We start from the raw sequence: 144179 nt of genomic DNA, 5'->3' as shown, positions 1-144179 counted from the left end.
AAAAGATAAGTCATAAAAAAACACTTTTTTATCTTCCAAAAATCCCAACTTAAGACCTTTGTTTACATATAAGAGGTGAATGACTAATGTGATAAATTGCTAAGGAAATCGGGAATCTTTTCATACTGGGGCCAGATAGCCATATCTGGAAGGTAAAACCCTGACTGTGGGAAGGGATGAATGAAAGACTTCGGAGCTCAGTCACAGGACAGGTTTTTTCCCTTCTGTTAAAAGACTTTTCTATTTGCTTTTTCGCTTCCATAATGGGACCCTACTCTTTCTTTTAGGCTCAATAGCATAGTCTTCTGAGGGAGCATGCCTTATCTCTCTTTAACTACAGGAAGCTCGGTCCATAGGAGTGAGGCCCCTCACTCATTAAACCATTTATCTGATTTTTAAGAGGCATTTACTTTAACACTATTTTATGTTTTACCTAGGAGAAAAAAACTTGATGCATAGGCATGAAACCATATAAGTAAATAAAATATTATGAAAAAAAAAAACAAATGCCACTGTCAATTAATTTGTTAATAGTTATCAGTTTACAAGCTAATTAGCTTTTGTCTATATTTATTCTTTTTGTTAGACCTGGACACTAATTATTTGGCAGAAATATTCAGTTTAGAAATTGATGGTCTCCCATCATGCATTCTTTAGAACGAAATACAAGAAAACTATTTCAAGGAATAGAAAGACTTCTTTGAAGAAAATATAGACAAAGATTAGTGGGGATAGGAGAAGGTGGGAGGGGGTAAAGGTTGATGCTAATAAATTACGTAGTTTTATTTTGAAGATACTTGTAGTGCTTTGTCATCCATCATAAACCAATCATCCACCAATGCCTAAAGTTTTTGCCTCAAAATTTCAATTTATGATGCATCTGCTAGAAAGACACTTGCTTCTGCTTACAATAAATAATCTAGCACAATATATCGATAGCAAAGTCCTAAGCCACCCTTTTCACTTGGCAAATGTTTTTCTCTCCTTCCAATCCAAGTATTATTGGTTCTAGAGATTCTACTTCTGATATTAAAACAATCAAAAAGATCCTCCTTCAAGAGACTAGAGAAGTTATGTTTAAAAAATAGATAATCGACTGAGTTGTATTTTAGTGCTCAATCAAATAGTAAGCCTAAGTCATGAACTATCCAAATTTATTAGTAAATAGAATATTAGTTGCTAGTTCAAACCTTTAAGAATTTCTTTTGATTCTTAAAAGTGAACGAGTCTTTACTTTTCCTTACAACAGCAGCTACAGAAAAGTCTCCCTTTTCTCTCTAATATGTAATATATACTTGGAGAAACATGTAAAGGGACCCATTTATAGGTTTTAGTTCTAAAAGTATGATTGAATATCTAAATTAAAAATCAACACAGTAAATCATACTCCACAATAAATAAAATGATCAAAAACCAATGCTTCTTACTTATGCACTAAGTAGTCAAAAGTTGACTTTTTTTTTCCAAGTTCAAGATGTATTCTAATTAATTCATGTATTGAAATGATATAGTTTATTTTCATTTTGTATATCTCTAAATAGATGAATTATGATATACAATTTATGCATAGAACTTATGTCTCAATGTATAGACAATTACTATTTACACCACTTACTATATTACTGAAAGCATCTAATTTTCTTACTGTAGATATTTTATAGATTTAGATTTATCAAACATAATTACCAGTAAATTGGCATATGCAGTGCATACTAAAGAAAAACTAATATTAAAAAATTAAATAAGAATATAAACATAACAAAATCAAATAATGTTGTTTGCATTTAACTTGTTCTATGTTGGATTTCGTCATCCTCAATTAAGTGTCCACTTTCTAATAAAGGCTCTAATAATAGGAGAATAGGTTACATGGAATCAAGTAGATTAATAAGTAGAAAGGTATTTTAGTGAACAAAGCTGACATATCAAATTCCATAGGCAATATTATAAAATAATAAAATATAGTATAGGCAAAATTAAATTCTCAGTTTAGATCATCCAACATATTGTACCATTTATATTTTGTCCAATTAATCTTATAGTAAGAAATACTTATAATATTTTAAATATTGTAAATTTTAATCGTAAAGAAATCGAACTCTGCCCCATTCCATTCATGCTGGACGGTCATCCCATAGTGTAAATATGTAGCAAGTTATATTAGCAAAAAAGTAGCTTCCAGGAAATTAAACTAAATATGTTAATGAAAAGATATCAACAAGAGCTGCTGCTTAAAGCTGAGTATCGCTGGAGGCAGCATGCGACATGTTGATCAGTGGCTACCAGGCTACAAATTGAAACCATCAACATGAAGGAGAGTAATTTCCACGGTGCAACCCAAGTTTGCAGACTAAGCAAGCACTCCGGACGGTTTACAACATTGGATATTTGATGCAGGACCGAGACGGGAGAAGAGCTGACGTACGCAGTGAACGGCCACGCGGAATGACTGCTGCTGCTGCTAAATACGAAGACAGAGGAAGAGGGAGGGAGAAGAGGAGGAGAATAAGAGAGGAAGAGAGGCAGAAAGGAAGAGAAGAGGGAGAAGAGGAGAGGAGGAAGAGCGAGAAGGAGGAAGAGAGAAGAGGGAGACGTGGGGGAAAAGTTCTTAATTTTTCATTAATCCTAATCATCATAAAAGTCCCCTCTAAATAGCTCAAATAAGAACAATTAAAATAAAACCCCCTTATACAAAATAATTTCCAATAAGCCCAAAATACACAAATAAAGTCCTACAATAATAAAACTGCAAACAAACCCAGAAATAAAAGAAAATAAAGTGCAAATAAAATAGAGGACCAAACGAAAGAATGATCAGCTCTGATATCCCCATCAATATTCCATCAGAACCATCCTGGGAGTGTTACTCGTCTTCAAGGAAACTCCTCGGGACAATGGACTTCGTAGAGTCATGCAGGAAAACATCATTAGGAGAGAACTCGATCGGCTATTCCAGATACTGGAAGACGGGATAGAACATGTCCAAACTTAGTGCACTTGAGTAAGTCATGCCTCTTCGTGATTAATGTTAACAGTCATGCATCAAAACCGCGAATATACATCGGTTGAGGGAATCACACAGCCTGCCACCAGCCCAGAAAATAATTATAACATATAGATGCAACTTCCTGAACACTTTTCATGCAGATAATCTACTACAAGACTACCGGACCCTATGAGTAGTCTGTGATGAAGCACAGTTGTTTATTAATTTCAAAATAAAATTCAGATTCTCAGAGGCGTAAGAACATATGAAGCTACCAATACTTAACCAAATTAGCCCCAGTTTGAAATAGTTCTGATGTACAATCATTTGCGCATGGCATTTGCATGAACGAGTTGTAAAATCCCAGAAAAAAAAAAAAGAGGTTAACGGGCCGGCCCGAAAAGACCGGACCCGTATCCCTCTTATGATCGTGCCCTAGGCACGATCGTAGAAGAAGCCATTTTGAGGGAGAGGCGGCGGCGTTGGAGAGGGCTCGCCGGAGGGATTTGAGCGCCGGAGGAAGGAACCGGCCGGCCGCGGAGGAAGCCGGAAGCTTTTCCCTCCCTCGGTGAAGATCCCCCACAAATCAAGAGAAGAAGTCTCGGATCCGTGCGTGAAAACCCAAGACCCTCCTCCGATTTCTCGCCGGAAAGTCGCCGGAACACCCTCATCGGGCCGAGGTAAGCATGGTTTCTTCTTTTGCGTTCCATTTGCCTGGTTTTGGGTCATGTTTCCTGGGTTATGGCCGATGAAATCACCGAAGAAGGATCCGAAACAGGGTACCCCTGTTTCGGCTCCTCTCCTCCCGATTTTTGGCTGCCGTCGGCCGCCGGGATGGGCCGAGATCCATGGTAATTGTGGGTCGGTCGGGACTGTAGGAGGTCAGAGAGGGATTTTTAGGGTTTATTGGAGAAGGGAAGTGATGGATCCGAGGTCTTCTTCCTCGTGACTCCATCTTCTTCCTTTCCCCTTTCCCTCACGTCGGCGGCAGCGACGGCAGCAGGCCACCGGCGGCGACGGTCATGGGCCACGGGGGTTGCTGTCGAGTGGGGGCCGAGCCACTGTTAGGAGGGCTTCCGGTGGATGTTTGGAGGAGGGAAAGAGTGGTTCTTCCGTGGATGAAAGAGGAAGGGGGAAGGGAGGAGAGAAGTCCTATCGAGATTGGAGAAGGGGGAGGAAATCATGCATGCTCTTGGGAGGAAGAAGAAGAAGAGATAGAAGAGGAGATCTCTTCTTCTCTCTTCCCCTTGTTCGGCCACCATCGCCGGCGACTGCAACAGTGGCGGCCGGCGATGGTTCGGCCAGTGGTGTTGTTGGGTTGGGGAAGGAGAGGGCACAACCACCATGGCTATTGCCCTTGGACCAAAGAGATGTGAGAGAGGGAGATGGACTCCCAACCATGAAGAGAGAGAGATCTTTCTTTTTTGGTCTTTTCACCAGGACCGATCATCGTCGCGGCATGGCTGCGGCCACGGCTGGCGACGATATAGGCTGGTAGTACAAGGTGGGAGTCGGGCTATCCCGACTGCCCTAGATCTGGAGGGATTGAGATGTTTGGGGACCTGGTGATGGACCCCATAGTAGATGTGAATTATGGTTTAGAATATTTAAATATTAAATAATTTAGTTGTGATTTATAATTGATGTTGTAGAGGAAGAGTCGGCGGTGCCAGGAGATTTTGATCAGGGGACTCAGCACCCCAGCGCGTAGGTTGTGATTCGGACCGTGTTTGAGTCAGTCTACAATTTCTGTAAGAATCCCTATATCCGAGCACTTTATTTATGCATATATTGGATTTATCGTTGGATATATTTTATCAGTATGTTACTATTTGTTTTTGAGCTTGTATGACACTATGAGGTGTGCATTTTGTTTATTATGAAAGTATTGGAATAATTAAATTGGGAAGGAATAACATATTTTTGAGAAATTATGGAAATATGTGACGTGATTAAAATGTGATTAAACATGTAAAACTAGACATGTAAAATGGGTTGAACTAACCTTGTCATGAGATAGCCTCTACGAGCTTATGCGTAGGATAGCTGCCATGAGCTTACGCGTGGGATGGCCTCTACGAGCTTATGCGTAGGATAGCCTCCACGGGCTTATGCGTGGGATAGCCTCTACGAGCTTATGCGTAGGATTGCCTCCACGGGCTTACGCGTGGGATAGCTGCCACGAGCTTATGCGTGGGATTTGTGCAGTCTTGGACTGGGTCATGAACTTGGTTAGTCCAAAGCCAGAAGCGAAAAGTCTGAAAACTTGAGAATCAGAGTAATACGGGAATGGATCACATAATGTGAAAAAAGATTTGTGTATATGTACTGATTATATACACTTGTTGTTTGTTGAGCTTTTGAAAAGATGAAATGGCATTTATTTGATGTTTTGATTATTTTATTATTATTACTGTGTATGGCTGTTGGGATTCTTACTGGGCTGGAAAAGCTCATACTACATTTACTTTCTTTTTCAGAGGCTCTGGATTTGTAGAGACCATTGGGTGGGACGAGAAATAAGATCAGCATGGAGTCTGATTGCTGGATAGATAGGAGTTAATCTATCTTTTATTTATGGACATTTGAAATTATGTAATAAATCAGTACATTTTAGTTGGTTTAGTTTGAATACATTAATTATGGATTTATTGGAATTGTTGTTTATCTTAGGCCTTGCATGATCTTTAGGCATTGCTCTAGGGCTCATGCGGCCGGTCGCGTGGCCGGACCCGGGTGCTGAGTTCGGGGAGTGACATTTGGTATCAGAGCCGAGGACGACTCTTGTCCGATGGTGGAAAGGGTGTGAGGCCCAATAGTCCCACATCGGAAAGACTCGTTCCAGAGCCTGGGCATATGAGGCGGGTGTCTCCTAATCCTGCAGACGCGTTTTGGGTGGAAATCAAAACCGAGGAGGGGTGAAGGACGCTTGCGTGAAGCCCCAGAACCGGACAATATCTGGCAGGGGAGTCCCGTGGTCCCCCCTCATGTGGCCCCCACGTGGGCACTAGGTGCCTCACGTGCCTCGCAGAGGCGGGGGCGTGACACGAGTGGACCTAAAAAGCCAAGTATATTAGGGTTAGAGTAAAAAAAAAAATCATCTCATTATCCCAAATAATGGGACAACACATATTTTCTCTCAGTTAAAATAAATCATTGCCGCATTTGGAGTTTTAGCATGTAAAATTCATAATTTCACATGAATCAACCTGCATATATAATATGCATCCAGCATCACAATATTGAACAGCAATATAATGCGGTAGCTGATATTTCATCCACCTTGCAGTTTAGCCTCTGCAATTGATGACCTTACCTCATTGAAGAGCCTATGCCACAATAAATGGTTAGCAAGGCCTCTGAATCATGTTTTCAATAAAATACAGCAACCTCCAAATTGATTTAGCTATCAGCATTAACAATCCTCTAACATTCTACTTTTCATACATCAAACTGAGCAAAAGTGTTTTACTCTGATACTAAACTCGTGAGGGTAGCTTGCATATGCGCATGAAGACCTAAAGGGTCGAGGAAATTAGAACTATGATCACAATATCCCCCTGCTGGCATGTTACAGGAAAAGAGACGGACAGTGCATTATTTGGCCATAACAAAAAATAAGAGGAACTAGATATTCAGTTCCTAAGTTTTTATGAACATACTGGTCCTTAAAAAAGGAATCCTGGCTTCACTGGATGATCAATGATGATTAATGTGTGACATGTAAGTGAAATTCACGTTTTCAAGGTTTATTTCTGCAAAGATATCAATATAAACTGCATATCTAGTACTTCAACAGGATCAGCAGGTACTTACTTAGAGGGTGAACCGTAAGAAGGAAAAGGGGTTTAATCCAATGAATAAAGTAATTTGAATCACTATAATTATGAGCAAACTTTAAAAAAACAACAAAAGGTTAATCTCCACAGCAATATGAGAATTCAAAACGATGAAATGAAAGAGAACAGGGAAAGAAGATATGGACAAAAGAAGCAAGAGATCGGACAGAAGTAGGAAATGGAGCCAAACCTAGCTCCTCGTTGAAAACCGGCATATATTACTCCTTTTCAAACAGCCTTTACAAGCATTTTATCAGCTTGACTGACTCGCCTACATTTTGCTAATCTTTAGCTACGAAACGAGGACTCCAGGGGTGCTCCACTATCTCTCTCCTGACTAACCAAACCCACCACAAAATTTGGCTCAGAGGGTTCTTGATGACAGGCGACTAAAGGAGAATTTATCTCCTTCATTAAACAACCAAACAAATCATTATTCTCTCCTGCAAAAGTTTTACTAAATCATAAACTAAATGTAAACAAGTATAGGGCCTGACGAAATTTAAAAATAGAGAAGACTCATAAAAGTTTTAGACAGGTGAAATTGACTGCTAAAAGTTGGGCTGTTGGACTACCCAAATCAGCAAGAATGTGAGATGGATGGCATACTTAGAACCAATGCATGCAAAGATCTCTCTCTTTGAATTGCCGAGTTGGAAGATCTCTCCTTATTCAAGAAGCCGATGCGACCGTCAGGTAGGAACTACTGGAGATGGGCAACAACTCTGCTTCTCAACAGCAGCTATTTTTCTTTTTTCAAAAGAAAATAGCACGCCTTGATGATTTGTTGATAGTGAAAATTGAGGCCTCCATTGCACCTGAAAGCAATCTGGACACTTGCATAATTGATTGTTGCAACCACCTACAATGCATTGCAGCTGATCTTCAATTGATTGCTGCATCATATTCAAAGTTTTGTGCCAATTTCATAGAACTTTAAATGGCCTGAACTACGCCCATCCACCAAATCAAAATCACAAGCAAATTGGCTGGGTTTAAGCATAAATGGGACAACCACATTCAACTTTAAACAAAAATGGTTGAAGAAATACAAAACTAAATGTGACCAACTCCCTGAGAGCTCATCCTTGGCCAATTCTTCATTTTGACATCTCTCTCATATCCATCACCAGAAATACACCGGTTCACCCAACAACAGATGTGAGGAAGCGCATCTAAAGAAATAATATATTAAGGGTTTTCAATTAAAGTACTCTTTGAATTAGATATAACACCAAAAATTCTTTGTATTAGCAATATTGTTAACTTACTTGTCAAAGTTTATGGGAGTTGGCTATCTAGAAAATGTGTTTTATGCGTATGAACTCACTTTGGAAACTCAAATAACCTTCTGTGCATAAACTGCTCTTCCAAGTAACTGTTCATTTCACAGCTAAAGTTAACCATTTGGATGACCATCTAAAAAAGCTAAATGCATTCATGTATTGTTTTCTTCAAACATTTTTATCCTGCCTTTTTTTCCCTTTCTTCAACTCAGTTCTTCATACTTGGACATCCTAACTGAGGTTTCTGAGCTACCATGACATGAACCAATTTGGTTATCTATTTCTTCTTCGGTTAAGCGCCATTTGGCCACCCATATCTTAGATAAGTGGGGGGGTTACTATAAGTGTCCATACAAACATCTTACTATAAATTACTACAGAAATGAAAATGCACATTTAAATGCTACTTTAACGTACATTGATGTAAACTGAAAATTGTAACGGCATGCTAGCATACCAATAACAAAACCAAATACTAAGGGATTGTAGTCCTATTAGCAGCAACAAATTAACAACAATCTGTTTATTAAATAAGAAAATAAAACATCAAAGTTGACCCCAAAAAAAAGAGTCATAACAAAGATCCGAAGTGCTAAGAAAGGATCCATAACCATATCTGTCATGGCCGCATAGATCTCAAACCTTGTCGGTTAGTATCTGTCAACGAGGTGAGCAAGCCCGAGAGCAACACAGAGTTCATCCTCATGGCCCATGTGAAGCTTTCCATGCAATGTCACAAAACAGAGTTCATCAAAAGTGCGGACTAGCATCAAAACAGAGACATAGTGTTTAAGAAATAGTACCATCAAGAACCATGTTGCACATAGTTTGCAATGCTTTGCAATCATAGACCAGTTGCAACATGCTAGTCATTACAATAACCATAGGGTTTCATCTAGGAGCTGCAATTTATGACCCGACTCGTCAACCCAATCCATGAACGATCCATTTTAAGCAGGTTTGGATTTGACATAAACGGATTTAGGTCGTAAACGAGTCAATCCATCTAAATCTATTTATTAAATGAGTTGGGTTTAGATTTAAACCTTTGACCCATTTAGCATGTTTTGACCCATTTAATAATTGGGTCAGGTTATGACCCGATCTATTTAACCTGTTTGAAACTTACTTAACATATTCTTATCTATTTAACCTGACCCACTTAACCTGTTTAATCTGTTTAAATTTATTTAACCCGTTTAGCCTGTTTAATAAATAGGTTATGTGGGTCGGGTCAGGTTATCTGTTTAATAAGCAGGTCAGATTCAGATTTGAAATTTTGACCTGTTTAATAAATACGTTGAGTTTGGGTTGATGAATTTTTGACTCGATCTACATCCAACCCAATCCGTATCTGATCCCACCCAACCCGATTGCCACCTCTAGTTTCAACCCATTCGGGTGACGGCCTATGATCATATCAGTGAACAGCTTGATTTGCCTCCAAGAGTTTGCGAGAAAATAGTAGCAATTTTTTTGAATTAATTTTTGATAGAGGGGCACGTCATACTGCTCCTCCCAAACATCCCAAACATCATACTCGATACCATCTTGGGGTTCTTTCACCTCCATGGCGACATTCCGGGCCCAGCTCCATTCCTTGTCTATGATCACCTTCGCACGATAGACTCGATTCCCAACAGCCCTGAAGGATCCAGTTTGATCCAACTATGAAGAAAGAAATAATAAAGAATGGAATCAACACAAGAAGACCATGTTTTACATGGAAAACCCCGAAGGGAGAAAAACCACAGGCATAGAAGGACATTCTCATTCATGGTTTGCTCAAAGAAAAGGCATAGCAATATATAGAATACAATAGTCTTGCTAGCCCAGAATAACACCCACAATTAAGCCCTAATTAGCTCTGTCTTACTGGCCAAAAATAATACCCACAATTAAGCCCCAATTAGCTCCCCAATCAATTCTACATAAATGAAAAAATATCTTCTTGCCTTCTTAACAACACTCCCCCTCAAGTTGGTGCGTAGATATCAATTGAGCCCAACTTGGACAAAATTTCATGAAACTTGGCTGAGGGAAGATCTTTGGTAAAAATGTCTGCAAGTTGATTCTTACTATGAAGATAAGGAGTTTGAATGATATTGGCTTGAACGTTTTCCCGAACAAAATGGCAGTCCACTTTGATGTGTTTTGTTCTCTCATGAAACACAAGATTGGAAGCAATGTGAATTGCAGATTGATTGTCACAGAATAAATCCATTGGTAGTGAAGTCTTAAATTCCAAATCACATAAAAGAGCATGAAGCCAGATTAACTCACTCGTAGTGGATGCCATTGCTCTGTATTCCGCCTCTGCACTCGACCTAGCAACAACATTTTGTTTTTTACTTTTCCAAGTAATTAAATTTCCACCAACAATTGTACAATTTCAGTAGTAGAGCGCCTGTCGGTCAGACTTCCAGCCCAATCAGCATCTGTATACCCTGTGATTCTTATATGACCATTCTTCTGCATCCAAATTCCTCTCCCAGGAGATGACTTCAAGTACTGAAGGATCCTATTAACAATATTCATATGAATGTCCTTTGGGTCATGCATGAATTGACTAACCAAACTAACTGCATAAGCAATGTCTAGACGAGTAATGGTTAGGTAAATCAACTTTCCAACCAACCTTTGAAATTGACCAATATTCTCCAAAGGTTTACCATCTGATGTAGTTTTGCTACTTTCAATAGGAGTTGAGGTAGGTTTCACACCCAATTTTCCCGTTTCCTTTAGAAGGTCTAAAACATACTTTCTTTGGCTAAGAAATAATCCTTTCTTTGAGTGAGCAATCTCTGTCCCCAAGAAGTACTTCAAGAAACCTAAATCTTTAATGTCGAATTTTGAATGAAGGTACGATTTCAGCTTGGTGATTTCTTCACTGTCATCCCCTGTAATAATAATATCGTCAACATAAACCAAAACAACTGTAGTGTGCAAACCATCCCTTTTGACGAACAAGGAGGAATCAGCTGAACTTCACTTAAACCCATTACTCATAAGAGCAGTACTTAGTTTTGCATACCAGGCTCTAGGTGATTGTTTGAGACCGTACAATGCTTTCTTTAACTTGCATGCTAACTGTTGCTAAGATTCCTGAGGATGTTCTGGTGGAAGACTCATGTAAACCTCTTCTTTCAGATCACCATGTAAAAAAGCATTTTTAACATCCATTTGGAACAATGGCCAATCATGATTAACCGCAACAGCAATAAAACTCGAACAGTATTCATCTTGGCAACAGGAGCAAATGTTTCCTTGTAGTCAACTCCATAGGTTTGTGTAAACCCCTTAGCGACTAATCTGGCTTTGTCTCTGTTAACGGTTCCATCACTGTTGTACTTTCTTTTATACACCCAACGGCATCCTACTTTCTCTTTACCTTCAGGTAGTGTCACAATTTCCCAAGTATGATTTTTGTCAAGAGCCTCAAGCTCTTCTTGCATGGCTTTTTTCCAATTTGGTTGAGCATTGGCTTCTTGAAAGTTTTTGGGTTCATCTGATATGGAACTTAGAAAGGCAAAGTAGGATGGAGAGACATTGTCATAGGTTAGGAGACTTTGTATGGGAAAGGAAGTTGAATGGTAGGTATAAAAATCTTGCATCTTAGCAGGGGGATGAGTCGGCCTAGTTGAGCGACGAACTTCGGGTTGAGCCACAACGGGACCTTCAAGTGAAACATTTTCTTCATATAGGGCATCATTTTCTCCTACATTAGATGAGGAATTTTCCAAAGGGACTGGTGGAGGAGACATTGAGCTGATAGTGGGAAGGGGGACCATGTCAGGTAGAAACTCCCCCTGTGACTGAATCCTAGAGTCATCATCTGATGCAGGAAAGAATGACTCGATCTCAACAAAGTGCACATCACGGGATACAACAAGTTTGTGGTTTTTTGGATCACAACATTTGTATCCTTTTTGGGTGGAAGAGTATCCAAAAAACACACACATTTAGCCGCACGAGCATCAAGTTTATCCCGATAAGTTGCTGCAACATGAACATAGCATAGACATCCAAAAACACGAAGGTGAGAAATATCAATTTTTCTACCGTGCAGGACTTCAAGTGGAGACTTGTGTTTAAGGACACGACTAGGTAGTCTGTTAATTAAATAGGCTGAGGTAAGGACACCATGTGACCAATATGGTTTTGGAACATGCATCTGAAACATGAGACACCTGGCAGTTTCTAATAGGTGACGATTTTTTCTTTCGGCTACACCATTTTGTTGTGGGATGCCAATACAACTAGTTTGATGAATAATGCCATGAGAACTCAAATAATCAAAAAAAAAAAATTGCATATACTTTGTACCATTATCAGAGCGTAAGACTTTCACAAATGCACCAAACTGAGTAGCAATCATCTTATGAAATTTTTGAAAAGCAGAAACAGCTTCACTTTTGTGTTTCAACAAGTAAAGCCATGTAACACGAGAGTAGTCATCAATAAATGTAATAAAATATTTGTAACCATCATAAGATTCAATAGGAGCTGGGCCCCAAATATCAGTATGAATTAATTCAAAAGGTGCAGCTGACACAATGTGAGATGAACTAAAAGGTAATCGAGTTTGTTTGGACAATTGACAAGTCTCACAAGTGTGAGGGATACCAGACATGCTAGGAAATAAATAAGATATCATTTGATCATATGGGTGTCCTAAACGCTTGTGTCAAATAATTGAAGTAGATCTGACCAAAAAGGCTTGAGTTGAAGTGGTCAACAAATATAGCCCATGAGAATACATGCCTTCACCAATCACTTTCTTTGTGGCTCGATCCTGAAATTTCACATTAGTGGGTGAGAAAACAACATCACAGTTTAATGTGCGAGTGAGTTTGCCAACAGAAAGTAATTTAGAAGGAAAAGAAGAAATATACAATGCTTGAGAGTTTGAACAGTTTAGAAAAATATTAAGGGTACCATGACCCTCAATTGGGGCAGAAGTTCCGTTAGCAACAGAGACAGTATGTTTCTATGTAGAAGGGCTAAAGTCAAGCAAATAACTATGATCATTGGTAATATTATCTGTACTACCAGAATCAATAATCTAAGAAGAGTCATCAAAGAGTGCTGAAAAAAAGGCTTTGATGTTACTTGAGTGCACATGTGTGGGAGAGGATATGTCAGCTTTAGATGTAGAGGATTCAAGCTTACGAAAGTGTTGGTGGAGTAGCCTTGCAAGATCCTCAATGGTAGTATCAGATGAGGAGAGATGAGCCACATCATCAACCTTCACAGTATTAACAACCTTTGGCTTCAAATGGGGATGAAGAATCCAACAGCGATCTTTTGTATGATTTAACTTATTACAATGATCACATCGACGTCCCTTTTCTGACCCTCGAGAAGAACCACTAGCATTGAACATTCTCTTATCATTTCGAGTTCTGGAAGTAACATGAGCACTAGACTCAAAATGCATACTAGCAGTTTGGGATTCAACATTCATGGTTCTTTTCCTAATTTCCTCTCTTTGAAGGGTAGCACAAACATTTGACAGAGATGGCACTTCAGCTCCTATCAACATCTGCCCTCTTAGATTCTCATATTCAGGCTTCAAACTAGCCAACAATTGAAAAACTTTATCTTCCTCAGCACGCTTTTGAAGGATGTTGATATATGTGGTAGGTGGGCGATACATTGACAGTTCATCCCACATGCTCTTGAGTTTCCCAAGATGCCCAGTAAACGAATGATTTCCTTGTTTACATTCAGAAATTTGCTGCTGTAATTGGTAGATTCTAGCTACATTATTTTGGTGACCATATAAACCTTTAATAGAATTCCACAAATCTTTAGCTGACTCAGCGAACGTAAAGATTTCAGCAATCTTGGGTTCCATAGAATTAAGAATCCAAGACATAACAAGCTGATCATTTGCAACCCATTCATCATACTTAGAATCATCAATTTTCGGAGCAGATTTTTTACCATCAATATGTCCCAATTTGTATTTACTACCAAGAGATAGATAAACAGCTCTAGACCATGGGACATAATTAAGCCTATTGAGTAAAATCGAAGAAAGCTTCATACCGAGATTACTATTTTCCTCAGTTATATTTAACAAAAAAACCAGAAACGAAATACACTAGATTTTTGCAATTATAGCAAGCAAATACAAGGTGGAAAAATATTCCTCACCAACAAAGTGTAGACCGCCAAGCACCGCAGCCCTCAACTCCAACAACGATCGATTGGGCAAGTGAATGATGAAGACCAAGAAGCAAATAAAAAAAAACTGCGTGTTTGCTTCTTAAGGTACCAGTTTTGAAACAAATCTGTGAGTGGGCCACAATAGACAAATCTCACAAGTTTGTCCTTTGCAAAGAGTGGCTTTCAATTGATTCTGAAGGTGAAGGGCAAGAGTTCCAAAGAATGAACGATATGTTGCAAAACTGGCAGGACAACGACAAGGTTATGGAATTCAAACCCGCTCTGATACCATGAAGAAAGAAATAATAAAGAATGGAATCAACACAAGAAGACCATGTTTTACGTGGAAAACCCCGAAGGGAGAAAAACCACAGGCATAGAAGGACATTCTCATTCATGGTTTGCTCAAAGAAAGGGCATAGCAATATATAGAATACAATAGTCTTGCTAGCCCAGAATAACACCCACAATTAAGCCCTAATTAGCTCTGTCTTACTGGCCAAAAATAATACCCACAATTAAGCCCCAATTAGCTCCCCAATCAATTCTACATAAATGAAAAAATATCTTCTTGCCTTCTTAACAACAAACTAATTCTCATTATTGAATCCCGTCCTGGATATGCACTTCTTTCTGATCCGCTTCGCGAAACTTTTATAGCCGCCAAGATATCAAGGTAAGTTGTCAAGGAATGCCGGCCTAAAGTTCAAGCATTTTAACCCTTTTTTTTCTTATTATTTTAATTGAAAAGAAAGGCTCGAAACCAGATTAAAAAAAACCCTAGAAGAAACTTCGTGGGAGAACTAGGGCTTTTATGTCAAAAAACATCCGAAAATTTCAGAAAAAATAAAATATGAGCTAATACCTTAGCAAATACCTACACATCTCTAGCTGAATCAAGCATATATATATATATATAGAGAGAGAGAGAGACACACACACACACAACTAAATAAAATAATATTTATAAATACCAAATATCATAATAAATTGCAACGAGAATAATCTAGTAAATACATCGGAAGTAAAATTCGCAACTGGCCAATAGATCTTTAATCAGTTTAGTAATCGCTTTTCAATGCTAGAGTAAAACTAGTTTTAAATTGCATCTTAGGAAGAAAAATTTTTGTGAAACTTTAAGCGACAACAATAATAAATTTTTCCCCTTTCTAAGTCATTGCGACTACAACCACAAACAATCGTCCCATAGCCTCTAAATACTAGAGGTATACCATCAATCCACATGTGCAATAGGAAACTATTTTGTTGTAACTATTTTTTGTTATCCTCAACTAGGGCCCACGCATAGCTAAAAGAACTGTCAACTGTCTGGAATAACAAAGCCAACCCTCCAAAGCATTCATTGTGCTCTTGAGGGGATCTTTTGTCAGCTGACAGGGAAACGAAAAATACCAAAGACATTGATAGCAACTTTCCTGCTGCTCCCTTTGGCACTTTGTAAGGTGTGAAATCGAACATGGAACATTGCTTTTGTCAGGTCTAATTCAATGGTTGTTGTATTTGACTTTCGAGTGGCATGGACCATTCGTTAACGGTAAATTGAGACCACATGTACGCATTAGGATATGACACCCTATCAGCCTAGGGTAGATCATTGCAAATTCCAACCACGCGATGGATCCGTAAGTATTGGGGGCAAAGATCTTAGATGCAAACTCCATCCATCCGTCGAACATGCTGGATTTGAATCTAGTATTTAAATTTTTTTAATACTACTTAATTTGTTTAATTAATAAATCAATCAAAGGTAAGCCACCGTTCATTTAGATAATGAAAATCTAATTCTAAATTATATTTTAGAAAAAAAAAATCTATATCGCATGTGGGTAAATTCATAAGCCTGTAGGTCAAGCCAGGACTAGGTTGAGTATGAAGTACGTATCATTTATGTTGTATATGAGTATGAGTATGGAATACGCATTATATGGGATAAATTTGTGAGCCTATATGTAGAAATCATTATTAGTATAAAATGTATATCATATATAGGATAAATTAGCGAGTCTATAGGTCAAGCAAAATTAAGTTTGGTCGAGTTCATAAATGTAATTCCCATAATACGTAACTCGACCTAAATCAAGATCCAGAACTAGATTCAAAAATTTTGCTAGGTTTAGTTTAGGACCTAAATCTGACAACAAGCTTTCAGGTTTAGGTTGTATTCAGGTAGGGTCAGGGTTTGTCCATGCCTACAGGTCTTAATAAGAGCTTGATTACAGGTTGCAAGCAGAATTGTTATTAGAGGAGAAGATATCCGCAAAATGCTGGCAACCATCCTTGTAAGACTGTTCGAGAATAGTTTACGTGGTGCATTAGCATGAAGATTGTGTGGTGTATTAGATGCAGCTTCCTTCGTATTATTAGAGCAATAAGACAGCAGGCGTGGTATGCGTGGCATTCATTCAGGCCGTTTGGACTAGCTTTCTATCACGCCCCACATCCAGCACCCGGGTCCGATACGTGACCGGCCGCATAAGCCCTAGAGCAGTGCTCTAAAGATCATGCAAGGCCTAAGATAAACAAAAATCCGATAATTCCACAGTTAATCACTTAATTCAAATAGATAAATCCAACATGTCCAGATAATCAATTTGGTTCAATTACAAGATCTTCCAATGATCATCAACATCAAAGAAAGATAAACAAACTAACTAGCTAATGACTTTGATACTCGCGCTCCGCGCCCAACCCATCTATGTTTATGCATCCTGCAACTCTGAAAAGAGAAAACGAAAAAAAGGGGGTGAGCTTTACAACCCAGTAAGAATCCCTACACATCCACACCAACATAATAATAATATAGATATGAAAACCACGACAAATCGATGCACATATCATGAAGTCATATACTGGCTATCAAAAGCTCAAATAATCAATATAAGTATGTACATCAATTATCAATAAAAGTTCAGCCACACAAGAATGATATAGCATATGATAGTTCATAAATCTTTATTATAGTTTCAATGACTTTTCTTCAACTTGATCCGGATCAATTATCTCTCCGACTTTGGGTCAAATCTCGGTCACATTTCTCAGCTTGTGGTGAGGCTACCAATTATCACATTTTCAGCCTGTGGCAGGGCCTGCACATTATAGTTCCACATTTCTAGCCTGTGATGGGGCTGCCAAAGTATCAAATTTTCAGCCTGTGGCGGGGCCTGCACATTATAGTTCCACATTTCTAGCCTATGAGGGGGCCTTCCAAAGTATCACATTTTCAGCCTGTGGCGGGGCCTGCACATTATAGTTCCACATTTCTAGCATATGAGGGGGCCTACCAAAGTACCACATTTTTAGCCTGTGACGGGGCCTGCCATAATAACAAAATAAACCCAAAGTCCCTTTTCATACAATCCAGTTTACATCCACACATCAATTTTTTTTTATTTATTTCCAGCTTTAGACTAACCATGGTCACGTTTTCAGCCCGTGACGGGGCAACCAATATCACATGGTTAGTTTAGAGCACCACATCCATCAGTCCAATGATGTAGGTGTAGGTTATGCGCATGCATGCATCCATCATGATACCAACTACAAGCGAATACGATCAAAACACAATTTAATATAAAACTAGTTTGCTTCTTCCTTATCTTAATCATAGAACATTATACATAAATAGGTGCAAGAATTATTTATATCATGCAGGATTGGCGTACAAGGATCCTTACTTTTGTTGAAAAGTCAGACAGACTAATCACCCGCCCTCATGGCGATCTATGAACCGGGATACGCAAAATCTTGCTCAACGTCCTCTCGTCCAACAGATTGTTCCCCTACAAAACCAAGTCAATATTAAAAATTTACCCAAGATATATGACAACCCAGAACCCTCAAAAAAATGATCTCCCCGGATCTAAGTTTAGAGAGAGAACCCCAACTAGGGAGATAAACTAGAGAAGAAAAAAAAAAACATATAATAAGAAAAGGAAAAGGGAAGAGAAGAAATCTCCCTTTCTCTCTCTCTCTCTCTCTTCTTCATTCTTTCCGATGGAAAGGGGGAAGATGCTCGGCAGCAAGCAGCCCACGGCCGGCGATGCCCCATGGTCGTCAGACTATGGCGGTGCCGGCGGTGTGCCATGCCCGACGACGGCCGGTTGAACAGAAGAAGGGACCAAGCCACCGAGAGCATGCTCGGGTCTCCTCAATCTGGCGGCTTACCGGCCATCACTACAAGAATAATGGTCATTAGCGGTCATCGTCATTTTTCTGTCCATATACATTGTCATCATTCTCAAAAAAGTTAACATCCTCTAAAATCTCTGATATTAACCCTTCATTTAATGAGCTACCAACATCCTCCCTTCCCCTCTTCTTTAAACATTTGGAGACCTTACCAGGTATGTAATTTGTGCATTGCATTTGTCGAAGAACTTCGGTACCAGTTGGTGGAATAGGGGCAGAACGCAACTCTGTGGTACTATCAAACAGATCATTCTGAAATCGAAATGGATGGTTTGGTTCTAACCATCGACGATGGCCCATATAACAGAACTTTCCTCCATGTTTTAACCAATATGAATGGGTTGAATCTCCACAAGAAGGACATGCAATACGCCCCTTAGTGCTCCAACCGGATAAATTAGCATATGCAGGAAAATCATTAATAGTCCATATAAGAGCTGCACGCAACTTGAATGTTTGACCAGTAAAAGCATCAAATGCATCAATACCCTCCCATAACTGTTTCAATTCCTCTATTAAAGGCTGCAAAAAAATATCAATATCATTACCTAGGCCCTTATCACCCGGAATAACCATTGACAAAATGAGTGAAGACTGTTTCATACACATCCATGGTGGTAAATTATATGGAACCAAAACAACCGGCCAAGTGCTGTATGTAGAACTCATAGTTCGAAAGGGATTAAACCCATCAGTAGCCAAACCCAGTCTAACACTGCGAGCATCAGAAGCAAATTCGTGATGCCTATCATCAAATGCTTTCCATGCTAAACTATCCGCTGGGTGTCGTAACATTCCATCTTTTGTATGGCCTTCGTCATGCCATCTCATAGAGGAAGCCGTCTTCGATAATGCATACATCCTTTTCAATCTAGGTATGAGAGAAAAATATCTCAACACTTTAGCTGGTCTTTTCTTAGTCTGTGCAGCATCCACTTCATTCAAAAAATCATGCTCATCTTTAGATTTCTCCCATCGTGAAGATCCACATATTTGGCACAACTCTTCGTTAATATTTCCACCACGGAATAAAATACAGTCATTCGGACAACTGTGTATCTTCTCGTATCCAAGATCCAATTCTTTTACTAATTTTTTGGCTTCATAAGAAGATGATGGCAAAGTAACGCCTTCCGGAAATGCATCATTTAATAATTGGAGAAGCATAGTAAAAGACTTGCTAGACCATCCATTCAAATACTTCAAATGGAATAAATGCACAAGAAAAGAAATCTTTGTAAAATTCTTACAACCCGGATATAGTTCTTCATCACAAGATTTCAGCAAGTTATGATATCGAGCTGTGTCATCATCAGAGTGTATATGTTCTTCAACATGCATAAAATCAGTTGATGTACGCTCATCACCTATTTCAGTTGCTTCTTGTCCTCCACTAATATCTGTTAAATTTCTAATACTATGTCCAAGAGCATCTCTGAGTAAGCTCCTTATTTCATCTACTCCTACAGGATTTTTTTCTGTATTACTGGATGCAAAACTAGAGGTGTCTTCTATATACGAGGGTTGGTTACATGGAGATGACAATATCAACTCTCCATGAAATACCCATTCAGTATAACCTCTTGTAAAACCATTCCATACTAAATGATCTTCAACAGTTTTTGGAGCAAGAAAAGAAGCATTTACACATTTTCGACATGGACATAAAATCTTCCCATTCATATTAGATTTCTCAAAAGCAAATTTAATGAAATTCTGAACTCCATTCAAATATTCGTCACTGTATCTCGGCTTATTCATCCAACTTTTGTCCATTCTAAGAAAAAATAAGGTAAATGATACAGTCAAAAATATGCATGCGTACACTGACTCAAGCAAAATTAAGTTAAACAAATAACACTTAATCAATTAATTCAATGATTGCATAGCCTACATTAACTGACATGGTCTGGAGATTAAAAAAGGGACAAAGGGAAACGAGTTCTCAAGTACCTGATAAGAGAGCAAGTCTTCCTTTGATAACTTTCCCAAATTTCTAAGCCAACGAAGAGATCTGAAGAGCAGTAGATCTAGATTGCATGCAATCGCTCCAATCCACTGAAATGAAAAATATTAATACAGTAATGAATGAACATTCCTAAAATAAGGAGACAGAAAGAGAAAGATATATAAATATCTCCAGGCAGAGCAACCAAATCCACCTAATAAGGAAGATGAGTAGAAACTTGTGTGCCTAAGGATTTGGTATTTAAGAGATAAGTGCTATTCATTAGTCTAAAAGCATAAATTTGTGAAGTCTGGTGCTATGAAAGACGAAAACCTCACAGTAATACAAAAATATGATATGTAGGTAAATATAATGCTCTGCTATAGAAATTTTTAAAATTTTAATCTACAAATTAATGGATTTAATTTGACAAAGTATCTGCAGAATTAATGATTTTTTTTTTATAGCAAGTTGAAAACTTATATTCACCTATGTTACAATTCCTCTCTATAAATTAATTAAATTACTATATTACATTCTACTTATTCAATATATGAATATTGTTCAACAGAAAGGTACAATAGACCAATCTTGGCTGCTACGACTGTATATTTTTAAACTAGCTACAGATGAGTATCAACAGATCAAAAGATGCTTTCTTATATTATATATCAGCAGAAAAATATCAGCTGACCATTAAATCTAATGGTCTCTATATATTCAAATCACATATATAATATATAGATATTCATATTAATATTTGGAAAGTAATTAACTCTTTTTGTTGGAATTCTGTCTCAATATTTGCTAGATTTATTTCACTCAAACATTCCAGCATCTTTTTCCCCTCTGCGATCACCTCCTCAATCATTTAGCTTCTAATACGTAATCTATGAGCAGTAATTTGAAAATATGCAGAAGAAAACCACCTTACCCTATAGTTATACATCAACCAAAAGCACCAATAGTTCTTCAATTTTTTAAAAAAAACAGAAGTTACGAACTAGTAGAAAGAAAAACACAACATATATATGGACTAGCATAGAAGAAATCCCAGTAACAATGTGAGCAAACCCATGAACCTAATGATGGAGGGTAGTATTCAGAATTCGGCGTCCCAGGCGGCGGAGGAGGATAGCTGCCCTCAGGCTCTGCCGGTGTGGATGGCGGTGGCAAGCACGGATTTAAAGATCCAGAACATCTAGAATTTAAAGATCGAAGCAAGAGAAGAAGATCCCAAACCTGGCCTTGTCCCTGTCCTTGCCGGCTCCAAACTTCAAACGCCGCGTGAGTGCTCTGCGGTGGAGGAGGCGGGAGATATCCACAGAGAGGAGGCCAATGGAGAGGGGGAGGAGGGGAAGGAGATGCGGCGGAGGAACGCGATTTGGGGTCGCTCGGCGGAGGGGAATGGCTGAGATCGGCGGAGGGAGGGGGGAGTCGGTCGGCGTGAGCTAGCTAGGGATAGTAGGGATTTAGGGCTGCGGAGGGAGAGGGTCGATCGGGTTTTGTTGTGGGAGAATGTCACGCCCCGAACCCGTCACCCGGGTCCGGCACGCGACCGGCCGCATGAGCCCTAGAGCAAGGCCCTAAAGATCATGCAAGGCCTAAGATAAACAACAATTCCAATAATTCCATAAATGCCAAAATCAAAGATTGATGTAATTCAATCAAATCTAGCTACAATGTACTGATTTATTACATAATTTCAAATGTCCATAAATAAAAGATAAATTGACTTCTAACTATCTAGCAGTCTGACTCCAGATCGAGCTCACTTCTTGTCCCATCCGACAGATTCTACGAATCCAGTGCCTCTGAAAAAAAAAAAATGGAAGTGTAGTATGAGCTTTTCCAGCCCAGTAAGAATCCCAACAGCCACACACAACAAAATCATAAAATAATCAAATATCAAAATATACATATCATTTCATCATTTCAAAAGCTCAACAAACAACAAATATATGTAATCAGTACATATACACCAATCCTTTTTCACATTATGTGATCCATTCCCGTATTACTCAGATTCCAAGTTTTCAAACTTTTCATTTCTGGCGTTGGACTAACCAAGATCATGTCCCAGTCCAAGACTGCACAAATCCCACGCATCAGCTCGTGGCCGCTATCCTACGCATAAGCTCGTAGAGGCTATCCCACGCGTAAGCCCGTGGAGGCTATCCCACGCATCAGCTCGTGGCCGCTATCCGTAAGCCCGTGGAGGCTATCCCACGCGTAAGCCCGTGGAGACTATCCCACGCATCAGCTCGTGGCCGCTATCCGTAAGCCCGTGGAGGCTATCTCACGCGTAAGCTCGTGGCCGCTATCCGTAAGCCCGTGGAGGCTATCCCACGCGTAAGCCCGTGGAGGCTATCCCACGCATCAGCTCGTGGCCGCTATCCGTAAGCCCGTGGAGGCTATCCCACGCGTAAGCCCGTGGAGGCTATCCCACGCATCAGCTCGTGGCCGCTATCCGTAAGCCCGTGGAGGCTATCCCACGTATCAGCTCGTGGCCGCTATCCGTAAGCCCGTGGAGGCTATCCCACGCGTAAGCCCGTGGAGGCTATCCCACGCATCAGCTCGTGGCCGCTATCTTATGACAAGGTTAGTCCAACCCATATTACATGTCTAGTTTTACATGTTCAATCACATTCCCATCACATCACATATTTTCATAAATTTTCAAAAATATGTTATTTCTTCCCAAATGAATTTATCTCAATATATTCATTAAAACAACATGCACGCCTCATAGGTGCCGCATCAACACATAAACAATAACAACATAATAATGAAAATATGTTGACAAACATTCATCTCATATGTGTCATATCAGCTCACAAGCAATAACAACACAACCGTAAAATAAATCCAACGATAAATCAATATATGCATAGAAGTGCTCAGATGTAGGGATTCTTACAGAAATTGTAGACTGACTTAAACATAGTCCAAATCACAACCTACGTGCTGGGGTGCTGAGTCCCCTGATCAAAACCTCCTCGCACCACTGTCTCCTCCCCTACAGCATCAATTACAATCACAAACTAAATCATTTAATATTTAAATATTCAAAACTATAATTTACATCTGCTATGGGGTCCATCATCAGGTCCCAAATATCTCAATCCCTCCAGATCTAGGGCAGTCGGGGTGGCCCGACTCCCACCCTTGTACCACCGGCCTGTGTTGTTGCCAGCCGTGGCCGCAGCCATGCCGGCGACGATGGCCGGTCCCGGTGAAGAGATCAAGAGAAAGGGATGATTCCTCTCTCTTCATGGTTGGGAATACATCTCCCTTCTTCAAATCTTTTTGATCCAAGGGCGATAGCCATGGTGGCTGCCCTCTCCTTCCCCAACCCAACACACCTCGGCCACTACTGGCCGGACCATTGCCGGCCGCCCCTGCTGCAGTCGCCGGCGATGGTGGCTAGCCAAGAGAAAGAGAGAAGAAGAGGTCTCCTCCTCTTCTTCTTCTTTTCTCTTCTCCTTTTTTTTTTTCTTCTTCTTTCTTTCTTTCTTTCTTTCTTTCTTCCCTCCCCTCCATCATCAACAGATGAACCACCGAGGTGGTGGCTCAGCCTCTCTCCCCCCACACCCGACGGCAACCCAAGCTGCCTTCCCCCCGACCGCTGTCGTCGCCGCCGGTGGCCAACCCACGCGGAGGGAGAGGAGGAAGGGACGGGATCACGAGGAGGAAGGCCTCGGATCCGCCATCCCCCATCTCCAATCAAAGCCCTAGAACCCTACTCCAAATCTCCTCTATCCCGACCACCCCACTGCCATGGACCTCGGCCAATCCCGGCGGCCGACGGCCGGCGGCAAGATCCGAAAAGAGAAGCCGAAACAGGGTACCCCTGTTTCGGATCCTTCTCCGACGATCTCACCGGCCAAATCCCCATCATCACCGCCCTAAGTCCAGAAAATGAAGCATAAGGAAGGGAGCCCCACTTACCTCGGTCCGACGACGTGCTCCGGCGACCTTTCCGGCAAGAGATGGATGGAAGAATCCGTGAACAAATCACCGATCTGTGGAGGGTCTTCTCCGAAGGAAAGGCTTTAGAGTTTTCCCCCACGGCCGGCCGGATCTCGGCGCTCCGTCTCCACTCCGGTGTTTGGTCTCCTCCGGCGAGTCGCCTCCCCCGATGACCGGCCTCCCCTCACGCCGCCGCCTCCCCCCTGCAAGGCTTCCTCCACGATCGTGCCTAGGGCACGATCATAAGAGGGATACGGGTCCGGTCTTTTCAGGCCGGCCCGTTAACCTCTTTTTTTTTTTCTTTTTTTTTTTTTTGGGTTTTTACATTCTCTCCTCCTTAAAAAAATTTCGTCCTCGAAATTAACTTACTTGAAGCCTCAAACTTTAAAAAAATATGCATCCATTATATCATTCCTGATATTTCAAATAGTCTCCCTCTCGGAGTACCTAGTCACAAGATTTTGACAAACAAAAATTATAGCATCTCGAAACTTGATCATTTCTATTTACCACACGTAGTAAGTTCTTTTGATCTCCTTCAAAAGAATTCCAAACTCCCAACCTTGGATTAAAATGCCATAATTATATCCCAAGAAATTAATTTCTCTTAATTCTACCCAGAGATCATAATTGGCTTGACAGAAATAGGAGAAATCTTTAGTATCAAATGCTCTTAATATTCTATAATCATTTTTCTTTTCTTTCTCCCACATCATTCCAACAAATAAGAGATCCATGTTAAAACATTCCAGGCCCAAACTTAATCACAGAGCTATCAATCCGTGAATGCTAAATTTGAGATGCCCCAAAATTCTTCTTAGAATTATCAAAAATAGGAGAGCCCATAACTACTTCCAGTAGGCAAAGAATCAACCACATTCCCCTCTACTAGAAAACTAACTCAAATCTTCCATAATAATACCCCTCAGATCAAGGTATTATCATTATTATTTTTTTTTTCTTTTTCTAATCGGTTTCAAAATAACTCAAACCACTACACTTCCGCTGCGCTCTCTGATTTAATTCATTTAATTCTCTAAAGTCACAAAATGATTTCTGACTAAAGTATCACTTTGCATTGAGACTAAGAAACTCCAAATTTTAAATTTCCAAGTAGAACTAGAGCAAAACCTCTAGATCTTTTTGTCCTCAATTTATATAGAGTGTACATACCATAACTAACCCCCGATCCTTTAGTCAAGTTTAAGGTCACTATGTGATCTCCACAACCTTTTTAGAATCCAAAATATCTAGGTTTGATTTAAAGGGGGTAATTCTTTGTATTCTCTTTGCAATTTAATTAGAAAATCTACTTTGATTTTCCTTCCGACAGAATTTATTTCAAATTCAATGGGTTAGAAGTCATTGAACCAATACACTATGATTAGAATTTAACTCGATCGATCTCCCGATCTTCCTTCACCAAGATTCTTAACATCCATCAGTAATGCTATATATGATAATTCATGTAAGCATCTCATGACCGAAGTCTCTACTCAATATGACATTTATTAGTGGCTTCATCAATAATGACAAAAGATCCCTGCTCAAATCTTAAACCTAGGCTTGAGTTTTAAATTAACACATCAAATAGTCTGCTACAATTATAAGTAAAATCCAGTAGCCCAATCCAAACATGAGAATTCAAATAATTAGAATTCTCCCATCAATATGCATACTCTATGGCCTCAAAATAATCAAATACATCCATAGGAAATAGACCTATTTGCAATATCCAACATGCCAACACCAGATATAATCCACATACATTTTCAACTTCGAAGAACGTTCCTTTCAATATTATGAAATCTCCTTAGCTTACTCCAATACTAAATCAACGTACAAATCCCACTCTAATAATTAGCAGCAAAATGATCATATCAAAACCCACATCAAATTTGAACTTTCAAATCATTTAAATAATATCTAAACATCGTATAACCGGTATGCCATTGTTGACCTACACTTATCTTAGGTCAAACCTCTCTTATCATGATCAAAGACAATTTATACTTTCCTTCCGTATGCATCGAAAACCAAACCGATGCATACATTTTATCACAATGCCCAGTGATCTTACACCTTAAGCACTGAATCTAATTGTCATGTCCAAAGTGATCATAACCTTAAGCTATGATATATTTCTGTCACGATCCCTAGTGATCTTAAACATATGCTCAGATTCCAACTGGTCACATTTTCCAATAATCTTAAACCTCAAACTTTAGTGCCACTAAGGCCACAGTCCCTAGTGGTCTTAAACCTTAGATTATAATATCATTCTTGTTACAATCTCAAGTGATTATAACCCAAATCTCTGATAGTTTTTCTATCATAATTCTCCACTGATACTCGCCTGAACATAAACCCTAGGATACCTTAACCTTAAGCTCTGATACCACTCTGTCACGCCCCGAACCCGTCACCCGGGTCCGGCACGCGACCGGCCGCATGAGCCCTAGAGCAAGGCCCTAAAGATCATGCAAGGCCTAAGATAAACAACAATTCCAATAATTCCATAAATGCCAAAATCAAAGATTGATGTAATTCAATCAAATCTAGCTACAATGTACTGATTTATTACATAATTTCAAATGTCCATAAATAAAAGATAAATTGACTTCTAACTATCTAGCAGTCTGACTCCAGATCGAGCTCACTTCTTGTCCCATCCGACAGATTCTACGAATCCAGTGCCTCTGAAAAAAAAAAAAATGGAAGTGTAGTATGAGCTTTTCCAGCCCAGTAAGAATCCCAACAGCCACACACAACAAAATCATAAAATAATCAAGTATCAAAATATACATATCATTTCATCATTTCAAAAGCTCAACAAACAACAAATATATGTAATCAGTACATATACACCAATCCTTTTTCACATTATGTGATCCATTCCCGTATTACTCAGATTCCAAGTTTTCAAACTTTTCATTTCTGGCGTTGGACTAACCAAGATCATGTCCCAGTCCAAGACTGCACAAATTCCACGCATCAGCTCGTGGCCGCGATCCTACGCATAAGCTCGTAGAGGCTATCCCACGCGTAAGCCCGTGGAGGCTATCCCACGCATCAGCTCGTGGCCGCTATCCATAAGCCCGTGGAGGCTATCCCACGCGTAAGCCCGTGGAGGCTATCCCACGCATCAGCTCGTGGCCGCTATCCGTAAGCCCGTGGAGGCTATCCCACGCGTAAGCTCGTGGCCGCTATCCGTAAGCCCGTGGAGGCTATCCCACGCGTAAGCCCGTGGAGGCTATCCCACGCATCAGCTCGTGGCCGCTATCCGTAAGCCCGTGGAGGCTATCCCACGCCTCAGCTCGTGGCCGCTATCCGTAAGCCCGTGGAGGCTATCCCACGCGTAAGCCCGTGGAGGCTATCCCACGCATCAGCTCGTGGCCGCTATCCGTAAGCCTGTGGAGGCTATCCCACGCATCAGCTCGTGGCCGCTATCCGTAAGCCCGTGGAGGCTATCCCACGCGTAAGCCCGTGGAGGCTATCCCACGCATTAGCTCGTGGCCGCTATCTTATGACAAGGTTAGTCCAACCCATATTACATGTCTAGTTTTACATGTTCAATCACATTCCCATCACATCACATATTTTCATAAATTTTCAAAAATATGTTATTTCTTCCCAAATGAATTTATCTCAATATATTCATTAAAACAACATGCACGCCTCATAGGTGCCGCATCAACACATAAACAATAACAACATAATAATGAAAATATGTTGACAAAATTCATCTCATATGTGTCATATCAGCTCACAAGCAATAACAACACAACCGTAAAATAAATCCAACGATAAATCAATATATGCATAGAAGTGCTCAGATGTAGGGATTCTTACAGAAATTGTAGACTGACTTAAACATAGTCCAAATCACAACCTACACGCTGGGGTGCTGAGTCCCCTGATCAAAACCTCCTGGCACCACTGTCTCCTCCCCTACAGCATCAATTACAATCACAAACTAAATCATTTAATATTTAAATATTCAAAACTATAATTTACATCTGCTATGGGGTCCATCATCAGGTCCCAAATATCTCAATCCCTCCAGATCTAGGGCAGTCGGGGTGGCCCGACTCCCACCCTTGTACCACCGGCCTGTGTTGTTGCCAGCCGTGGCCGCAGCCATGCCGGCGACGATGGCCGGTCCCGGTGAAGAGATCAAGAGAAAGGGATGATTCTTCTCTCTTCATGGTTGGGAATACATCTCCCTTCTTCAAATCTTTTTGATCCAAGGGCGATAGCCATGGTGGCTGCCCTCTCCTTCCCCAACCCAACACACCTCGGCCACTACTGGCCGGACCATTGCCGGCCGCCCCTGCTGCAGTCGCCGGCGATGGTGGCTAGCCAAGAGAAAGAGAGAAGAAGAGGTCTCCTCCTCTTCTTCTTCTTTTCTCTTCTCCTTTTTTTTTTTCTTCTTCTTTCTTTCTTTCTTTCTTTCTTTCTTCCCTCCCCTCCATCATCAACAGATGAACCACCGAGGTGGTGGCTCAGCCTCTCTCCCCCCACACCCGACGGCAACCCAAGCTGCCTTCCCCCCGACCGCTGTCGTCGCCGCCGGTGGCCAACCCACGCGGAGGGAGAGGAGGAAGGGACGGGATCACGAGGAGGAAGGCCTCGGATCCGCCATCCCCCATCTCCAATCAAAGCCCTAGAACCCTACTCCAAATCTCCTCTATCCCGACCACCCCACTGCCATGGACCTCGGCCAATCCCGGCGGCCGACGGCCGGCGGCAAGATCCGAAAAGAGAAGCCGAAACAGGGTACCCCTGTTTCGGATCCTTCTCCGACGATCTCACCGGCCAAATCCCCATCATCACCGCCCTAAGTCCAGAAAATGAAGCATAAGGAAGGGAGCCCCACTTACCTCGGTCCGACGACGTGCTCCGGCGACCTTTCCGGCAAGAGATGGATGGAAGAATCCGTGAACAAATCACCGATCTGTGGAGGGTCTTCTCCGAAGGAAAGGCTTTAGAGTTTTCCCCCACGGCCGGCCGGATCTCGGCGCTCCGTCTCCACTCCGGTGTTTGGTCTCCTCCGGCGAGTCGCCTCCCCCGATGACCGGCCTCCCCTCACGCCGCCGCCTCCCCCCTGCAAGGCTTCCTCCACGATCGTGCCTAGGGCACGATCATAAGAGGGATACGGGTCCGGTCTTTTCGGGCCGGCCCGTTAACCTCTTTTTTTTTTCTTTTTTTTTTTTTTTTGGTTTTTACAGAGAAATGAAGTCTGACGACGCTTATAAGCGTCTTCGCATTTATCCCTTATGCCGATGCTTATAAGCATCGGTGCTCACTATCAAAAGCGTCGGCGGAAGATTTTGTACCGACGCTTTCCAAAAGCGTCGGCATTTACTGTTGCAAGAAAAAAATTGCCGACGCTTTTATCTAGCGTCGGCAATATAGGGTCGGCAAACAAATTTTTTGTTGTAGTGAAGCGCCATTCACTGAAAAGTATTTTTTGATTTAATATTATTATAACATTCTTTTGTTTTGGTGTAGAAAAAGTTTGTGCTCCCTCCAGAGAGCCATGATTGGGTGCTAAAGTCCCTCAACCGCAAATGGAAAGAATATAAGTCGAAGTTGAAGGCCGACTGGAAGCGCGAGGGTATGACAGAGGAGGAGGTTGCTCGTGTTTGTCCTCCTGATGTATACCATCATCAGTGGAGGGAGCTTGTTCACTATTGATTTTCCGAGAGAGGACAGGTTGTGTATTCTCTCTCAATACCTTATATAATATTTAATATATTTAATATATTACAATGTTTAATTTTTTCGTGGTAGACATATTCTGACATTGGTCGAGCCGCACGAGCATCTCAGACAATTCCTCACACTTCAGGCTCGAAGAGTTATGCGAGGCTCAGAGCTGAATTCGTAAGTTTTTTTGAAACTTTTTGAAACTCTTGTATCATATAGCATGTATCATGATATAGTTCTATAAGATGAAACTCTTCCAATATACTTTTTGTTGTAGATGGAAGACCATGGGAGGAAACCTGGTGAGGTGGAGTTCTATAAGATGACTCACACCCACCGAGATGGCAGCTTTATCCGAGCGGAGTCGAGAGATATAGTTGTATGTATTTATTAATAATTTCTGCAATGATTTTTTATATATATTAATTTTTCAAAAATTAATTTGATTGTTTTTGAGAGATATAGGACAGAGCTACATCCCTTATTTCAGAGCGTATCGGAGAGTCATCTTCAATCGGCAACACCAGAGGTGTCGAAGCTCAAGTGTTTACTGAGTTGATGGGCTCGGAGCGTTATGGACGAGTGAGGAGTTATGGCGTTGGAGTTACCCCCACTCAGTTGTCTGCAGTGGGTAGATATACTCAAGATGTTAGACAGAGTAGTAGCACTGCAGAGGTTAATGATCTGAAGGCAGAGATAAAAGAGTTGAAGCAGAGCCACCAAACAGAGATGCAATCTTTGAGGGCTCAGATTAATCAGATTACATCTTTGTTGCATCAGTTTGTCCCTCCTCAGGTAAATTACTACATCTACTTGAACATTTTGCATAAGTATCATATTTTTCTTAAAGAGTTTAATAATTTTCGTATTCTTAACTGCTTTAGTTTTTTTATTACAGGTTCCTGATAGTTCATCTGCACGTAGAGATGGTGATGCTAGCGACCCCTGAAGCATTTATTTTAGAGTTTATATGTATTTTTTTATGCTTTTTGAAGTACATTGTAAACGTAAATTGATAGTATGAATGTAATTTGACAATATGAATGTTTAGATAAATATGTTTGATTTTGTGTATATCTCGCTTAGTTGTGTGGCTTTGATTTTGTAAACAGGGTTTAGAAATTTGGTGCCTCCCTTTTCAGGAATGGCCTGAAGAAGATTATCCACCATATGCAAATGGTCCTTGCTATGTTGTGTCTTCTGATATTTCAAGCTTTATTGTATCAGAATTTGAGAAACAAAAATTGAGGGTACGCCTTTTTCTTTTTTTTTAATCTTCTTACGCTTTGAACATTCTGGAACAGTTAATTTCTTTAGACAGGCTTAGGACTGCTTGAAACCAAATCTTACGTGCGTGCATGATGTTTTTCATCTTTGAAATGATCTTTGTGATGGCTGTCTGAAATCAAAAGACAGTCTCCCATGTTTTTGTGGATTTCTTTACTATTTAATCTGTTAAACGTGCATTCTTGCCTAGGATGTGGGTTTCTGTACTCACTGGACAGATGTTTTTTTAAATAAAAAAAAAGTTTTAAAACCTTTCTGGTTTCAATAATTGGTTTCCTTGACATGCCTTTGGAAAGGAACAAAAATAAAACGGAACTGTGTCTATGAAGAGCAAAAAATCTTCCTATAGCAATGCTTTGGTTTCTTTTGTCATTTGCATAAACTGACACCAAAACCTTCTGTCTCCCTATTTTTTGGCTAATAATGGTGCTTGTCCTATTATTCTCATGTGATTACATAAATGGCCTTTGCTTGTTTTCCATATATTGGGAGATGTGATAGGGTTCTATACTCTAATGTTATTTTAGATACCTTGGCTTTCTTGAACTGCAGGTGCTCTTTAAAATGTGGTTGTCGAGTACTATGCACTGTTCTTGTATCTGTTGCTTTTAAATATATTACATATCTGATCTGCATAGCCAGGCACTTGAATGCGTTTTGTAGTTCCAGTACTTTTGAAATCTGTATCCTTATTTTTGAGAACAGGTTTTTGCAGTTTCCATGAATAAATATTCTAGAGGCTTTTACTTTGGAAATGCAGAAGTGTTTTCAGAATTGATTTTGTGGAGGATTTGCCTGGTCGATGGTATAAGGAGGACCATTGAAGATGTAGGCTTTTGGAGTCAAGTTACTATGATCAAATTCTATTGATGTGCTGGAAGATAGGAACAGCGATAAGAACAGCTGATATATTGATAATCTTTCATTTAAAATGGAATTATGAAGGTTGAAGAGTATATAATGTTGTCGCTAGCTTTATGTTTGTTAAGGCAAATGAATCATTCTTTGGGAGGACATCAACATGACCAAGACTTTCATTGCTTTCCTTTTTTTTATTGGATGATACTAATGTTTCTGTGTTGCCTTCTGGAATTAGGACTTTGCAGCATCCGGATATTGAACAATGGTTTATGGCTACTGAAGTAGAAGAGCTAATAAACAACTAAAGGATATTTGGAATGTTTGATTGTGCTCTTCATAAATTGCTCAAGCATGGCTCCGGCTTGTTCAACTAGTTGAATTCAAGCTGCAGTTAGGGCTGAATTTATAAATGAGCAGAGCTGGAGTTCTTTCCAGCTTAACAAGTTATTTCTGAGCACAGGAAAGCTATGAAAACCAGCTCATTCAAATTGTCATAAGCCAAGTCAAGCTGAGCCTGAACGAACTCCTGGTATGGCCAAGCTGAGCTACAGCATCCCAAGGCCAGCGGAGATGCTTGTACAGCTGTGCCCTGCGCCAAAGGCATCATAAATGCTCTCATCCCTTTTGGGGAACCCTGCAAGCCCTGAGGTCTGCCTGATAGTATGCATCCTTCCCCTCCTTCCAGTCAAAATCTTATGTGGGTAGGCCTGCAATTCAGTCAATTCAACCTCAAAACCATTCTCTAATCCACAAGATCAAAATCCAAATGCTTTGATATGGAAAAAAAGGCACGAGCAATTCTATTTTTGATTTTTTTTCTCCTGACCTGGTGACCAACATCCCAAATGATCGTCTTCAGGGGTATTGAACACATGATGGAGAGCCACAGTCAGCTCCACCACTCCCAAGCTGGCACTTAGATTTTGTAAACAGGGTTTAGAAATTTTAAAAATTATTTTTAAAAAAAAATTAATATTCTAACGACGCTTTAAAGCGTCGTTAAAATTTCGACCAGAAATCAATTAGCGACGCTTTAAAGCGTCGCTAAAATTTCGACCAGAAATCAATTAGCGACGCTTTAACGCGTCGCTAAAATGTCGACCAGAAATCAATTAGCGACGCTTTAAAGCGTCGCTAAAATGTTGACCAGAAATCAATTACCGACGCTTTAAAGCGTTGTTAGATACCGTGGTTTTTAGCGACGCTTAAAGGCGTCGTTAAAGGCCAAAAAAAAGCGTCGCTAATGACCCTTGTAGTGTCTTCCACCATTATTTGGAATAAAGAAATCAATACAGCCTTGCATAAGGACTATTTAATTCTTATACAAAGTGATTGGCCGTACTCACCTGCACCATATGTAACCTGGTTTCTGCACGGGTTCCAAGAAGGGGTAGTGTGTCTAACTCGTGACAATATTCCACCTGTATTCTATGAATTTCTCATATATATTTAATAAGAAGACAAAATCTTGAGTGGTAGAGCTGAGCTACTGGCAGTTGAATTTGGTGCAAAGCATCTGATTATGGATTCTCCACCAATACGAGACAACACGCAGTGGGGGGCATATATATCCTCATTAAATGATGGGTTAATGGAAAATTTCATCCAGATTAGGAGCCTATGTGGAGGGTTGGTTGTGGCTATACTAGGTGATGTAAACGAGCATTATTGCCGGAAATCCAACCTTCTCTAGTTTGCAACTAATCCTTTATTACGAGTATGTCTTAAATTTTAAGTACATATATCTTGAATTTTTAGTAATGTTATACCATGATTTCAGAAATAAAACTGAACATACTAATTAAGTAAACTAACTTAAAGTCTTTTGATTTGACGGGAGAGAACAAATACGCTATGGGAATTGTATCACGACCCAAAGCCTTACCTAAAAAAGTTAGCCAGAAGATATTATTCGTCCGTGGCCCTATATAAGTATTTAATATCTATCCAATGCATAATCAATGTAAGACTATATAGACGTACATGTCCTCACAAATTGATACAAAGCATTTTACTTCAATAGCCAGTTGCTTACAAGGCTAATGAAATAAGTGACAATACTGCTCATGTTTGGTCTAAGATATCCTTCACACGTTTTGATGCACTAGCTTATAACTTTTGGTGATGCAAATTAATATGAGGGATTTCCCATGTGAGTAAAAGGTAAGTTTTCAAAAGAATGATGAAGCTACCATTTTAGATGTATATCTTGAGGCACATATTCTAGCCAAGTCTTGCAAATACTAATTACAGTGGCATCGTGCCTTATGTATTTCATCTTATCAGTTTTAGTGATTTGATTAATAACACAAGGAAAGACCACCAGCCAGTATCATGCTTGGGCTCACTTAGAACATTTGAGAAAGAACACTAAATAAATGGATGGGATATCAAATCAACAGATCTACTTTGTGCAGCAAGGGCATGCAGAATACCGAATTGATTATCCCCGAAATCACTTTTCTTGTGCATGACAAAATAAAAATTAAGCAAACGATTCAAAAAAATGTTCAAATTCTAGACCTACCTGAATAGTTATTAGAAGATCTATACGGAGGAATCGTGCATGTTTCACCCAGTTGAACAAGTTTTTGTTTTCATTAAACGTGGAGTCAGATATGTTTTTTTAACAACTTCAGCAAGGCATTGGGAGCAGATTAAAATGTAGAACACGAAAATTACCTTAAGAATAGAAAAAAAAAACTAGACATCCCACATAGTGAACCCATGGAATGGAGATATTTTCTTCCATAATCCTTGGATTCTACTTAAATAGAAATGACATTTTAAATTTGAAAAGAATCATGTGAGACATAAAATTTTAATCATATTTAACCTAACATGGTTATTGTACCACTATATCAAAAGCAACTATTTAAATGTTACTATTGTATGAAATAACAGGCTATTGCATTATCAAAAAAACTTTAAAATATCTTTTTTGACTAAATTGCCTATTTTCTCCCTTTTTAATGCTATAGTACACATTCTTTGTGATAGAGCTTATTATTCTTCCATTCATCATGTCATGTTAGCTAGTGTTAACCTAGTAATAGCATAGCTAATGTAAGCCTCATGTCAATAAGCATAATCTTGAATCAAGAAATTACTGCGAGAAGCACAATCTCTTATGCTCTTGGTAAGGAGTAAAATATATCTTAACATGATAATACAATGTAGAACACGAAAATTACCTTAAGATTAGAACAAAAATTAGACATCCCACGTAGTGAACACTTGGAATGGAGATAATTTCTTCCATAATCCTTGGATTCTACTTAAATAGAAATAAAATTTTAAATTTGAAAAGAATCATGCGAGACAATAAATTTTAATCATATTTGACCTAACGTGGTTATTGTACTACTATATCAAAAGCAACTATTATATGTTACTATTGTATGAAACAACATGCTATTGCATTATCAAAAAAACTTTAAAATATCTTTTCTGACTAAATTGCCTCTTTTCTCCATTTTTAATGCTATAGTACACATTCTTAGTGGTAGAGCCTATTATTCTTCCATCCATCATGTCATGTTAGCTAATGTTAACCTAGTAATAGCATAGCTAATGTAGGCCTCATGTCAATAAGCATAATCTTGAATTGAAAAATTACCGTTATGCAAGAAGCCCAATCTCTTATACTCTTGGTAAAGAGTAAAATATATCTTATCATGATAATAAAATGTAGAATACAAAAATTACCTTATGAATAGAAAAAAAAAAAAACTAGACATCCCACATAGTGAACACTTTGAATGGAGATAATTTCTTCCATAATTCTTGGATTCTACTTAAACAGAAATAAAATTTTAAGTTTGAAAATAATCATGTGAGACATTAAATTTTAATATACCAAGTAAAAAAATATCCTAGAATATAATTTAATAAAATGATGCATTAAATTATGATTAGTTATCTTTTGTAATTATTAATATGATATATATAAATTTTATCAATTGCATGATTAATTGGTTAAGTATAAAGTTATCTAGACTTTTTTATTGGTCTTCAACATACTCAATTGTTGCCATAATGATCATCCACTTAGACCACCATAATACACATGATGAAAAAGTATACAGGGAACTAGTGTAGAAAAATTTGTCTATAAATCAGTTTTTCGAAACGTAAAATCTGTACATCCAACTCGTCCTCCAAAATCATTGAGTACTTTCTCAAACTCCTTCACCAACCTATATTTATTAAATATATTTTAGATCTCTTGTTGTTACTAATTTTTTTTTGATGAAACTGCAGGTAAACCATGAAGATCTTACTCTTACTTTACATGAGTTTTATTATGAGTATGGTTGTTTTAGAAATATATGCAAGGGATGCAAATTATAGGGAGAATAGCTCAAAGCGTGCTCCATATGAAAGAATGGAAAAAAAAGTGCATCAACTTTCAAGAGATTCAAATCTTGATTTGCAGACAAGTGGAAGAATTGGTTACAAAAACAAGGTTTATATACATCAAAAGGCTCGTCAAAAAAAAGCTGGCGCCAAATTGCCTAATCATCAACATATACTGGAAGATGGAAGCAAGACGAACTACAAGATGAATGATAAGATCATCAACATAGATAGAAAAGATAACCATGGTCCTCTTTCAAACTCCTTAAAAACTACCTCTATCGGTTCTCACTGTACTCAATGTGAAATGTATCCTTGTCCAAAAAAGCTTTGTTGTTGTCCTCTTCATCTAGTTGATCAAAATATTCCATAGTCTGCTTTTACAACTACAAAATAATATCAAACCTAAAGTCCCTACTTGTTAAGTGGAAATAATATTCCAACTAGACATGTAGAAATCAGTTTTCACTAATTGTATCTACTAAGCTATGTTATGGTATGGACTTTGTATTATGTATTAGAAGATATGATGAAATAAATTTCATAGCTTACTATGTTTGTGTATGTTCTATAATAAAATTACTTATTGTGTTCAATTTATATTACTATTTAATTTATTATACTTATAAGATTGAAGAAATTTCATAGTTGTGTGGGAAACAAATCCATGAGAATACGATCATATGCATATTTTGGTTGATCTATAACCAATACTTTAATTTATCTTTTTGCCTCCATTTTTGCTCAATGATATTATTTTATGACCATATAATAAAAATGAGTTTTGCCTTCCTTAAAATAGCTATCTCTCTAATAAAATATCTCTTCTATATCTTTTTTTCCCTTGAGAATATCTTTAATAAAGGTTCAAAAACTAAATGATACATGTTTTAAGAATATATATTGTCATATGATAGATTATAGTCAAAAGACAAATGATATTTATCTAAGTTTAGAAAAAACTAATTTTACTGAAAACAAGTTTTTTTTTAAAAAAAATTGTTTAAAATCATTATTGTTCATAAAATAACCTAATATATGGGGATGCTATAATCATATTTATATTTTATTATATTTTAATGATCTAGAATATTTTTAGATATTTTAACACATATAGGATATAAAATGAGAATACGAAATTATTATTTATATTTTTTACAACTGCTAAAAATAAATTAGTAAAAATTATCATTAATTTCAAATATCTATTTTTTTGCTAATTATCAAACGTATGCATTAATTTCTTAGGAGCTATTTTTTGCATCTAGTAGTTTATTCAAAATACTGAGAATTTTATAATTGATCTTAAAAGTAGTGAAGCACCTGTGTCATCAATGTTATTTAGCAATGTGCATGGACATATCGTTACACGATAAGTCGATATTATCAATAAAAGTGGATTCTTATAATGATATATTGAATTCATTTATTATATGATATATAATGAAATAGTTAAGAGTGAATTATTTTATTGTACTTTTGTACCAGTGGAAAAGTTAAACTTTTCATTTTATCTTTCTCTTCTCTTTTACTTTCAATTCTATACGTCTTTTTTGATATAAACTTCTCTTTCATCCATTTTTATGTTTTTAAATAAGTAAATTAGACTTTGCTAGATGTTTTCTAAAAAGAATGCAAATTTTATTCTTACTCCCAATATTAGAAACTTGGGATATGCTTTTGTGTCCTTTCTTTATTTTTAGCTACTACTTTTCAATAAATTCAATTTCCACCATTCAACTAAGGTAGGGTAATGAACAATATTTAGATAGTAACTTAGTTTAGCAGGTTATCAATTTTCGGTTTTCTTTATTCCCATAGAGGCAAAGCCGTAAAAGTCTTTCATCCTCACTTTTAAGTTCTCATATTAGATCTGTACTAGAGATTGTAAAATCAAAAAATTTAATTAACGATAATATCGATCTAATATTTATAATGACTAAGAAAAAAATAAAACAAAATATGATGGCATCATGAGGGTTGCAGTATAAATGAGATGGCTATAGGGATGGATTTAAAATACAAACTCAAGTCTATTCTAAAGAAATGATATCAAGGTCCTCATCCATTTCTTTTGTTGTCAAAAAAGTAAGAATGATATGTAGCTTACATGCTAATCACCCGACCATCTTTTCATTGTTTCTCTATCGTAAATTTAAAAAAAAAAATGTGACTACATTCTAAATTGCATCTTAGGAAGAAAATTTTTTTATGAAACTTTAAGCGACAACAATAATAAATTTTTTCCCTTTCTAAGTCATTGCGACTACAACCACAAACAATCGTCCCATAGCCTCTAAATACTAGAGGTATACCATCAATCCACACGTGCAATAAGGAAACTATTTTTGTTGTAACTATTTTTTGTTATCCTCAACTAGGGCCCACGCATAGCTAAAAGAACTGTCAACCGTCTGGAATAACAAACCAACCCTCCAAAGCACTCTTTGTGCTCTTCATGAGGCGGTCTTTTATCAGCTGACAGGGAAACGAAAAATACCAAAGACCTTAAGACCTTGATAGCAACTTTCCTGCTGCTCCCTTTGGCACTTTGTAAGGTGTGAAATCGAACATGGAACATCTAATTCAATGGTTGTTGTATTTGACTTTCGAGTGGCATGGACCATTCGGCCACGTGATCACATGTACGCATTATGATATGACACCCGATCTGCCTAGGGTAGGTCATTGCAAATTCCAACCACGCGATGGATCCGTAAGTATTGGGGCCAAAGATTTTAGATGCAAACTCCATCCATCCGTGGGACATGCTGGATTTAAATCTAGTATTTAAATTTTTTTAATACTAATTAATTTGTTTAATCAATAAATCAATTTCAAAGGTAAGCCATCGTACGTTCATTTAAATAATGAAGATCTAATTCTAAATTATATTTTAGAAAAAAAATATCTATATCGTATGTGGGTAAATACATAAGCCTGTAGGTCAAGCTAGGACTAGATTGTGTATGAAGTATGTATCATTTATGTTGTATATGAGTATGAGTATGGAATACGCACTATATGGGATAAATTTGTGAGACTACATGTAGAAATCATTATTAGTATAAAATGTATATCATATATAGGATAAATTAGCGAGTCTATAGGTCAAGCAAAATTAGGTTTGGTCAAGTTCATAAATGTAATTCCCATAATACATAACTCGACCTAAATCAAGATCCAGAACTGGACTCAAAAATTTTGATATGTTTAGTTTTTGACCTAAAACTGACAACAAGCTTTCCGGTTTAGATTGTATTCAGGTAGGGTCAGGGTGAGTCCATGCCTACAGGTCTTAATAAGTGCTTGATTACAGGTTGCAAGCAGAATTGTTATCAGTGGAAAAGATATCCGCAAAATGTTGGCGACCATTGCCCAAGTGAGAATACTCTGATTTCAGACCTAGTCTGCGATGTCTGGTGAGCTACATACAAGTCTGACATCACCCGAAGCATGCGAAATGGGTAAAAAAGTATTTGGCCAAGGTCATGTCTAAGGCTGCAAATGGGTTGGGTCGATCCGTGACCCGACCCGACCCGACCCGCGTAGACCCGACCCGACCCAAATTTTAGGACCCGCGGGTCCGGATCGGATCTTAAAATTGGACCCGAATCATTTTCTGGGTCAGGTCTGGGTTTACCAAACAGACCCGACCCGACCCGAATGGACCCGAAGAGAGAGAGAGAGAGGGGAAAAGCAAAAGAAAGTCTTTTCTTTTTCTTTTTCTTTTCTTTTTTTTTTTTGGCGTGGGTTGTTGTACTGTTGGTCAGTGTGGGAGGATAGCAAGTTAGCAACAAGCATAGGTTCACAGAATCCAAAGGAACGTCGGCCCGTTAGAATTCTCTCTCGATCTATTACATTGTTGAGACCTCTGGTGTCTCGGTAGCTGTTTTTTTTTTTTTTCCTTCTGTTTTTTGGTTTTGTTTCTTTTAACTTTTGAAGGGAGAAAGTGAGGGAACACTGCAACTGAATATGGGTCATGTGCCAGTTTTCTGTAATGGAATTGGATTTTGGAAGAAGGTGCTGGGGGACACCGGGTTCCGTCCAATCAGTCATATAGATAAAAAATAGTGTGATATGAAATTTGGCTTGTAGACCGACTTAGTTAGTAAGCCATGGGTCATCTGTTCTGACTGGAGCTCAATTGCAAGTCTTTCAAGTCATGGGTCACCCAGCACCTCATAATTATGATATGACCAAATTAGATTTGCCCAAATTTTTTTCCAAAAGCACAAAAAAATTGGATCCGATCGGACCCGAATTCGACCCGAATCAGACCCGGACCCGACCCGAACCCGACTCGGACCCGACCCGACCCAACCCGATCTTCAACCGGGTCGGGTCCGGGTCCAAAATTGGGACCCGAACAAAAAATCGGGTCGGATTGGGGTCACCTAGGACCCGACCCGATCCGATCCGACCTATTTGCATTCCTAGTCATGTCATACGTCAAAAAGGAATAGTTTGCAGATCATTAATTTTATTATTATTATTATCATTTTTGGCACGTGCGTTGGTTCTTGAATGATTCTTGAAGCTTTTGGCAGCATGTGGAAGCTAGACTTTTCTAGTTAGATCGGATGAACAAGGAAGAACATAGAATACCCTTTCTGTGCGTATCATGGTAGCGGTGCGTCCCTTCTGTCATGGCCTCGCGGCGTAACGAAGGGTCAATCCGAAGTGGTTGACATATTAGAAGGGCCGTTCGAAGAGTTGCTTATGAAGAGGTGAGTTTTATGAAGTGGTTGGCCTTCTTTATTATTTTCTTTTTTTGCTGAAGTAAAATTGTAGGAATACCATATCAAGTTCCAAATTTTTAAACTTTGGATCTCTTCTAAAGTGGAAAAGAATGCCAATTAGTAAACGGTGGTTGGCAAAATGAGAAATATTGAAAAAAAAAATTTACACACATATATGTATGTATGTGTGTATATATGTATATCTATATATAGTATATAAAACTAACTTGAGGGTATTGTTAGCCAAAAGCTAATCATTAAAAATGTCAGCCAAGAAAACTAACTTGAGGGCATTGTGGTAAAAGCAACAGTTCCAAAATAATGATTTTTGGAGAAAAATATGCAATAGAGAAAATATAATAATGGGCTATACTAGCCCAGTAAGCAACATAATATTCCAAAATAGGGTCAAAGCATGCCAAAGAAATTAGTTAAAAGTATAAAATATTGACTGAAAAATAAATTATTTCTCGAATAATACAAAGTTAAATTTATTTAACCTATTTAACCTATTTAATAAATAGATTATATAGGTTAAGTCAGATAATCTGTTTAATAAGCAAGTCCAATTCATATTTGAAATTTTGACCTATTTAATAAATAAGTCGAGTTTGGATTGATAAATTTTTGACCCGACCTGCATCCAATCCAATCCGTATCTGATCCCATCCAACCCAATTGCCACCTCTAGTTTCAACCCATTCGAGTGACAGCCTATGACCAGGTCGGTGAACAGCCTGATTTGCCTCCAAGAGTTTGCGAAAAAATAGTAGCAATTTTTTGAATTAATTTTTGATAGAGGGGCACGTCATACTACACCTCCCAAACATCCCAAACATCATACTCGATACCATCTTAGGGTTCTTTCACCTCCACGGCAACATTTCGAGCCCAGCTCCATTCTTCGTCTATCATCAACCTTCGCACGATAGACTCGATTCCCAACGACCCTGAAGGATCCAGTTTGATCCGACTAATTCTTATTACCGAATCCCATCCCGGATGTGCGCTTCTTTCTGATCTGCTTCGGGAAACTTTTATAGCCACCAAGATATCTAGGTAAGCTGTCAAGGAATGCCGGCCTAAATTTCGAGCATTTTAACCTTTTTTTTTTTCTTCTATTAATTGAAAAGAAAGGCCCAAAACCAGATGAAAAAAACCCCAGAAGAAACTTTGTGGGAGAACTAGGGAATAAAATATAAGCTAACAGATTAGCAAATACCTACACATCTCTAGTTGGATCAAGCATATATACAACTAAATGAAATAATAGTTATAAATACCAAATATCATAATAAATTGCAACGAGAATAATCTAGTAAATACATCGGAAGTGAAATTCGCAACTGGCCAATAGATCTTTAATCAGTTTAGTAAATGCTTTTAGATTAAAACTAGTTTTAAATTGCATCTTAGGAAGAAAATTTTTTTATGAAACTTTAAGCGACAACAATAATAAATTTTTGCCCTTTCTAAGTCATCGTGACTACAACCACAAACAATCGTCTCATAGCCTCTAAATACTAGGGGTATCCCATCAATCCACATGTGCTTTTGTCAGGTCTAATTCAATGGTTGTTGTATGTGACTTTCGAGTGACAATAGACCATTCGTTAACCGTAAATTGAGACCACATGTACGGATTATGATATGACACCCCATCAGCCTAGGGTAGATCATTGCAAATTCCACCCAAGCGATGGATCCGTTAGTATTGGAGCCAAAGATTTTAGATGCAGACTCCATCCATCCGTGGAACATGCTGACTTTGGATCCAGTATTTAAATTTTTTTAATACTAATTCATTTTTTTAATTAACAAATTAATTTCAAAGGTAAGCTTCTGTTTATTTAGATAGTGAAGATCTAATTTGCCACCAAGATGGTAGCCTGGTAGTAAGGGGGTAATAATTCCACCTAAGTTGTCCAGGTGTTTGCACTAGGAGCTGGAAATTAAAATATCAGATGGAGGAGGGTTCGTGTTCAATCCCTGAAAGGTGCTTCACAAGCGCTCGGCATGGATAATTTTTGCCTCATTTGATTAGATCACAAGCTTCGAAGAAAATACGAGTTGGGATTACCAGCGACGTCAAGAGGGACAAAACAAACAAAATAGGAAATTTGTTGATGGTGAGCTTCTCCAAAAAAAACTATAAGTACAAGATCTCCTTCTTTAATAGCGGTATCACTACCTGACCGGCGGGCCAGCCGCTCGTCCAGCCGTGTTAAAGCTTCCATAGAGTTTTTATGCGGCCAATGACATGGCGAGCATAAGGGTTCAGTCGCAGTGTGGCATAGAACGGATTAGACGTAGTTTAGCAACAACCAAAGCAAGAAGGTTGATGGGAATTATTCAAAGGGTGACATGCTCTAAGTGATTGCCTTTAAGCATGCATTGTAAACTTGACGGTGCCGACTAGTTTAGTTGGTGAAGCCGTTGACCAATGCGTTTGCATAATTTTATTCGAATAGGTATTCAACTCTCATTAATCAACCAAAACTATAGTCATCCCTTCCTCATTGAATAGTTTTAATTAAATAAAAACTGAATAAATACCAAATATTTTTAAATTTCTCTAAAATTTTAAAAGTATCTCTAGGTTTTATTTAAGAGCCAAAAAAGTTGTTCGGCTATATAATCCTAAATAAGCTAAAAACTATATTTTTAAAAAACAATTATTTACGATTATATGGGAATCAAAATATAGTTTAGCTGATAAAGTTATTGAATGCTGACTAGTCATATAGGTAAGAATTAGGGGTGCCAATGAGCTAAGCAGCTCCCAAGCTACTTGGGATTAACTTGGGCCTAAGCTCGATTAGAGTTCGACTATTATCGAACTCAAATAGCTTGAATAGTTTTTCGTGTCAATTGCTCGAGTAGCAAAATATTCGGCTTGAAGGCTTGAAAGCCTAATCAAATATATATATATTTAATAATATGAATACTATAGATTATTAATTTGATATTTTAAAATATAATATTATTTTATATTTTATTCTAATTATGTTTTTTAATTATGGCTCGGTTGATTTTCAAAATCGAATTAAGTCAATATTGAGTATTGTTTTTTTTTTTAACCGAGTCGAGTTCGGACTTGGATATTAAAATTTGATCGATTTTGAATTAAATTTTGAGTTTCAATATTTTAAATTAAGTTGAACTCGAGTTTTTGGCTATTGGGCTAAGTTCAGCCTGATTGCACCTCCGAATCAGACTTTTAACCGAGAATGTGATTCATTACTTGTCAAGTATACCGGTACTTTTTTTCAAAATGTTGATCGAAAGATTTTTTAATTCAGATGGGAAACTGCATCCGGACACCTACCACTGTCCTTGACATCAGCCTCTGCCTGCCCATACATCATCGGTTAGAGGAAAACTCTGCTCCCAATCTGTCATTTTGAAATATTACCAAAGAAGATGAGGGCGATCTTTGAATAATGGAAACCAGCTTCCGTCACTAGTTTGAAACGGCTCCCACGTTCCCATTCAATGTATTCCTTGCTCTCTTTTTTTTTGCTACAAATTCCTTGCTTTTTTGACTAGTCCTACTGCATGCTTATAAAATGCTCTCTTAGCTCTCTCTGTATGCCGTGTCTGGGATCCCCCACCAGAAGAAGACCAACTCTTTTGGCTCTCTTTCAAAAGGAATTCTTCTTTAAAAAATAGAAAAATACTTGCCTTTTGGCTTGTTAGAAATGAAGAAAGCTGAAGCTCTCATCTTCTTGCCTTCCATCCTCCTTGTTCTCCTTCTGTCTTGGAGTCCCGTAGTTGTATCTCAAGAAGTTGGTAACGAGAGTTGGAACCCTTATCTATGAAAATAGAGACTTATATATGGTTTTTGACAGCTTTAATCGGTTCTCTGTGGTTGGTGCAGAGGATGAGAAGGAGTTCAGCTATGAGGAAGGAAGCCCCAATGGGCCGGATCACTGGGGAGAGATACACAAGGAGTGGGCTGCGTGTAACAATGGAGACATGCAGTCGCCAATTGATCTGACCCATGAAAGGGTGAAGATTTTCCCTGGATTGGGGAGGCTCAAGAGGAGCTACAAGGCCTCAAACGCAACGCTTAAGAATCGCGGCCATGACATAATGGTACAGCCTTTTACTTGCTTGCAGGTTGCAACCATTTATATCACCATGATAAAATTTCCATTTTCATACTTTGAGCTTGTTTATTTTCTTAATATTCCAATGGAAAGGAAGTCAACAATGGAACGAGCAATAAGATGGCTCTATGATATTTCTAAAAAAAAAAAATAAAGAGCATATATGTTTGTGGCTCCTTCATAGAAATCATGAAGTTCAGCTTGTGATATTTCAGATAAAGATTCTTTTGTACGTACCAGTTTAGTAGCTTACTAGTTTAAACTATTTTTTTTTATTTTGTGTTTTACTTTTGACAAAAATATTGTGTTGCTTGGATTTAGTTGAAATGGGCGGAAGGAGGAGGGTGGATTCGCATCAATGGAACAGAGTACCAGCTTATGCAATGCCATTGGCACTCTCCGTCGGAACACAGCATTAATGGCAAGAGGTCTCTCTCTCTCGCACTTAAACCTCATATCCAACCTCCCTGTTTTTTGGTTTAAAAAGAGATGATCGAATTGTGCGAAAGGATCGTTGTTAGAGCTTCTGCCCTGTAGTAAGAAAAAAGAAACGATTATATTTCATTACACCAAAACCGAGATGACTTCATACTATAGTTTATAGTATTTCATTTCTTTATCCAAAAAAACTTCTGCTACTTTATATAAACTCAAATTTGCTGCCTTTATAATACATTATGTTGGCGTCAAGAACAAAAGCATGGAAAATTTCTTTCTTAGAAAAACTAGTATTGTATTTATTTTTGTATCTCTAATTATAACTTCTTCTTTTTCTCTTGTAGTTTCCCTTTCAACTAAACATACCTCATAACCGAAGATACCTCGTATGGCAATTCTTTTTTAAAGAATATCAGAAATCAAAACTTCAAATAAAATTATATCACGAACACATTAGAACATAACTAAATCCATGCTCTCATTTACGAAGCAATTAGCAGGGTACTTTTCTCATGCTAATTGCAAAGAGGGAATACGTGTTATCCGTTTGCAGATATGACCTTGAGATTCACATGGTTCACCAAAGCTCTGACCAAAAAAATGCTGTCGTGGGCATCATGTATAAAATTGGACGGCCAGACACATTTCTTTCAGAAGTATTCCTTCTTTTCAACTTCATCTACAGTTAGTGTGAATCCCTTCACATAAAAAAAAAAAGCTTACTCTCTTGCTTTTTCACAGCTAATGGAACACATTAAAGAAATTGCCGACGCCGAAGAAAAGGAGACAAACGTAGGCATGGTCGATCCAAGGCACATAAAGATAGGAAGTAGGAAGTATTATAGATACATGGGATCTCTGACAACCCCACCTTGCACTCAAGGTGTTGTATGGACTATTACTAAGAAGGTAATTAATCTGCTTAAATCTGTTAACATACAAATTCTTGATATTCCACTTCTCATGAAATATAATTGTAGTTCTGAACAATTTATTGTGAGTTATAGGTCAGAACTGTTTCAAGAGAACAAGTGAGGTTGCTAAGGGAGGCTGTGCACGATGTAAGTTACCCTGATTCTTCATATAATAGCTATTAATGTTAATTAGCTGAAGCTTTATACAGGTTGGATTTTAGTATTTCTATCTACAACAGTTATATCTGGGATTAATTGTAACTCAAGTGAATGCGTTATGTTGCCTTTAGCTAGTTTGAGGGAGGGCAAGTAAGTTTATCACTCGTTTCTGGCAACTAAACATGCTATGATGATTCCTAGATAAGGGATTACTCTCTGCCTAATCATGAATACAAATTATAATAAGTGGAAAAACATAATGAAAACCAGAACATTAATTTTGGAATGAATATCATTATAAATGGGTTATGTATAATACATAATAAGAGTGGCAGTCCTCCTCTAAAGACAATCCTTGGGGACAGGTGCCAACCAACTGAGCTAACAACTATTGGCATCTAAACCTCTTTTTATGATAAATATCAAACATTTTCAATAGTTATCTGCTATCTTTGCTTGCAATCTAGTTTACTTGTTTTGGAGATACAAGCATATGGATTTTATAATTTGAAGATCATCGTTCAAATTTGGTATTTTCTCATTATTATTTGTAACATTTGTTTTAATAGCAGACATTAGTTCTCTCTTTTTGATACACATTGAGAGGCAAAATTGGTGGGACGAGCATATGAGAAACATTGTTTTGCCTAATTTGTGATTCAAGATGGTGACTCACATACTTCATCGAGTTTATTTTTAGAATTTTTTGCATGAATATACTCCTAAATATCGAATTTTGCATGAATACCTTTCAAAATTAATATTTGCATGAATATTCTCGTAAGATATATACTTGCTTTGCTATTCTATCTTTTTCTTATTCTTGCTTTTTCATACGTACCTACCCCATCTAACGCCGTTAAAAACTTAACGGTTTCAAATTAAAATGACTAAAATATCTTTAATGAGTAGATGTGCAAAAGAAACATGTATAAGACGATCGCGATGGGAGACAAAAATATAATTCAATTTTTTTTATTTTTAGTTAAAATAAATATGGTTTTTATTAATAGTATTAGAAAAACCGTTATATTAGAGGCATTTGTGTAAAAATAATATTTTATGAGGATATAGAAGTAAATATAAATTTTAAAAAGGTATTCACTCAAATTTAAATTTTTAGATGGATATTCATACAAAAAAAAACCTTATTATCTTGTGTGTAATGTTGGTTCTTTTGTTTATTACTATTCACTTTTGTAGCCATTTGATACATATGTAGAATGACATTAGATTTGATGGATAAATAGAGCAAACAGTATTTTGAATTAGGCTGCATGATTTATTTGGAATAAAATATGTGTCATTTTTCCTTTCTTATTTTTAGACTTCTGCCCTCACATATATTTATCATTTTCTCCCATGTTCAGAATGCAGAGAACAATGCGAGGCCAATCCAACCAATCAATGAACGCGAGATCCAGTTTTATACTCCAAAGATTGATGAAAGGGATCAACGTTTTCCGCATTAATCAAATGATCTAGTGAATGCCCCATTTGTTTCTCTAATGTCTTGTATGTCTTTTAGCTAGTTGCTAATAAATAAAGTTATTCATTTTGAGAGAAGATAATATTAATTTGTTATTTACTATTTAACCTCATGGGAAGAGGTAAAGTTGTTTGAAGAAAGAATACCCTTGAAGTTCATGTGAATTATCAAATAAACAATATGATGTCTTCTATGTCATTGAAAAAATTATCCTCTAAATGTTCGTTTGTTTTGGATTATCTCAGATTACGGAGTTATCTAATGATTCCTGAGAATTATTTTTCTGAAAAAAAAATGATTGTGGAGAAAAATAAATTTTATCATATTTGATTAGTGAAAAATTATACTCAAAAATAGCATAGGAAAAATATTACTATATTTGATTAGATATTATTTTATATAAGGATATTGTTAAATTTTCAACAATACCATTAAGTAAAAAATTTAAATAATAATATTTTTTTCTTAGTCCATTTATTGGCTATGTATAGCCTACTTATATAAATACCGCCAATATTGGCTATTTTGAATATTAAAATATATCTACACAAATTAATAAATACTTTTAAATTAATATACATATACTAAAAATAAATTAATTATTAATAAACACTATATTATATTATTGATAATTAATAAATATTTTTAAATTTAGTAATAGTTTGTATTTACTAATAAACGAATTATTATTTGTAAAAATTATTAATCAATATATTAGTATGATATTAGTGAGGGCATTTCTATCAAGAAATAATATTTTTAGATTATCTCCACGTAGTAGTCCAATATGGAAAAATAAATATCACCCTACTAATAGTATTTGTTTTACCTTTTTTTTCAAAAAAATAAACACAGAATCCATTATTTATTTTACCATCTACCTTATCTATTTTTCATACCAAATATAATAATTTAATATAAAATTTATTTTTTATATTGGATTATTTTCAACGAAATGGTTCTTAGAGAGTAAAACATGACAATTAAGTGAAAAGTACCTCCTTGACCCTTTTTTTTTTGTGTGTGTACGTGTCACGACCCCCGCCCCGTTCCCGGCGGGCCACCGCGACGGTCCTAGGGTGCGGGTAGGCATAAGGCCACCAGCCACCACGTAGAACCCTACTACCTATCAATCATCAATAAATTCTGAAAATTTTGGCATGATGCATGCATAAAATGATCGCCTTTTCTATGGTGACCTGTCAGGATTATCTCATTACATACAACAACGCTACCTGTCAGAGCAGCAATCACATAACCTGTCACATAACGAACCTAGACAATATATATCAATACATCATCACAGGCATATAACTCAACTGTATAAAAATCTGGTTCCCATTCCATCCATGGTCAAACCCATATCCACAACAGGATCTATGACTGTAACTATACACTATATACAATAAAAGGTTTATAATACACCAAAATGTATAAACCTTTATCTATTTTATACTATACTATGGAGCGGCACAGCTAGCAGGCAATCTCTAACCCTGCTCCTCTCTATACAATACCTGCCCTGCAATCGAAAACACCAAACTGGAGAGTGAGTATATAAATACTCAGTGAGTGGAGTAGAGAGTACTATGCACATGAGACAAGATATAATCATGGCTCGAGGTGAAATCTCAAGAGCATATGAGCAGTCGTCAAGAACAGGATACACATAACTCAACATAAGAAATTAGGAGTAAATCATCACAATCCCAATCAACTCATCTGCAGCATATATAGAATAATCAAATAAGTATGTATGATAACATGAATATGCTCAACAGGTCATAGTACTGAATCATATAAATCAGGTGTCAATAGGCTGAATCATCAACAAGACAGCTATCAGGAGGTGGGTTTTACGCCCCAGGCAAACCAGCAACAACTCCCTACTGTCACATGCATATGCAGGATAAGACACCATACCGATAATGTAAATGCTAGACAGCTATCGGGAGGTGGATTTTACGCCCCAGGCGAACCAGCAACAACTCCCTACTGTCACATGCATATGCAGGATAAGACACCACACCGATAATGTAAATGCTAGACAGCTGTTGGGAGGTGGGTTTTACGCCCCAGGCGAACCAGCAACAACTTCCTACTGTCACATGCATATGCAGGATAAGACACCACACTGATCATGTAAATGCTGGCCAGTATCCAGAACAGAAATCCATAGAAATATCTCACATATATATACTAAACGGTACCTCGCGGGAATTCTACATCCGCGGAAAGCCGTACTGCACCTCGCGGGGTCTTACTATGCCTGGCGGCAAGCAAAATATAAGTCGTAGGACCGGCCGATCCTACGCCTAGGGCCGTGTCCCCCCTAGGAAGGGACTGGGCTCCGTCCACCCAGAAGGCTACTATGTGCACAAAGGCCGATGTTCAACCCCATCGACTATAGGTGTCCTGCAGATACTGCTAAGCCATGCATGAATGCCATAATGCACCCTCCCAATACTCTACTAAAAAGGAGTATAATCAAGACTACCACTCACTCGATCATGACCCAATCATAAACTAACATCAGGGTTAGGAGTGAGGGTCAAGGAAGTGCAATACAACTCAATATACCACTAAAAAGGCTCTACAAATCTTTGAAATAGAGGAAATGAAATCAATTTATAAAAGAAATCATTTCACAATTCAGAATCAATTTGATTACTCATCAACCCCTCGTAATTCCTCTCAATGTTCCCTCAAATGCATGTACAGAATAATCAAGCATGGAGAATCAAGATTATAGAGGAATCTATTACAACAATTAATCAATAAGCTCAGGTGGAATCAAGTCACACTTGGCAACATTCATAAAAATGAATAAGGAATGTGCTCATGGTACAAAGTACAAACTTCCACTCACCTGTCAATCCGGCACGGCCCTGATACGCCTCCAAAAATCTACCGCAGACAGTGGGAAACTTCCTCCTCTTGTTCCCTAGCTTCTTGCCTAACTGTGACATGCATTTACGATACATTTAGTCTTGTATCAAGGGCTATAATCTACGTGCCAATTATAATATAGGGAACTTTAATTGATTCAACTCCCCCGTTCCCTAAATCTTTTTCTTTTTTCTCTTTTTTTTCTTTTTCTATTAATTAACTCACCATTTATGTGTATTAGGGACTCCCTTGCACGAGTACAAGATTTTCCTTAGCCTAATCTAGGCTTAATACCCTATTATGGCATGAAATTTCTTATTTTCCACCCGGATGAACAGTAAGCCGGACCGACAGCGGATTATTTCATCCCGGTTTTGGTCCACTTTCTAAACTCCAAATTTTATGAAATTTATACCCAATGTTCTACACTCATAGGGGTTTCACCATCAGAGGCCGATTGACCTCCGAAATAATTCACCGAAGTTGGGACTTCGACACAGTTTTTCCGTAATGCCGGAAAAATTTGTCGAAATCCGATTCTTCCTCTTTTAACCACCTCTACAACCCTTATCTGACCCCTCTAGACTACATTCACCCTTTGTATAGCCTAATATCATCAAAAGACTAGATAGGGATGGATATTTACCTTTTTCTTTTTGGAAATCGAGGTCCTTGCGTAGAGGGGAAGGAGATCTACGTTTTTTTCTTCAGCTGGCAATGCAACCGGGTCTCCTTTCTTTTCTTTTTCTTCTTCTTCTTCCTCTTCCTTTCTTTCTTTCCTTTCCTCTCCTTCTTTTTCTTCCTCTCTGTTGCCGTCTGAGAACCCTCCCCCTCTCCTCTCTGTTTCACTCCCGTGAGCCAGCTCAAACCCATGATTTATGTCACATCAAGATACTATTCACCCTTTTTTTAATATTATTAAATTTTTATTTTGCCCCTAACACTTCAACATATCTACTGTTATGCCATTAACTTTTGATTTCTTTCCAATTTTACCCTTACCACTTCAACACATCTACAGCTATGCCATTATCTTTTGATTCCTTCCAATTTTACCCCTTATATCAATTTTAAAGGACTATTCTATCCCTTTTTATAAAAAAAAAAATTTGGGGTTATTACAGTACGTGTCTCATTATGCTCGACCGTAAATATGTTCAGAGCAATCACAATACAAAACACGATCTAGTACCTGCGGCATGTGATCAGAGATCCTCCTTAAGATAGGTCTGGAGTGATGTGCTTCAAAGGCTTGGCCCCTTCCTTTAACATCCTAAAGCTAAAAGGATCACTTATACACACGAACAAGCCAGCCATCATCCATATGACATGCACGGGGTGGCAGACGGAGTCAACTGCACACACGTGCGTGTTCTATAAAAGGCTTGTGGGGCTACCGAGGGTCCGCTAGTCGGAGAAGCTACTATAATTGCATTGTGTAGTATTACTTCTAATGTGGAGCTAGCATTTTTGAAGGACATGTTGAACTATAAAAGATTTAATAGTTGAAAATTTTCAATTAAAATCAGAAAAAAAACTTAAAATATTTTAAATTTTGAGATAAAATACTTTTAGCTCCTCTCTTTATGAATATCTATAGAAAAAAATGACTAAGAAGTTAGTTATGTAATCACAGTAATTTTATTAATTGCTCGTTCTTTTTCTCTTATCTAAACAATTTTATAGGACTCTATTTTTCCCAAAAAAATTTTATCAATTGCTATCCACGTTGCCAACCTCTTGAACTCTTTTCAAAATTGGGAGGAAAAAAAAACCATAAATAGTGCTTCTCTAATCCATGTATTTTATCTCTCTTATGCTCTAATCCTTAAAACTTTTTTTTATTAATTTTTAATTAAAAGTGCATCGCACATTTCTCGTGTCTTGCATCTTTGATCTTGGATTAAAGAGCGTACATAGATGAACAAAACTGTTTTGAAACTTTCTATCAAAACACAATAGGTTCTTGCCTTATCACTCTCAAACATATGTCTAAATTAATTAGATTTGAGGCCTATTTGGATAATCGGACATGATTGGACTGAATTTCCTATTGAACTCCTAGGTTGTGCAGCCCGTTTATGTTGTCCCATATCAACCTAACACTCTCCAACATAAATTCCGTGCAAGAGCAGCTCAATGTATATGGAGCCTAAGGCGAACTCAAAGGCCCCAACATAAATGCATTTAGGGTCTCAATGCATAAATAAAGAAAAAGATAATAAATTTCTTTAGAAAAGAGATACGCCTCAACATAAATGTATTTGGAGGCCTCAATGCATTTATAGGTATAATGATATGTAGCATTTAAGGCCCCAAATGTATTTGGAGGCCTCAATGTATTTAGACGCTCACCTTGGAACTTACTTGATGTAGCACAAGTGCCGGAGAAGAGGAGGAGGAAGAACAAGAGAGGAAGAAGGAAGAAGAGGTTATAGAGACGCAGGAAGAAAAGAAGGAGAGAAAGAAGAAGAAGAAGAACACGAAAGAGGCTAGGATTTTTTCATTCAATCATCAGTTCCTCATACATGAGAGGGGTGGTCTTTATATAGACCTTACACATTGACCCAATTACATAAACCCAATTGACTAGTCTAATAATAAAACAACTGACCCAATTGACTTGACTAAAATAAAAGCAAATAATGCAATAAAAGAAAATGACTCGGACTCAAATGGACCCAATCCAGGTCAGACTCAATCCAGAGGCTCAGGATCATCTGGATGAAGGGCTCTGATGTCCCCATCAACTCCTTCCGGATGAGAAAAACTCGACCTCGTCGAGTACAGGTCTGGCCAGCTGTCGTACTGCTCCAGGAGATCGGGGTCAAGGTGTTGCAACTGTGCTCTAGAAATCCACATCACATCAGACTTTGGTCGACATTTTCACCGAACAAGATAACGTTGGTAACCACCGTTCCTGGTTGACATAACCTGCTCATCCAATATATGTTCTATTTGTTCTCTGCATGCATGAAATTTGGAAGGTGGTAGCTCAACAGCAGGTAATAGGTCAGGGTGTTCAACATGGGCAGGTATAACAATAAAAGGGTCAGAAGGCATGAATGTTGTCCTTTTGTATGGAACTAAATCTTCAATATTAAATATCGCATTAATCCCATAGTCATCAGGAAGATCCATAACATTTGCATTCGAGCTGAGTTTCTTTAAGACTTTGAACGGTTCCGCACTACAAGTTTGCAATTTCTTAAATATTTTCGAAGAAAATAGTTTAAGTCTAATTCTTATCATGACGTAATCTCTATCACTTAACTCTTTATAACGTCTGTGTAAATCAGCAAGGGATTTATATTTTAAGTTATTAAAGTGAATACAATTGCTGATTTTTTGATGCAATGAATGTGGATGTGATGCAAATAATGGTGCAGACTCAAAGATTATATACTGATGAGATATGAAAAATAAGTCTATGGGTTGCCTAGGTTTGTAATCATGCACCACTTCGATTGAATTCATGCCTATGGACTTATTAATCGAACTATTATATGCAAACTCAACTGTCGGTAACATTAAATTTCAGGTCCTAGCATATGCATTCGAGTTGAGCCTATGTTGTGGAAGGTTGGACAGAGATGCTCCGAAAACTAGATCAAGTACATCACGCATCGAAGGAAGTACATCCGGAAGATCATCAGGGACTATAGAATGAAACTCCTCTAAAAGGGGAACTGCTATAGAGGAATGTTTAATGTTGGACTCCGCATTGGTATCTTTAGTCACAAGTGCCAACTCAGGTGACTGGCTCTCAATATCTTTCACTACCTCTTCTATAGTAGTGATGTGAAGTGACTTGGTTGTACTTAGGTCAATAGTCTCCTTTTGAAAATCATTTTGGACAAAGTCTAATTTTGTGGGTTTGTCCTCAAAGTCTTCTACATAGTCTTCTATATTTGGTTCATAGACTTCTTCGACATATTCGGCTTCTTGGTTCCTAACTTCTGGCTCAGTAATCGGGTAGGTCTTAGTGGAACATTGGGGTGCTATGTGGCCGAATTGTTGACAGCTAGAGTATTGGGTTTGGTGCCTAGGAGAGTGGGGAAGGACTACAGATGGTGCAACCAAACTGATTTTAGGTTGGGCTGTAACAGGGGTTGGCGGTTTAGGGATCCTAGAATTTTGCATGAGCTCATGGATCTCTTGTTTGAATTTCTTGTATCCAGCCCGCATGGCGTCGATCTGTTCTATGAGAGACCTCAAAATATCGGAATTCATGGTAGCTACAGGGGTTTTAGGTTGATTGAAATAGTACTCCCTATCACTACAGGTTGGCATGCAATGGTGATACTATGTGATGATGTGAAATGCAATATCACTAATGAAACCGAAATAAATATGATGTAAGACCAAATTTGATGCAGGACAACCTACTAATGCAATCTATTATGATTTCAGAGATCAGCAAGTTTTCACAAGAATAACTTAAAGTTTAAATGTTGCTGATTTTTACTTCGGTTATTCAGAATTAAGGATTAAGATTATTCAATTTAAGAAATTAGATTGCAATCAAGTAGTACAGTTGTTCTGATCCTAAAGTAATCTGATCGGAGAATGTTAAGAAACGTCCAGTTGCTAGGGTGTGCTAATTTAATATCTAGATTTTAAAAGGTGAATAAGATGGGTTTGAAAGTAGGGGTTCTATGTTCTGAATTTTGACAACAAAAGTAAGTTTCAAGAATATGGTTATCATGCAAACTAGAACATAATTAGATAAGTAGGTCCAAGAAAAGTGGAAACCTTATTACCTGTCGTGAAGTAGATGACCAGAATGTGTGCTCATGGGCTGGGGCGACGATCGGTGCGCGGTTGCAGCTTCACTTTTAATTGGCTTCAACTTGGATCTGATCACAGCAACTTGGCGGGGAGACAATCAGCCGCACGGGACCTGACTGGCCTATGGGCCTGCGGCTATGGGCCTGTAAACAATGGACTGATGGACCTTTAGAGAAGGGCTGGGGGAATTGGGCCCGAAGGCTTTGGTGGACTGCGGCTCACAGGGGGTTGATAGGACTCGGGTGAGGCCCTGCTAGCCCGATAGTTAGAGGGGAGGTGGGAAAAGGGTGGCTCGGTTTGGGGGTGTTGACCGATGCCAGTTGTTGTGGGGAGGGAGGGGGGGAAGCTCGGGCAGCGGGAGGCGCGAGCGGTGGTAAGAGGCGGTGCGGTGCGGTGGCGGCGTGGTGCTGTGCGGCGGCGGCGTGGTGCGGCGGCGGTGCGGCGCAAAGGCGGTGGAGCGGCGCTGCGGTCGGCCGCGGAGAAGGAGGCGCACGGGATTCGGCAATGGTGGGGAAGGCTGGCCGGCGCGGCGATGCTGCTCGTCGGGGAGGACGACGACGGTTCGGTCACCGGAGGTCGAGCGGTGACGGCTCGAGGTGCTCGGAAGAGGCGGCGAGCCGGAGGGGGCGCTCGACGATGGGGCGGCGACGGTTGGACTCAAGCGGCAGGGAAGCACCATGGACGAAACGGCGGCACTTCGGCTGCTCGGCGAAGACGGCATCGGCGGGCAGACGATCGGGGAAGAAGAACAAGTAAGGGTTTTTTTTTTAACACGTGGGGTCACGTGCGTTTTTTTTTAAAACCTTGGATCCAGTCGAATTCGGGTTGTCGGGCGTGACCCACTTCGATAACCCGTTAGTTCCTCACGTGCAAGGCACATGCTTTTCTTTTCTTTTTTTTTTGTTGGACCCAGGTTACTAGTTTTTGGGTTAATGGGTGTGACGCTTACCCGTTAAGGTTGGCTGGCTTCAACCTCCCGATGGACAAGGTAGGCCGAGCCAGTTCTTGCAGCGATGGTTGTGGGGCGGGGTGGAGGTTGCGGCGGCGGCGGCGGAGCTTGCGGCGACAGGAGGCGGCTGACCACAGTAGCCACGTGCGGCGTCGATAGGCACGGGAACCCGGGCGGCGACGTTTCCGTGGGGATATGGCTCCTTTGACGGCGGGCTCGGGCCTTCACTGGGCAGAGGCGGCGGCCAGGACGTCCGATGGTGGCTCGGCGCTGCTGGCGGCGATTGGTGGCGGTGGTGGGCGCGGGTGTGACAACGGGTGGGGTGGACCTGGCGAAGGGATTTTCCCCAGTTCCTTGTGTGAGAACCGAGAGAAGGAAGAAAGGATTTCTTCTTCTTTTTTTTTTCTGGAAGGCATGCTAGAGGAGGTGTGTGGGGTAGGCCGGATGAGGGAAGAAGAGATCAGAAGAGACTTTGTTTGGAAACTTCGGCATGGACGAAGAAGCAGGGAAAGGCAGAGTCCGACAGTGGTGGCGGGAGGAAGACAGCAAAGAAGAAAGACGTTGTTTAAGGACCTGGGGCTTTGGCACAGGGGCAAAGCCGAGGCTCTGATACCAAGTTGATGTAGCACAAGTGCCGGAAAAGAGGAGGAGGAAGAACAAGGGAGGGAGAAGGAAGAAGAGGTTATAGAGACGTAGGAAGAAAAGAAGGGGAGGAGGAAGAAGAACAAGAACAAGAAAGAGGCTAGGATTTTTTCATTCAATCATCAGTTCCTCATACATGAGAGGGGTGGTCTTTATATAGACCTTACACATTGACCCAATTACATAAACCCAATTGACTAGTCTAATAACAAAACAACTGACCAATTGACTTGACTAAAACAAAAGCAAATAATACAATAAAAGAAAATAACTCGAACTTAAATAGACCCAATCCAGGTCAGACTCAATCCGGAGGCTCAGGATCATCTGGATGAAGGGCTCTGATATCCCCATCATTACTATAATAAATGCATTTGGGGGTCGAGGCCTAACGTGACTGACCGCATAAGTCGCCTAAAAGTTGAGCCGGCCCTAATCCCGTACAAGAGGAAAAAAAAATTTCTATAGGCATTTTTTTTTCCAACAATTTTAATATCCTTTTTCCTCTTTAGTCCTCTATCCTCTCCTTCTCCTCCCTTCTTCCCTCACCAGAATATGCCCTTAAGTTTATTCTTTTACTCTTTAGTCAGCAAAAAGTTTGAGTCCTCCCAATCTTCCAGTAGAGTAACCGTCCTATCATAGATTCATCATAGCTCCTAGGTTTACTATGTTTAATCATTATAGTGGATGTAATGGCATTTGTCAAGTTCCAGCCTTCAGGTAGATATTTTTGCAGAAACATCAGAGAACAATAACAAACATGATGGCTTCATTCAATTAAATCTCTTGTCACATATTATAATACCGCCTATCATTATCATCGTGGACATCGTCATCATCATTATTTCTGTGAGGACCTGTGCGGATGTATGTTTAGTCCCACATTAGTTATTCGTTGGGTAGATCTTGGGTACTTATACAGGATCAAGGAACCCAAATAATACCTTCCGGCTAGCCATTTTGGGTGAGATCTTGGGTTGTTACAAATGGTATCAGAGTGGACCCGGCCCATAACTTATATAGACTAGGGGACACTGCAGCACGGATCCATTGGGGTTGACCACGGACCGATCGTGGTGTTTGTGATTAGATTTGAATAGATTTGAACCCTTAGCCTGACGAGGACGTCAGGGCTTGAACAGGGAGAGTATGTGAGAATCCGTGCGGGCGTGTGTTTGTCCCACATCGGTTATTCGTTTGGTAGATCTTAGGTACTTAAACAGAATCAAGGAACCCAAACAATACCTTCCAGCGAGCCATTTTGGGTGAGGTCCTGGGTTGTTACAATTTCAAAATGGAACGATGAGGAACTCAATTATTTCCCAAGGAGTGGTAGGGTTCTACAGATTCTTTCAACAAGATCGATGTTTAATCTCTTCAATGTGCCGTACCTATGAATGAGAAAGTTTGTAAGGTTTACCTATCAATAAATATCTGTTATTAGGCATTTATAGCCATTAGATTTAGTTGGTATGAACTTTGGGCATTCAAACCCAAAGCCTTCTAAGCTAACAGCTCTTTTTAAAGAGGTTAAAAGTTTATAAACTTGTTTGATGCAACTCTAGTCTAATCTTTGATATATAAGAAGCCATATATTGCTTTACACTAACTTAAATTGTCCACCAACAAGCTCCAACAGGCAACGGCGTCCGCAATATCCCAACCCTTCCTAATTCTTCTAGAAATTAAATAGAAGTCCTCCAAAAGCTCCAAATTATGATCAAAGAGAGAATCTGCGAGAGGACAAAGTTTCAAAGCCTCTGAAAATGGTGGCCAATTTTCTTAATAAAAAAGTGAGACATAAAATGGTGGTCAGCAGTCTCCATTTGCTTATTGTACAGAGGTCAAGTAGTCTCCTTTTTTAATATCCTTTCACTCTCTCAATAATGAACCTTGATGGGCTTTGGTCCTTTTTTTTTTTTTTTTTTTTTGAGGAGAGCGGCGCCCACGGTCGCCACCATATCTATGGAGAAAATGAAATAACCAATACAAGTTTTATTAAAAAAATAGACCAGAATGACAGTTTTGGCGCACCTTCTTTTTTATTTTGAGGTAAATTTGACACGCCATATTGCACCCACCATATCTCGACAACCAACAATGTCGAGAAAAAGAAGATGACATAAAAGTGAAGAAGCAGCTATAACACGTCCAAAAACTATCCATCCTAGTCTTAGTCAAAGGCTTTTGTGTTAATATAAGAATAGTAATATGTTATGTTAAGAGTGAAAAAGATACATCTATTTTTCAAAAAAAAAAAAAGAGAAAATGACATCAATATTCTCTTTATATGATTATTTTTCTAACAGAGTAATGCCTAAACAATTGATCGATCCCTCTCTTCCCTTCCTTAGGGGCCATGTGGTTCATGATTATTGTAGGTTCGTACCAAGTGTCCCCTTAGAAAGGAAAGAGGGATCGATTCAGTGTCTAGGCAATATTGTCCCGTTAGAATAAAATAGAATAAAGCCTTTAAGCGTCAGCTTCCATCCCTATAAGCAGGGGCGGCCCAATGCATTTGGGGGCCTAAGACGAATTCACTAAGAGAGGCCTTTTAAATAATAATAATAATAATAATAATAATAATAATAAATTTTTAATAAGTATAAAATACTTTAAAAATTTATTTAAAAATAATCCGTTTAGTTTTTTTAGATACAAAATTACTAATCAAACTTTTGTACTTAAGATTAAGCTCATCAAGAAAGAGAATTTCATAAAGAAAACCAACTAAAAGATTAAGCTATCATAGATGACATTTGCACCAAACATAGCTAATAATTCAGGTACCATACTATAGATGACATTTACTGACTAGAAATTCATAAGTTTAGTTGCAGGTAGACTAATATGCACAAAGACATAAGAATTAAGCATTCCAACTAGACCCAATGTGAGACCAAACCATAAGGTCCATGACTCATCTCCAACAGACTGTTCCCAACTATCACTCCAAACCAGAGATGACAAATTCATCTAGGGATTAAGGCCAATCACAAGTCGAAAATTCAGAAGAAGTGGAGGGCCAGGGCCTTAGGGCTTTGAGGGAATTGGCCCAACCGGGGAAGAACCGAAGAAGGCCTTTGGTCCAGAACCAGAAGGAGAAGGGGGCGGGCCTTAGGGCTTACCAGCTGTCTCCTGTGGCTGTGGTCCGGTCGACTGGGAGGCGGGAGCCGGGAGGTGGCCGCCGTCAAGGTTCAGAACCGGAACTTCAGAACCAGAAGCCAGAAGGATTAGAGCAGAGGAGTCGAGGAGAGGTGGACTTGATCTATTAATCAATCGGCTTCTCTTCAAAGTCCGAAGGCGAAGGAGCAAAGGGTGGAATGGTAGATTCGATCGCCCGTCACCGCCGCTTGGGATGAGAAGCTGAGAAGGAGGTCGGAGTCTCGAACTCAAAGAGAAGGCTGAGAAGCCGTTAGCCTTCGAGCCGAGAAGGGAAGGGCCGAACTCCGAAGGGGGTTTGCCAGTTTGGGGAGTGGGGACTGGGGGGAGAGAACTCAAGAAGAAGCCGAGAAGGGTTCGGCAAAAAAAAAAAAAAAGCTCTGGCAGTGGCAGAGAAGAGGGATAGAAGGGGGGAAGACTTGTCCATTGACCGTTGCTTGTCACTGACCATCTCCCTCACCTGTAGCCAAGTTGTCAGTTGTCGTAACCATCTTCCTCACCTGTAGCCTGTAGGCCGTAACCTGTAGCGTGTTGGAAAGGGCGGAAGGCATTGCAGCGGCGTAGCCAGGCCTCGTCGTCGCCGCCTACTGCCTACGGATGTGAAAACTGCGGTGCAGCGGTGGGATGAGCACTGGGCAACGACGTAGCGGGGCCTTCTTCGAGCCGGGGGCCTTAGGCGACCGCCTCAGTCGCCTAAGGCTCGAGCCGGCCCTGCCTGTAAGACTGTTCGAGAATAGTTTACGTGGTGCATTAGTATGAAGATTGCGTGGTGTATTAGATGCAGCTTCCTTCGTATTATTAGAACAATAAGACAGCAGGCGTGGTATGCGTGGCATTCATGCGGGCCGTTTGGACTAGCTTTCTGCCTACTTTTGTCCGTCTTTTCCACATGCAGATCATATACTTCCATTTCTCTCTCTCTCTCTCTCTCTCTATAAGAACGGAGCAGCCCATGCAGGGGACTTCCATGGAACCAAGGGCATCCCGAGACGCTTGGGGTTTCCAGGTTTCCATCCACTCGACCATCCAAAACATGAGGAAGCCAGGACCACCTTTCTTCTTATTCTTGTGTGCTTGCCTTGCCCTCTTCATCTCTCAAACAAGTCCCTCCGCATCTGAAGCAATTCATGGTAAGTCTTCTCTTGAGACTAGCTATGCAAGTATGTTCAAATATCTCACTATCTGCACATAATTTTAGGCTTAAAAAAGTTCAGATGAAATATGCATGACTTCAAGAATCCTAGTGCTTGGTTTCTCCAGAAAAAAAAGGGGGAAAAAGATATGTGCTTTCCCTCTCCACTGGGCGGAGGTTGGGTGTCTGTACTATCAACCATGGAAAGTATGACCTCTAGCCTTTGGCACAAGCGAATGGCGCTTCCACCATAATTTGGAATAAAGAAATCCATACAACCTTGCATAAGGACTATTTAATTCTTATACAAAGTGATTGGCCGCACTCACCTGCACCATATGTACGTAACCTGGTTTCCGCACGGGTTCCAAGAAGGGGTATCCGGCTCGTGACAATATTCCACCTGTATTCTATGAATTTCTCATATATATTTAATAAGAAGACAATATCTAATATAAAAAACACATTCTTCGAAAAATAAAAAATTTTAGACTCATTGTTTAATGGAAAATTTGATTGGACATCTCACACGCCATCAATTTGTGGCAGATTGCGTAGCCATCACATGATTTTCTCAGGCTAGTGTTGTATTTACCTTAGCTAGTTTGCATCACTCACCTTGATGATGAGGAGGAGGCCTTAGGTCTATTTCAGGACGGTGGGATTCGCAGTGTTATTTTCTTAAAATATTTAATTACATAGATTCTCGGCTAATGATGTACAGGGCATGCTGCCGCAAATTACTGGACTATCTAATGATCATCAGATCCATTACGTTCGCGACATATGATGTGAGGCATTAAAATGGAAAATTAAAAAGAAAAAAAAAGTAAAGAAAGATCTTATTGCATAAATTTCATGCATCATGTACTTGGAAGAAGATCTCTAATAGTTATATTGATGAACCTATCAGCTCATTTATTCCTACTAGCATATTCGTTTAATAGCAAAATAGATAAAATAATAAAAATCATAATTTCAAATAAAGAATAAAATATTAAATAAAATAACAAATGATGTTAAATAAATTGAAAATAAAATTAAAAATGGGAATAGACATTGGAGGCGAATAAAATTATTGAGATAGGGATAGAGGAAAATTAACTTTGCTAGATAAAATTAAAGACAAGTTAGTTAGCATAGAGAATAGAAAAAAAAAAAATTGAGTTTTTCAAAAGATTCTATCTTCACGTGAGATTTGAAATCTTGATAAAGAATTGATATAAATTATTTGCTTGTCTTCCTTTTCAAAACAAATGATTATATTATACATTATAATATTGATAATTATATTATATTTTTTTAAAAAAAGATAATAAACATGGGGGCAAGAGGGAGATGGAAGAGAGATAAAGGAAAAATAATTAATGTATGTGAAAATTCTTCAAAATGGCATTGTTTCCGCTGCCAATCCTCTGAGTCTTTCCTCCAACTGCATCCAAAATGATACTTCTCCCTTGGATATCCAACCAAGGTTATAAAAGGATAGATCCTGGACTTCTCCAAACAAAAGGAGCTGGACATGGGCTCCATGAGATTGGAGTAAGCACACTCTCGGAACAAGAGCAAGATGGGTTGGGGTCGCAGAAGCAGTTTGAATCAAGGTTTGTGGTTGCAGGCAAGACCTAGAGCCATGCTTGACTTTAACATGTTGCAAGAAACTAGTTCATTAAAACATATATTATCAAGTTGTGGCTGACGACATAGCTTATGGCACATAGATGCAATTTGAGAGACTTCATTACCAACTATATTTGTCAAGATAGAAGAGACATCCTTGCATCAAAAAAAAAAAAAAGAATTTAAGTTACATGGTATTTAACAATAAAAAGATCTATCAAATGAGGGTAACCTTACTTCTCAGGCAAAACAATGGCCACTGGCATTGTCATTCTCATTGAATGTGTACATCAAACCATATACATTTTGTCTTTTAGTGCAAACTTTAATGGAGCAAACTTATGGATTTGATCTATTATGTGTTAGAAGTGAAGGATTTAAATGAAAATTGGGCAGAGTGTAAAGATGGAAAAGAGCAATCACCAATAGATGTCAACTCTGACAACATTCAGGTTAATCAAAGTATAGGGAGCTTGATAACAAGCTATGACATCTCTCATGCAATTATGCAGAAAAGCAGCCATGTTATAATGGTGAGAAATTTATGATTCAGCTATTCTGTGTTTCTCTTCTTCTTTCTGCAACCGAGTACTAATTCTTCTTTTCATCATTTATGCTTCTAGGTCAATTGGACAGAAGGTGCAGGTTCTCTTTCAATCGACGGCAAGGCCTATGTTCTGGAGCAATGTCAATGGCACTTACCTTCCGAGCACAAACTTCTTGGAGAAAGGTGTTGCCCTAAATCTCAGTATTTTATATTTTTGAACCCAAGACCTAAATCTCGACAAACATCTAGTTACCTGGCAGAGGGACTTAGGATGATGAATCTCAAAAACAAAATGAATGGTGCCTGCAGATACCCGCTGGAATTACATATGGTCCACAGAAGTTCAGATGGAGACATAGCAGTTATCAGTATTATGTACCAGTTTGGCCCACCAGATCCTTTCCTCTTTAAGGTTTGATTCCACAAAGAACTTCCTTCCTGCTTCCATCTCTTTCTCCAACTAATATATATGGTTTTATCTTATTGACGCAGCTGATGAAGTTTATAGCAATACTGGTGACAAATGATGTGGTGCCTGCGGGACTTGTACCACCACCAGTGATAGAGATTGGAGCCCCTTATTATAGATACATGGGCTCTCTAACCACTCCACCTTGCACTGAAGGTGTCATATGGAGCCTAATTCAGGAGGTATGACCTCATAACCAAACTTACATGGCTTGTCTCTTCGTCAATGTTTCGATCTTATGAATCATTTTATCATGGATTAGGTGAGATTTGTCTCGAAAGGGCAAGTGCGCAAGCTAAGGAGCGCTTTACCCAGGGTAAGATGACTAGTTGGTTGATCAAGAAATGTATGGTTTACTGAATGGATAATTCAAGGATTTAGAATTAATTGTTTGATATTTGTAAGCGATCTATTATGTGAATTGGATCATAACAAAGAGTGTTTGACATGTGTGATCTGCGACATATCATGTAGGAAAATAATGCGAGGCCGGTCCAACCGATCAATGGGCGCGCAATTTTTCTTTACAAGCCACGGGCCCAGGAAGAACATATGAAATATTTTGATAGGGAAAACTTATGCCGCAAATCTAGTTTCTTGAAGTGGCTGCTCTGCCACAGTAATCACAAATAATTTATGCAGCTTTATGATTGAGGTTACATGCTTGAAGAAACTAGTTGCAGTTTGTGGTTTGCTTCAGTATTTGTATTTATATATAATGCCCTTCAGTGCAGTTCAAGGATATTGTGCTTGCATGCATGTATATGTGTTGTAACCTTTTTTTTTGGCTTTCTTTTGAAAAAAATATGTGTTTTAGCTGTTGGTACTGCAAACTCTTAATGTCTGCAAGAGCCTAATTGTGCAAGATAAGTTGTATATACTCTGCTGTTGATTATGGTGCAATTGCATTTCTCCAATTTTGTGCCATTGAGGGAAGCTAATACTGAAACAATACAAAAGCAAGAAACAGGAAATGATGGTTGGAAAAGGATCCTAATGCCAGGAAAAGGAAACGTAATTACAAATAACTAAAATATATTTCGAAAAATACGTAGAAAAATGCATGAAAACCAAAAAGAGAACACCCAGGAATTTGTTTTAAGTGGATTAATGATGATTTTTCAAGTTGGCATCAATTAGGTGATACACCTATATTTAAAATTTTTCTCATCCCTTTTCTCCCTTGTTTCAAACAATAGTGTTTAAATCTTTAAGTAGGGGGGTGGAGTAAATGATGTGGGACTGCATATGCATTCCATTTATGTCACGCCCCGAACCCAACTCCCGGGTCCGGCACGCGACCGGCCGCATGAGCCCTAGAGCAGTACACTAAAGATCATGCAAGGCCTAAAAGGTACAATATTCACATATATGCCAAAATCAAAGATTAATGTAATTCAATCAAATCCAACTAAAATGTACTGATTTATTACATAATTTCAAATGTCCATAAATAAAAGATAGATTAACTCCTATCTATCCAGCAATCAGACTCCATGTTGATCTTATTTCTCGTCCCACCCAATGGTCTCTCCAAATCCAGTGCCTCTGAAAAAGAAAGTAAATGTAGTATGAGCTTTTCCAGCCCAGTAAGAATCCCAACAGCCGCACACAATAATAATCATAAAATAATCAAAGCATCAAAATAAACGTCATTTCATCATTTCAAAGGCTCAACAAATAACAAATATATACATAACCATTTTGTATACATAAATCATTATTCACATTATGTGATCCATTCACGTTATACTCTGATTCCCAAGTCTTCAGGCTTTTCACTTCTGGCGTTGGACTAACCGAGTTCATGACCCAGTCCAAGACTGCACAAATCCCACGCATAAGCTCGTAGCAGCTATCCCACGCGTAAGCCCGTGGAGGCTATCCTACGCATAAGCTCATAGAGGCTATCCAACGCGTAAGCCCGTGGAGGCTATCCTATGCATAAGCTCGTAGAGGCTATCTCATGACAAGGTTAGTCCAACCCATTTTACATGTCTAGTTTTACATGTTTAATCACATTTCAATCACGTCACATATTTTTATAATTTCTCAAAAATATGTTATCCTTCCCAATTTAATTATTCCAATACTTTCATAATAAACAAAATGCACACCTCATAGTGTCATACAAGCTCAAAAACCAATAGCAACATACTGATAAAATATATCCAACGATAAATCTAATATATGCATAAATAAAAGTGCTCAGATGTAGGGATTCTTACCGAAATTGTAGACTGACTCAATCACGGATCCGAGTCACAACCTACTCGCTGGGGTGCTGAGTCCCCTGATCAAAATCTCCTGACTCCGCTGACTCTTCCTCTACAACATCAATTATAAATCACAACTAAATTATTTAATATTTAAATATTCTAATCCATAATTCACATCTACTATGGGGTCCATCACCAGGTCTCCAAACATCTCAATCCCTCCAAATCTAGGGCAGTCGGGGTGGCCCGACTCCCACCCTTGTACCACCGGTCTATATCGTCGCCAGCTGTGGCCACTGCCATGCCGGCGATGATGGCCGGTCCCGGTGAAGAGACCAAAAGAAAGGGATGATCCCTCCCTCTTCATGGTTGGAAATACATCTCCCTCCCTCAAATTCTTTTTGATCCAAGGGCAACAACCATGGTGGCTGTGCCCTCTCCTTCCCCAACCCGACAACACCACTAGCCGAACCATCGTCGGCAGCCACTTTTGCAGTCGCCGGTGATGGTGGCTGGCCAAGAGAAAGGGGAAGAAGAGATCTCCTCTTCTTCCTCCCATGAACCCGCAAAAGAGGTCCCCCCTTTCTCCATCATCAGCCGAAATCCACTGTAGCAGTGGCTCGGCCCCCACCCGACAGCAACCCCCGTGGCCACGATCGTCGTCGCCGTCGCCGCCGGTGGCCTGCTGCCATCGCTGCCGCCGACGTGAGGGAAAGGGGAAGGAAAGAGGAGATGGAGTCTCGAGGAAGAAGACCCCGGATCCATCTCTCCCCTTCTCCAATAAACCCTAGAAATCCCAAAATAATTCTCTCACAGTCCCGACCGACCACAATGCCATGGTTCTCGGCCAATCCCGGCGGCCGGCGGCAGCCAAAAATTGGAAAGAAGAGGCCGAAACAGGGGTACCCTGTTTCGGGCTCTTCTCCGACGATTCACCGGCCAACTGTTCACCCATGCCACCCAAAATCCAGGAAATAAAACACAAAGGAAGGATTACCTCGGTCCGGCGGGGCGTTCCGGCGATCCTTTCGGCGAGAAATCGGAGGAGGAACCATGAGCAACTCCCCTCGGATCCGCGCTTCTTCACCCGTCGGAATCTTCGGCGAAGGGAAGTGGTCTTCCTCTGTGGCCGGCCGGATCTCGACGCTTGTCTCCTCTCCGGCATCAACCCCTCCGGCGACCAACCTCTCCCCGGACGCTGCCGCCGCCGCCGCCGCTCTCCCCCTCCCCTTTTTTTGTGGTGTTTCTCCTCCCACGATCGTGCCCTAGGCACGATCGTAAATGGTGGATGGGCCCGGTCTTTTCGGGCAGGCCCGTCCACCCCTTTTTTTTTGGGGGGGGTATTACATACTCTCCCCCTTTAAAAAATTTTGTCCTCGAAATTAACTTACTTGAAGCCTCAAACTTTAAAAATATGCATCCATTATATCATTCCCGATATTTCAAATAGTCTTCCTCTCGGAGTACCTACTCACAAGATTTTGACATACAAAAATTACAGCATCTCGAAACTTGATCCTTTCTATTTACCACACGTAGTAAGTTTTTTTTTTTGATCTCCTTCAAAAGAATTTCAAACTCCCAACCTTGGATTAAAATGCCATAATTATATCCCAAAGAAATTAATTTCTCTTAATTCTACCCAGAGATCATAATTGGCTTGACAGAAATAGGAGAAATCTTTAGTATCAAATGCTCTTAATATTCTATAATCATTTTTCTTTTCTTTCTCCCACATCATTCCAACAAATAAGAGATCTATGTTAAAACATTCCAAGTCTAAGACCAACCAAAGAATCATCATCCGTAAATGCTAAATTTAACATGCCCAAGATTCTCCCAAAAGTTGTCAACAATAGAAGAATCCACTAGTGAGAATTACATAGCTACCTTTAGATCATCCATAGAATCAACAACATTCTCCTGAAACTAACTCAAGTATTTCATCATAATGCCTTTTAGATCAAATATTAATGATCTTAACCAGTTTCAAAATAAGTCAAACCACCACACTTCCGCTGCACTCTCTGATTTAATTCATTTAATTCTCTAAAGTCACAAAATGATTTCTGACTAAAGTATCACTTTGCATTGAGACTAAAAAACTCCAAATTTCAAAGTTCCAAGTAGAACTAGAGCAAAACCTCTAGATCTTTTTGTCCTCAATTTATATAGAGTGTACATACCATAACTAACCCCCGATCCTTTAGCCAAGTTTAAGGTCACTATGTGATCTCCACAACCTTCTTAGAATCCAAAATATCTAAGTTTAATTTAAAGGGGGGTAATTCTTGTATTCCCTTAGCAATTTAATTAGAAGATCTACATTGATTTTCCTTCCAACAGAATTTACTTCAAATTCAATGGGTTAGAAGTCATTGAGCCAATACACTATGATTAGAATTTAACTCGATCGATCTCCAGATCTTCCTTCACCAAGATTCTTAACATCCATCAGTAATGCTATATATGATAATTCATGTAAGCATCTCATGACCGAAGTCTCTACTCAATATGACATTTATTAGTGGCTTCATCAACAATGACAAAAGATCCCTGCTCAAATCTTAAACCTAGGCTTGAGTTTTAAATTAACACATCAAATAGTCTTCTACAATTATAAGTAAAATCCAGTAGCCCAATCCAAACATGAGAATTCAAATAATTAGAATTCTCCCATCAATATGCATACTCTATGGCCTCAAAATAATCAAATACATCCATAGAAAATAGACCTATTTGCAATATCCAACATGCCAACACCAGATATAATCCACATACATTTTCAACTTCAAAGAACGTTCCTTTCAATATTATGAAATCTCCTTAGCTTACTCCAATATTAAATCAACGTACAAATCCCACTCTAATAATTAGCAGCAAAACCAAAAGTATGATCACATCAAAACCCACATCAAATTTGAACTTTCAAATCATTTAAATAATATCTGAACATGGTATACTCGATATGCCATTGTTGACCTACACTTATCTTAGGTCAAACCTCTCGTATCATGATCAAAAACAATTTATACTTTCCTTCTGTATGCATCGAACACAAACCGATGCATATATTTTATCACATTGCCCAGTGATCTCACACCTTAAGCATTGAATTTAATTATCATGTCCCAAATGATCGTAACCTTAAGCTATGATACATTTCTGTCACAATCCCTAGTGATCTTAAATATATGCTCAGATTCCAATTTGTCACAATTTTCAATGATCTTAAACCTCAAACTCTGATGCCACTAAGGCCACAGTCCCTAGTGGTCTTAAACATTAGATTATAATATCATTCTTGTTACAATCTTAAGTGATTATAAACCAAGTCTCTGATAGTTTTTCTATCATAATTTCCTACTCACACTCACCTGAACCTGAACCTTAGGATATCTTAACCTTAAGCTCTGATACCACTCTGTCACGCCCCGAACCCAACTCCCGGGTCCGGCACGCGACCGGCCGCATGAGCCCTAGAGCAGTATCCTAAAGATCATGCAAGGCCTAAAAGGTACAATATTCACATATATGCCAAAATCAAAGATTAATGTAATTCAATCAAATCCAACTAAAATGTACTGATTTATTACATAATTTCAAATGTCCATAAATAAAAGATAGATTAACTCCTATCTATCCAGCAATCAGACTCCATGCTGATCTTATTTCTCGTCTCATCCAATGGTCTCTACAAATCCAGTACCTCTGAAAAAGAAAGTAAATGTAGTATGAGCTTTTCCAGCCCAGTAAGAATCCCAACAGCCACACACAGTAATAATCATAAAATAATCAAAGCATCAAAATAAACGTCATTTCATCATTTCAAAGGCTCAACAAATAACAAATATATACATAACCATTTTGTATACATAAATCCTTTTTCACATTATGTGATCCATTCACGTTATACTCTGATTCCCAAGTCTTCAGACTTTTCACTTCTGGCGTTGGACTAACCAAGTTCATGACCCAGTCCAAGACTGCACAAATCCCACGCATAAGTTCGTGGCAGCTATCCCATGCGTAAGCCCGTGGAGGCTATCCTACGCATAAGCTTGTAGAGGCTATCCCACGCGTAAGCCCGTGGAGGCTATCATACGCATAAGCTCGTAGAGGCTATCCCACGCATAAGCTCGTGGCAGCTATTCTACGCATAAGCTCGTAGAAGCTATCTCATGACAAGGTTAGTCCAACCCATTTTACATATCTAGTTTTACATGTTTAATCACATTTCAATCACGTCACATATTTTCATAATTCTCAAAAATATGTTATCCTTCCCAATTTAATTATTCCAATACTTTCATAATAAACAAAATGCATACCTCATAGTGTCATACAAGCTCAAAAACCAATAGCAACATACTGATAAAATATATCCAACGATAAATCCAATATATGCATAAATAAAAGTGCTCAGATGTAGGGATTCTTACCGAAATTATAGACTGACTCAATCACGGATCCGAGTCACAACCTACTCGCTGGGGTGCTGAGTCCCCTGATCAAAATCTCCTGGCTCCGCTGACTCTTCCTCTACAACATCAATTATAAATCACAACTAAATTATTTAATATTTAAATATTCTAACCCATAATTCACATCTACTATGGGGTCCATCACCAGGTCCCCAAACATCTCAATCCCTCCAAATCTAGGGCAGTCGGGGTGGCCCGACTCTCACCCTTGTACCACCGGTCTATGTCGTCGCCAGCCGTGGCCGCTGCCATGTCGGCGATGATGGCCGGTCCCGATGAAGAGACCAAAAGAAAGGGATGATCCGTCCCTCTTCATGGTTGGGAATACATCTCCCTCCCTCAAATTCTTTTTGATCCAAGGGCAACAACCATGGTGGCTGTGCCCTCTCCTTCCCCAACCCAACAACACCACTGGCCGAACCATCGTCGGCCGCCACTTTTGCAGTCGCCGGTGATGGTGGCCGGCCAAGAGATTCCTCCCATGAACCCGCAAAAGGGGTCCCCCCCTTTCTCCATCATCAGCCGAAATCCACTGTAGCAATGGCTCGGCTCCCACTCGACAGCAACCCCCGTGGCCACGATCATCGCCGCCGGTGGCCTGCTGCCGTCGCTGCCGCCGACGTGAGGGAAAGGGGAAGGAAAGAGGAGATGGAGTCTCGAGGAAGAAGACCCCGGATCCATCTCTCCCCTTCTCCAATAAACCCTAGAAATCCCAAAATAATTCTCTCGCAGTCCCGACCGACCACAATGCCATGGTTCTCGGCCAATCCCGGCGGCCGGCGGCAGCCAAAAATTGGAAAAAAGAGGCCGAAACTGGGGTACCCTAATTCGGGCTCTTCTCCGACGATTCACCGACCAACTCTTCACCCATGCCACCCAAAATCCAGGAAATAAAACACAAAGGAAGGATTACCTCGGTCCGGCGGGGCGTTCCGGCGATCCTTCCGGGGAGAAATCGGAGGAGGAACCGTGAGCAACTTCCCTCGGATCCACGCTTCTTCATCCGTCGGAATCTTCGGCGAAGGGAAGTGGTCTTCCTCCGCGGCCGGCCGGATCTCGACGCTTGTCTCCTCTCCAGCATCAACCCCTCCGGCGACCAACTTCTCCCCGGATGCCGCCGCTCTCCCCCTCCCCTTTTTTTGTGGTGTTTCTCCTCCCACGATCGTGCCCTTGGCACGATCGTAAATGGTGGATGGGCCCGGTCTTTTCGGGCCGGCGGGGGGGGGGGGGGGGGGCCACGTTAGGAATCTAATTTTTTTAAAAGTTTTGTACGTTCAGTCCTTGTTTTTTTTTTTCTACAAGTTTCCCAAAAGAATCCCTGGAAACTTATATTTGAGTGGAAGTGGTTTTCTCGGTAGTTATGTATGAATTTGTTTTGCTAGGTCAAAGTCAGAATTGTCTAAAAGATACTAATTGCAGTGGCATCGTGCCCTTAGAATTTCATCTTATCAGTTTTAGTGATTTGGAATCCGTTAATAACACTTGGAAAAAACCAGCCAATATCATGCTCGGGCGCATTTAGAACATTGGACAAAGATCACTAAATAAATGGATGGGAGGATATCAAATTAACAGATCTACTTTGTGCAGCAAGGACATGCAAAATATCAAACTGATTATCCCCGAAATCACTTTTCTTGTGCATGACAAAACAAAGATTGAGCAAATGATCCAAAAAAATGTTCAATTCTAGACCTACTTGACTACTTATTAGACCTATAAGGATGAATCGTGCATGTTTCACCCATTTGAACAATTTTTCGTTCTCATAAAACGTGGGGTCAGATGTTTTTTGTTGACATCTTCAGCAAGGCATTGTGAGCAGATTAGTGATGTCTTCGTCTCAATGTCGCTGCTTTCTTCAACATAAATAATGTATTTTAATGCCCATCAAAATTAACTAATGCTATGTATATAGGAGTTGAAGAAACCGAAAGGTCTCCTCAGAATTTAACTTGGTCTCTACATTCTTCCTACAAGCACGTGATAGTTACAGGCTGTTTTTCTCCTTGTATCCCATATTCCTTTTTTGTTTTTGTTTCTTTTTATATATATATTTGCCCTTTTCTGGTTTATATGCACAGCTACCGCTTGAATATATAACTAGTGAATTACCCCTCTGTGCTGCAGAACTATGTTACAACTAAACACATACAAATCATAGTATCCATGAATCTGCACTACAAGAAAAAGAAGCTTTGGCTATGCTTTTTATGGTCTTTACCGATGCTTATAAGTGTCGGTAATTTTATTTCCGACGTTTTTAAAAATATCGCCAAAGCGTTGTCTATATTTGAGTGGAGAACTAAATTGCCGACGCTCTAAATTGCCAACGCTTTTCAAAAGCATCGGCAAAAATAGAGGCTTTGCCGATGTTTTAAAGCATCGGCAATACTTATTCTAACGACACTTTAAATCATCGTTATAATTATTTTTAAAAAAATAAAAAATCTAATTATTTTTTTGTAAGAAAAAAATATGTAGAGATAGACTAACAAGAATCCGTTCTGCTTTTGATTCTGCTTTACTGATTCTTTTTTACTCTGATTCTTGTAATAGCAAAAGATAGATAAAAATAAAAATAAAAATAGAAAAGAAATAATGCAGGAACAACAACAAATACTCAATTTATTGATTTTCTTTAACAAATTATAATAGGAATAATATAGGAAGCATAGTTACAAGTTACAAATTAAAAATTATAGTAAAAATAGAAGCATCCCTCAGCCTTCATCTTCATCTTCATCTTCATCATTATTTTGGTCTTCATCTTCTTCCTTTTCGAATCCATCAAATGCTAGCTCCTTGAAAACCCAGCTGCCAACAAGATCGAAAATAAATTAAAACCCAAAAAGGCAACAAGAAAAGCTCAGCTCATTTCCAAAAGCTAAGAGCGAAGAATATAAATACTATATATTATTAATTTTATATTTTAAAATATAATATTATTTTATATTTTTATTTTAATTATGTTTTTTAATTAGGATCTAGGTTTGAATTTGAATTTAAACTTGAACTCGAGTATGGCTCGGTTGATTTTCAAAATCGAATAAATTCAATCTCGAGTATTGTTTTTTTTTTTTTAATTGAGCCGAGTTGGGACTTGGACATTAAAATTTGATCGATTTTGAATCAAATTTTGAGTTTAAATATTTTAAATTAAGTTGAACTCGAGTTTTTAGCTGTACAGCTTGTTGCACCTCCGAATCAGACTTTTAACCGAGAATGTGATTCATTACTTGTCAAGCACACTGATACTTTTTTTCAAAATGTTGATCGAAAGATTTTTTAAATTCAGATGGGAAACTGCATACGACACCTACCCTGGCGGTCCCTTACATCAGCCTCTGCCTGTTAGAGATAATACTGAATCTCTGCCACAATCATCTCTGAAAGATAACAGGCGGTACAAAAACATACCTGGCCTTCAATGTATTGCATTAATATAGATGTGCTGTACATGGTTTATGGATAGAAAACAAGCTTTACAAGGAAAAATAATAAGGGTGTTAGGCTGTACAAAACTGTCATATGTAATCGTGTGAGATCAGCTATAATTAGGAAAGTATTGGCTGAATTAGCTGGAGGATCCGGAGAATCATCTGGAGATGATTGTGGCAGAGATTCGGCTTAAATTAGGGAAGTATTGACTGCAGAATTAGCTAGAGGATCCGGAGAATCATCTGGAGATGATTGTGGCAGAGATTCAATATTATCTCTAACACCCTCCCACAAACTGAGGGGCGGAGAGACATACAGTTTGGACCGAAGCTGAAGAAAACGAGTAGTTGTGTGACCCTTAGTGAAGATTTCTGCTAGTTGTTCAGTGGTGTTGATATAGCGAAGAACAAGATCACCAATAGTCACCTTCTCTCGAACATAATGATAATCTGTCTCAATATGTTTTGTTCGAGCATGGAACACAGGGTTGGAAGCTAGAGCAAGAGCACTCGAATTATCACACCACAAAACTGGAGGAGAGGAAAGAGTAACATTAAGGTTACGAAGCACCATGCGTAGCCAGTATAATTCAGAAGTAGTAATGGCCATAGATCGATATTCAGCCTCAGTGCTGGATTTAGATACTTTTTCGAGGACCAGAAAATAAGATTGTCCCCCAAAAAGATGCCATAGCCACTAGTTGATCTGCAATCATCAGGATCCCCAGCCCAGTCCGAGTCACAAAACCCTTGAAGATGAAGAGAACTGGGCTTGTAGTGAAGGCCATGATGTGAAGTATGTTTGAGATAGCGAAGGACTCGCTTTGCTGCAATCCAATGAGCTGTCATTGGTGCAAGCATATGCTGGCAGAGTTGATTCACAGAATAGGCTATCTCTGGATGTGTGAAAGTAACATACTGAAGAGCTCCCACTGCATGTCTGTATTCATAAGGATCATCAAGAACATTACCATCAAACTTAGACAATTTAGAGCCAGAGACACAAGGAGCATTGTAAGGTTTTACTCCACTAAGATTAAGTCTGTCGAGTAAATCATGTATGTATTTGGCCTGTGACAACTGAAGACCAGTAGCATCCCAAGTTGCTTCGACACCCAAAAAATATGATAACAGACCAAGATCCTTCATTGCAAACTCTAGCTTAAGCTTATCAATAAAGAAATGAATGGCTGCCTCAACATTACCAGTAATTATTATGTCATCAACGTAAACTAGGATGAAAACAGTTGTATCACCAGACTTGTAAGTAAAGAGGGATTGATATGCTTGTGAACAAACAAACCCAGGATCAGTAAGTGCTGAGCAAAGGCGTTGAAACCAAGCCCGTGGGGCTTGTTTCAAACCATAAATTGATCGATGAAGTCTGCACACCCAATCTGGATGAGTGGAGTCAATAAAACCCTTTGGTTGTTCCATATATACTTCTTCACTTAGAAAACCATGTAGAAAAGCATTAGAAACATCCAATTGTCGTACATGCCAGTGTTGAGAAACAGCAAGAGCTAGAACAATACGAATTGTAGCAGGCTTGACCATGGGACTAAAGGTCTCATGATAATCTATGCCATCTTGTTGATCAAAGCCTTTTGCAACTAATCTGGCCTTAAATCTTTCTATGCTTCCATCAGGCTTCTGTTTGATCTCGAAAATCCATTTATTTCGAACAACATTGTGACTAGTGGGACGAGGACATAGGGACCATATTCAGACTCCATAGCTCGACACCAATCAGGGTTGGTAGCAGCTTGGTTATAGGTTTGAGGTTCAGGTGGAAGTTGGACAGTGAGTAGGGCTCTTAGAGGGTATCGTGTGGAGTAGTAGGTATGGTAATTAGTGAAGGATTTTGGTTTGAGATTGCCAGTTCGAGATCGAGTGACGATTTGATGTTGGGGAGGATGATGTGGTTCTGTGAGTGTAATAGGCCTAGGTAAATCAATAATGGGTGAGGTTGGTGTATTTAGTGAATGTGATGGAGAATTAGTATTATCAGGTCCAGGTATAGGCTCAGTTTGTGAGGAAGTTGGTGAGTTGGGTTGATTGGTACAAGTCGTAGGCTCAGTTGGTGGATTGGTGTTGGCGGATAGAGGTGGTATGATATCTGGTAGAAGAGGTATAGGAAATGTACCTGAATGAGTTAACTGCGTGGCATGATGAGTATCTTTAGGAGGTTGAGTTGATGTAGGAGACACATGTGTGTTGGACTCACGAGCAGGGAAGCAATTCTCATCAAATATGACACTGCGAGAGATGTACACTTTGCGAGATTGAAGATCATAGCACCTGTATCCCTTTTATTGAGAGCAGTAACCAACAAAGACACAAGGGATGCTACGATAAGAAAGTTTATTTGGCATGTATGGTCTGAGAAGAGGGAAACACTTACATCCAAATACTCTTAGGGGACGATAATCTGGATGACATTTGAACAGTTTGAAATAAGGTGTTTCGTGATTAAGGGTGACAGAAGGAAGTCTATTTATAAGATAGACTATAGTGAGGAATGAATCAACCCAAAAGGATTTTGATAAACCTGATTCAACAAGAAGTGTTAAGCCAGTATCGACGATATGTCTATGTTTACGCTCAGCTATGCCGTTTTGCTGAGACATATGAGGACAAGTTAGACGATGGTGAATTCCATGATTTGCAAGAAAATCTTTAAATTGATTAGACAAGTATTCACCACCATTGTCACTTTGGAATTGTTTAATGGTACTCGAGAATTGATTTTCAACAAGGGTCTTGAATTTGACAAAACAGAAAAACACATCAGCTTTATTGAATAAAGGATACAACCAACAAAATCTACTGTAATCGTCTATGAATATTACATAGTATTTGCATCCACTAAGAGATAGGACAGGAGATGTCCATACATCAGAGTGGATTAATTCCAAAGGAGTAGTAAACTTTCCTATTGAATCTGGAAAGGGGAGTTGATGATGTTTTCCTAATTGGCATGAAGCGCAGACATGATTTGAGATAGAGACATTTTGAACTGGAAGATGCTGGAATTGAAAGATTTTATTGAGATTGGAAGAGGAGGGATGACCAAGTCGCTTGTGCCGCATTGCTCGTGAAGTGTTAACTCCAAAAAGAGCAGTGAGACATTTAGCTTTATTCTGAGAGATTTGTTGTTGATGAAGAGGGTAGAGTCCATGTTTACTGTGTCCCACCAGCAGAACAACCCCCGTCTGTATGTCCTTAATTTCATAGCCACGATTAGAAAACTCAATCAGGACATTATTATCAGCACAAAATTTATAGATTGAAATCAAATTTGTAGAGGCATCTGGACAGTGAGCAATGTCTTTAAGGATGAAGGTTTTATGTGGTGTGTGAATGGATGTTGAGCCAATGTGTTTAATAGGCAAGACAGAGGTATTACCTACACCACCGATTGATGTATTACCTTTTGGAGCCTGAGGATATTCAAGATTTGCAATATTTGATGTAACATGGGTGTTAGCACCTGTTTCCATATACCACTGATCATTTTGATTAGCAAAATGGGCTCTGGGAGCATTGTTCTGTGTAGCGAGGGAGGCAAGTTCCTGTGGTGGATGTCTTCCTTGGAAGGCATAGTCAAATCGCTTGTAACAGTCCAATGCCTTGTGATTAAGTTTCCCACAAATTTGACAAGCACACTGTTTACACTGGCAGCAAGGAGTTGTAGGTGCAGAGAGGGGTATGTTACCTGGTCCAAGGTTATTGCTCGACCAAAGTTAGATTTTGGTGCTGCGAGTGGTGGAAATCGTGGCCTGCGTGGAGCTATTGGAGTACTAAGCCTGTTTGAATAGAATGCAACAGGACCAGTTTCAGGAGTAATTGTCTGTTTACTGAGCTAATCAAGCATCATCTCATAATTAAGTAATTCTGAATGGAAATCAGTGAAACTCATAGCCTGGTGCCGCAGAGAGAATGTCAGAAGAGTAATAAATCCAGCAAAGTGAGGATTCAGGCCATTTGTGACATATGAGATAATATCATCATCTGAGACTGGCTGTCCCACAGCCGAGAGTTGATCTACAAAGAGCTTAGCCTGGGTCAGATACTCATAACAGCGGAGGTTACCTTGCTGTAGAGTCTGCAATTGCTTCTTGAGGTGAGTGATTCTGGATCGAGATTGGGAAGCAAATCTTGTAGTGCTTGATTCCCGGCTGATTGTGAAGTATTCAATCTATACATAGAAGAGAGCAGTGATGGTGCTAGAGTAGACAGTAAGAAGGTAAGTAGAGTTTGATCCAGTTTATACCATTTGGCATATTCTGGATTGATAGTACCAGCAATCTTTGCAGCATCATTAACAAATTGCACAGGTGCTGGTTTTGATCCATCAACGATGCCAATAAGATCATGGCTTCGAAGTAGTGGCAGGAACATAGCCACCCAGCCAAGGTAGTCATCAGGGCCAGACAATTTCACATTCAAAGTAGGTAGATTAGGTTGTTGAGAGGAAGTAGCATCAGAGTGCGCCATAGGAACGTTAATGGCAAAACTTGATGTTTGCAAGGCTCTGATACCATGAAAGATAACAGGCGGTACAAAAACATACCAGGCCTTCAATGTATTGCATTAATATAGATGTGCTGTACATGGCTTATGTATAGAAAACAAGCTTTACAAGGAAAAATAATAACGGTGTTAGGCTGTACAAAACTGTCATATGTAATCGTGTGAGATCAGCTATAATTAGAAAAGTATTGGCTGAATTAGCTGGAGGATCCGGAGAATCATCTGGAGATGATTGTGGCAGAGATTTAGCTATAATTAGGAAAGTATTGGCTGCAGAATTAGCTGGAGGATCCGGAGAATCATCTGGAGATGATTGTGGCAGAGATTCAGCTTAAATTAGGGAAGTATTGACTGCAGAATTAGCTAGAGGATCCGGAGAATCATCTGGAGATAATTGTGGCAGAGATTCAGTATTATCTCTAACACTGCCTATCCGTACATCATCAGTTAGAAGAAAACTCTGCTCCCAAACTGCCATTTTGAAATATTACCAAAGAAGATGAGGGCGATCTTTGAATAATGGAAACCAGCTTCCGTCCTAGTTTGAAACGGCTCCCACGTTCCCATTCAATGTATTCCTTGCTCTCTTTTTTTTTGCTACAAATTCCTTGCTTTTTTGACTAGTCCTACTGCATGCTTATAAAATGCTCTCTTAGCTCTCTCTGTATGCCGTGTCTGGGATCCCCCACCAGAAGAAGACCAACTCTTTTGGCTCTCTTTCAAAAGGAATTCTTCTTAAAAAAATAGAAAAATACTTGCCTTTTGGCTTGTTAGAAATGAAGAAAGCCGAAGCTCTCATCTTCTTGCCTTCCATCCTCCTTGTTCTCCTTCTGTCTTGGAGTCCCGTAGTTGTATCTCAAGAAGTTGGTAACGAGAGTTGGAACCCTTATCTATGAAAACAGAGACTTATAAATGGTTTTTGACAGCTTTAATCGGTTCTCTGTGGTTGGTGCAGAGGAGGAGGAGTTCAGCTATGAGGAAGGAAGCCCCAATGGGCCGGATCACTGGGGAGAGATACACAAGGAGTGGGCTGCGTGTAACAATGGAGACATGCAGTCGCCAATTGATCTGACCCATGAGAGGGTGAAGATTTTCCCTGGATTGGGGAGACTAAAGAGGAGCTACAAGGCCTCAAACGCAACGCTTAAGAATCGCGGCCATGACATAATGGTACAGCCTTTTACTTGCTTGCAAGTTGCAACCATTTATATCACCATGATAAAATTTCCATTTTCCTACTTTGAGCTTGTTTATTTTCTTAATATTCCAATGGAAAGGAATTCAACAATGGAACGAGCAATAAGATGGCTCTATGATATTTCTAAAAAAAAAATAAAGAGCATATATGTTTGGGGCTCCTTCATAGAAATCATGAAGTTGAGCTTGTGTTTTTTCAGATAAAGATTCTTTTGTACGTACCAGTTTAGTAGCTTACTAGTTTAAACTATTTTTTTTAATTTTGTGTTTTACTTTTGACAAAAATATTGTGTTGCTTGGATTTAGTTGAAATGGGCGGAAGGAGGAGGGTGGATTCGCATCAATGGAACAGAGTACCAGCTTATGCAATGCCATTGGCACTCTCCGTCGGAACACAGCATTAATGGCAAGAGGTCTCTCTCTCTCGCACTTAAACCTCATATCCAACCTCCCTGTTTTTTGGTTTAAAAAGAGATGATCGAATTGTGCGAAAGGATCGTTGTTAGAGCTTCTGCCCTGTAGTAAGAAAACAGAAACGATTATATTTCATTATACCAAAACCGAGATGACTTCATACTATAGTTTATAGTATTTCATTTCTTTATCCATAAAAACTTCTGCTACTTTATATAAACTCAAATTTGCTGCCTTTATAATACATTATGTTGGCTTCAAGAACAAAAGCATGGAAAATTTCTTTCTTAGAAAAGAATATCAGAAATCAAAACATCAACTAAAATTATATCTCGAACACATTAGAACATAACTAAATCCATGCTCTCATTTACGAAGCAATTAACAGAGTACTTTTCTCATGCTAATTGCAAAGAGGGAATACGTGTTATCCGTTTGCAGATTTGACCTTGAGATTCACATGGTTCACCAAAGCTCTGACCAAAAAAATGCTGTCGTGGGCATCATGTATAAAATTGGACGGCCAGACACATTTCTTTCAGAAGTATTCCTTCTTTTCAACTTCATCTACAGTTAGTGGTATCCCTTCACATAAAAAAAAAAAAGCTTAAAGCTTACTCTCTTGCTTTTTCACAGCTAATGGAACACATTAAAGAAATTGCTGACGCCGAAGAAAAGGAGACAAACGTAGGCATGGTCGATCCAAGGGACATAAAGATAGGAAGTAGGAAGTATTATAGATACATGGGATCTCTGACAACCCCACCTTGCACTCAAGGTGTTGTATGGACTATTACTAAGAAGGTAATTAATCTGCTTAAATCTGTTAACATACAAATTCTTGATATTCCACTTCTCATGAAATATAATTGTAGTTCTGAACAATTTATTGTGAGTTATAGGTCAGAACTGTTTCAAGAGAACAAGTGAGGTTGCTAAGGGAGGCTGTGCACGATGTAAGTTACCCTGATTCTTCATATAATAGCTATTAATGTTAATTAGCTGAAGCTTTATACAGGTTGGATTTTAGTATTTCTATCTACAACAGTTATATCTGGGATTAATTGTAACTCAAGTGAATGCGTTATGTTGCCTTTAGCTAGTTTGAGGGAGGGCAAGTAAGTTTATCCCTCGTTTCTGGCAACTAAACATGCTATGATGATTCCTAGATAAGGGATTACTCTCTGCCTAATCATGAATACAAATTATAATAAGTGGAAAAACATAATGAAAACCAGAACATTAATTTTGGAATGAATATCATTATAAATGGGTTATGTATAATACATAATAAGAGTGGCAGTCCTCCTCCACTGGGACAGGTGCCAACCAACTGAGCTAACAACTATTGGCATCTAAACCTCTTCTTACGATAAATATCAAGCATTTTCAATAGTTATCTGCTATCTTTGCTTGCAATCTAGTTTACTTGTTTTGGGGATACAGGCATATGAATTTTATAGTTTGAAGATCATCGTTCATTTGGTATTTTCTCATTATTATTTGCAACATTTGTTTTAATAGCAGACATTAGTTCTCTCTTTTTGATACACCTTGAGAGGCAAAATTGGTGTGACGAGCATATGAGAAACATTGTCTTGCCTAATTTGTGATTTAAGATGGTGTCTCACATACTTCACCGAGTTTATTTGTAGAATTTTTTGCATGAATATACTCCTAAATATTGAATTTTGCATGAATACCCTCTCAAAGTTGATATTCGCATGAATATTCTCGTAAGATATTTGTTTTGCTATTATATCCTTTTCTTTTTCTTGCTTTTTCATATGTGCCCACCCCATCTAACGTCATTAAAAAATTAACGGTTTCAAATTAAAATGATTAAAATATCTTTAATGGGTAGATGTGCAAAAAGAAACATTTATAACACGATCGCGATGGGAGACAAAAATATAATTTCAATTTTTTTATTTTTAGTTAAAATAAATATGGTTTTTTTTAACGGTATTAGAAGAACCGTTATATTAGAGGCATTTATGTAAAAATAATATTTTATGAGGATATAGAAGTAAATATAAATTTTAAAAAGGTATTCACTCAAATTTAAATTTTTAGAAGGATATTCATGCAAAAAAAACCTTATTTTTATCTTGTGTGTAATGTTGGTTCTTTTGTTTATTACTATTCACTTTTGTAGCCATTTGATACATATGTAGAATGACATTAGATTTGATGGATAAATAGAGCAAACAGTATTTTGAATTAGGCTGCATGATTTATTTGGAATAAAATATGTGTCATTTTTCCTTTCTCATTTTTAGACTTCTGCCCTTGCATATATTTATCATTTTCTCCCATGTTCAGAATGCAGAGAACAATGCGAGGCCAATCCAACCAATCAATGAACGCGAGATCCAGTTTTATACTCCAAAGATTGATGAAAGGGATCAACGTTTTCCGCATTAATCAAATGATCTAGTGAATGCCCCATTTGTTTCTCTAATGTCTTGTATGTCTTTTAGCTAGTTGCTAATAAATAAAGTTATTCATTTTGAGAGAAGATAATATTAATTTGTTATTTACTATTTAACCTCATGGGAAGAGGTAAAGTTGTTTGAAGAAAGAATACCCTTGAAGTTCATGTGAATTATCAAATAAGCAATATGATGTCTTCTATGTCATTGCAAAAATTATCCTCTAAATGTTCGTTTGTTTTGGATTATCTCAGATTACGGAGTTATCTAATGATTCCTTAGAATTATTTTTCTGAAAAAAAAATGATTGTAGAGAAAAATAAATTTTATCATATTTGATTAGTGAAAAATTATACTCAGAAATAGCATAGGAAAAATATTACTATATTTGATTAGATATTATTTTATATAAGGATATTGTTAAATTTTCAACAATACCATTGAGCAAAAAATTTAAAAAATAATATTTTTTTCTTAGTCCATTTATTGGCTATGTATAGCCTACTTATATAAATACCGCCAATATTGGCTATTTTGAATATTAAAATATATCTACACAAATTAATAAATACTTTTAAATTAATATACATATACTAAAAATAAATTAATTATTAATAAACACTATATTATATTATTGATAATTAATAAATATTTTTAAATTTAGTAATAGTTTGTATTTACTAATAAACGAATTATTATTTGTAAAAATTATTAATCAATATATATATTAGTATGATATTAGTGAGGGCATTTCTATCAAGAAATGATATTTTTAGATTATCTCCACGTAGTAGTCCAATATGAAAAAATAAAAATAGTATTTGTTTTACCTTTTTTTTTCAAAAAAATAAACACAGAATCCATTATTTATTTTACCATCTACCTTATCTATTTTTCATACCAAATATAATAATTTAATATAAAATTTATTTTTTATACTGGATTATTTTCAACAAAATGGTTCTTAGAGAGTAAAACATGGCAATTAAGTGAAAAGTACCTCCTTGACCCCTCTTTTTTGTGTGTGTGTAACGGCGTCTCACAACACTCGGCCGTAAGTATGCCCAGAGCGATCACAACACAAAACAAGATCTAGTGCTTGCGGCATGTGATCAGAGATCCTCCATAAGATAGGCCTGGAGTGATATGCTGCAAAGGCTTGGCCCCTTCTTTTAACATCCTGAAGCTAAAAGGATAAAGCTACGACGAAGCAGACCTCGGAGCCGACGACGAGGACGTGGGCGGAGGTAGCAGCTTAAGGAAAAGGTATGACTTCGGGGAGGAAAGGAGAGCAACTTGTGGGCCGGGTGCGACCTGCACCCTAGGTTACCCACCGGCTGACGAAGGTGGAGGTGGCTCGTTTGAGCCAACACTTCTCGTCGGTCGTCGAGCTCCCGGAGGAGCCCATCGAGGCTGCCTGCCGGGAGTGGGAGGGACTAGCTCTGATCGGTCAGAGCCTCGGCCGGCGGGTGCTGGTCGAGTGGGTGGCCAAGGATGTGGCTGCCCGGTTGAAGAAAACAGGGGAGGTGGTGGCGGTTACCCTCATCGAAGACCACTTTGCGCTGCGGTTCCGGTCGCCCGAGGTCCAGGACCGTGCCCTGTTGGAGGGGCCCTGGGTGGTGGCAGGGCAACTCTTAGCCATGGAGTCGTGGACTCCGGACTTCCTACCTAGGGAGTTCTCAGTAAAGACCGTAGTGGTCTGGCTCCGGCTACCTGGGCTTTCCCCTGAGTACTGGTCGACCTCGACCATTCTTGAAATTGCATCCAAGGTAGGGCGGCCTATGGCCGTGGACGGAGTCACAGAGGAGCGGCGAGCCATAGGATTTGCTCGGGTCAAGGTGGTGATTGACGCCTCCGAACCCCTCCTCCCAAGAATCTGGATCCTCGGGAGGACGAAGGCTCTTTGGCAGCCCTTTGTCTTCGAGAGTATCTCGGATCTCTGTATTCGATGTGGAAGAATCGGGCATCTCAAGCCAGCGTGCCGGTTCAGGGCTCCCGCGCCAATCGGAGGGAGTACACTGGGGGAGGGGGTTACCGGACCGATCTACGGCCCGTGGTTGGTGACATCCCACGCCCGACAGCCACGGGAGAAAGGGTCGCCGCAGCTAGCGAAGGCGACCGAGTCCTTAGCTGGGTCGCCCCCTTCTCGGCCCTCCTCGCCGGTTGCTCCTCCCAGCCCTCCGGTGTCCCCGCCGGACTTAGAAGGCTGGCAAAAGCCTACCAAGGTGGCCCGTCGCCGCTCCCCGTCGGTGGTGGTGGGGGCCCCGAACTCCGGTAGGCAAGACGAGGGCTTCCGAGTCGACACGGCCGGTGACGCGCTCGTGGGTCGTGGTGACTCGATGCCCTTGGTGGGTATGACCAGGCCGCCTGGGGTGCGGGCTGGCTAGTCGGAATGGGCCGGGCCGAGCGCTAGGTCGGTGGGCCAGCCCGCGGATCAGTCCAAGAAGCGGCCCAGAAACTCTGGGCTGCTACTCGATGTGGGCCGTTCTCTGGGCCGGGGTCGGACGGGCCATAGTGGTGGCTCGGCCGGGCCAGTGACTCACAGGGCACGAGCGCCCCACGTGGTTTGTGCGGTGAACTGTGCGACGGGTTCCCAGGCCCGTCACACGGTGGTCAGCGCGTGGCCCAAATTGGCTGGGCCACATGCGGAGGTTTTTGGGAAGGCCCCTGTGGGCAGGGGCCTTCCACTGTTCATGGCCCAATTGGGCCCTACGGGGCCTGCCTTTGGGTTTGATCCGCTGTCCGAGTCTGTGGGCCTAGTGCTTGTGGTTTCCAGTTTAGAGCCCAGGCCTCGGGGGCGGATCCGCCTTCCGAGATCCTTACTGCTCTAGGCCCTCTAGAGGTGGATGTGGGGCAGAGGGATGGTGCCTCGAGCGGGCCCACTCTAGGCGACGCGACTAGGACTAGTGAGGTCCTAGCCTGTGTAGACTGCCCTATGAGTGATTTTCTGGTGGGGCGGGACACGCCTGCACTTGTGGTGCCGGTGGTAGGTGACTCGAGTGGTTATGAGGGGGCTGCTAGCAGGTCCGCGGATCACTCAACGGTCGTACAACGGGTGAAGGTGGCTGTGTTGCGAGTCGTGTCCAGGGCTAGTGTGGATGAGGGTTAGCAGGACGATTCTTATCCCAAGGTGGCGATGGACCCTACGACCCAGAGGGTTGACGTGCCTATGGCCGACCTCTTGGACTTTTTCCTATGAGGATTCTTGCATGGAATTGTAGGGGGCGGCAAAACCGGCTTTCATGTCATCCTTTAGGAGGTTAGTTCAGATCCATAGTCCAGAGATCTGCCTACTTTATGAAACACGACTATCCGGTAGAGGACTCTGTCGTGTATTACGGCAGTTTGAGGTTGACTGGGAGTCATATGTAGTAGAATCCCAGGGGCTGTCGGAGGGTATTGTGGCTTTGTGGAAGCGGGGTGTAGCTACAGTTGACGTATTCCACAACTACTCCCAACAGGTCCTTATGATTATCTCGGAACCCAATGCAGCACCGTGGGTTTTGAGTGGAGTGTATGCTAGTACTGATTATCGGACCAGGAGGATCTTGTGGGATGAGCTCACCCACTTAATCGCTCAGGATCTTCCGACTACGATGGTGGGTGATTTCAATTGCATCTTGGAGGGGAGTGAGAAATGAGGAGGTAGGATTTTCACTAACACCGTGGATAGGTGGGAGTTCCGCGATTTTCTCTCGCGTAACGGCCTGGTAGATCTGGGTTTCTCCGGTCCGTGGTTCACTTGGTGTAATAACCAGTCCGGATGAGCCAGGGTGTGGGAGCAGCTTGATAGGGCTGTTGCCTCCACCGACTGGCTCACCAGATTCTCCTCCTACAGGGTTAGTCATCTACCCCGGATTGCTTCGGATCATTGTCTATTGCTGGTCTCGACGGCATCGGGCTCTAGTCACCAGAACCCCTTTCGCTTTGAGAAGGTTTGGCTGTCTTTTCCTCAATCCTGGGACATTGTCCGAGGAGCTTGGAGTTTGCCGGTTTGTGGTGATGCCATGCAAAGGGTTTCACGCAAATTGGAGTTGACTAAGCGACGGCTACGTCATTGGAACCATGAGGTAGTGGGTGATATCTTAAGGAAGTTGGAGGATGTGGAGGCCGCGATTGCTGACCTCCAAATAAGAGAAGATCAGGTGGGTGCACTCCCCGAGGCCGACATGGTCGGCCTCCGGAGACTTGTCGCCACTCACCATTCGATCCTGTGTCAACATGAGATCTTCTGGAGATAAAAATCCAGAATTCAGTGGGGCAGAGAGAGTGACCGGAACACTAGTTTCTTTCATCGATCTATGGTCATCAGGAGGCAGAGAAAAATGATTCGATTCTTGCGGGATGAGCAGGGCCATCGGGTGGACGGAGGATAGTGGGTTTGACGCCGTCGGCTAGCTCCCGAGGGTTGATTCTCAAATTGGTGCTGCTGAGAATGCATTGTTGGTTCGACCGGTGACGGAGGGGGAGGTGCGAGAGGCGATCTGGGCACTAGGTGAGGATAGGGCTCCTGGTCTAAATGGCTTCCCACCTTTCTTCTTTCGAAGATACTGGGGCATTGTCCGGATTGCGGTGGTGGAAGCGGTCTTGTGTTTTTTCAATCGGGCAGGAATGCCTGATGATTGGAAGGCCACGTTTGTTACGCTAATACCTAAGATCAGGACGCGGCGAAGCCGAGCCACTTTAGGCCGATCAGTTTGTGCACAACTTTATACAAAGTTGTGGCAAGAATACTGATGGATCATATGAAGCCCTTCCTCTTTGGCATTATCTATCCGGAGCAAGGTGCTTTTGTGTGAGGTAAGAGCATCTCCGATAATGTCATGGTGGCCCAAGAGATGATATGGGATCTTCGACGGGCCTCGAAGCGGCAAAGCCTGATGGCTGTCAAGCTAGATATGGAACGAGCTTATGACAGAATCAAATGGAGTTTTCTTAAGCTAGCTTTGGAGAGTCTGGGTTTCCATAAGACCTGGATTGGTTGGGTTCTAGGGTGTGTCCGAGGACCGAGGTTTTCTATCTTAGTCAACGGCTCTCCGTCTCCATTTTTCTGATCTACTAGGGGGCTTCGACAGGGATGCCCGTTATCCCCATACATGTTCATCATTTGTTCTGATGTCTTATCTCGGTCATTACGGGCTGCGTGCGCTGCCGGAGAGCTGGTGGCTTACGTCCCAGCTTCAGGGGCCCAGCCGATAGCACATTTATCTTTTGTCGATAACTGCCTCCTCCTACCTCGGGCCCGCGTAGCGGATGCTCAGACTATCCGGAGGGTCTTAGCCGCCTACTGCACTGCATCAGGTCAGAGAGTGAATGCCTAGAAATCTGCCATCTTCTTCAGTCCGAGTACATCACCCGAGGTTCGACGAGGGATTTGGAGGATTCTGGAGATACTCGAGCGGGACGGGATTTGGACCTATCTGGGTGTTCCGATCTCAGGTTGGAAATTGCAAGTATCTGAGTGTACCGGGCTGGTGCAGCGAGTCCAGAGCAGGCTAGAGGGTTGGCGGGCAGCGTCTCTATCTATGATGGGTAGAGTAACGCTGATCAGATCTGTACTGGGTTCCATGCCCATCTATCTCTTGGCAAACACGGTGGTGCCAAGGTCAGTTCTACTGAAGATCGAGCGACTTCTTCGGAGCTTCTTATGGGGCTCACATGGAGGGGGGCGTGGGGTGCACCTGGTGGCATGGGAGAGTATCTGCCTCCCTCTTAGGGAGGGTGGTTTAGGGGTGTTGTCTCTCCTGGAGAGACAAAAGTTGCTCCTCACCCGGCATGCTACCCGATTCATCCTGGAGCCGCAGGGGTTTGGAGCTGTATCATGACTGCCCGTTATGGGGGGGCAGGCCCGGAGGGCTGGGCTCGAGGAGGGCGGAGATGTTCTGAGGATGATAATGTTATTTTGATGATTAACACAACTATTGAGGCCATATCAAATTAGAAATGCAAATTAAGTCGATACATCATTGATAAATGGCACACCCTTGATACACTCATAATACATTAGGACTATATGGTCAAAACCACTCTCAAGAATTGATAAACGAGATAAAATTTGTAATAGAGAATGGTAGAAAGCTTAAGAATCCATTTTGGCAAAGTTTCACGTTAAAAATACCTAAAAGGGTAATTCGGTAATTTCAACTATTAAGGGTATGAAACTCTATTGTGCCTTGCATCGTAATTTGCTTGAAATATCATATTGTTGTTTCAATGTGCATAACTAACCTTCAAAGTGCAGAAAAACATGGTTAGAGTCGACCCCGATACATTTGGCACGCCTTGAAACGAAGTAGCATGCCTTTGGAACACTTGGCACAGAGTAGGAGTCGACCCTAGAAGAGATGGAGTCGATCCTGGCACGTTTTAGAAATATTCTGGCACATTCTAGCACTTATGGCATGGATGAACAGTACTTGGGTCGACCCAAGTGAAAGTTGAGTCGACCCCATCTTCAAGCCTCAAGAAAACAAGTCTCTAGAATCCCTGAGAGGGTCGACCCTAATGGAACTTGAGTCGACCCCACCTTGAGTCGACCCAACCTTGAGTCGACCCAAAAAGAGTTGAGTCGACCCAAGTGAATGAAGGCTGAAATACAATATTCTGTATTTTCTGAGAGGGCCGACCCAAGAAAAGCTTGAGCTGACCCAAATCTGATGAACAGTGGTTTGAGTCGACCCAAGAAAAGTTTGGGTCGACCCAAGCACGGGCAGAAGCATAACGGCTAGTTGTGCAGAAGTACTTTTTGGACTCCCAACGGCTATAAACGGCTAGTTTCTTCAATCCAACGGTCAGGAAGGACTATTTGGAGGTTGGAGAAGTATTTAAGAGGGAGTATTCATCAGAGGAAGCAAGCTTTGGAAAATACATCAAGTGCATTCAAGAGAGAACCCTAGCAAGGCAAGCTTCATTCTTTTACTTCATTCAAAGAGCCAAAAGAAAGTGGTTGAGCAGATTCTAAGAGACATTAAGAGCTCCACCAACCCTTGAAGAGTGAAGCAATCTTGACAAAGAAGAGAAGAGCCTTATTAAAGCGATAACTATATTCTAAACTCTTCTTTGTAGCTCATAATTATTTTATTTGCTCATTTAGGAGCTTTAGTTCCTTGTTCTTTATTCTTGTTGTAAGGTTTGTTGGTAAGCCCGTAAAACCAACATTGTAGGTTGTTGGTAAGTCCGTAAAACCAACGTAGGTTGTTGGTAAGCCCGTAAAACCAACATAGATTATTGGTAAACCCGTAAAACTAACGTAGGTTGTTGGTAAACCCGTAAAACCAACGTAGGTTATTGGTGAACCCGTAAAACCAATTGTGAAGGTTCGTTGGTGAGCCCGTAAAACCAACATAGGTTTTTGGTGATCCCGGAAAACCAAAGTGTAAAGGTTTTTGGATTGTGAGCCCGGAAAACAATCCAACTGTAATCCGCGGGATTATAGTGAATTCCCAAGGGGTCGCTTGGGGAGTGGACGTAGGTGCTTAGGAGAGCACCGACCCACTATATTTCTTGTGTGTTTGCATTGTGTTTTGTCTTACTTTACTACAATTACTTACTCATCAATTAACTCGATTAAGAAATCAAAAAGTTAGAAAAACCAATTCACCCCCCCCCCCCCTCTTGGCTTGTCACCTTGGGCAACAAGTGGTATCAGAGCAGGTGCTCTATAATTCCTTGCCTTTTTGATTTTGACCTAATCGTCAAAGAGTCAAAGATCATGACAATTCAAATAGACAGTTTCCTAGGAGAGGGACAGTTAATTGATCGACCTCCACTATTTAATGGCATAAACTACACACATTGGAAAGCACGCATGCACATTTTCATTCAAGCACATGACTATGATTTATGGAGTATCATAGTCAATGGGCTACACACAAACACTAATCATAATAAGAAAATGGCTCAGCAAAATGCAAAAGCCATGAATATTCTATATTGTGCATTAGATGATAGTGAACTAATAGCATATCTTTTTGCATAACAGCTAAGAAAATCTGGAATATGCTTGAAGGTAAATATGAATGCACTAACATTTTTAGTGAATCTGAAACTAGCTCTGAAGAAGAAGAGCAGCAAACTGAAATTAAAAATTCTTACTTTATGGCACATGAAGATAAGGTATGTATTGGAACACAAAGTGATTTCTCATTCCAAGATAAAGTACATGCTGAAACTCAATCTGATTTTACATTTGATGAACTTCATGATGCTTTTTCTGATCTATACTTAGAATATAAGAAGCTTAGTTTAAAGAATAAAAAGCTAAATCAGAAAAATCTATCTCTTGTTGAAAGCTATGATATAACTCAGAAAAATAATAAATTACTTTCAGAAGACAATGAAAGGCTAACTAAAGAAGTTAACAAATTTAAGCCTATAGTTGAAAAATTTACTATCAGCTCTGAAAAACTGAACTTAATGATAAATAATCAAAGAGCTGAACTTGAAAAGGCTGGATTAGGATATCAATCTTGGTACACACAAAAATCCCTTAATGACATATGTGTTAAATCCTCCACTATCTATCATAAAACGGATTCTAATTTATCTGATGAACCTAATGAACAAAAACAGAAAATTAAAAATCCATCATCTACTTATATTAAATTGATGTTTGTTAAATTTAATAAGAGTATGCAGAAATACATTCCTTATAATCCTAAAATCTGCAAGCCTATGGACAAAATAGCTATTAAGAAAATATGGGTTCCAAAAGGAACAATAATAGCTAACCTACAAGGACCCAAAAGAGCTTGGGTTCCTAAGTTGAAAATCTGATTATTTTCTGTAGGTGTGTCTAGCACTCAAGGCTCCAACAAAAGATGTTAATTTAGACATTGGGTGCTCTAGACATATATTAAAGAATGAAACTTAAAATATACTTAAGAAAAGTAATTGAAATGAAAAGAATAATGAAATTAGTAATCCTTGCATCTCATCATTCTCTTTGCCTTAGTATCTAATTAAAACATAAATTGCAGATATTAATCAATTTTGTGATATAGGTAATATTTTTAAAAATATAATCAAATCACTTCATTTTATAGTATGCTTTACTTACTGCTGGATAAGTTGCTAAATGATTAATCAATTTATTAAGAATAACTCTATGAATTCTCTATATGCTTGATTGAGAGTTTTTATCAATGGTATTATCTTTTATTGATCATAGACATGAGAATGTATACTTGGTATGCCTTTAAATATATGCACTATGAATACCAAGATTAAAGAAACCACCTTTGGCGTATAAAATCAACTCATACTAGTATGTACTTAATCTCAAAAGACCTTGTCATTGGCTTACTTAAATTAATTTCTACAAGGTCAAAGTTTGCTATGCATGTTATCTAGAAAAACAAACTAGAATCATTTCAAAATCTGAAAACATTGTTTCCACCTCTTAGTCTTTGAAAATTCTCCATAAGAACTTATTTGGATCTCTAGGATAGTGAGCCTAGGAGATAAGCTTCTTGACTTTGTAATTATGGATGATTTTTCAAAGCTAACGTTGGTTTTATTCTTGGCACTTAAACTGAAATATTTTCTGCTTTGGCATAAACTTACAAAAGGTTTCAAATAAAAAAAGGTTTGCAAACTGTGAAAGTATCATGGCACAGTTTTGAAAACCAATTTGTTAATAAGGTTTGCATAGAAAACGGTATTGAATACAATTATTTTTGCACCAAGAATACTATTACATATAGGGGTTATAAAAATATAAAAATAGAACCTTTGTTGCGTAAGGACAATGCTTTGTGATAGCAGTTGATTAATGTTATCATCACAGCTTGTCATATTATAAGGTTTCTATTAAATCTATTTTTGAAAAAAACCCCATGTGAACTCATGAAAAACAGAAAATCAAATGGTGCATACCTTCATGTTTTTTTTCAGTTATACATGTTATGTTCTCAAGAATGAAATATATGCCAAATCTGATAAAACAAGTGTTTCTTTGGATATTACTCTCTAAGTAATGCATATAGAATATTCAATGAAAAGATACCAGTTGTAGAAATGTCAATTCATATTATTCTTATTAAAACTAGATCTTTTATTGAGAATATAGTTTGTCATTTTTGCTTCTATTTAAAAGACATTAAGAAGAATGAACAAGATGATAATTGGTTAAGTTAAACTAAATCATTTTGAAAGGGATAAAATTTGAAATCTTATTGAAGAATCTGAAAACTTTTTATATTTGGAACAAAACTGAGTTTTTCAGAAACACACTTAATTAAGAAGAATTTGTGATTACTAAAAGAATTAATCAGAAAAGATGAAATAGATCTTGATGAAATCTTTGCATGATTAGAAGCCAAAGATAACCACTTTCATTTGATTGTTTTATGAGACTTGTATTTTGTCAAATGAATGTGTAGAATGAACCTCTATGTGGTTATATTATTAAAATTTTTATGTAAAAATAACCATCTATATTTGAAAAATATTCATTACAAACATGATAAAATACTATTTGATTTAGAACAAGTACCAAGAGCATGATATGAATGATTAAGTAACTTTTTGATAGAAAGTAATAGTGATAAAACTATGTATCAAAAAAAAAAAATTCTGATATCATAATTGCTCAAATATATATTGATGACATTATTTGTGGTGCTACTAATGAAGCTTTATATAAAGTTTTTTTTTTCTAAGCTCATGCAGGGTGAGTTCGAAATGAGTAAAATGGATGAACTAATCTTTTCTCTCGAACTCTAAACTAAGACAAATAAGAAAGGGGATCTTCATTGGCCAAAGTAAGTTCACAAGAATATTCTTACAGAAGTTTGGCATGAAGAAAGGTATATCTATGACCCCATATTGTAGAGTTTAAAAATAATGAGCAAGGTAATTTTACTGTTTGAAGCTGTATTACTATATCATGCAGCTTGTAGGCCAAATTGTATGCTCATTTTGTGCTTATATGCAAAGATATCAAACTAATTCTAATGAATCACATCTAATTGATATCAAAAGATTCATAAAAATCTGTTAAGATAATAAAACTAAGTAAGTACTCCAATCTTAGGTAAAAGCAAAACAAGCATAATATATTCAGCACATTTGTAAGAATTATGTGAGCATTCCTTTGGATGGGATAAAATCCATAATCAACTATAATAGAAAGAGTTTGGAGGGAACATTTTTAAAGAGAAAAGTTTAACCTTTCTACATTGCTCATCATAGGGATGGTGCCAATGGGGAAGCTAGTGGTAGTACCCGGCACGATTTGACCCAACTATTCGGTGTAGGGTATATTAGAGACGGCACAAGAGGGAGGCTAGTGGTAGTACCTCGTGCCCCTTCCAACTCCACCGGATAGGGAGCAAATAGAATATAGAGCATAGAAAAGTAAAACCGAAAAACAATGAAGATAATCAAAATGTTCATTGAGTGGTTAAAGAAAGAAATTAAAAAAAAAGATTTTGGAGAATAACTCAATATAATTCCTAGATGAAAACTACGGTTTAAGAAAAATAGAATTAATTTTGATGCCTTGGTTGTTTGCTCCGATACGCATATGAAATATATCTTTTTCTATCTTATAAGTATACTAAAATTGGTCTAAATGATGTGTTTTTCAATAATCTTGATTGCAAACAAATAGTTCTAAGCATATGATTTTGTTTTGATATTAAAAAGATTTATTGTGCTACATGTATACATTGCTAAGAAAACATGACTAAGAAATTGAATTTTATAAATATACACTTGAATGATTTTCTATATGCTTTTCTCCTACATAATTAAGTGCTTCTATCATTAAGAGAAAAGGCTATTTTTAGAGGAGAGTGAATGATCTTAAGGCTAGTAATATTTTAGCTCACTCAAATGATTCATAAAGAAAAAAAAATGTAATTGCTTTTGAAAAAAATTTGAGCTTCAAAAGAATTATTTTCAGATCAATATTTCAGTGCATATTCTCAAAAGTTAAGAGGAAGCATAACTTGTTCTTGAAAGACTTAAAAGAGGGATTGCTATAAATTTTGAAAAATTCTAGATCACTCTATATCACAAAATTTCAGTTCATTCATGCTTATCATTAAAATCTGAAATTCAATAAAAGAAAAGAATATTTAAAGAAGAATGTATCTTTTGAGGGAAAGCCTTAAATATTCAATCTTCTTGCATTCTGCATCTTTTTCAAAAGTCACTTACATTTGATGCATACTTTGAATGTTTTATGTTTGATTCATAATCATTCTTGTCAATTTCTAAATTTAACCGCTTTACTTACAAAGCATGAATTAATATCAAGAGCCTTACATAAATGAAAGAGAAATGAATTTTCTTAAAGCTAAATCATTAAAGGTTACTCTATGTAAATTTGGCAAAGAACTTTTAGTATGTTTTTAATGTCTAACTGATCTAAAACTGATATCAAATTTAGGCATATTTTGGTATTAGACTTTGTGATTTATTGAATATCTTTTGAAAGTTGGATTTTCATCTGTACTTAATTGGTAAATCACTTGAAAAGAATTCCATTTATCTTAGTATTGGAAATTTACTTTGGAATCTACGAATAAGCTCTTATTGGCTTGCACTTTAGTGTTTCAATCCTGAGTCAATCCATTTTAATTGATTTTGATGCTATGATCTTTAAAGGAGTAAAAGAAAGTCTTTAAGAAAGCTTTAAAAGAACTTTCAAAGCCCTGAATTTTATGTATCCTACATTGCATAAATTCATATTTTAGTATCTATGCCCCAATACTTTTATATCATGAAAGAACTTTGAAGTCATTAAGAATTAAGGATTCAACATAATCTTATGTTTTTCGAGTATATAAGTTTTGATCTTTATCTGCTCTTATACTATACTCTGAAAATTAATTAGATTGCTCTCATGTTGCTATATACTTAATATATTAAAAAAAAAGAGGGTGTTGGATTTTCATTCGTGCTTTCTTTGAATATTATTCTTGATACTCCTTGAAATAACTTGAAAAAGATTCCATCTACACTTGATTTGAAAACTATCTTTGGAATCTACATTTAGAGATCACTTCTGGCTCACATCCTAAATGTCTCATTCTTAAAGCCAAACTTTTCATTCTTGATTTTGATGATATCTGTTACCCCTGAAATTGTTTCAGGTTTAATTTTTTTTTTTGAAAGAAAGGTAAAAGAACTTTAAAAGAATGTTAAAATCATCAAATTTGATGTGATCTCATCATAATTTTGAAACTACCTTAATTGGCTCTGATCTATACTCATTATCTTGCCCTAACATTATTGCCTTGAGTTACGTGATTCATATGCTTGCAATAATTTGACATCCATTGAATAAAATATTGCCTTGTGCTTAATGTTTCATTATTTTGCAATCTTTTTGATATTGTCAAAGCAAAAGAAATATCTGAGTATATGCTCATAATGCTTTATGTTTTGAATTGAATATAAATCAGCTTAGATTGAAATATGTTGAATATGTTAAAGCTGATTAACTCTAAAGCATTATCATGAAGTATGTTCTTAAAGTATCTCCCAAACTTTGTATTTGTTTTGACTTATATTTGCTCTTTGTGGTAGTTTGTATTTCTTCTCTAAAACATAGTGCTTTTGGCATAGACAATGTTTCTCTTGAGTCATAATCTTTGTGATTGTCATAACAATACTATCCATTGCTATTCATTCTTTTTGATGATGACAAAAAGGGGGAGAAAGTATAAGAGAGAAACTAGAAGCAAATTCTATAGGAAAGATAATTCTATAAACAAAGACCGTATAAGGAAGAAAATATAAAAGGTATATATTGTATACTTACGGGGGAGACATGTATTATACACTAAAGGGGGAGACATTTAACAAAGAGCAAATCTGAATCTGGCACATAATCATAGAGATTTTTCTTGCCTCAATACATGACTTGAAACTCTTGCTTTAACACAAACTTTTAAAAATTTTGTTTTAATAAAATACAAGAGTAAGGGGGAGCAAAGCTAAAAACTCATTTAGCATCCATTTGGATAGGATAGGGGGAGCTCTTGGTTCATTTATACAAACTCTAAATAAGACTATTTTGAAACTCTTGAACCAAAAATACTTTATGAATATTAAATCTAACTTTTCATATGAATACCAATTTGCTTACACTCAATGTTTTGTAATCATCAAAAAGGGGGAGATTGAGGATGATAATGTTATTTTGATGATTAACACAACTATTGAGGACATATCAAATTAGAAATGCAAATTAACTCGATACATCATTGATAAATGGCACACCCTTGATACACTCATGATACATTAGGACTATATGGTCAAAACCACTCTCAAGAATTGATAAACGAGATAAAATTTGTAATAGAGAATGGTAGAAAGCTTAAGAATCCATTTTGGCAAAGTTTCACGTTAAAAATACCTAAAAGGGTAATCGGTAATTTCTACTATTAAGGGTATGAAACGTATTGTGCCTTGCATCGTAATTTGCTTGAAATGTCATATTGTTGTTTCAATGTGCATAACTAACCTTCAAAGTGCAGAAAAATATAGTTAGAGTCGACCCCAATTAGTTTGGAGTGGACCCCGATACATTTGGCACGCCTTGAAACGAAGTGGCACGCCTTTGGAACACTTGGCACAGAGTAGGAGTCGACCCTAGAAGAGATGGAGTCGACCCTGGCACGTTTTAGAAATATTCTGGCACATTCTAGCACTTATGGCATGGATGAACAGTACTTGGGTCGACCCAAGTGAAAGTTGAGTCGACCCCATCTTCAAGCCTCAAGAAAACAAGTCTCTGGAATCCCTGAGAGGGTCGACCCCAATGGACCTTGAGTCGACCCAACCTTGAGTCGACCCAAAAAGAGTTGAGTCGACCCAAGTGAAGGAAGGCTGAAATACAAGGTTCTGTATTTTCTGAGAGGGCCGACCCAAGAAAAGCTTGAGCTGACCCAAATCTGATGAACAGTGGTTTGGGTCGACCCAAGAAAAGTTTGGGTCGACCCAAGCACGGGCAGAAGCATAACGGCTAGTTGTGCAGAAGTGCTTTTTGGACTCCCAACGGCTATAAATGGCTAGTTTCTTCAATCCAATGGTCAGGAAGGACTATTTGGAGGTTGGAAAAGTATTTAAGAGGGAGTATTCATCAAAGAAGCAAGCTTTGGAAAATACATCAAGTGCATTCAAGAGAGAACCCTAGCAAGGCAAGCTTCATTCAATTGCTTCATTCAAAGAGCCAAAAGAAAGTGGTTGAGCAGATTCCAAGAGACATTAAGAGCTCCACCAACCCTTGAAGAGTGAAGCAATCTTGACAAAGAAGAGAAGAGCCTTATTAAAGCGATAACTATATTCTAAACTCTTCTTTGTAGCTCATAATTATTTTATTTGCTAATTTAGGAGCTTTAGTTCCTTGTTCTTTATTCTTGTTGTAAGGTTTGTTGGTAAGTCCGTAAAACCAACATTGTAGGTTGTTGGTAAGCCCGTAAAACCAACGTAGCTTGTTGGTAAGCCCGTAAAACCAACATAGGTTGTTGGTAAACCCGTAAAACCAACCTAGGTTGTTGGTAAGCCCGTAAAACCAACGTAGGTTGTTGGTGAACCCGTAAAACCAATTGTGAAGGTTCGTTGGCGAGCCCGTAAAACCAACATAGATTTTTGGTGATCCCGGAAAACCAAAGTGTAAAAGTTTTTGGATTGTGAGCCCGGAAAACAATCCAACTGTAATCCGCGGGATTATAGTGAATTCCCAAGGGGTCGCTTGGGGAGTGGACGTAGGTGCTTAGGAGAGCACCAAACCACTATATTTCTTGTGTGTTTGCATTGTGTTTTGTCTTACTTTACTACAATTACTTACTCATCAATTAACTCGATTAAGGAATCAAAAAGTTAGAAAAACCAATTCACCCCTCCTCTTGGCTTGTCACCTTGGGCAACATGTTCCTTTCTGTGGCGTGAGATAGCGAGGTACTTGTCTACGGTGTCGAGTCACATCCGATGGCTGATAGGCGACGGGCGTAGCATCGATGTGGCCGGGGACCCATGGGTTGATGGCCTTCCTCTGCGACTTTGGCCGACTATGGTCAGTATTGAGGCTGGGGAGGGTCTACATGTATGTGATCTTATGACCCCTGGGGGGAATGGTTGGGATGAGATTCGACTGGCCCAGTTCTTCGAGGAGCATCTAGCGGAGCGTGTTCGATCCCTCTCTTTACCATGGAGTGGTGGACCAGATGTACAAGTGTGGAGTTCCTCTACCAGAACCAGAATTAGGGTGGGCAATCTTTCTTGCATTCTTAGGCGGGAGTATGAGCCTGGTCCGGATTGTGCCTGGATCTAGCGATTGGGACTTCACCCGAAGGTCGCGTTGTTCCTTTGGAAGGTGGTCTAGGACCGTCTTCCTATGGAGCTGTACTTGGAGGATGAGGATTGAGGATCCCATTGGAGTGTGGGGTTTGCGGTAGGGTTGAGACGGTGGACCATGCCTTGTTTCAGTGCACATGGGCTAGGGATACTTGGTGTCTGGCAGGGGTCCTGCAGGTGGTGTGGAGCTGTAGGGACCAGTTCTTACAGGCCGTGTCAAGGCTCGGAGTCCCCGGTGCTTTGTCAGGAGGCGGTTCGAGCGAGTTGTACTGCCTACCAAATCTGGTTGGCCAGGAATGCTCGTACATTCGGCGAACGATGAATGTCGCCGAGATTTGTGGTCGAGAGCGCCCGCGTTCAGACGGTAGAGCTATGTCACACCATCCCCATTGGAGGGACCTTGATAGTTTGGGACATCTGGGGTTCCCACTCTACTCCGACAGTTTTCCGTACGGTGTTTTTCACCTGGAAGCCCCCACCCCTGAGTTTCCTCAAGGTCAACTTTGATGGGTCAGTCCTGAATGGTGGCACGAGGGAAGGTGTGGGTTTTGTTATTCGGAACTCGTCTGGCAGGGTTGTGGCTGCTGGGGGTAGTCAGTTATTTAATACTTCGGTTTCGAGTGCGGAGCTGAGAGCAGCCTGGCCTGGGCGGGCCTTCGCCATGCCCGGTGCGTGTTACAGGCCAGGTCCATCGTCCTGGAGGGTGATTCAGCCACCATTATTAGTTGGATCCGGGGGGGGTCCAAGGGGTAACAGTAGTGACCATCCATTGCTCCGTGACATTTGGGCTATGATAAGGGTTGGTGGGGCCATTCAGGCCACGCATATTTACCGTGAAGCCAATAATGCTGCGGATTGGGTGGCTGCATATGTAGCTTGTCACTCTGGAGGCACCTTGTAGACTGGAGATGGGGAGTTGCCCTTGGCACTCCGAAGTATCCTATTTTTCGATTTTATTGGGTGTATCTATACCCGTCAGGTATGATCCATCCGTCTTAGCGGAAAAAAAAAAAAAGATCACTTGTACGCAAGAACAAGCCAGCCATCATCCATATGACATGCGCGGGGTGGCGAAACAAGTCAACTGCACACACGTGATTGTTCGGTAAAAGGCTTGTGGGCCTACCGAGGGTCCACTAGTCGGAGAAGCTGCCATAAATGCACCGTGTAGTATTACTTCTAATGTGGAGCTGGCGTTTTTGAAGGACATGTTGAACTATAAAAGATTTAATAGTTGAAAATTTTCAACTAAAATCAGAAAAAAATACTTCAAATATTTCAAATTTTGAGATCAAAATACTTTTAGCTCCTCTCTTTATGAATATCTATAGAAAAAATGATTAAAAAGTTAGATATGCAATCACAGTAATTTTATTAATTGCTCGTCCTTTTTCTCTTATCTAAACAATTTTATAGGACTCTATTTTTCCGAAAAAAACTTTATCAATTGATATCCACATTGCCAACCTCTTGAACTCTTTTCAAAATTAGGAAAAAAAAAACATAGATAGTGCTTCTCTAATCCATGTATTTTATCTCTCTTATGCTCTAATCCTTAAAACTTTTTTTATTAATTTTTAATTAAAAGTGCATTGCACATTTCTCGTGTCTTGCATTTTTGATCTTGGATTAAAGAGTGTACATAGATGAACAAAACTGCTTTGAAACTTTCTAGCAAAACATAATAGATTCTTGCCTTATCGCTCTCAAACATATGTTTAAATTAATTAGATTTGAGGCCTATTTGGATAATCTGACATGATTGGACTGAATTTCCTATTGAACTCCTAGGCTGTGCAGCCCGTCTATGCTGTCCCATATCAACCTAATACTCTCCAACACAAATTCCGTGTAGGAGCGGCTTAATGTATTTGGAGGCCTAAGGCGAACTCAAAGGCCCCAACATAAATTCATTTAGGGATCTCAATGCATAAATAAAGAAAAAGATAATAAATTTCTTTAGATAAGAAATACTTCCCAACATAAATGCATTTAGAGGCCTCAATGCATTTATAGCTATAAAAATATGTAGCATTTGGAGGCCTCAATGTATTTGGACGCTCATCTTGGAACTCACTATAATACATGCATTTGGGGGTCGGGGCCTAACACGACTGCCTAAGTCTTCTAAGAGTTGAGCCAGCCCTAATCCCGTACAAGAGGGAGAAAAAAAAAATCTCTATAGGCATTTTTTCTTTCTTCCAAAAATTTTAATATCTTTTTTCCTCATCGTCACTGGTCCTCTATCCTTTCCTTCTCCTCCCTTCTTCCCTTACTGGAATATGCCCTTAAGTTTATTCTTTTACTATTTAGGCAACAAAAAGTTTGAGTCCTCCCAATCTTCCAATAGAGTAACCGTCCTATCATAGATTCATCATAGCTCCTAGGTTTACTATGTTTAAGCATTATAGTGGATGTACTGGCATTTGCTAAGTCCAGCCTTCAAGTAGATATTTTTGCAGAAACATCAGAGAACAATAACAAACATGATGGCTTCATTCAATTAAATCTCTTGTCACATATTATAATATCGCCTATCATTGTCATCGTGGACATCGTCATCATCATTGTTTCAAAATGGAACGATGAGGAACTCAATTATTTCCCAAGGAGTTGTAGGGTTCTACAGATTCTTTCAACAAGATCGATGTTTAATCTCTTCACGTACCTATGTATGAGAAAGTTGGTAAGGTTTACCTATCAATAAATATCTGTTATTATGCATTTATAGCCATTAGATTTAGTTGGCATGAACTTTGGGCATTCAAACCCAAAGCCTTCTAAGCTAACAGCTCTTCTTAAAGAGGTTAAAAGTTTATAAACTTGTTTGATGCAACTCTAGTCTAATCTTTGATATATAAGAAGCCATATATTGCTTTACGCTAACTTAAATTGTCCACCAACAAGCTCCAACAGGCAACGGCGTCCGCAATATGCCAACCCTTCCTAATTCTTCTAGAAATTAAATAGAAGTCCTCCAAAAGCTCCAAATTATGATCAAAGAGAGAATCTGGGAGAGGACAAAGTTTCAAAGCCTCTGAAAATGGTGGCCAATTTTCTTAATAAAAAAGTGAGACATAAAATGGTGGTCAGCAGTCTCCATCTGCTTATTGTACAAAGGTCAAGTTAGTCTCCTTCTTTAATATCCTTTCATTCTCTCAATAATGAACCTTGATGGGCTTTGGTCCTTTTTTTTTCTTTTTCTTTTTCTTTTTTTTTCGTTTTTTGAAGAGAACTGTGACCACGGTCCCCACCATATCTAAGGAAAAAATGAAATAACGAATGCAAGTTCTATTGTAAAAATAGACTAGAATGACAGAGTTTTGGCGTACCTTTTTTTTTTATTTTGAGATAAATTTGACATGCCGTCTTGCACCCGCCACACAACTTTTGTGTGAGAACAGCCAACGATGTCGGAAAAAAAAAGATGACGTAAAAGTGAAAAAGCAGCTACATAACACGTCCAAAAACTATCCATCCTAGTCTTCGTCAAAGTCTTTTGTATTAATATAAGAACAGTAATATGTTATGTTAATAGTGAAAAAGATACATTATTTCTCAAAAAGAAAAAGAAAACTACATCAATATTCTCTTTATATGGTTATTTTTCTAACAGAGAATTTCCTAAACAATGGGTCGATCCCTCTCTTCCCTTCCTTAGGGGGCCATATGGTTCATGATAATTGTAGGTTCGTACCAATTAAGTGGCCCCTTAGAAAGGAAAGAGGGATCGATCCAGCATCTAGGCATTGTACCTTTGTCTCTTTTCCACATGCAGATCAGATACTTCCATTTCTCTCTCTCTCTCTATAAGAACAGAGCAGCCCATGCAGGGGCCTTCCATTGAACCAAGGGCATCCCGAGACGCTTGGGGTTTCCAGGTTTCCATCCACTCGACCGTCCAAAACATGAGGAAGCCAGGACCACCTTTCTTCTTATTCTTGTGTGCTTGCCTTGCCCTCTTCCTCTCTCAAACAACTCCCTCCGCATCTGAAGCAATTGGTAAGTCTTCTCTTTAGACTAGCTAATGCAAGTATGTTCAAATATCTCACTATCTGCACATAATTTTAGGCTTAAAAAAGTTCAGATGAAATATGCATGACTTCATAAATCCTAGTGCTTGATTTCTCCAGGAAAAAAAGGAAAAAGATATGTGCTTTCCCTCTCCACTGGGCGGAGGTTGTGTGTCTCTACTATCAACCATAGAAAGTATGACCTCTAAGCCTTTGGCACAAGTGAATGGCGCTTCCACCATTATTTGGAATAAAGAAATTCATACAGCCTTGCATAAGGACTATTTAATTCTTATACAAAGTTATTGGCCGCCCTCACCTGCACCATATGTCACCTGGTTTCCGCACGGGTTCGAAGAAGGGGTAGGGAGAATATTCCACTTGTATTCTATGAATTTCTCATATATATTTAATAAGAAGACAATATCTAATATAAAAAACACAATCTTTGAAAAATAAAAAAAAAATAGACTCATTGTTTAATGGAAGATTTGATTGGACATCTCACACACCATCAATTTGTGGCAGATTGCGTTGCCATCACATGATTTTCTCAAGCTAGTGTTTTTTTTATCTTAGCTAGTTTGCATCGCTCACCTTGATGATGAGGAGGTCTTAGCCCCATTTCAGGATGGTGAGATTCGCAGTGTTATTTTTTAAAAATATTTAATTACATAGATTCTCAGCTAATGATGTATAGGGCATGCTGCCACAAATTATTGGACTATCTAATGATCATCAGATCCATTATGTTCACGACATATGATGTGAGGCAGTAAAATAGAAAATAAAAAAGAAAAAAAGTAAAGAAAGTTCTTATTGCATAAATTTCATGCATCATGTACTTGGAAGAAGATCTCTAGATAATTAAATTAATGAACCCATCAGCTCATTTATTCCTACAAGCATATTCGTTTAATAGCAAAATAGATAAGATAATAAAAATCATAATTCGAATAAAGAATAAAATATTAGATAAAATAACAAATGATGTTAAATAAATTGAAAATAAAATTAAAAATGGGAATAGAGATTGGAGGCGAATAAAATTACTGAGATGGGGATAGAGGAAAATTAAGTTTGCTAGATAAAAAGATAAGTTAGTTAGCTTAGAGAATAGAAAAAAAAATTGAGGTGCTCAAAAGATTCTATCTTCACGTGGGATTTGAAATCTTGATAAAGAATTGATATAAATTATTTGCTCGTCTTTCTTTTCAAAATAAATGATTATATTATACGTTATAATATTGATAATTATATTATAATTTTTTAAAAAAAATATATAATAAACGTGGGGGCACGAAGGAGATGGAAGAGACAAAAGAAAAATTATTAATGTATGTGAAAATTCTTCAAAATGGCATTGTTTCCGCTGCCAATCCTCTGAGCCTTTCTTCCATACTGTATCCAAAATGATACTTCTCCCTTGGATATTCATCTAAGGTTATAAAAGGATAGATCATGGACTTCTCTGATGTGGAAGCGTGGGAAAGAAAACAAACTCCTGTTGTCTTGCGGCTGAATTCAAACAACCAAACAAAGAAATAGGGGAGTTTTTGGGCTCAAAACAGAGCTTCTGCAATTTTTCTCATTCACGAAAAAAAAACACAATGAAATGAAGGAGAACGGCGGCCATTTATATCCCTTTTTATATGGCCACGAACTCACCCTAAATCCCTAACAAAAGGATGATATTCATAATCAAATCCTAATCAAAACAGACTCCGAATTAAGTCCGAATTCAGAACTAAAACAAACGTAATTCAGAAACCAACTTGAACAAAACAAGGACTCTGGACTCAACTAAAACAGAATTATAAAACAAAGACTCTTAATCAAGGCTCCATGCTAGATTTTATTCCGGTTCTGCATCATTCTCGAAACAAAATGAGCTGGACATGGGATCCATGAGATTGGAGTAAGCACACTCTCGGAGCAAGAGCAAGATGGGTTGTGGTCGCAGAAGCAATTTGAATCAAGGTTTTTGGTTGCAGGCAAGACCTAGATCCATGCTTGACTTCAATATGCTACAAGAAACTAGTTCATTAAAACATATATGATCAAGTTGTGGCTGACGACATAGCTTATGGCACATAGATGCAATTTGAGAGATTTCATTACCAACTATATTTGTCAGGATAGAAGAGACATCCTTGCATCAAAAAAAAAAAAAAAAAATTAAGTTACATGGTATTTAACAATAAAAAGATCCATCAAATGATGGTAACCTTACTTCTCAGGCAAAACAATGGTCACTGGCATTGTCATTCTCATTGAATGTGTACATCAAACCATATACATTTTGTCTTTTAGTGCAAACTTTAATGGAGCAAACTTATGGATTTGATCTATTATGTGTTAGAAGTGAAGGATTTAAATGAAAATTGGGCAGAGTGTAAGGATGGAAAAGAGCAATCACCAATAGATGTCAACTCTGACAACATTCAGGTTAATCAAAGTATAGGGAGCTTGATAACAAGCTATGACATCTCTCGTGCAATTATGCAGAAAAGCAGCCATGTTATAATGGTGAGAAATTTATGATTAAGCTATTCTTTGTTTCTCTTCTTCTTTCTGCAACCGAGTACTTATTCTTCGTTTCATCATTGATGCTTCTAGGTCAATTGGACAGAAGGTGCAGGTTCTCTTTCGATCGACAGCAAGGCCTATGTTCTCGAGCAATGTCATTGGCACTCACCTTCCGAGCACAAACTTCTTGGAGAAAGGTGTTGCCCTATGATTGATCTCCTAGATTAGGCGATTCATATTGGTACATGGCTAGCTTCAATGTAGATTTCTTTTGAGTCAAAATCTGATCCACAGTAAGCCACCATGGCCTGTGCTGTGAATGCCAAATACAAGGAGAAGAAATGAAGTAAATACAAAACCACTTGGTCCTCACAGACCACCAAAAAGAAACAAGGGAAAATTGCACCAGTTCAAAACAGTACATTAGAGGTCCACCTTTGATTCTGCTCCTTTCGAAGGTTGTCCATAGATGTTACTGGATTTAACCCAAGCAGGACTTCATCAAATCTCAGTATTCTATGTTTTTGAACCCAAGACCTAAATCTAGACAACATATAGTTACTTGTCAGTGAGACTTAGGATGATGAATCTCAAAAAACAAAACGAATGGTGCCCGCAGATACCCGCTGGAGTTACATATGGTCCACAGAAGTGCAGACGGAGACACAGCAGTTATCAGTATTATGTACCAGTTTGGCCCACCAGATCCTTTCCTCTTCAAGGTTTGATTCCACAAAGAACTTCCCTTCTGCTTCCATCTCTTCCTCCAACTAATATGGTTTTATCTTATTGACTCAGCTGATGAAGTTTGTAGCAATACTGGTGACAAATGATGTGGTGCCTGCGGGACTTGTGCCACCACCAGTGATAGAGATTGGAGCCCCTTATTATAGATACATAGGCTCTCTAACCACTCCACCTTGCACTGAAGGTGTCATATGGAGCCTAATTCAGGAGGTATGACCTCATAACCTAACTTACATGGCTTGTCTCTTCGTCAATGTTTCGATCTTATGAATCATTTTATCATGGATTAGGTGAGATTTGTCTCGAAAAGGCAAGTGCGCAAGCTAAGGAGCGCTTTACACAGGGTAAGATGACTAGTTGGTTGATCAAGAAATGTATAGTTTACTGAATGGATAATTCAAGGATTTAGAATTAATTGTTTGATATTTGTAAGCGATCTATTATATGAATATTGGATCATAACAAAGAGTGTTTGACATGTGTGATCTGCGACATATCATGTAGGAAAATAATGCGAGGCTGGTCCAACCGATCAATGGGCGCGCAATTTTTCTTTACAAGCCACGGGCCCAGGAAGAACATATGAAATATTTTGATAGGGAAAACTTATGCCGCAAATCTAGTTTCTTGAAGTGGCTGCTCTGCCACAGTAATCACAAATAATTTATGCAGCTTTATGATTGAGGTTACATGCTTGAAGAAACTAGTTGCAGTTTGTGGTTTGCTTCAGTATTTGTATTTATATATAATGCCCTTCAGTGCAGTTCAAGGATATTGTGCTTGCATGCATGTATATGTGTTGTAACCTTTTTTTTTGGCTTTCTTTTGAAAAAATAAGTGTTGTAGCTGTTGGTATTGCAAACTCTTAATGTCTGCAAGAGCCTAATTGTGCAAGATAAGTTGTATATACTCTGCTGTTGATTATGGTGCAATTGCTCTCTCCAATTTTGTGCCATTGAGGGAAGCTAATGCTGAAACAATGCAAAAGCAAGAAACAGGAAATGATGGTTGGAAAAGGATCCTAATGCCAGGAAAAGGAAACGTAATTACAAATAACTAAAATATATTTCGAGAAATACGTAGGAAAATGCATGAAAACCAAAAAGAGAACACCCAGGAATTTGTTTTAAGTGGATTAATGATGATTTTTCAAGTTGGCATCAATTAGGTGAATAGATACACCTTTATTTAAAATTTTTCTCGTTCCTTTTCTTCCTTGTTTCAAACAATAGCGTTTAAATCTTTAAGTAGGGGATTGGAATAAATGATGTGGGACTGCGTATGCATTCCATTTACATGGAAAAGATGCTGGAATCTCCAAGATTTAAATAGCAACAAGAGGTAACGACAAGTTTTTGCAACTTTTTTCAATGATCATATGTTGGGAATCTAATTTTTTTACAAGTTTTGTACGTTCAGTAATGTTTTTTTTTTTTAATACAAGTTTCCCAAAAGAATCCCTGAAAACTTATATTTGAGTGGAAGTGGATTTCTCGGTAGTTATGTATGAATTTGTTCTAAGCCAAATATTCCTATTCTTATTTATGAGGCAAGACCGTCCATCCTTCTCTTTCCTTCTTGCTCTATATATTTTCCACTACAATTCTCTATGCAATAAATATGAAGTCAAAGGTTCAAATTCTTTGTCTAGTATTGATTACCGTTCCTTCTGCAATGAAATATCTGCAAATTTACAACCCCACATCTACATCATAACATCAACTGATTTGTTTGTAAATTGAACTTAAAGTGTAACAATCCAAGACAGGATCTGCTGTGCCGGAACTGGAACTCGGACTGGTTGTCCGGCGATACGGATCAGTACACCTTCATATCATTTCGTGCCGGCCTAGTACCGATACAGTAAAAAAGACGGAAGAGACGACAAACAAGAGAAAGAAAAAGAGATAGAAGGGGAAGAGAGGGGAGGAAGAGAGAAGAAGGGTGGCGGAGGCTGGCAGAGTGCCAGCGGAGTTGCGAAATCAAAAAAAGGGGCCAGATCTTTAAGTGAAGTCGGCAAGTCGCGAAATAAAAAAAAAAGGCTAGACCCTAGTTCAAATGAAATAGGAGACCCAGTTGCGGAGCCCTCCTCCGCCTCCTCTGCATGGCTTACGGGCCTCTATATGGGTCGCCGATCTCCGCTAGCCTCTGCTCGGCTTGCTGGCGCTCTGCCAGTCGGCCTCCACTTTTTCTCTTTTCCTTCTTCTCCCTCTCACATCATATAAAGTATGAAGAGCTTCAGTCAACGAAGTCAGGCTGTCCAACTACTCCATAGATGACCCACAATTTTAGCACATCTCACACAAAGCACAAAATTAGTAATTTTAATTTAGGATTTTTTGCATGAATACTCAAGAAACTCCTGTGATTCAGAGATTTGACCAGCCAGAAACCATAAACCACAGTCCTCGAAATGCCCTCTGAAAATCATTCCAGTGCATCATAATTGAAGAAGAGAAGGAACTCATGGAGGAATAGATAACTTCTGGAGGCAAGATAAGGCTTCGCCGTTTGAGAACCCCTTCTTTCACCTTTGTGAAAGGAGGCAGTAGTTTTATAAATTCTCATTTATAAAACTATAAATAAGTAGCCCCTATCGGGCAGGTTTCAGGGGAGTACCCCCGAACCCCCTTAGTTACACTCCGGACTACCACTCTCCGAAACGAAAAGAGAAATACAACTTATTTCATTATTTACAATAGAGTACCCATGCGCCTTTCGCGGGGTGAGCAAAAAGCCTTTCCCTGTAATAAGAGTTAGAAGTTTCGGGTAATAACTTTTGATTTTTTCCTCCAGATCTATTTTTTTATCCTACCTCTATTCATGATTAGTAATCACAAACCTTCTATCAACAAGATAAAAAAGTGAATTTTTTCCTCCGAAGAATTAGAATTAGGGAAAAAAAATTCTTTATAAATATTGGATTTTGCATGAATACTCTTCCAAAATTGATATTTGCATGTATACCCTCGTAAAACTCTATTATTGTATAAATGCTCTTAACATAACGGTTGTTTTAACTGTGTTAAAAAAATATATCTTTATATTAATTAAAAATAAAATAAAAATTTGAAATTACACTATTGCCCTTCAGCTATCGCGATCGCGCGGACGTTCGCCCGCGGGAGTTCACGAGATCGAGATCTCGATCTCGCGATCGCGATCCCTCCCGCGAGCATTCGCCCGTGGGCGTTCGCGAGATTGCAATCACGTGAAGTTAAAAGGCAATGTTGCGTCTCTTTGCCTCTCTTTCAATTTGCATGTCTATGACCTAATTATGTCATTTATGATGGATTTGCACCCCCTACTGTCACTCTCTATTCGTGCATATCGTACAAGAGTTATCAGTAATTGGCAGGTATTTATTGTGTGCGAGGCTTTACTTTTTGTTAATTTCTTTCCCTCCCCCTCTTTTTGGTCGTGGAGAAAGATTTTTTGAAACATAAATCTTGCACCTCATGATAATTAATATTGATATGCCTATTGTACCAAATTGATGAACCAGTTGGAACAGTAATGCCGATCCAACATAGGAGTCCTTTATTTAGAGTGTTAGATCCGAGCTAAGTTTCTCTACATCAGAGTGCAAATAACGAGGATGATAACATGTAAGAATGCAAATGGATCGGATCGAGTCGGATCTACGCGGGTCGGGTCGGATCTACGTGGGTCACGGGTCAACCCGACCCATTTGCAGTATTAATCAAGCTCGACATAAAATTTCTCTAATTTATACAAAAATAAAAACAAAAAAATAATTATGGTGCCAAATAGGTTTTAAATAATTATTCCTATTTCAAAGTGTTTTATGCAGAGGATGCTCATGATGAAGTTTCTTCTAAGGCCTAGAGAGAAGATATTAACTAATAAATACATAATTATGAAGGCTACTACATTAATTAATATATCTAAATTCTTTCTACCTACTAGAATTCTTTTTTACATATATACCCTTTTAAATATAGAAAATTACATGAATATCCTTATAAAGTTGCTATTTGCTTGTATACCCTTATATATATTTTTATTTGCACGTCTACTCATTAAGAATATTTTAGTTATTTTAATTTGAAACCGTTAATTTTTTAACAGCGCTAGATGGCATGGGTATATATATAATAACAAGAATTAAAAAAAGGGTAGAATAGCAAAACAAGTGTTTTAAGAGGGTATACATGTAAATATCAATTTTAGAAGGGTATTTATGCAAAATTCGATATTTAGGAAGGTATTCATGTAAAAAAAAATCTTTAATTTACCAAATCAGTTTAACCATGAGCCATCCATATGGTAGTTAGATGTTCCATTTCAAAGACCAGAGCTCTCCAATCTCCATACCGATCGAAGTAGATTCTGAATATTGCATGATGTCCCATCATGCAGCTTCATGATGATATTTTGTTTGCACAAAGCGGCCAAATCTTTGACAACAACAGCCACAGCCCCACCAACATCTTCAGCTCTGCATTAAAACTCTTGCTATCTTGGACCGGTACAATCACAGGCAAAAAGGCCACCATTAGATACTTCACCCCTTCTACCTCTGCTCTCATCTCACTCTTCAGTGTTCCATATATGTGTACTACTGTGCTACATTATATGTACTTCTAATATCATCTACTCAATAAAATTCAGATAGGCTTGACCTTCCCTTTCCTCAAAAAAAAAAAAAAAAAAAAAAAAAAAAAAAAAAAAAAAAAAAAACAGAGAGAGAAAGTTGAGATGGAAGTAGCATGACTGTTCTGCTAGGTCCGAGTCAGAATTGTATAAAAGATAGTTAAATGCTTACTAGTGCTTTTCACAGGCCATTAAAATGGGCCGGTCGAATGTTTTAGAGAGGAGAAAGAGGTGATTAGGAAATCAGAGCCTAATCAGAGCCTTTCCAACTTTCAAGAAATCAGAGCCTCTTGCCCACCCTTAATCCTCTTGTTCTTGATTTTTGGCAAAAGGAACTGTAATACCCCTAAAAAAAAAAAAAAAAAAAAAAAAGATGGACGGGCCGGCCCGAAAAGACCGGGCCCATCCACCCGTTTACAATCGTGCCCTAGGCACGATCGTGGGAAAAAAAAAAGAAAAAACGAGAAGAGAGGGGAGGGGGGGGGCGGCGGCGTTAGAGGGGGTGACTCGCCGGAGGAGACCGAGTGCCGGAGAGGCGACGGTTCCGAGAACCGGCCGACCGTGGAGGAAGCTTTAAAGCTCTTCCTTCCTTCAAGAAGATCCCCACAAATCGGGTAAAGAAGCTTGGGGATCCGAGGGTCTTCCTCCTCCGATTTTCCGCCGGAAAGGTCGCCGGAACACCCCCACCGGACCGAGGTAAGCATGGTTCCTTCCTTTGTGTTTTATTTTCTGGATTTGGGGCGGCGTGGGTGAAGTTTTTGGCCGGTGAGATCGCCGGAGAAGAGTTCGAAACAGGGAACCCCTGTTTCGGCTTCTCTTTTCGGATCTTGTAGCCGCCGCCGGCCGCCGGGTTGGCCGGATCCATGGAAGCTGGGTTGAATCGGGACTGTGGGAGGTTTTGGTGAGGAATTTCTAGGGTTAACTGAAGATGGGAAGTGTGGATCCGAGGCTTTCTCCCTCGTGATCCCATCCCCTTTCCCTCTTCCTCTCGTCGGTTGGCCGCCGACTGGTGACGACGGTGAGAGCCACTGTGGCTGCCGTCGGGTGGGGGAGCCGAGCCACCATCACGGTGGCCCTATGTCAATGATGGTGGAAGAAGGGGGGGGTTCTTTGTCTTAGGGAAGAAGAAGAAGGCAGAGGGCCTTCCGACCTCTGCCGACTTTTTCTTTCATCCCTCCCTCTCTTGGCCGGCCATCATCGCCGGAGTAGTGGCCGATGAAGGTTCGGCCAATGGTGGCCGAGTTGTTGTCGGGTTGGGGAAGGAGAGGGCACAGCCATCATGGCTGTTGCCCTTGGATCAAAAAGATTTGAGGAAGGAAAATGTACTCCCAACCATGAAGAGAGAGGAATCATCCCTTTCTCTTGGTCTCTTCATCGGGACCGGCCATCATCGCCGGCGTGGCAGCGGCCACGGCTGGCGACGACATAGACTGATGGTACAGGGTGGAAGTCGGGCCACCCCGACTGCCCTAGATTTGAGGGATTGAGATGTTTGGGGACCTGGTGATGGACCCCATAGTAGATGTGAATTATGGTTTAGAATATTTAAATATTAAATAATTTAGTTTGTGAATTATAATTGATGTTGTAGGGGAAGAGTCAGCGGTGCCAGGAGAGTTTGATCAGGGGACTCAGCACCCCAGCGCGTAGGTTGTGATTCGGATCTGTGCTTGAGTCAGTCTACAATTTCTGTAAGGATCCTTGTACACCAATCCTGCATGATATAATTTTTTATATATATATATATACTTAGATATATATGATATGCTATGATCCAGACAAATCAAAAATAGTTTTATTAAATTATATTTTGATTGTGTTGGCTTGTGGTTGATATTATGATCGTATTCGCTTGTGGTTGGTATCATGATGGATGCATGCATGCGCATAACCTACACCTACATAATTGGACTGATGGATGTGGTGCTCTAAACTAATCATGTGATATTGGTTGCCTCGTCACGGGCTGGAAACGTGATCGTGGTTAGTTTAAAGCCAGAAATAAATAAAAAGAAATTGATGTGTGGATGTAAACTGGATTGCATGAAAAGGGACTTTGGGTTTATCTTGTTATTATGGCACGCCCCGTCACAGGCTAAAAATGTGGTACTTTGGTAGGCCCCCTCACAGGCTAGAAATGTGGAACTATAATGTGCAGGCCCCGCCACAGGCTGAAAATGTGATACTTTGGTAGGCCCCTCACAGGCTAGAAATGTGGAACTATAATGTGCAGGCCCCGCCACAGGCTGAAAATGTGATACTTTGGTAGACCCCCTCACAGGCTAGAAATGTGGAACTATAATGTGCAGGCCCCGCCACAGGCTGAAAATGTGATACTTTGATAGGCCCCATCACAGGCTAGAAATGTGGAACTATAGTGTGCAAGCCCCGCCACAGGCTGAAAATGTGATAATTTGGTTGCCCCACCACAGGCTGAGAAATGTGACTAAGATTTGACCCAAAGTCGGAAAGATAATTGATCCGGATCAAGTTAACATGGAATGGGAAGAAAAAGCATTGAAAATAGTCATAGTGATTTATAAGCTATATATATACTATATCATTCTTATGTGGCCAGATTTTCATTGATGTTTGATGTATAATTATGGACTTTTATTGATGCTTGATGTTCATAATTATATTGATTATTTGAGTCTTATGGAAAGTGTTTATGATTTCATGAAATGTGCATCGATTTGTCGTGGTTTTCGAATTCATATTATTATTGTGTTGGTATGGATGTGTAGAGATTCTTACTGGGCTGTAAAGCTCACCCCCCTTTTTCTTCTTTTTCTTTACCAGAGTTGCAGGATGCATAGTTTTGGATGGGATGGGCGCAGAGTGCGAGCACCAGAGTCATTAGTTAGTTAGTTGTTTATCCTTCTTTGATGTCGATGAACATTTGAAGATCTTGTAATTGAACTAATTTGTTTATTTGGACATGTCGGACTGCTCTATTTGAATTACTAGATTAATTGTGGATTTATTGAAATTTTTGGTTAATCATAGGCCTTGCATGATCTTTAGGGCACTGCTCTAGGGCTCATGCGGCCGGTCGCGTACCGGACCCGGGTGCTGGGTTCGGGGCGTGACAGAGTGGTATCAGAGCTTAAGGTTAAGATATCCTGAGGTTCAGGTTCAGGTGAGTGTGAGTAGGGAATCATGATTAAAAAAAAAACTATCAGAGACTTGGTTTATAATCACTTAAGATTGTAACAAGAATGATATTATAATCTAATGTTTAAGACCACTAGGGATTGTGGCCTTAGTGGCATCAGAGTTTGAGGTTTAAGATCATTGAAAATTGTGACAAATTGGAATCTGAGCATATATTTAAGATCACTAGAGATTGTGACAGAAATATATCATAGCTTAAGGTTACGATCATTTGAGACATGATAATTAAATTCAGTGCTTAAGGTGTGAGATCACTGGGCATTGTGATAAAATGTATGCATCGGATTTGGTTTTCGATGAGTGTAGAAGGAAAGTATAAATTGTCTGTGATCATGATAAGAGAGGTTAGACCTAAGATAAGTGTAGGAAGGTTAACAATGGCATATCGGTTATACGATGTTTAGATATTATTTAAATGACCTGAAAATTCAAACTTGATATGGGTTTTGATATGATTGTACTTTTGATTTTGCTACTAATTATTAGAGTGAGATTTGTACGTAGATCTTCCATAGTATTGGAGTGAGCTAAGAAGATTTCATAATATTGAAAGGAACGTTCTTCGAAGTTGAAAATGCATGTGGATTATATCTGATATTGGCATGTTGGATATTGCAAATAGGTCTATTTCCTATTGATGTATTTGATTATTTTGAGACCATAGAGTATGCATATTGATGGAGGAATTCTAATTATTTGAATTCTCATATTTGGATTGGGCTACTGAATTTTTCTTATAATTGTTGGAGATTATTGGGTGTGTTAACTTGAAATCTTTGTCATTGTAAAATACAAAATTGAGTAGAAATTTCGATTTTGAGATGCTTATGTGAGTTATTATGTGTAGCATTGATCATAGACACTAAGAATTTTGGTGAAAAAGAATTTGGAGGTTGATAGGGTTAATTCCTACTTATAGTGATATTGGCTCAACAGTTCTAACCCATTGAATTTGAAATAAATTCTGTTGGAAGGAAAATCAATGTAGATTTTCTGATTAAATTGCTAAGGGAATACAAGAATTACCCCTTTAAATTAAACCTAGATATTTTTGGATTCTAAAAAGGTTGTGGAGATCACGTAGTGATCTTAAACTTGACTAAAAGATTGGGGGTTAGTTATGGTAAGTATACTCTATATAAATCGAGAACAAAAAAATCTAGAGGTTTTGCTCTAGTTCTACTTGAAAATTTAAAATTTGGATTTTCTTAGTCTCGATGCAAAGTGATACCTTGGACAGAAATCATTTTGTGACTTTAGAGAATTTGATGAGTTAGATCAGAGTGCGCAGCGGAAGTGTAGTGGTTTGAGTTATTTTGAAACCGATAAGAAAAAGAAAAAAAAAATAATGATGATACCTTGATCTGAAGGGTATTATTATGGAAGACTTGAGTTAGTTTTCTAGTAGAGGGGAATGTGTTGATTCTTTGCCTACTGGAAGTAGTTATGGGCTCTCCTATTTTTGATAATTCTAAGAAAAATTTTGGGGCATCTCAAATTTAACGTTAACGGATTGTTAGCTTTGTGATTAAGCTTGGGCCTGGAATGATTTAACATAGTTCTTCGACTCCTAGCTCTGACTTGTTAATCTATCTATTTGAAAAGGGTTTGCAGTTTTCCTAGGATAAAGGTTGATCATTTAATCACAGGCAAAGTTATGAAAAGAAAAATGATTATAGAATATTAAGAGCATTTGATACTAAAGATTTCTCCTATTTCTATTAAGCCAATTATGATCTCTATGTAGAATCAAGAGAAATTAATTTCTTTGGGATATAATTATGGCATTTTAATCCAAGGTTGGGAGTTGGAATTCTTTTGAAGGAGATCAAAAGAACTTACTACGTGTGATAAATAGAAAGGATTAAGTTTTGAGATGCTGTAATTTTTGTATGTCAAATCTTGTGGGTAGGTACTCCGAGAGGGAGACTATTTGAAATCTCAGGGATGATATAATGGATGCAATTTTTTTTTAAAAAAAAAAATTTGAGGCTTCAAGTAAGTTAATTTCGAGGACGAAATTTTTTTTAAGGGGGAGAGTATGTAATACCCCTAAAAAAAAAAAAAAAAAAAAGATGGACGGGCCGGCCCGAAAAGACCGGGCCCATCCACCCGTTTACAATCGTGCCCTAGGCACGATTGTGGGAAAAAAAAAAAAAAAAACGAGAAGAGAGGGGAGGGGGGGCGGCGGCGTTAGAGGGGGTGACTCGCCGGAGGAGACCGAGTGCCGGAGAGGCGACGGTTCCGAGAACCGGCCGACCGTGGAGGAAGCTTTAAAGCTCTTCCTTCCTTCAAGAAGATCCCCACAAATCGGGTGAAGAAGCTTGGGGATCCGAGGGTCTTCCTCCTCCGATTTTCCGCCGGAAAGGTCGCCGGAACACCCCCACCGGACCGAGGTAAGCATGGTTCCTTCCTTTGTGTTTTATTTCCTGGATTTGGGGCGGCGTGGGTGAAGTTTTTGGCCGGTGAAATCGCCGGAGAAGAGTTCGAAACAGGGAACCCCTGTTTCGGCTTCTCTTTTCGGATCTTGTAGCCGCCGCCGGCCGCCGGGTTGGCCGGATCCATGGAAGCTGGGTTGAATCGGGACTGTGGGAGGTTTTGGTGAGGAATTTCTAGGGTTAACTGAAGATGGGAAGTGTGGATCCGAGGCTTTCTCCCTCGTGATCCCATCCCCTTTCCCTCTTCCTCTCGTCGGTTGGCCGCCGACTGGTGACGACGGTGAGAGCCACTGTGGCTGCCGTCGGGTGGGGGAGCCGAGCCACCATCACGGTGGCCCTATGTCAATGATGGTGGAAGAAGGGGGGGGGGTTCTTTGTCTTAGGGAAGAAGAAGAAGGCAGAGGGCCTTCCGACCTCTGCCGACTTTTTCTTTCATCCCTTCCTCTCTTGGCCGGCCATCATCGCCGGAGTAGTGGCCGATGAAGGTTCGGCCAATGGTGGCCGAGTTGTTGTCGGGTTGGGGAAGGAGAGGGCACAGCCACCATGGCTGTTGCCCTTGGATCAAAAAGATTTGAGGAAGGAAAATGTACTCCCAACCATGAAGAGAGAGGAATCATCCCTTTCTCTTGGTCTCTTCATCGGGACCGGCCATCATCGCCGGCGTGGCAGCGGCCACGGCTGGCGATGACATAGACTGATGGTACAGGGTGGAAGTCGGGCCACCCCGACTACCCTAGATTTGAGGGATTGAGATGTTTGGAGACCTGATGATGGACCCCATAGTAGATGTGAATTATGGTTTAGAATATTTAAATATTAAATAATTTAGTTTGTGAATTATAATTGATGTTGTAGGGGAAGAGTCAGCGGTGCCAGGAGAGTTTGATCAGGGGACTCAGCACCCCAGCGCGTAGGTTGTGATTCGGATCTGTGCTTGAGTCAGTCTACAATTTCTGTAAGGATTCTTGTACACCAATCCTGCATGATATAATTTTTTATATATATATATACTTAGATATATATGATATGCTATGATCCAGACAAATCAAAAATAGTTTTATTAAATTATATTTTGATTGTGTTGGCTTGTGGTTGATATTATGATCGTATTCGCTTGTGGTTGGTATCATGATGGATGCATGCATGCGCATAACCTACACCTACATAATTGGACTGATGGATGTGGTGCTCTAAACTAATCATGTGATATTGGTTGCCTCGTCACGGGCTGGAAACGTGATCGTGGTTAGTTTAAAGCCGGAAATAAATAAAAAAAAATTGATGTGTGGATGTAAACTGGATTGCATGAAAAGGGACTTTGGGTTTATCTTGTTATTATGGCAGGCCCCGTCACAGGTTAAAAATGTGGTACTTTGGTAGGCCTCCTCACAGGCTAGAAATGTGGAACTATAATGTGCAGGCCCCGCCACAGGCTGAAAATGTGATACTTTGGTAGGCCCCTCACAGGCTAGAAATGTGGAACTATAATGTGCAGGCCCCGCCACAGGCTGAAAATGTGATACTTTGGTAGGCCCCCTCACAGGCTAGAAATGTGGAACTATAATGTGCAGGCCCCGCCACAGGCTGAAAATGTGATACTTTGATAGGCCCCATCACAGGCTAGAAATGTGGAACTATAGTGTGCAGGCCCCGCCACAGGCTGAAAATGTGATAATTTGGTTGCCCCACCACAGGCTGAGAAATGTGACTAAGATTTGACCCAAAGTCGGAAAGTTAATTGATCCGGATCAAGTTAACATGGAATGGGAAGAAAAAGCATTGAAAATAGTCATAGTGATTTATAAGCTATATATATACTATATCATTCTTATGTGGCCAGATTTTCATTGATGTTTGATGTATAATTATGGACTTTTATTGATGCTTGATGTTCATAATTATATTGATTATTTGAGTCTTATGGAAACTGTTTATGATTTCATGAAATGTGCATCGATTTGTCGTGGTTTTCGAATTCATATTATTATTGTGTTGGTATGGATGTGTAGGGATTCTTACTGGGCTGTAAAGCTCACCCCCCTTTTTCTTCTTTTTCTTTACCAGAGTTGCAGGATGCATAGTTTTGGATGGGATGGGCGCAGAGTGCGAGCACCAGAGTCATTAGTTAGTTAGTTGTTTATCCTTCTTTGATGTCGATGAACATTTGAAGATCTTGTAATTGAACTAATTTGTTTATTTGGACATGTCGGACTGCTCTATTTGAATTACTAGATTAATTGTGGATTTATTGAAATTTTTGGTTAATCATAGGCCTTGCATGATCTTTAGGGCACTGCTTTAGGGCTCATGCGGCCGGTCGCGTACCGGACCCGGGTGCTGGGTTCGGGGCGTGACAGGAACACTTTTCTATTAAGACTCTGTTTGGATGGCGGTTAAAGGGTGGATAGTGTAAAGTTATCCTATGAGAGCCTGTGTGGGCATATTTTAGTCCCACATCGATTATTCGTTGGGTATATTTTGGATACTTATACAAGATCAAGAAACCCAAATAATATTTTCCGGCTAGCCATTTTGGGTGAGGTTCACATCGTCACAAATGGTATCAAAGCCCATAACCAATGTGTACTAGGAGATACTGCAACACGAATCTATTGGGGATGATCATAGGTCGATCGTGGTATTTATAATTAGATTTGAATGAATTTGAACCCTTAGCCTGATGAGGACGTCAGGGCTTGAATGGGGGGATATGTGAAGACCTGTGCGGGTGTGTGTTTAGTCCTACATCAGTTATTCACTAGGTAGATCTTAGGTACTTATACAAGATCAAAAAACCTAAATAATATCTTCCGGCTAGTTATTTTAGGTGAGGTCCTGCGTCGTTATATATCCAACCAATCAAGTAGCTCATAATTGTAAGTTGATTAGTTGGCTGAACTATGGATTCTACACTATCCAATGGAAGCCATGATGATACAAAATCCAACATTTAATAACTTCGACATTGTCATGCCCCGAGCCCGAGGCGCGGCAGACGCCGCACGCCCGCACGGCGGGCCGCGCAGGCGTGCAAGGCATCGGAACATATCGGAGCAAATACAGATGTTCAAAACTGATATAATTATTTAAGTTGTTCAAAAGTAGTCTTACAAATTTTCAAAATAACATTCGACAACATAATTCAAATGTCCAAACTAATCTAACTAAAATGCCAATAATCGAAGAAATCGTCGGAAAATCTAACGCACTCCCCAATCCTGTGCGATCAAGCCTCTGGATCTGAAAAATAGAGAAAATAGAATAATTAGCTACACTAGCCCAGTAAGCAACAAAATACCTCAAAGTGGGGTCAGAGCATATCAGATCAAAATACAGGATAATGTATGGAATAAATCATAAATATCATTGTTTTGCTGTTTTCAAAACTTATTATCATTTTTCCAAAAACTCTGATACCAGAATCTCAACATGATAGGCTACGGCCACGTAACCCAGTGGCATGGGTTGCACAGAGTGCCAGAAACCACTATTGTTAGTAACCGGTGGCAACGGTATCTAGAAACCACTATTATAATCACCGGTGGCACGGTGTCGAAATCGGTTCCTCACAGATTACAAGTCGACAGGTCCAACGTATAATCCCCATTGGCGGGGCCAGAACAGAACAGAACAGATCATAGCCATGCTGAAAATACATATGTATATAAAAATATATTTCAGAAATTGTCCAATTATATTTCACGGATTTCAGAGCATATAACATGATTTTCAAATAAAATTTAACATGCCTAACCCATTTTACTAAATACAAAACATATGTCAAAACATAATCAGTTTATCAAATAATTTAGAAATCACACCTGAAGTATTAAGTTACTTACTTCTTCTCGCTTAATTCCTACTTCAGGTAGGCGGATTAAGTTCACCTGTTAATATTTAATTAATTTCTTTGTAAATTTCAGAGCTAAGCAAAACCAAAAGTAATACTATTGAACATGGCCCAACAGGGCTCAGAGTTGGCATATAATGGGCATGGCCCGATGGGCCTATATCGGACATGGCCCAATTGGCCCGCATAGATCCAGCCCAATAGGGCCCCCAAAGTTGGTCTCTAATGGATTATTTATGCATTGCAGGGGCTAATACTTAATTACAAGGTACTGTTCTATAATAAAACTTTAGTAGAGGAACCAATCGAATACATTTGGGGACTCTTATGTAATAATCTTTCTTATAGGGATCAAACATAACTTGCAGAAGGCTCTTTTGTGAAATAATATACTGCCAAGGGCTTAACTGCAAAATTTCATTTATTGGCCAAATGGGTTTGGGTTTCGGGTTCCGGGTTCGGGTTCGGGTTCGGATTCCGGGCTCGGATCTGAACTGGGTTTCGGGTTTCGGATTTTCTTTTTTTTTTGTTTCGGGTTTCGGGTTCAGACTGGGCCCAAGTTGGGCCCACGGTGAACAGGGCCCATGCTTGGCCCCGTTCGGCCTGTAAGGGCCATCATCTTCCCCAAATCCCCCCCATAAACAGGGGAGATAGAAACCAAGAGAAGGGAGAGGAAAGAGGGTAGAGGGCCGGCTTGGGTGGCCGGAGGCTGTCGCCCGGTTGACAGCCAGCCAGCCGCAGTGGCGGCCGGCGGTCGCTGCGGTGGCTGACAGGGAGGAAGAGACCGAGAGTGATCTCGGTTTGGGGCCAAAACAGAGAGAAAAAAATCAAGGACAAATGGCAATGGAACGAAGAGCCAAAGAAGGGGCTTACCGGCGGTCGACGGAGGCGGCGAATCCCGGCCGCAGGTGGCTCAGTTCGGTGGTCAAGTGGCGGCGACGGCCGTGGGGCTTTCCGACAGCCAAAACAAATCTTGGAACAGGGGATGGCCCACGAAGGGGCTTCAGATGGTTGATTGGGCGGGAGGGCATGCCGGTCACCAAGGAGAGGAGGAGGAGGGAAGGAGGGAGGAGGAGGAAGAAGCTCGGAGGTGGCCCTAGGGGAAGGTAAGATGGGGTTTTATCGGCCCATCGTAACGGCCCTCCGTCGCGATTCGAGCGAGATCCGCGGCCGCGGTTGGCCGCGGATTTACCGGAGCGGGGTGCTGCGGGTATCCCGCGACGCCCTTGCCCCGTTTGTCCCCGGAGGAGTCGGAGAGGATCGCCATCGCGATCCTCTGTTCCGGCTCTTCCCCAAAAGAAGACGCGGCTGAAGTCGGCTGGGGCTGCCGACTTCAGCCCGTATCTCACATTCTCTCCCCCTTAGAATAATTTCGTCCTCGAAATTTAAGAGATCTAAGCCTTTCAAATTTAAAAATGTTCAGCCCATTGAGTAATATAAATCCAAGATCTCATTCTCCCTGATCAAAATCAGTGTGATAGATAGCTTTAGATCAATTATCAAAAATTTCATAAGTGACTAACTAAAATCTCAGATTGAAATTATCATCTTGATGCATGTTCACTCGAGATTGGATCAGGATTGATTCACAATAGGATTGATTAAAATTAGTTGTGTTTGGGATAAAACTTGAAATGAAATAGATCTCATACACTTATCATGGTAGTGTGTTGATCCCTCAAAGGATAATGGCCAACCTTAGAGTCAAATCATTAAATGGCTAGAAATGTAATTCACAAAATGAACATGTACTGATGATCATTAGATAGCAACGGTCTATCTCAAAGATGATTTGTATCAAATCACAAGAGCAGGTCTGAGAAGGCAAAGTATTGATACCATGATTCAATATGCCACAAAGCCTTTAACTTAAACTTATAAATCATAAGATGAGAGCAAATAATGCATAGTTTATTCGGATACTTAACAAATTAGACCATATTTGGTCAACAATCAACTAACCCGAGTCATGATACGCTCAAATTATTATTATTATTATTATTTTCTTATCATACCCAAAAATAGCAAAGTCTATCCAAGAGATAACATAATCATATTATGATTGACCTGAGAATCAATAGTATTCACCTTCTCTTATTAACAAAATGTTTCATTATTGAACAACATAGTCTTTCATCATAACATATTACCAAAACACAATCAATATTTTTGACCAGTTTAAATTTACTCAGTCCATCATACTTTCGCTGCGCAACTCTGATCAATATTCTCCAAAATTTCTTAATGATCCCAGATCATCAACATTTTTTTTTTAATATCCAAGCAAAATTTTATCCTTGCTTCCCAAGTATACTAGGTCATGATTAACCCTTGAGATAGTTGTCGTATTTGTACCATTATATAATCAAGTAATCATATTCTAGTTCCAAATTTGAACTAAGCTAATTCTAGTTTCCCTTGACAATTCCATTATACAAGTTAATATTTATTCTAAGCTTTGATAATTAAGAGATTCTAGATTAGCTTACTCTGGAGCCTAGTCAATCATCCCGAATCTTTTCTTTTAGGCTAAACTTATTTGGGCCTCTCATGAAATCCCACTTGCATTTCTCATATGGTGATACAAAATCCACAATCAACTCATGGCCTTGATTTATAAATATTTAATTCACAAGAATCTAATAATCTGGTTCAAAGATTTACAAGAAATTCCATCAAGATACAAGCTTTATGATTTTACATTGAGATCCATCAAAATATCAATCTTAATTGTTTCAAGTCTCAAGGGTTAGAGCCAAATAAAAATTCTTAAGTCTCATCCCCAAGTATATTTTCCTTCTATATACGAGTTCCATGCATGATCCACGTACAGATTTCAATGAATATTTTCTAGTCCAACCTTTAAACATCTTTTTATAAATGAATCTTAATTTGCCATCAAAATAATTAACTTCAACTAGAAGCAATATCCACAGTGCCTGATATCAAGTTAAACTTCCAAAATAATTATATTGCACGATAATATCTCATGATTAATATTTCTTCACTTAATTTAGTCAAAATCTAATTAATCATAACTTGAAATACAAATTGCTCTACCAAGAAAACTCTCAGAGTAGCTCATTCACACTTCGGTTACGACCATAATTAGGTTGCATTCTAATTTTAGCATTTCAAAATTATGATAAAATAACTCAAATTTGTCAATAACAAAAGCAAATAAATGCATTCGTCTAATGGCCTAATGTCTACCCATCTCTCAAACTTTCTGACGAATCCTAAAGATCCTAAAACTTAAGCTCCATCTGACTATTTCAAACACAATCCCTAGGAATCTGAAACCTGAGCTCTGATACCACCAAATCTGTCACGCCCCGAGCCCGAGGCATGGCAGACGCTGCACGCCCGCATGGCGGGCCGCGCAGGCATGCAAGGCATCGGAACATATCGGAGCAAATATAGATGTTCAAAACTGACATAATTATTTAAGTTGTTCAAAAGTAGTCTTACAAAATTTCAAAATAACATTCGACAACATAATTCAAATGTCCAAACTAATCTAACTAAAATGCCAATAATCGAAGAAATCGTCGGAAAATCTAACGCACTTCCCAATCCCGTGCGATCAAGCCTCTGGATCTGAAAAACAGAGAAAATAAAATAATGAGCTACACTAGCCCAGTAAGCAACAAAGTACCCCAAAGTGGGGTCAGAGCATATCAGATCAAAATACAGGATAATGTTTGGAATAAATCATAAATATCATTGTTTTGCTGTTTTCAAAACTTATTATCATTTTTCCGAAAACTCTGACACCAGAATCTCAACATGATAGGCTACGGCCACGTAACCCAGTGGCATGGGTTGCACAGAGTGCCAGAAACCACTATTGTTAGTCACCGGTGGTAACGGTGTCCAGAAACCACTATTCTAATCACCGGTGGCACGGTGTCAAAATCGGTTCCTCACAGATTACAAGTCGACAGGTCCAACGTATAATCCCCATTGGCGGGGCCAGAATAGAACAGAACAGATCATAGCCATGCTGAGAATGCATATGTATATAAAAATATATTTCAGAAATTGTCCAATTATATTTCACGGATTTCAGAGCATATAACATGATTTTCAAATAAAATTTAACATGCCTGACCCATTTTACTGAATACAAAACATATGCCAAAACATAATCAGTTTATCAAATAATTTAGAAATCACACTTGAAGTATTAAGTTACTTACTTCTTCTCGCTTAATTCCTACTTCAGATAAGCGGATCAAGTTCACCTGTTAACATTTAATTAATTTCTTTGTAAATTTCAGAGCTAAGCAAAACCAAAAGTAATACTATTGAACATGGCCCAACAGGGCTCAGAGTTGGCATATAATGGGCATGGCCCGATGGGCCTATATCGGACATGGCCCAATTGGCCCGCATAGATCCAGCCCAATAGGGCCCCCAAAGTTGGTCTCTAATGGATTATTTATGCATTGCAGGGGCTAATACTTAATTACAGGGTACTGTTCTATAATAAAACTTTAGTGGAGGGACCAATCGAATACATTTGGGGACTCTTATGTAATAATCTTTCTTATAGGGATCTAACATAACTTGCAGAAGGCTCTTTTGTGAAATAATATACTGCCAAGGGCTTAACTGCAAAATTCCATTTATTGGCCAAATGGGTTGGGATTTCGGGTTCCGGGTTCGGGTTCGGGTTCGGATTCCGGGCTCGGATCTGAACGGGGTTTCGGGTTTCGGATTTTCTTTTTTTTTGTTTCGGATTTCGGGTTCGGATTGGGCCCAAGTTGGGCCCGCGGTGAACAGGGCCCATGCTTGGCCCCGTTCGGCCCGTAAGGGCCATCATCCTCCCCCCCCCCCCCATGAACAGGGGAGATAGAAACCGAGAGAAGGGAGAGGAAAGAGGGTAGAGGGCCGGCTTGGGTGGCCGGAGGATGTCGCCCGGTTGACGGCCAGCCGGCCGCAGTGGCAGCCGGCAGTCGCTGCGGTGGCTGACAGGGAGGAAGAGACCAAGAGTGGTCTCGGTTTGGGGCCAAAACAGAGGGGAAAAAATCAAGGAGAAATGGCAATGGAACGAAGAGCCAAAGAAGGGGCTTACCGGTGGTCGACGGAGGCGGCGGATCCCGGCCGCAAGTGGCTCAGTCCGGCGGTCAAGTGGCGGCGACGGCAGTGGGGCTTTCCGACAGCCAAAACAAATCTTGGAACAGGGGATGGCCCACGAAGGGGCTTCGGATGGTTGATCGGGCGGGAGGGCATGCCGGTCACCAAGGAGAGGAGGAGGAGGGAAGGAGGGAGGAGGAGGGAAGGAGCTCGGAGGTGGCCCTAGGGGAAGGTAAGATGGGGTTTTATCGTCCCATCGTAACGGCCCTCCGCCGCGATTCGAGCGAGATCCACGGCCGCGGTTGGCCGCGGATTTACCGGAGGGGGGTGCTGCGGGTATCCCGCGGCGCCCTTGCCCCATTTGTCCCCGGAGGAGCCGGAGAGGATCGCCATCGCGATCCTCTGTTCCGGCTCTTCCCCAAAAGAGGACGCGGCTGAAGTCGACTGGGGCTGCCGACTTCAGCCCGTATCTCACAGACATACTATGCTTTTGTATATATTTTAAGCACCTACCTAGTGGGTCAGATTTGTGATTGATTACCTTTGCGCAGAAGGATGATGCAAGACCAATTCAACAAGTCAAAAGATGCGCAGTTCATTTAGACCAACCATGGATCCACGGAGACCATGCGAGTTCTTAATGATATATATGTAACAACCCAGGACCTCACCCAAAATGGCTAGCCGGAAGGTATTATTTGGGTTCCTTGATCCTGTATAAGTACCCAAGATCTACCCAGCGAATAACCGATGTAGGACTAAACACACGCCCGCACAGGTCCTCACATACTCCCCCCGTTCAAGCCCTGACGTCCTCGTCAGGCTAAGGGTTCAAATCCATTCAAATTTAATCACAAACACCACGATCGGTCCGTGGTCAACCCCAATGGATCCGTGCTGCAGTGTCCCCTAGTCCACATAAGTTATGTGCCGGGTCCGCTCTGATACCATTTGTAACAACCCAGGACCTCACCCAAAATGGCTAGCCGGAAGGTATTATTTGGGTTCCTTGATCCTGTATAAGTACCCAAGATCTACCCAGCGAATAACCGATGTAGGACTAAACACACGCCCGCACGGGTCCTCACAATATACTTATAGGCAGTCTTTATACCACGAATTTTATTACCGTCAAGTGTTTGCTCTGACCTTTTAATCTTCAATCAGTAGCTTAGTTCTATGTTTTGGAGCAGTGCGTTTCGTGTATCAGCGGCCTCCTCATTTGCACTCTGTTCTAACTTTTAGAATCATTACAATCATATTTGTCCAAGCTGGTAATATTTTCAAAAACAGGAAAATTCTATTGCTAGATCATGAGTCATTTCTCTATAAAAAATTGTAGCAGTTGCGGCAATACGGAGATGCTTTCCTCCAGCTGAGGATTGCATATGAATCGGGATGATTCCTTTCTTCTCTCCTCCCCTGCTTCTTTTGTGATCACTTTTTTGTCAAGCAAGTTAGACTCACTTAATCAAAGCAATTAAGTTCTCCTAATCTTTTCTTGAAAGAAATACTAATACAGCAAGTTGCAAAGACAAAGCAGAATAAAATCTCCTACATTGTTGCATCAAAGATCTCATAGACTTAAATTGTTACAATAATTGCATGAAGCTATCGAACCATCCTTGCAAGGATCTTAAGGATGTCATTTGTTGATGGGCGAGGCAAGGGATCATCCTCTAGACAAGCCTTGGCTAAAATAGCCATGCACAAAGCTTCTCCGAGGGGGTAATCCTTAAGAGATGGATCCATGAAAGCTCTCAACTCCTCGAAACAGCCACTAGCTCCTCCTCCTCCGGTCAAAAATCCCAGCTTCTTCAACAAAGTCCCATCTCTAGCCTCTTTGGCAGACAGGAGCTCCAACAAAACAACCCCAAATGCGAACACATCCACTTTGTCTGAAACCGAACCATGACGAAGGTACTCGGGCGCAATCCACCCCTCGAAAGTCATCATAACATCAGTACCCCTCTCCTTATCAGAATCGATGACAGAACCCATTCCTAAGTTTGCAATTTTTGCTCTCCAATCTTCTGCGATCAAGATGCTTCTGCTGGTGATGTTCATGTGAATGTAAGATGGGGCCGTGCAGTGATGAATGTAGTGAAGCCCGATGGCCACATCGAAAGCAATCTGTGTCCTCCTACGCCATGGGAGAACGTTTGCTGGATTCCTCAAACAATCTCTCAGACATCCATTTGAAACAAACTCAAACACCAAATATGACGAAGAGAAGTCGCTCTCCCCATAGCAGACCCCCTCCAAGTTAACGATATTAATGTGATTGATCTTGGAGTATATACTGATGGTTCTTTGAGCATCGCCAAATCCCATTCTCTTTATGATAACATCTGCGACTCCAAGCCTTCCCTTGTAAACTGAAGAACCCAACTTGGTGTCTTCGCTGAAACCCATTGTAGCCCGCCTGAGCTCTTCGAAGCTGTAGCTGACGAGAGAGTACTTGGACATCTCCGCAACCAAATCAGGAGACAGGCATGATGCCGCGGAACTCCGCGTGGATAACGAGTCAAATTTATTCTCTCTCAGCTTAAACCTGGCCTTGTAATAGAAACCCACGCCAGCTAATGCAAGAAGCATGAAAAAAATCCCCACCCCGGAGCCAATCGCGTATAAATTCTTTTGATTTATGCTGCCTCCGGTCATTACAGTAGATGTGATTGGAACGAAGCCATGCTCCTCGTTGTCTGGATCTTTAATGCTGGAATTGATGGAAGGCATTGCTCGAAGAGGAACTAAAATGGTGGTACTTGGAAACACTATGGGATTCGGACCACCTAGATTATTTTCCACCCATATATCACTAGGAGAGATGCCAAATCTTTTGCCTACCACTACTGTGTCGTCTTCTTCAACAATGGGGTATGTTACAAGGTACATAATTCCATCTCTACTATTGTTGGAATCAGGACAAGCACAGGTTAGAGGCACGGTAACCTCTGCCCCTACCTCGAGATTATTAGCATTAGACGGATGCTCCTTAACGAGAGTGTGCAGTTTCACCAAGCCTCCGAAAACCTCGCAAGAAATTTTGGTGAATGTCGCATCTTCAGGGATCGAGTAGCTTACGTTGGATCGGAAGAAATTGCCGGAGCAGGAGCAATTGATGGGAACGAGAACCGCCCAGTCCTTCTCGAGGATCCGAGAGGGGCTCGTTAGGTTGTTTGCATGGAGCACCTCGTCTTGCTCCACACCAAACAACCTGGAAATCTTCGATACGGTCTCGAAGCCATGCCGCGCTCGGTAGACTATGAATGTTTGGCATGAAGTTGGAGAATCGTTGCAGATGTATCGAGAACCCCCTGAGAATTCACTGGATGCGCAGGAATTAGGATCATAGAATTGCTTCGGACATGTCGCATCAAAGAGAAGGAAGCTGGCAAGCAAATAAGCTAGAAGCATTGGAGTTCAAGGTCGGAGAACAGGAGAAGCTTTGTGGAAATCTCTAACCAGAATATGGCGCTCTCCCTTTTAGATCTCAAGCAAATGAAAGCTACACTATCGATCAGACCTGACATTGAAGTAAATTACAAAAGATCCGATGGTTAGTGAACGTTGCTATTTCTAAAGATGAAATCGGAACCGTTCGGCTAAAAGTTGGTGTCATTTTAGATAAATTTGGATAGATGAGCTCTAAATTCCTCTGGGATGATGGCAAGGAGGCGGGTGGTTCTATATACACCCCCCCTATTGCTAAGGACACCCCCCAAAAACCAAAAAAAAATACCCAAACTAACCTTTAGTGTAATTACCATATTGCCCTTGAAATTTTCTCATACACCCCCCCTTCCTCCTCCTCCGTTTCGTTTTGAAAAGAAAAAAAAAAAACACCCCTCAAACCCCCCTTAAACCCCTCGATCCATTTACATCGTTTAGGCGATCTTTGAAGGAGATTTAAGCCCCATTCGAAGCATGGACAAGCAACTAGTGATTTGGGACGAAGAATCGGCCGCAAAGGTACGTGTTCCACCTTGTTTCGAAATTTTTTTTTTTTCACGGTTTCTGCTCCGTTCGGCACTGGATCGCCGAACAAAAGGCTTCTGTTCGGCTGAACAGTGCCGAACAGAAGCCTTCTGTTCGGCAACCCTCAACCGAACAGATCTGTTCGGCTGCACCGTGCCGAACAGAAGGCTTCTGTCCGGCACTGTTCAGCCGAACAGAAGCCTTTTGTTCGGCGATCCAGTGCCGAACGGAGCACGAACCGTGAAAAAAAAAAATTTCGGGAGAAGCCGGCGAGGTGGTTCCGGGAGAAGCCGGCGAGGTGGTCGGAGATCGGGAGAATGCCGGCGACGAGAGGGAGAAGGGGGAACGGGGGGGTTTTGGGCGTTGGCGAGGTGTTTTGGGGGGGAAGAGCGGGGTGGGGGGGGGGGGTTTGGGGGGTGTAGAGAGCAATTTAGGTGAGGGGGTGGGGAGGGTGGGGGGTAATTTAGGAATTTTTAATTTTTTAGGGGTGTCCTTAGCAAATGGGGGGTGCAGAGAGTATTTAATTTTTTTTTAATTTTTGGGGGGTGTCCTGAGCAATAGGGGGGGTGTATATAGAACCACCCCAAGGAGGCGAAGGTGGCGGACAACGACGCTCATAGTGCTTTGACCGAGCCGGACAAATTAGCCGGCCGGAGCTATACGTACGTAAGAGGGAGAAGATGACATTGGATTGAAATATAAAAGAAGACGATGGGTTGGACAACCAAATGGGATGGAACGGTTTGTTCGGGATATAAAGCTTGCATCAGTTGGACTTTGGTGCAATTATATTCTATTCGCTGTTTTGTGGTGAGAATGCAGTGTGATGATTGAAACAAAATATTTTATGAAATGGGCTGTGGGGAAAGACATGGGCTCATGTGTACTCTTCTGTGTCTGCGACTGTCTTCTCCAATTGGAAGGCTCCATATAGGTGCAATTTTATATGTGGCTCTAAGCTTGCAAATCTGATGCGAAGGTGGAAGAGTGGATTGTTTATATATGGTTAGATCCTCTCCAGCTTTTGCCTAATAGATGAAGAGTCCAAATAATTTAGTTGGAAAAAGAAGAGTGTAGTTATGCACCCGCAGCCGTCCATACAACCTATCAACCATTGGTCCACCTGTATAGAGAGCAGGTGAATAATTGGATTCCAGTAATTACAAAAGCTAGAGGAGGACCTAAAACACCTCACATTCTCAATTTGCTTTCAGTTCTTTGAGCTAAATTGACTTTTTATTCCTATGCTGATCATGGGTAGAAAGTTTACATTTGAAAGGAAAGATATGGAAAGTTGTTAGGACCGACTAAAACCTGCATGTAATAGTAAAGGCTTAACCATGGTCTTTAAACCGACCATCCCAAGCGCCCCTCTGGCATTCGATTGCGACTTGGCCCACACCGGCCTCCGCCGTGGGCGAATTCTCCCCCCCCCCCCCCCAGCTGGCTCTGATACTACTGTTAGGACCGTAAGCGCTGCCATCTCACTAAAACCCGCAGGTGATAGTAAAGGTTTAACCATGGTCTTTAAACCGACCATCCCAAGCGCTCCTCCGGCGTTCGATTGCAACTTGGCCCACACCGGCCTCCGCCGCGGGCGAGCCTTGCTGACTTGGCCCACACTGGCCTCCGCCAACAAAAGTTTTTGGAGCATAGATCCTTTATGGTATACGGTTGCATCGCAATGATATGCACCGCTCGATAGTCGCCATTAAAAGATGAATGACTATCAAACAAGATGATCTTACGTGTCATATACGATGTATTACTGTTGATAACCGTTCATCTCCTGATGGCGGCCATCGAGCACTACATAGCACTTTAGTGTGCGTGCATTGTAGAGAGTTTTGGGTTTCCTGGATCCGGTAGGATCATCAGAGAAGAAATCGCGGGAGGGGAAGAGAGGGAGAGGGCAAAGGGTTGCAGAGATCGACATTTATGTTGAACTTGTCTTAATCAAACCTCATTTTATCAGCATATATGCCTAATGATGTGAATTGTATTTCTAAAATCTGATCCTATGGTATTGGTGTTGAGCATTAAACTCCTGCAATCCCATTCACACGGCAGCATCTATCTAATTACTCCATTGTCATGATGTATGTTCCTATTATGTTAGCATAACATGTAAGTTTACATTTGTTTCGAGAAATAAATTAGCAGTAAGGGTTCGAATAAGTCTATTCCTATAGAACAAGTTATAAAATCAAGAATAAGATGAAATAACTATTCTAATTAACTTTTTATTCCCTTATAGTTGTTTCTGCTACAAACAAGAATTTTCAGCCAACCAAAAGTAGGAATAACTTTTCTAGGAGGAACTGCCATCTCTATTCCACATTTTCTTAATCTTGAAGCAAAGCTAACCCTAGTGATTGGTATTCAAGCACCTCAAATACTACCCACTGTCCTGCACTTCATCTATTCGAATGTTTCTTTATTGAATAATGGCAGTCGAAAAGTTGCTTTTGTGAAAAGAAAGTGAGAAGTCATTCGGTGAAATTATATGGTCGATCAATATTTTAAACTTTATTTGATGAATGTCAAGCCACAAAGAATAATTGATCATCGCTGCAAAATTTCATATATACAAGTAAGGCTGCAAATAGATCAAGTTGGCCCGTGATCCGACCCGACCTATTTTGAAGGACTCGTGGGGCTGGGCCGGATTCTAAAATTGGATCCGTTCTATTTTTCGGATCAGATTTGGGGTTTACAGAATTCAAATCCGACCCATTTGAAATTTGGATAATTTTGAATTTTCAATCCTACGAACCGATCCGATCCGAATCTATAAAATTATTTGAGCCCACGGGCCGCAGCCCATAGGCATGCAAACAAGTTATGAAGCCATAGATGGATTGACTCAATCTGGACCCGAACCGGATCCGAATTTTTTGGGTTGGGTCCGGGTTATATATGGATCCGACCTGATCCGAATGATTCGTTGGGTCAAAAATTATAGCGGTGGACCCAACCCGACCTAATCTTCTACTGGGTTGGGTATGAGTCCAAAATTAGAACCCGAATAAGGAACTGAATTGAGTTGGAGTTATTCATGATCCGATCCAACCCGACTTATTTGCGCCAGTTGTTCAGGGACATGGCAAGCTACCAATTAGTAGATAAAATCTAACTCTCAAGTTCTGCCAAGTAGACCCACGTACAAAAACTTCAATTTTTTTATGGTTCGACTGCCAAATAAGCGATAACCCTGTAGTTGCACCCCTTGTTCATTTGCAAGTGGTTCTAAGCTTCCAAACTTGGGTTCTCTTTTCGCAGGTGTTTGACATAGATAATTTTTCTATCATTTCTTTAAAACAATTAGTGGTGTTATCATTTCTACTCTTAAAAGAAAATCATATTTCAATGAGCATCACTTTTAGATCCTTTTTCTATACTGTTTAGCATTTAAAAAACAAGCTAACTATTTTGTAAGATGAGATAAATGACTTGCAACTGTTAGTTGCAAAGTCCAAGAGAGGCAAAATGGAAGTATAAAGGCGACAAAATATAAACACTTCCACATAAAGAATTAATTGTATGAAATAAAATGTGAACAATTTTATATTGAGCAATTCTCAATTTCCTTCTTTGTAGAATAGCAATATATAGATTTAGATTTTAGACTCCTTATAAAGCTGTAAAATTTAGCATGCTATGTTTGCATTAATTACAACAATGAATAAGTAAATAGATAAATTATATTAATAGCAAAACAAATTGTATAAGATTCAAACACTCGAATCAAAATGAAATTTTTAAAAAATAAAAAAAAATAAAACTTCATGATTGTTATGGAAAGTCTTCTTCTCGGAACTATAGGGGTTACGAAAACTCAAAATGTCCAAAACCCCTTTTCTTTTCATCTGCTAAGGGCTGTAATACATACTGGTCCCTTTATTAGTAATTTAATATTCTAGTTATAGTGGTCAATTAATATAATATTGTAGGTCATGGTCATGGATTCAAATCCTTTTTATGCTATTTTTTCTTTAATCCAGCAATTCTTCATCTTAAGTCCTTTCTTTTTTCCTTTTATTAACTTGTTATCTTGCATCATTCTTGACTATTTTATGCTTTTATGTGTGTGCATCAAGCTGCATGCGAGAGTAATGGTAACTGGTAAGACCTGATATACGCTATTAACCCGTTCGCTCCCTATTTAAGTTTTTCAGATATAGTAGTTAGTTTAACATCCTCGGTAGATTTGTGTGTGATTAACCAAATTTTCCCCATATCCCCCTACCCGAGGTGTTGCAAACTCATAACCCTTTCATATTCTCTCTCTCTCTCTCTCTCTCTCTCTCTCTCTCTCTCTCTCTCTCTTGTAGAACATAGAGATTAGAGCACAACCTTTAGTATTTGTGCTTTACATTTGAAAAAAAGAAGCAGGTATAGGATTACCATTATCCTTTGGAAGATACTAAATATAACAATCCTTCCATTTGGCGTCAAAATTGCTTATGAGTGTATTGTGAATCTCATGTCATAAAACAACCTTATATCCATGACAAAAAGGAAGTACGCCTCATGTACTTGCTTATGAATAAACAACTACTAACTTGCTTTACCGTACTGTAACAAAAGCAAGATTAGAAAATGAACAGGTGCAGAGGAGAAGAAAAACCCAAAAGTACGATAGGAAGTTTGGAGGAGGGTCTCCAAGTGGACCATTGCAGTGTAACCTATCTGAATTTGTGTTGGGCCCATCCTTGGGCCCAACGAACTGAAGTCGGCAATGGGTGCCGACTTCAGTTTGTTCATCGTGGTCATCCCCACGATCACCACGCTAGCCGAACGGCTAGCGAAACCCCCGCACCCCTCTCCCCTCTCTCTCTCTCTCCGTTAAAAGCGAGTTTAGGAACTCTTAGTGGAGCCCCCATCCCTCTAAAAATTTAATCTTTCCTTTTTTTTCTTTCTTTTCTTTTTCCCTCTTTTGAGAAGGATCGCCGGAGCCACCGTCGCCGCCGGAGCCGCCATCGCCGCCGGAAATCCACTCGTCGACGACCGAAGGTGAGAAAGACAACTTATTTACTATCTTTTTATGAATTTAAAGGGAAAGGGATGAGGGTATGTTGATCGGTTTACTTCCCCTGTTTCGGAGAAGTTTGTGTGAGATTCCGCCGGCCGACGGTGGCCGGCCGGGGTCAATCCGGGCCGAAACGAGTTCGGCCGGAGGTGGACGAACAGGGGGGCCGGACTTTCCAGCCTCGGCCTCTCTTTTCCCTCCCTTTCTTCCTCTCCTTCTTCTTTCCTTCTTCTCTTCCGCGCTGCTCGTGACAGTGGCATGGCCGACAACGGCTGGCCGAGCGCCGCCGCCGAAGGTCGACCGGAACCACCAGCCACCCTCCCTTCTTCTTCTTCTTCTTCTTCTTCTTCTTCTTCTTCTTTCTTCTTCCTGGGCGTTTTTTTTTTCTTGTTTTGTTTTCCGTTCCCTAATTGTGGATCAGACCATGAACCAGTTCAGGCTATGAACCGATTCCACCTATTCCCTGAATTGGGTTGATCTGAGTTGAGTGAATGGGGTTTGTTATGGTCTGATTGAACTAGTAGTTAGTAGGATGGATTGAGTTTGAGTTGCAATCTGAATAATCAGCTAATCAGCTTCGGATTGGAATTGGATTTTGGGTCTGAATCTGAGTCAGAAATTTGGGTTGGTCTGATTTGAGTGTAATCTGGTTTGTTAAAATTTGATCTAATCTGGTCTGATCAGATCTGGTTTGGGTTGGGCTGGAGATCTGTTTTTGGGCTGAGTTGGATCTGATTGGATCTGTGGGCTGGTTTGGTTTGGGCCTGAGATCTGATCTGGACCTGTAATCTGGTTTGGTTCAATTGGGCCTAGTCTGTTTTGGGCCACAATTGATTTTGGGTTTAAAGAATTCTGATTTTAGAGTTTTGGTTTACTTGTTCTTAGGGTCTATGTTTAATCTTGGGGGCCCATTCTTGGATCTATGAACTTAGGAGTTTAAGGGGTTGGAAATAGTTTAAATTATGTTTCTTAATTAATTAAATAATTAATGTTTATGTTTAATCAGGGGTTCGTGATATCTGTAGCAGAAAATTTTTTTAAGCTAGTCCAGGTAGGTGACCTATTGCTTTAAAGTAGAATTTTAACATGTATCTTGCATATGTTGATGTTATGATTTATTATTGGCATTATGTGTTAGAATTAGAATTAAATATTTAATTTCATAAACTATTATGTGCTTTACTATTGGGAGTATGATCATGACTTTGATTTGGAAATTTACCATGTGGAAAGTTGATTTATTGATTTTTTAAAAAACCGCGTGACTATAGTCTAGGCCCCGCCAATGGGATGATACATTGGCCCTGTCGACTTGTACTGAGGAACTAGTTCCGACACCGCGACCACCAGTGATAGAATAGTGGCGGCACAGGGGTGCGTTTTGCTCTTCGGAGCGGCTCGGTGGAGCGTGAGATTGGCACCAGGGGGTGCGTTGGCTCAGTGGAGCGGCTCTTCGGAGAGTTGTATTGGCACTTCGGTGTAACCATGCCACTGGGTGATGTGGCCGTAGTCATGCGGTTGAGTTATTTTAAGTCTCGGATCGGGTTTACGGGTTATCGTGTGGATTTTTGGATTCATGAGTTTGAACTGCTTTTCATATGCATCATGACATGTTATATGATGACTTTATTGCATGATGTTGCCTACTGAGCTGTTAGCTCACTCCTACTATTTACATTTTTGCAGGTGATGACATATGATTATAGGAATTACGGGATGGAGTGATCATGATGTATTTAGCTAGTAGATATTGACTTTTCTTTTGACATATGTATATGTAGACATTTGATATGAAAGTTGGAATTTATCTTCATTTAGTTATTGATGGTTGATCTGATTTGTCTGCCTTGCGTGTCTGCGGGGTCTGCCCTGCAGTTGCGCGGCGTCTGCTCGTGTCCCGGGCCCCGGGTTCAGGGCGTGACAGATTTATTGGTATCAGAGCCAGGTTAAAGATCACTAGGGACATTAAAACAGAATTATAATGAATATAATAATAAATAATAATAATTGATGAAAAAAACCTTAGGAATATAGGGACACGTGAAGAAATGAGAGTGGGGTAGGAAATCTTAGGGTGGATGGATATAACCCTAATGTTGTGTTATTTGTGCATGTATCAAAAAAAAAACTTAGGAATATAGGGACACGTGAAGAAATGAGAGTGGGGTAGCAAATCTTAGGGTGGATGGATCTAACCCTAATGTTGTGTTATTTGTGTATGTATCAGCATGCCACCCCGCCGTGCACGTGTGGCATCTCGCCGCCTGATCGAGACTATCGGAAGTGATCCAGCCACTTCTCATCTGACTAAGAGAGTTCAGGAGGACGAGACTGATCAGACGGTACTGGATAGACCAGATTATGGCCAGGAGAGCAGGATGGGAGGACCGACCCAGGTGTTGGAGCTGATTAGAGAGGTTGTTGGGTTAGTTCGGCAGCAGAGGGAACCACAGCAGCTATTTCCCTCTGCTAGTTCTTCAGATCAGGGGAGGAGTATAGCAGAGTTCAGGAAGTTGGCTCCTCCGGCCTTCAAGGGAACTACCAATCCCTAAGAGGCCGAATGTTGGATAGATGAGATGGAGAAGGCCTTCAGGGCCATGGGTTGTACTGAAGAGGAGAAGATCAGATTTGCCACCTATATGCTTCAGGACCGGGCTCATCATTGGTGGGAGTCTGTGGAGAGGACCATGATGCAGGATGCAGGATCTGTGACCTGGCCGAGATTTCGCATGGCTTTCAACTCCAAGTATTTCCCTTCCAGTCGTATCAGGGAGCTGGAGAGGGAGTTTCTGAGCCTCTCTCAGGGGAGTATGATTGTGGAGGACTATGAGGCTGAGTTCGATAGACTGTCCTATTTTGCACCATCTCTTGTCCAAGACCCTAAATTTAGGATGAGGAGATTTGAGGAAGGACTGAGGCTTCGCCTGCGTCAGGGTTTAGCTGTTGTTCACTCGACTGATTATGATGATCTAGTTAACAGAGCTAAAAATATGGAGATCATCTAGAAGGAGACACAGGATGCTCAGAAAGGGAGGTCGAAGAGGATCAGGGACTTTGATTCTGACGGTGAGCGGATCTGCGCCGACCTATGCAGTTCCTTCCAGGAGCTGGGCAGCGAGTTCCACATGGGACGACTGCACCGGATCGCAGGAGGATATCAGGAGTGTGCTTTAAGTGTGGCGAGACTGGACATAGAGCTGTTGAGTGTCTTCAGACACGGCCTGGTGCTGGGGCATGTTTCAGATGTGGTCAGCAGGGCCACCGGATAGCTGAGTGCCCTCGACTCAGACTGTTTCTGGAGTTTGTTTTGGGTGTGGTCAGCCGGGCCACAGGATTTCCAGTTGTCCTCGTACTGGATTTGCGCAGAGGCAACCGAGTTCTGTAGCTCCTAAACGACAGACTTCCTTCACTTCAGTATAGGTTACTCAGTCGGCTATCCCCATGCAGCAAAGGGGAGGAGGGACGAGTCTATGAGTTGACTCAGCAGGATGTTCAGGCATCCAACACTGTAGTGACAGGTACACTGTTGGTATCTTCCACTTATGCTTATGTGTTATTTGATTCTGGTGCTACGCATTCTTTTATCTCATCTTCATATGTGCATAAGTGTGATTTACACTACTCTTCCGTAGAGAGGGAATTATGCATTAGTACTCCAGCTAGGGGTACGATGACAGTTAGTCAGATCTACATTTCCTGTCCAGTACTAGTTGAGGGTAGAGATTTGAGAGCTAATTTGATTGTTATGAATCTGCATAACTTTGATGTAATCTTGGGTATGGAATGGTTGGCTGCATACCACGCTACCATAGACTGTTTTCTAAAGAGGGTGACTTTCCGGATCCCGGGTACTGATGAGTTCAGTTTCATGGGTGATGACTGGGGTGTCTCTCCTCAGATAGTGTCTGTTATGCAGGGCATAAGATCTCTTAGAAAGGAGTTTCCCATCTTTATGGCCGCAATTGCAGATTCTGAACAGTCTGAACAGAGAATTGCGAATATACCAGTAGTCAGTGAGTACCCTGATGTCTTTCCTGATGATCTGCCTGGCTTACCTCCTGATAGAGATGTTGAGTTTGTTATTGATTTAATCCCTGGTACTGCACCTTTGTCTAAAGCTCCTTATAGAATGGCCCCTGCTGAACTAAAGGAGCTGAAGGACCAATTACAGGAGCTATTGGATCTAGGTTTCATTCGACCTAGTGTCTCTCCTTGGGGTGCCCTAGTATTATTTGTAAGGAAGAAAAATGGTAGCATGAGACTGTGTATTGATTACCAGGAAATCAATAAGGTGACTATTAAGAATAGGTATCCTCTGCCCCGGATTGATGATTTATTTGACCAGCTTCAGGGTGCTCAAGTATTTTCCAAGATTGATCTTCGATCTGGATATCATCAGCTGAGGATAAAGAAGTCTGACATAGCCAAGATTGTTTTCCGTACCAGATATGGACACTATGAGTTTCTTGTGATGCCTTTTGGTTTGACTAATGCTCCAGCAGCATTTATGGACCTGATGAACAGAGTGTTTAAGCCTTTTCTGGATAAATTTGTGATAGTATTTATTGATGATATTCTGATATATTCAAGGAGTCGGGCAGAGCATGAGCATCACTTGAAGACTGTTTTGAAGACTTTGAGGCAGAATCAGTTGTATGGTAAATTAAAAAAATTTAAATTTTGGCTGGACAGGATGATGTTGTTGGGGCATGTTATCTCTAAGGAAGGAATTATGGTTGACCTAAAGAAGATTGAAGCTGTGGTTGATTGGAGCAGACCGAGTAATGTGTCTGAGATTCACAGCTTCTTTGGACTAGCCGGTTATTACAGAAGATTTGTGGAGGGCTTCTCTAGTATTGCTGGACCCTTGACTCGACTCACTCGCAAAGGAGTGAAGTTTGAATGGTCGGATCAATGTGAGAAAAGTTTCGAGGAATTGAAACACCGTCTAGTATCAGCACCTATTCTGACCCTACCAGTTACCGGTACTGATTTTACCATTTACAGTGATGCTTCCAAGAAGGGTTTGGATTGTGTGCTGATGCAAAATGGGAAAGTTATTGCTCATGCCTCCCGACAGCTCAAGCCCTATGAAGAGAATTATCCCACTCATGATCTTGAGCTTGCAGCTGTGGTTTTTGCCTTAAAGATCTAGAGACATTATCTGTATGGAGAGACATGCCAGGTATTCACTGATCATAAAAGTCTGAAATATCTCTTTACTCAGAATGAGCTGAACATGAGACAGAGAAAGTGGCTGGAATTGCTGAAGGATTATGATTTATCTATTCATTATCATCCTGGGAAGGCAAATGTGGTAGCAGATGCTCTAAGTAGAAAATCTTCAGAAAATATTGCAGCTTTAATTACTACTCAAAGGAATATCGTGGAGGATCTGAGGAGGGCAGAAATAGAGGTATATCTGCATGATGCTACCCTGAAGTTGGCAAACTTGCAGGTCCAGCCTACACTCATTGACAGAATTAAGGCAACGCAAGTGGATGACTCTCGGCTCCAGAAGATCAAGAAAGATGTTGAGTCTGGATCTCAGTCTGATTTTCATATACATGAGGATGGCTCATTGAGGTTCATTGGCAGAGTTTGTGTTCCAGATGATCCTAGTCTGAAGAAGGAAATTATGGAGGAGGCTCACAATACTGGATATATAGTGCATCCTGGTAGTACAAAAATGTATAATGATCTGAAAGTTATGTTCTGGTGGAACAATATGAAGAGAGAGATTGCCCAGTTTGTATCTCAATGCTTAACTTGTCAGCAAGTTAAGATTGAGCATCAGAGACCAGCTGGTATGCTTCAGCCCCTTCCGATCCCAGAGTGGAAGTGGGAGCATATTACTATGGATTTTGTGTCAAGGCTACCTCGTACCCTCAGAGGTAATGATTCAATCTGGGTGATTGTAGACAGATTGACCAAATCATCACATTTCCTAGCATTTAAGACTGGGATGACACTAGAGAGATTTGCAGAGTTGTACATTGAACAGATCGTGCGGCTGCATGGGGTTCCAGTATCTATAGTATCTGATAGAGATTTTCGATTTGTGGCTCATTTCTGGGGCAGTTTGCATAAAGCTTTGGGGATTACTCTTAGCTTCAATATAGCTTTTCATCCACAGACAGATGGGCAGTCCGAGAGGACCATTCAGATTCTGGAAGATATGCTGAGAGCCTGTTCTATTGACATGAGGGGTTCTTGGGATCATCATTTGCCGTTGGTAGAGTTTGCCTATAACAATAGCTACCAGGCAAGTATTCAGATGGCTCTTTTTGAGGCTTTGTATGATAGGAAGTGTAGATCACCTATCTGTTGGGATGATGTGGGGGAGAAAAAGATTCTGGGTCCAGAAATTATTTAGCAGGTAGTGGAGAAGGTTCAGCTGATCAAAGAGCAACTTCGGGCAGCTCAAAGCAGACAGAAGAGTTATGCTGATATCAGGAGGCAGGATCTGGAATTCCAAATTGGAGATTATGTTTTCCTCAGAGTGTCCCCTTCTAAAGGGGTAATGCGATTTGGAGTTCGGGGTAAGCTCAGCCCGAGATATGTGGGACCATTCAAGATTCTCGAGAGAGTTGGAGCTGTTGCTTATAAGCTGGCACTTTCACCTGTTTTATCGGGGGTTCATTCTATTTTCCATGTCTCTATGTTGAGGAAGTATATTGCTGATCCCAGTCATGTGATTGAGGTGGCACCTTTGCAGCTCCGCGCAGACCTTTCTTATGTTGAGCAGCCTATCCGTATAGTGGATAGGAAGGACCAAGTTTTGAGGAGGCGCACGATTCCTTATGTAAAGGTGTAGTGGAGCAATCACAGTGAGAGAGAAGCTACCTGGGAGCTGGAGGAGGAGATGAGAGAGAAGTTTCCTACCTTGTTCTCGGATTGAGGTAAGTTTTAATTTCAAGGACGAAATTTCTTTTTAGTTGGTTAGAGTGTAAAGATATGAATTTGTGTTGGGCTCGTCCTTCGGCCCAACGAACTGAAGTCGGCAATGGGTGCCGACTTTAGTTTGTTCATCGTGGTCATCCCCACGATCACCACGCCGGCCGAACGGCCAGTGAAACCCCCGCACCCCTCTCCCCTCTCCCCTCTCTCTCTCTCTCTTCGTTAAAGAGAGTTTAGGAACTCTCAGAGGAGCCCCACCCCTCTAAAAATTTAATCTTTCCTTTTTTTTCTTTCTTTTCTTTTTCCCTCTTTTGAGAAGGATCGTCGGAGCCACCGTCGCCGCCGGGAATCCACTCGTCGACGACCGGAGGTGAGAAAGACAACTTATTTACTACCTTTTTATGAATTTAAAGGGAAAAGGATGAGGGTATGTTGATCGGTTTACTTCCCCTGTTTCGGAGAAGTTTGTGTGAGATTCCGCCGGCCGACGGTGGCCGGCCGGGGTCAATCCGGGCCGAAACGAGTTCGGCCGGAGGTGGATGAATAGGGGGGCCGGACTTTCCAGCCCGGGCCTCTCTCTTCCCTCCCTTTCTTCCTCTCCTTCTTCTTTCCTTCTTCTCTTCCGCGCTGCTCGTGATAGTAGCATGGCCGATGGTGGCTGGCCGAGCGCCGCCGCCGAGGGCCACGGTCGGCCGCCGAAGGCCAACCGGAACCACCAGCCACCCTCCCTTCTTCTTCTCCTTCTTCTTCTTCTTCTTCTTCTTCTTCTTTCTTCTTCCTGGGCATTTTTTTTCTTGTTTTGTTTTCCGTTCCCTAATTGTGGATCAGACCATGAACCAGTTCACGCTATGAACCGGTTCCACCTATTCCCTGAATTGGGTTGATCTGAGTTGAGTGAATGGGTTTTGTTATGGTCTGATTGAACCAGTAGTTAGTAGGATGGATTGAGTTTGAGTTGCAATCTGAATAATCAGCTTCGGATTGGAATTGGATTTTGGGTCTAAATCTGAGTCAGAAATTTGGGTTGGTCTGATTTGAGTGTAATCTGGTTTGTTAAAATTTGATCTAATCTGGTCTGATCAGATCTGGTTTGGGTTGGGCTGGAGATCTGTTTTTGGGCTGAGTTGGATCTGATTGGATCTGTGGGCTGGTTTGGTTTGGGCCTGAGATCTGATCTGGACCTGTAATCTGGTTTGGTTCAATTGGGCCTAGTCTGTTTTGGGCCACAATTGATTTTGGGTTTAAAGAATTCTGATTTTGGAGTTTTGGTTTACTTGTTCTTAGGGTCTATGTTTAATCTTGGGGGCCCATTCTTGGATCTATGAACTTAGGAGTTTAAGGGATTGGAAATAGTTTAAATTATGTTTCTTAATTAATTAAATAATTAATGTTTATGTTTAATCAGGGGTTCGTGATATCTGTAGCAGAAAATTTTTTTAAGCTAGTCCAGGTAGGTGACCTATTGCTTTAAAGTAGAATTTTAACATGTATCTTGCATATGTTGATGTTATGATTTATTATTGGCATTATATGTTAGAATTAGAATTAAATATTTAATTTCATAAACTATTATGTGCTTTACTATTGGGAGTATGATCATGACTTTGATTTGGAAATTTACCATGTGGAAAGTTGATTTATTGATTTTTTAAAAAACCGCGTGACTATAGTCTAGGCCCCGCCAATGGGATGATACATTGGCCCTGTCGACTTGTACTGAGGAACTAGTTCCGACACCGCGACCACCAGTGATAGAATAGTGGCGGCACAGGGGTGCGTTTTGCTCTTCGGAGCGGCTCGGTGGAGCGTGAGATTGGCACCAGGGGGTGCGGCACAGTGGTGCGTTGGCTCAGTGGAGCGGCTCTTCGGAGAGTTGTATTGGCACTTCGGTGTAACCATGCCACTGGGTGATGTGGCCGTAGTCATGCGGTTGAGTTATTTTAAGTCTCGGATCGGGTTTACGGGTTATCGTGTGGATTTTTGGATTCATGAGTTTTAACTGCTTTTTATATGCATCATGACATGTTATATGATGACTTTATTGCATGATGTTGCCTACTGAGCTGTTAGCTCACTCCTACTATTTACA

At 39.9% G+C, this 144179-nt stretch overlaps 7 protein-coding genes and 3 long non-coding RNA genes across 19 annotated transcripts; 7 read left to right on the top strand and 3 right to left on the bottom strand.

The window, feature by feature from the left end:
- The first annotated feature begins 2686 nt into the window (after window positions 1–2686).
- LOC120109909 (uncharacterized) lies at window positions 2687–5643 on the top strand. The gene is made up of 3 exons (XR_005510696.3): window positions 2687–3666; window positions 4639–4737; window positions 5467–5643. It is a non-coding gene; the product is annotated as an uncharacterized LOC120109909 (long non-coding RNA).
- A 4832-nt stretch (window positions 5644–10475) lies between these two features.
- Window positions 10476–14163, bottom strand: LOC148714356 (uncharacterized). Its single transcript, XM_088719323.2, has 3 exons — window positions 13284–14163; window positions 12438–12617; window positions 10476–11011 (listed from the first exon to the last, which is right to left on the bottom strand). Exons 1-3 carry the CDS (start codon window positions 14161–14163, stop codon window positions 10476–10478), a joined length of 1596 nt encoding a protein of 531 aa, XP_088575449.2.
- Window positions 14164–18497: 4334 nt separating this feature from the next.
- Window positions 18498–20177, bottom strand: LOC148714355 (uncharacterized). The gene has a single exon (XM_089929925.1). The coding sequence runs from the start codon at window positions 20175–20177 to the stop codon at window positions 18498–18500; it is 1680 nt and encodes a 559-aa protein (XP_089786051.1).
- A 10380-nt stretch (window positions 20178–30557) lies between these two features.
- LOC120104433 (uncharacterized) lies at window positions 30558–31200 on the top strand. The gene is made up of 2 exons (XR_016400072.1): window positions 30558–30921; window positions 31025–31200. It is a non-coding gene; the product is annotated as an uncharacterized LOC120104433 (long non-coding RNA).
- Window positions 31201–44832: 13632 nt separating this feature from the next.
- On the top strand, window positions 44833–48706 carry LOC103722250 (alpha carbonic anhydrase 7-like). 3 transcript variants are annotated; one of them, XR_015976264.2, is made up of 8 exons: window positions 44833–45167; window positions 45256–45473; window positions 45809–45915; window positions 46479–46581; window positions 46667–46834; window positions 46933–46986; window positions 47571–47665; window positions 48369–48706. XR_015976264.2 is itself a non-coding variant. In XM_008812724.6 (7 exons), the coding sequence occupies exons 1-7, from the start codon at window positions 45077–45079 to the stop codon at window positions 48468–48470; spliced, it is 843 nt and encodes a 280-aa protein (XP_008810946.4). In that variant the 5' UTR covers window positions 44839–45076; the 3' UTR covers window positions 48471–48706. The 3 variants fall into 3 exon arrangements, 1 of the variants encoding a protein (XP_008810946.4); XR_015976263.2 differs by having other exon boundaries at window positions 47568–47665; XM_008812724.6 differs by lacking the exon at window positions 47571–47665 and having other exon boundaries at window positions 44839–45167.
- A 13090-nt stretch (window positions 48707–61796) lies between these two features.
- Window positions 61797–83504, top strand: LOC120104434 (alpha carbonic anhydrase 7-like). Of its 6 annotated transcripts, XM_088718139.1 has the most exons (8): window positions 64718–64870; window positions 64951–65004; window positions 80323–80537; window positions 80871–80977; window positions 81420–81522; window positions 81615–81782; window positions 81881–81934; window positions 83304–83504. In XM_088718139.1, exons 1-8 carry the CDS (start codon window positions 64852–64854, stop codon window positions 83403–83405), a joined length of 822 nt encoding a protein of 273 aa, XP_088574265.1. In that variant the 5' UTR covers window positions 64718–64851; the 3' UTR covers window positions 83406–83504. The 6 variants fall into 6 exon arrangements, with proteins under 6 accessions (XP_088574262.2, XP_088574266.1, XP_038971527.3 ...); XM_088718136.2 differs by lacking the exons at window positions 80323–80537; window positions 80871–80977; window positions 81420–81522; ... (1 more) ...; window positions 81881–81934; window positions 83304–83504 and adding exons at window positions 61797–62050; window positions 64069–64205; window positions 64296–64402; window positions 64529–64631; window positions 65163–65591 and having other exon boundaries at window positions 64712–64870; XM_088718140.2 differs by lacking the exons at window positions 80323–80537; window positions 80871–80977; window positions 81420–81522; ... (1 more) ...; window positions 81881–81934; window positions 83304–83504 and adding exons at window positions 61807–62050; window positions 64047–64205; window positions 64296–64402; window positions 64529–64631; window positions 65163–65591 and having other exon boundaries at window positions 64712–64870.
- Window positions 83505–103420: 19916 nt separating this feature from the next.
- LOC103722249 (alpha carbonic anhydrase 7-like) lies at window positions 103421–107937 on the top strand. Of its 3 annotated transcripts, none has more exons than XM_039115610.3 (7): window positions 103421–103726; window positions 106100–106266; window positions 106357–106463; window positions 106886–106988; window positions 107065–107223; window positions 107304–107357; window positions 107518–107937. In XM_039115610.3, exons 1-7 carry the CDS (start codon window positions 103552–103554, stop codon window positions 107674–107676), a joined length of 924 nt encoding a protein of 307 aa, XP_038971538.3. In that variant the 5' UTR covers window positions 103421–103551; the 3' UTR covers window positions 107677–107937. The 3 variants fall into 3 exon arrangements, with proteins under 3 accessions (XP_038971538.3, XP_088574267.2, XP_088574268.2); XM_088718141.2 differs by having other exon boundaries at window positions 103422–103726; window positions 106103–106266; XM_088718142.2 differs by having other exon boundaries at window positions 103424–103726; window positions 106130–106266.
- Window positions 107938–117055: 9118 nt separating this feature from the next.
- On the top strand, window positions 117056–119482 carry LOC149768075 (uncharacterized). Its single transcript, XR_016399871.1, has 3 exons — window positions 117056–117203; window positions 118101–118200; window positions 119310–119482. It is a non-coding gene; the product is annotated as an uncharacterized LOC149768075 (long non-coding RNA).
- An 8166-nt stretch (window positions 119483–127648) lies between these two features.
- LOC103695735 (lysM domain receptor-like kinase 4) lies at window positions 127649–129741 on the bottom strand. The gene has a single exon (XM_008777129.4). It carries the CDS (start codon window positions 129595–129597, stop codon window positions 127789–127791), a length of 1809 nt encoding a protein of 602 aa, XP_008775351.4. The 5' UTR covers window positions 129598–129741; the 3' UTR covers window positions 127649–127788.
- Window positions 129742–137766: 8025 nt separating this feature from the next.
- On the top strand, window positions 137767–138195 carry LOC148714943 (uncharacterized). Its single transcript, XM_088714755.2, has one exon. It carries the CDS (start codon window positions 137767–137769, stop codon window positions 138193–138195), a length of 429 nt encoding a protein of 142 aa, XP_088570881.2.
- Window positions 138196–144179: the final 5984 nt, after the last annotated feature.

Source organism: Phoenix dactylifera, chromosome 3 (genome assembly GCF_051530095.1).
Source record: "Phoenix dactylifera cultivar Ajwa chromosome 3, Ajwa_hap1_PhDact_Kaust_v1.1, whole genome shotgun sequence".
NCBI lineage: Eukaryota > Viridiplantae > Streptophyta > Magnoliopsida > Arecales > Arecaceae > Phoenix > Phoenix dactylifera.
This window is presented reverse-complemented; position numbering and strand designations above follow the sequence as displayed.

Bases quoted from the DNA above. Each gene is read 5' to 3' on its own strand.
- LOC148714356 (XM_088719323.2), bottom strand. From the start codon at position 14,163: ATGAAGCTTTCTTCGATTTTACTCAATAGGCTTAATTATGTCCCATGG. The intron at 12,618-13,283 runs GTAAGCTTGAAT...TTTGGGGCCCAG, and splicing joins GCTACTCCACCAACACTTTC to CTCCTATTGAATCTTATGAT. The intron at 11,012-12,437 runs GTACAAAGTATA...TTATTATTACAG, and splicing joins AGTCTTACGCTCTGATAATG to GGGATGACAGTGAAGAAATC.
- LOC148714355 (XM_089929925.1), bottom strand. From the start codon at position 20,177: ATGAATGGGAAGATTTTATGTCCATGTCGAAAATGTGTAAATGCTTCT.
- LOC103722250 (XM_008812724.6), top strand. From the start codon at position 45,077: ATGAAGAAAGCTGAAGCTCTCATCTTCTTGCCTTCCATCCTCCTTGTT. The intron at 46,582-46,666 runs GTATTCCTTCTT...GCTTTTTCACAG, and splicing joins CAGACACATTTCTTTCAGAA to CTAATGGAACACATTAAAGA. The intron at 46,835-46,932 runs GTAATTAATCTG...TGTGAGTTATAG, and splicing joins TATGGACTATTACTAAGAAG to GTCAGAACTGTTTCAAGAGA.
- LOC120104434 (XM_039115599.3), top strand. From the start codon at position 61,810: ATGCAGATCATATACTTCCATTTCTCTCTCTCTCTCTCTCTCTCTATA. The intron at 62,051-64,038 runs GTAAGTCTTCTC...ATTATGTGTTAG, and splicing joins CGCATCTGAAGCAATTCATG to AAGTGAAGGATTTAAATGAA. The intron at 64,206-64,295 runs GTGAGAAATTTA...TTATGCTTCTAG, and splicing joins AAAGCAGCCATGTTATAATG to GTCAATTGGACAGAAGGTGC.
- LOC103722249 (XM_039115610.3), top strand. From the start codon at position 103,552: ATGCAGGGGCCTTCCATTGAACCAAGGGCATCCCGAGACGCTTGGGGT. The intron at 103,727-106,099 runs GTAAGTCTTCTC...ATTATGTGTTAG, and splicing joins CTCCGCATCTGAAGCAATTG to AAGTGAAGGATTTAAATGAA. The intron at 107,224-107,303 runs GTATGACCTCAT...ATCATGGATTAG, and splicing joins TATGGAGCCTAATTCAGGAG to GTGAGATTTGTCTCGAAAAG.
- LOC103695735 (XM_008777129.4), bottom strand. From the start codon at position 129,597: ATGCTTCTAGCTTATTTGCTTGCCAGCTTCCTTCTCTTTGATGCGACA.
- LOC148714943 (XM_088714755.2), top strand. From the start codon at position 137,767: ATGGAGAAGGCCTTCAGGGCCATGGGTTGTACTGAAGAGGAGAAGATC.